At 45.3% G+C, this 144,179-nt stretch overlaps 2 protein-coding genes across 2 annotated transcripts; both read left to right on the forward strand.

Annotated features, from left to right (window-relative positions):
- Positions 1–12,209: 12,209 nt before the first annotated feature.
- LOC136620236 (uncharacterized) lies at positions 12,210–47,411 on the forward strand. The gene is made up of 2 exons (XM_066594942.1): positions 12,210–12,340; positions 46,628–47,411. Exons 1-2 carry the CDS (start codon positions 12,210–12,212, stop codon positions 47,409–47,411), a joined length of 915 nt encoding a protein of 304 aa, XP_066451039.1.
- A 152-nt stretch (positions 47,412–47,563) lies between these two features.
- Positions 47,564–109,303, forward strand: CAMKV (CaM kinase like vesicle associated). Its single transcript, XM_066594666.1, has 11 exons — positions 47,564–47,663; positions 82,102–82,203; positions 83,345–83,476; positions 83,970–84,044; positions 89,258–89,396; positions 89,502–89,622; positions 91,946–92,021; positions 92,102–92,238; positions 94,730–94,808; positions 95,961–96,048; positions 108,309–109,303. The coding sequence occupies exons 2-11, from the start codon at positions 82,109–82,111 to the stop codon at positions 108,495–108,497; spliced, it is 1,131 nt and encodes a 376-aa protein (XP_066450763.1). The 5' UTR covers positions 47,564–47,663; positions 82,102–82,108; the 3' UTR covers positions 108,498–109,303.
- The last annotated feature ends 34,876 nt before the right edge of the window (positions 109,304–144,179 follow it).

The following is a 144,179-nucleotide window of genomic DNA, read 5'->3' on the forward strand; positions in this document are numbered from 1 at the left end:
TTTGCAGCTTAAATAACGAAACAAAAACTGACCCTTTTTTTAAACATTGCAGTTTTCATCTGTTTTTGTATCAGGTTTTATTTCTGAGCGTGCGCAGAGGACAGGAGACTTGCAAAAATAATGGGAGGGAAATATAAACTAGCAAAGCAGTCCAAAAAACAGATATGATTAAGATGCTGAAAAACAGAGATGAGACAGAAATAAACAGCATACATTGTGTTTTTTTTGAAAGATCCATTTGATGGATCCGCCAAAATAATACTTTCCCTTTTTTTCCATTTCACTTTTGTTTTGTACATGTTTTTTGTAAAACATGATCTGCTGAAAAACTGCTTGTGTGAAATCAGCCTACGGGTGCATTCAGACGACCGTATATCGGCTGGGTTTTCACGCCCAGCCGATATACGTCATCTCTCTCTGCTCTGAGCTCCCGCCCCCTCTCTGCCTCCTCTCCGCCCCTCTGCACTATTTGCAATGGGAGGAGGCGGAACGGGGACGGGGCTAAGTTCTGGGAATTTGCTCCGCCCCCGTCCCGCCTCTCCTCATTGAAAATAGTGCAGTGGGGTGGAGAGGAGGCAGAGAGGAGGCAGGAGCTCAGAGAGAGACGCTGTATATCGGCCGGCGTGAAAACCCGGCCGATATACGGTCGTCTGAATGCACCCTACATTTGTAATTTATCACTGGTTTAATTGTTTTTATGGGAGGGCTATAATATAGCAATCATTTTTTTGGTTACAATATTATTTTAAATGTGTGGGTGTCAATATTAGTGTATCTTGATGCCATCGGAAGCTAGGTGTTTGACAGTGGAAACGCCCATCTCACACCCCTAGCTCCCAATAGGGTCAAGTCTAGAAGGTCCTAGTGTGCATTGCTTGTTGCCGACTGTGGTGGCATAGGGTGAGTGTAATCTTTCCATGTAGGCTTACATGTACAGCTGTAAAAACCTAAGGAACCCTAACCGTAAGACACCATGGACAGCAAAAAGCAATGCACAGGCTTCCCCTCGGACTTGCTTACCGCTCGTCGCCGCGATGCTTCTGTGGGATGGCTCCCGGATGGGCGGAGCATGAGGCCCCAGTGACGGCTGCTGGCCATGTGTTTCGTCCGTGTCGGCGACTGCCTGCTCCGAGCAGCCCGCTGCCTCAGTCATTCGCTACTCCACTTCTCCCGCGCATACTTAGTAGGCATGTCGCGCCAGTGGCGCAGATGGTCCTGCACCTGTTCCATGCTGCACAGGGAAGTCTGCTGTCATGCTGCCACCCAATCAGTTACAGGGGGCGTCACCCCCTGTCAATCTTGACTCCACCAGCACTTGCTGGTGGCGTCAAGATACACTAATACCTTGGGTGTGTGCCAAGGGGCAAAGTGGCCATTGAACCCACTGGGAAAATTCCTAGTGGGCCAGTTGGGTCCTGGGGCTGGAGAAGGGGCAGAATTTACTAAAAATTTATTTGGTTGAATGCACTAAGGTAAAATAAAAAATACGTATACTCACCTCTGCAGTTTGCACCTGAATTGTTCACTCGCTGAATTGCGGGTAGAGCGATCATGTTACTGGCTTGTCACAGTGTAGCCACGGACTGCAGAAGCCGGGAGCTGGAGGAGCGACAGAGGTTAGTATATGTGTTTTTTATTTTGATATATTAAAGGCACTGCTACTGAGGTGGGGGCTGGAGACTGTGAGGTATAGTGTTACTGAGTGAGGCCTACATAGGGTTTTATTACTGAGTGGGGGTTGATATGGGGCATTATTACTGAGTGCGGAGTCTGTGAGGTTCATTATTATTGAATGAGGGGATTATTACTGAATGGGGGCCTATAATGGGCATCATTACTGAGTGGTGGTCTGTGATAAGCATCATTACTGAGTAGGCGGTCATGAGGGTAATTATTACAAAGTGCAGACCCCTGAAGAACATTTTTACTGAGTGGTGGCCTATGAGAAGATTATTACTAAGTGGGGTTCTATGAAGGGTTTTATCGCTGAGTGAGGACACTTGTACAGTGTTTAAGGCACTAAGAGTGGCATTTTCTCTGTGGTAGTACAAAAATGGGAAATACTATTACTATGTGAGCCACCGCAGCTGTCATTATTTATGGATGGGGAAAATAATGGAAAAGATTCCACTTCCTGACCAGTGATGGATCACAGGGGAGTCCAGGCCGCTGGGTCAGGCACAGCAGTGTGGCCCCCGAAATTTAATTTGAAGCGTATAAGGTAAAAGACAAAAATAGCACATACGCATCTTCCCCGGCAGCTGTAATTGGCGCGCAGTCTTCTGCTCAATTCTGCATTATGCGGTCAGATGACAATCATATGATCACTCTAGTCAGTTCTTGGCTTCAGTAATCATGTGTTTGTCACATGATCATACAAAGCGGAAGTGAGCAAGAGACAGCTCGCCCATTTCATGGGGACGCTGGTGAGATTATTGCTGAAAGGGGGGCATTGCTTCTAAAAGGTAGCAAATGGAGACATCATTTCTGAAAATGGAAAACAAGGACTTTATTTCCACGGAGGGGTATTATTTGTGAATGGGGACAAAAGGGGTAGTATTACTGAGCATAGGCAAAAGAGGATATTATTACTGAAATGGGGATATAATGAAGGCATTATTGTTATGTGGAGGCACTTTTACTCTGTGAGTGTCACTATAAGCAGCACTTGGTGTGTGGGGCCTACAGGAAGCACAAAAATGGGGACAGTACTACTAGCGTGTTTCCCCAAATATAAGACCCTGTCTTATAGTAATTTTTGCCCTCAAAGAGGCACTAGGTTTTGTTTTGGGGGGATGTCTTATTATACTTAGCTAGCACGCTCGATCCAGGTCCCTCCCGCTGCTCTCCGGAGCTCTGACACGCAAAGCTGCAGCATTGATTGGCCAATTCATAAATCCCACCTCCACACACGATGGCTGTGATTGGTCCTTCAAACTCTGCTCAGCCAATCAATGCAGCGCTCGATGAACCAATCACAGCCATCCCATTGGTTCATCGAGCACTGCATTGCTTGGCTGAGCAGCGCTCGAGAACCAATCAGAGCCATTGCTTTTTGGAGGTTGCATTTATGAATCCTGTAACCAGGAAATGATCTTCTGTGGGTGACCAGGGGCTGCGTTAAAACTTCAGATAGCTGCGGGAGGGACTTGGATCGTACCTGCTAGGTAATGTATTCCTTTTTTTTTTTAATGTAATGCAGCAAGGGCTTCTTTTCTGGGAAGGGCTTACATTTCAAGCCTCCCCAAAAATGCTGAAAAGTCAGGGTAGGGCATATTTTAGGGTAGGTTTAATTTTCAGGGAAACAGGGTATGTGGGGTACCACAGGTGGCATTTTTACTATTTTGGGTACTATAGGAGGGGAGATTGTGTAAAGGTGTAGATAACGTAGGGAGAGTTATAGTAAAGCAAGGAGCCAAAGATGTCTGTGTGTTAAATTCCACACACAGTTGGGTCGTCATGGCGGTCTGGGACAGATACAGAAGAATGGGGGAACTGAACAGCTCCAGTCAGAGAGGAAGTCACCTGTGATCACTGGATATAACAGTACTGTAATCACTTTTATGGTTTGCAAAACACCTGTGTAGAGCTAGTATCTAATGTTATATGGCCACCATATTAGCTGTTACAGATTTTATGCTGCATGTGTGTTACATACTGCAAAAGGACCCACTGAGACTCTGTGGCCCAGTGGTGTCCCCAACCGATCAACTATTGATGACCTATACTGAAAACCTCTGTAATGTATACCTCCAGTACTAAGATGTTTTGTGCTTCGTAGAAAATTTGCTGCAGCAATCTATGCATGCCACATAGATTTCTCGACTTCGACCACCTTCATGGCTGAACTGGCAGTTTGCTAAGCCCTACCTACTTGAGTTTGCCCCGACTTGCTGCTGATTTGGACTCCTCTATACCATGGGCCACTTTGGAAACACAAAGTGGCCCTGGAAAAAAATTACAATCTTCCTCTACTGCCACATTAGCTATGATTAAGGACTTTTTTGCTGTACAAAATGCGTGAGCACGTGTGCCATCCTTCGGTTTCTGTACCATGAATTTTAATATATGATCTTCAATAAAGGATATTACGGGGACACATTTTTGTGCTGGACACGTTGCTTCCTTTTCCACTGTGTACACTCGGCTGTATTGGATCCGTTGCACCTGGGCGTCTGTTTCCTGCCGCGAGCCACTACACCTAGTTTTATTCAATTTATAAGTAAGGAAAGAAAGGATGAAGAGAGCTAAAGATCAATATCAGACATATTCCACCATGATGATATGGACCGCACAACAACACCCTCCCCACTAGCACCCCAGCAATGTCATGATATGAACGATGATACCCTCCACACTAACACCCCAGCACTACCATGATATAAACACTATGATGACACCCTCCCCACTAATACCCCAGCACCACCGTGACATTAACACTATGATGGCACCCTACATGCTAACTGCCCAGCAGCCCCATGATATGAACCCTACGATGACACTCTCCCCACTAACACCCCAGTGATATAAACACCATGATGACACCCTCCCTACTAACAACCCAGCAACCATCATGATGATGTGAACCACACAAAGGCCCCCTCCCCACTAACACCACAGCACCACCATCATTTAAATACCCATGATGGCACCCTCCCCATTAACTCCTCAGTACCACCATGATATAAACAAAGGCACCCTCTCCAATTACAACCTGGCATCCCTGTAATATAAACCCTACGATGACACCCTCCCCACTTACATCATAGCACCCCTCATGCTGACACCTTCCAAAATAACACCCTATCTCCCCAGTGATATGAACCCCACAAATGTCACCCCCCCCCACTACTACTCCAGCGATTTGAACCCCACAAGGGCCCCCTCCCCACTAATACCCCAGCACCCCTATGATGATATGAACCCCAGGATGGCCTCTACAGCACTAACACCCCCAATGATATATAACCCCACAATGACATACGACCCCATATCAGCCCTTTCTCCGCAGCGATATCCCCATGTAACATCAATTAGTGTGTTAATTGCGCTCGGTATGTGCCTGATCATCGTTCTTTCCAGCAGCGTGACAAGAGGCGAGTGACTCACTCCGCCGCCGCGCACAGACGGGAGATGGAAAGTTTGACACCTGCTCTGTAGCTCCTTACAGGAAATCATCGTTATTCTTAAAGAGCCGGTATCCATCAATGAGAGGGACCTGCTATTATCCATCTCTTTACATTGTGGATTCATCACATTCTTGCTATTCCCTGCTCCACAGTGCCCCCCACACTGGCTGGAGATACTGCACTGGCCACATGTGGGGGCCCAGTAGCCGCTCTGCCTCATAAGAAGCACCAGTATTACAAATGGCACATGATAGGTGAGGGCCCGGTACAGAATCTGTATTGGGTCCAGAAGCTATAGGTTACGCCTCCGGTATGGTTTGGGTGAAGACCGGGACCATATACTGAGGTTGAACCAGCGGGACGTGTGCAGTAGCATAGGGCAACCAGGGACATTGTGTTCAGCAGCGTGGGGCTCAGGCGATATTGTGTGCAGAAGCATAGGTCCTTTGGGGACAGTGTGTGGAACATGGGGCTCACAGGGACACTATGAGCAGCAGTACGGGGCCCCCGAGGACACTGTGCAGGAGCGATGGGGCTCCCAGGGGCATTGTGTGCAGCAGCATGCTTCTCCCAGGAACATTGTGTATAAGACTGGTGTGCTCCCAGGGACATTGTGTAGTACCGTGGGGCCCCTGTGGACCATGCGTGCAGTACGGCACCCACAGGGACATTGTGTTTAGGAGCGGTAGGGTTTCTGGGACAGTATGGAGTACTTGGGAACATTTTGTGTAGGAGCAGTAGGGTTTCTAGGAACGTGTGGGGCCCCTGGGGACATTGTGTACAGGAGCGGTAGGGCTTCCTGGGACAGTGTGGGGCCCCTGGGGACATTGTGTACAGGAGCGGTAGGGCTTCCTGGGACAGTGTGGGGCCCCTGGGGACATTGTGTGAACATTTCCTCTACATATGTTTACCTCATGTATTAGTCATGGGCTGTGTACTGAATGACGATGAATAATGGATACGGAGTGGCATCTGGCCCTGCGCTTTGAGAGGCAACACAGTTATACACATAGTAATTGGAGTGCAATTTGTGCTAATAGGACAATGACCGATCTGCTATTGTATAGTTGCCCCTCCTGTACCCCAATGTAGCCCCTGAAAGAGGGAAATAAAGCTACTTTACAAAAGGGCCACCAGTATGTATGATACAGGCAGATAACATTGTCAGCTCCGGGGACAGATGGGTTGCACTTGTATTGATTCTGAGTTATGTTAAATCCTACGCTCCAGTTACAGCTAGAGCTGCAGTTACTTTTTTGCTGGCTTCCAGTCAGCTCTCAGGTGGCGCCCCTCACAGATGGCCTGGTGGAGCCAGCTGAAGTCCATGGTGCTGTGATCTCCACCTGTCACACAGGTTGTGTGGCCCCTGCGGCGGGCGGCTGTGTACAGTCCTGGGATTAGCACACTATGTGAGTGAAGGAGGTGAGATTACTGCAGAGCAGACGGATTAACTGCCAGAGCAGAGATTAGGACCGGCTATTGTGGTGACAGGAGCTGCAGAAGATGGATGAGGAAAACAATGCCAGCAGAGAGTGTACTGCACCTTGTCCGTGGCTCTCTTGGGCCCCTACTATGCTAAAGGGGCCCTACTACATTAACATTGCTGCTTTGCTGATCAAATACAGATCTTATATTACACCAGTGACTACAGCCACGTCCAGAGCTGCAGGGCTCCCGATTCAAATCGCTGGCCACTACAGGCATGACTGCAGTATAAAACATTTGTAAAGAAGTGGCAGCATAAGCGGGGAATGAAATCCCAAGACTTTATTATTCCATGTTTAAAGCATTGTGACGGGCAAGGTTTCGACCTTCTCAGTCTTTCTCAGAAGGTGACAACTGGCTCATGGTTCCTGGTGTGGCTTTGCATCTTCCCACCTCACCCTGTCTGGGAGTCAACTAACCAGTGTGTGCTGCTGGATGACACAACTTACATATACAGCATAAAACAGGACATAACAGCAGAAATGTGACTGCAGCTCGGGATGTGGCTGAAGTATACCACATGGATTTTATCACCACAATTGCTATTTTATATATATATGAGAATGTCTACGTGTGACTGATATCAGCTGCTCCAATACTGATATAACCTCCAGAGACATTTATATCATATATGTGACTGATATCAGCCACTCCTCTTATAACACTCCAGTACTGATATAACCTCCAGAGACATTTATATCATATATGTGACTGATATCAGCCACTCCTCTTATAACGCTCCAGTACTGATAAAAGCTCGAGAGATATTGTATATGTGACTGATATTAGCTGCTCCTCTCCAGTGCTTTTATGAACTCTGCACTTCTCTCCCCTTAACTATTTTGCTTTACTTTGCACTAAACCTCTATATTAAAAAGTCTTCTGTAATCTCTTCTAATGGCGCTGAACCACCTTGTAGATTATAACTCTCAGGTTTCCTGTAGGATATTGCTGCCACCTGCAGTGCGGTCACCTGTACAGCCTCCCACAGGGGTTGTGAAGGATGAGGTTCTGCTGGATGGGAGTTTGCCAAATGACTTGCTTCCATACACCTTCGTACAACTGTCCCTGCATCAAAAACCAATTACTGACCAAATGGTGAAGGGATTGCTCTGTCTGGGAGAGCGGGGCAGTGTGCAAAGACACCAGAATAGAGGCTGCAAAGGAAGAACAGCGATTTCTACAGAAGAAAGCAAACTAACAATGTACATGTATAAAGGTGTGTAATTAGTAATAAGCTGTATATTCAGGCCTCCCTCACACGACTGTATGTGTTTTTACGTTCACCCGTACGCACCATATAATCGCATGAATGAAGATTGGACGCGATTGAGTCCTGATCTTCATTCGTGTATTTCCAGCCATTCACACGGGCAGCTACTGCATATAGGCAAGAAAATACGCAGAAGCGATGAAATCCAGTGCTCGCTGTAAAATGTATAATGCTTAATTAGACGCAAGCCTCTTACTGAGCGTTTACACAGACAAACCCACGATCCAGCAATGGTTTTTAACAAAGCCTGTGAACGAATAGTGAGAAATTTATTGTGCATTCACACGGCACAATTATCGCTCAAATTCGTTCCTTTGAATGAGTTTTGAGCGACAATGGTCCCATGTAAATAGCCTTTTACACCTCAGAGCTGCACTCATTATTCTGCTGGTGAGGTTACTGTATATATACATTACTTATCCTGTACAGATCCTGAGGGCTCTTTCACATGGGCGCCGTTTTCACGCAGAATAGGCACATAAAAGATTGCGGCTAACTGCTCGAAAAATATAATGAACGGGCGATTTCTAGATATCAAGTTCCAAGCTTAAATAGTGAAATTGCCATCCACATGATCGGGGGCTGCATGTTATCCAACTCCCAAACAATAAGCCAATGATAGTTTTTTGGGCTGACAGAAAGTAAGCGAACAACAACCACGAACAAGTAGTGAGCGAATTTTTTACATTTACACTGAAGGATTATCCCTCAAAGTTGTTAGATTGATTGAATTTTGAGTGATAATCGTTATGTGTAAATAGGCCACTACATCCTGTATTACTCCAGAGCTGCACTCACTCTGCGGCACATAAGAGGTTATGACAGGCGCTGCACACAGCAATCACTCCTGAGAGACTGATCCAGGTGTACACTGTGGAGAAGCCCATCATTCCTACTGAGCAGCTAAACATAATCCTCACCCACCACGATCCTGTTAAGAACTACGCCACCCATAGGCAGAACTGCATACCAAACAACACTTCAAATCCCTCCAGTGGCAGAGCAATCACCAATGCTTACCAGTTTCCCAACCTCTGAAGAACTAGAAAACCTGCCCTGACCTGATACTTCTCACAGCTGGGGTTTTATTACAATGTATCAGTGCAGACAATCCTTTGTGAACACAGCAGCACAAACCTCTTTCCTGTCCTGATGATTTTTTATAATGTATCACTGCAGGTAACATGTAGCAGTTTAGGGTCCAGTATGCTTATATGGCCAAATTCCCACGAGCGGATTTCCGCCATGTATCAACTGGCGGAAATCCGTGGCGTTGCCCCGCAGCTATTAGGTTCTATTGAACCTAATAGCACAATGCTCACTGTGCGGAATTCCACCGTGGAATCACCCGTAATCACCCGTGGCATGTTCCATTTGCCGCGGGCGTACGCGTGGACGGCTTCCATTGCAGCACAGTGGTAGATAGCATGAAAACCCTTCCCCGCCCACCGACGCCCGCATCATATGGCAAGGGATGCAGGACATTGGGCAGCGGATGCGGAGGTGAGTATGGGGTCTCTGGGGGGGCACCGTGACGGACTCCGCTGCGAAATTCCGCTTGCGGAGCCCGTCACGACCGTGGACACTAGGCCTATAACACAGGATTGTCAACACTAGATACAATGTACAAACCCTCAGCTGTGAAAAGTATTAGGCCAGGATGTGTTTATAGCTCCTGGATGTATACAGTGTTGTTTCAATTCACTGTAAGCAAACAGAAATCTTGAAAATGGTGAAGAATTGTAACACCAAGTCTCTTACAAAGTTGAAGTCTTCGTTGATGAAGCTTCATTTATATACCGTAGATCTGGAATGCGCAGTCATCCGTTGGCATTCGGTTCTTGGACGGCAGTGTTACGGCTTCAGTTGATGTCCGTGAGACAGAAGGGCGCTGTACTTCACATGCAAGGATTCTCTTGATTCTACACCAGAATAACGACAACATGGCTTTAACCCATTCTGTACCAGCGCTCCGGATCTTTCCGTCCTCCACTCCTACGCACTTCCCCTTCTCTCAAACTGGCACATCTGCTACATTGGGAGAAGAGTGGCACAAACATGTTTATGTGCAGCCCTGAGAGGAACATTTTGCTCAGTTCATTGGGACCTTCCTTTGAAGCTGGCGTCACCCACTCACAGTGCGAGGCCGCCTGGCACCGGCAGAACCACAAGCAATGCGTCTGTGCAGCACGGCCCTACATGTGCATGTATGTGGATATTATGGAGCTCCCTCCAACATTAGAGAGGCGGCCAGCACTGCACCTGGAGAGTGGCTGCAACCAGTGCGAAGACGCAAGACACATCTGTGCCAATGGGTCAAGTTAAAAGATTTCTTCATTACCTCTTCACAACTTTATTAAAGGGCCTGTAACAATGAATCACCCCCAGTATAGAAAGCCAAGGTCTCTCCCAGGTCTTTACTTCAGTATTAATTCAAGTGGTTTCAGTGTCCTAGGTGGTTGTCCAAGACTTTTATGATTGATGACCTATGCTCTGGATGGGTCATCAATAGGTGATCGGCAGTGGTCTGCCACTCAAAATCCCTGCCCGTCAGCTAATTCCTTGCCCTGCTGTTAGTACAGAATTAAATGGTAAATGTGTCTGCAGTACCAAATTGGGCCACTGTAATGTTGACAGTGCTATCTGCTTCCAGTACTGATGAAACCGACATCCTGATATCCTGAGCAGCAGACCCGACCATACAACTAATCTGTAACCTCGGGAGTAACTATAGTGGATGCAGAAGATGCGGCTACATCTGGGCCCTGGAGCCTTAGAGGGGACCAGTCTCCAGAGGGGACCAGTAGCTCCAGAAGCTCCAAGTTATACCTGTAGACCAAGACTTAGATGTGACCCCCCTCACCACTACCACCACTCTGGCGCAACTCTTCTTTTGTTCTCTGTTATCAGCTGGTTGCACGGTTCCCTGAGACAGCATCACACAACAGATGAGTATTGTGTTTTGGCATCCAGTGTGGCACGGCTGACGCTGCCTTCAGAAGATGCAGTATCAGCAGAGGAGGTGATGAAGACGGCACCAGAGAACAACAGGGCGGCAGCGCCACTGTCTATGTGCTGAAGCTAGCACACATGGAGATCACACCATGTGGTTGTAATGACCTCTCTAGTCCCTATCATGGGCTCTCACTGCTGGTGGGGTGTCAGGGTGAAGATCTGGGGAGGTAAGGGGTGCCCGCTCCTCCAGCTTTGACGCGGTACATTCCCATAACTACACATTGTGAAGGACCAGCGTAGAATACGCTCGGCACACACAATACTTGGATTCCAGCTGCCAAATCGACATTCAAATGTGAAGGCCACAGAGACAATACAGAGACGCTACCCCGCAGCACTGTGCCCATTAACCCACCACATGCCAACCACCCTTCCCTCTCAAAGCAAGAACCACTTACACAGCTACCAGGGACAGCAGGGGTTAACACAGCCATATTGACAAGGGGATAGGTGCTAGAGGTGGGAGAGATATAAGGGGGGGGGGGGGGGGGCACTGTATTTGCAGTAACAAAGTAATTTATGGACAGAGATAAAAAAAAAAACAGCAAAATAAAGAAATGAGAGCTGAGTATATAATGATGGGGGGGATGATGATGATGGAATGGAAGATGATTGAAGGAGACGATGAGGAGGAGAGAATGATAATGAAGGAGGGGAGAATGTTGGGGGAATGATGATGGAATGGAGCATGATATGAGGAGAGGATGATGGGGATTGGATGGAGGATGATTGAGGAGAGGATAATGGGGGATGATTAGGAGAGGATGAGGCTAGTAATGAGGAGAGAATGACAAGAAGAGGTTGATGAGGAAAGAATGATGATGGGGGCATGGGATAATAATGATGGGGAGAGGATGATGGGGAAGATGATGGAATGAAGGATGATACAAGGAGAGGATTTGGGGGATTGGATGATCGAGGATGATGGGGGATGTTTAGGTGATGATGATGATGTGGAGAGGATCATGGAGGGAGAGGATAATGATGGAAACAATGATGGGGGAGAAGGCGAGGATGGTAATGAGGAGAAGATGATGGGGAGGAGAGGAAGAGGGCAAAAATAATGATGAGAGGCTGGTAATGAGGAGAGGATGATAGGGGGAGATGATAGGGGAGAGGATGATGATGGGAGTAAGGTGATGAGGAGAAGAGGATGATGATGATAAAGGTGGAGACGATGGTAGAGGGATGATGGGGGAAAGGGATGATGATGGGGCAGAGGACCATGATGATGATTGGAAGGAGAGGATGCTGATGTGGAGAGGATAATGAAGAGAGGATGTTGATGAAGGGGGAGAGGGATGATGATGGGGCAGAGGACAATTATAACGACGGATGAAGAGGATGATTTGGAGGAGAGGATTATGATGATTGGGAAGATGATGGGGGAAATGACGATGCAGGGAGAGGATGATGGTGATGATGGAGATGATCAGTGGTAAATGCAGAGAGCATCTTATCCCTCTACCATCTCCTGATTCCACACCATCTCTCTCTGAGTCGGCATCTTCATCATTGTAAATAATTTAGTCAGAAGATGAAATAACGCATATTCTGATCGTGTCCCTGCGCTCCACGTGGTCCCTCTACTGCTTGCTGTTCCAACGTCTACACTCGGCCTCTGGAAACTGAGGGGTTAATGATGCTTCTGCATTTGTCTGCGGGCCGGTCCGCGGTGGATGGGTTGTTATGGCAACGGGCAAAAGCACTTTAAACAAACATAATTCATTAACGGAGGTACACAGAGATCCGTAAATTCTGCTGCTGAGCGCCGGTACACGGGAGCGCGGAAATGTTATACCAGCTCTAATGGCTGATTATCTGCCCCCTTCCCGAATTAAACGACGACAATGACACGACCATGCAGGGCACATGGCACAGTAATGTACAATTACTAGATGCACAATGGTTGAAGCAATCTCTGCCAGTCTGACTGTAAGGGCTCCTTTTCACTGGCGAGGTAATCGCACGTTTTCAGTGCGATGCGACAGTGTGAGCTCTCGCAGGAAAGTCCTGCACATGTTGTTCCATGACAACCTTTCCATTAGCGATGTTTAAGGACAAGCTGCGATGTGAGGATTAAAAATCGCAGCAGGGGGATTGTTTCAGCGTTTTGCGTTTTCTCTCGCACATACAGTGCAATGGCAAAACAGATTCTCGCATCGCATCGCAAAAACTTGCGATTTTGCAGCGATGCGATGCGATTTTAACATTGCGATTTTCTCGCAGCGATTATCGCTATCGCCAGTGGAAAGGAGCCCTAAGGGCTCCATCATACCAGCGTATTTGCGTGTGCAATATGCAGAGAATAGAACCCATTGATTTCATGGTCATTCACATATCCATATGCGGGTGCATTTTGGCCACGCAAAAAAACTAAACGCAGCTTGTTCCCCTTTTCTTTGCAGTTGCACATCAAAGGTTCCAGGAGAAGTAATAGGGGGCGCACAAATGTGTGTGCAACACGCAAGCAGATGCGTGCAACGCTGTGATACCTGGAACTAATTAGCCATCTTATTTGCTGCACCCAAATGAACATGCAAGTACAGTAAAATACGCTGAAGTGTACGCAAAAAAGTATTGCTCGTTCTGCTAAAGCACAGCGCTGAGGTGTGCAAAAAATGAGCCTCACGTGAAGGGGCCTTAAGGGCTTACTCAGATGGGCATAATTCTGCGCGCGTGCTGTCCGTGTCCGCAGTTGTATGACAGTTGCTCATTCGGGTCAATAGGTACGCAAAAAAATGGAGTAGACTTTTTTGAGCGCAAGAAAATCGGATGAAATGGAAGTAATAAAAGGACACACAGAGTGTACAGACGATACATGAACATACACCCGAATTACAATGAGGGCTCTTGCACATGGGCGATTTTGTACGCCTTTTCATGTGCGCAATATCGCTTGCGCAAACTGCAGACAATAGAACCCATTGATTTCATTGGGTTCCCTCACATTCAGAGTATTTGTGCGCATTTGTGCACCCAAGCCACCATAGAGCGGCTTTGAACACTGGGGGAACCCAGGGTGCCAAAGCCAGTGTGGTTCCCCTGTTGGGGGCAGGGCCACCCGCCAGATTCAAATATGGCATCATTAATAGGTTGTAAACACTAAACAGCCACCCCCTTCAATATAAGGAGGGCTTGTGAGTGGCTGTTTCATCAGCGTCCTCCACATGGGCTACTTGCTCCTCCATTAGCAGTATATCAGAGAGTATATGGCCACTTTCTGTGATTTTTCAAGCCCCAATAGGAGTGTATGGGGGAGTGGTTGTGTCCCGCGCCAATGTGAATGGGCCAGGCTGCTCATGAGAACGTGATAGCGCTGCATTCAGAGAGCAATCACGCCATCCTCTCGCAAGTGTATCTACGCATACGCTTGTGTGCAGGGGCCCTCAGGGCTTAAATAAATGGCCGTGATTTCATCACATTTTGCGGGCGTGAAAATCATACCTGCAAAACGTGACAAAGCAAAGTAATTGATATCAATAGTTTTGTTTTCACGGATGTGTTTCTTGTGCGATAGTACGAGTCGAGAAAAACTAAGACTTGCCCTATCTTTTTCCACATGTGTGTAAAGATGGGGCAGGACGTATCTTTCTGCTTTTTTTTTGCTCGTGCTCAATAGGGTAAAGTTTGAATTGTCAAAAAAAAGCCTTTTGGCAGGTTAATACTTTCGACAGGACATCGCGTGTTACATACAATGATCAATGGTTCTGCAACCCCCAGACGTGGTTCATGGTTACTGCTCATCAGTTACGACTGAAGGAACAATTTTCCATTGGTTGGAGGCAATTGTCTTAGTAAAGTGCGGATAATGTTGGCCGGCGCCTGCAGAGATCCTAATCACTTATATTCTGTACTGTCTCCCATCAGTGGACAATCAGGCTGTGTTCACACCACGGAATTTCCCACATCAAAAAACTTTCTGCCGCAGTTTTTCACAAGGATCTGGAAGTAGAATTTACCCTATAAATCCATAGGTGGAATTCCGATGCGGAGAATCGCGTTTCTGTGAGTTACTATGTCAAAAAGTGACATGTAAGGGTATGTTCAGACTGCGAATTCTCCACATGAATTCCACCTCTGAAAAATGCATCAAAATCCACGTCTTTCTGACATGGTTTTTGGCACAAATCTGCGCACGGATTTAGCTCTGTCACAACTTGTAGAAATGCAGTTTTCCTCGTCGGAATTCCATACATGGATTTTGTCTATTGCCGCGGCAAAATCCATGAGAAAAATGCAGCAGAGAGACGCAGAAATCCGCAGTGAACTCAGCCGTGTGAAAATACCTTTAAGGGCTCCTTCACAGGGGTATTTGCGTGTGAAATATGCAGATAATAGAACCTATTGATTTCAATGGGTTCGTTCACAATTTCTCTTTTTGGAAGCAAAAAAAAAAACACAGCATGCTCTACTTTTGTGCACACGAAAGATCCCCATGGGGTTGCACAAATGCACGCACAATAGACTGGGAGGTGCGCAAAAACATAGCGTTGAGGTGTGTGCAATTGCGCATGCACCCTTATGAAGGAGCCCTAAATACCGTTGTAGAACCCGGTTCTGCTAGCAGCGGCGTCCGCATGTACCTGGTCTGTCGCACATGCACAGTACAGATTTTTTCTTCCATTGTGGACAGGCCGCGGGTCAGATGGCTTTCATTGTCTTCAAACGGAAGTCTTCCACGAGGAATCTGCAGCAAAATGGAGCGCGCTGTCATTTTTCCTCCGTTTGCACAAGTGTGAAGGAAGAATCGATTTCCCATAGCATTTTATGGGTGCTATTTGTGGCAGATGTGCAGTGCGAATGCCCGCTGCGGATTCAACAGCAAATATCCGTCTGTGGGCAGGAGCCCTAAGGCTGTACTCAAACAAAGTCGAATTTGCTGTGGAGTGTCCGCAGCAGACATTTGGTAGGGATTTTGATGTGTTTTTTTATGTAGATTCCCCCCCCCCATTATTTCAAGAGGTGCAATTCCACTAAAATTGACACATTGCGGATGTAAATTCCGCGCAGCAGATCTATTTCTGCAGTGGATTTTCTCCACAGTGAGTCGACCAGGTATTGCAAATGTCATCCGCATTGCTGCTACTGTAAATGCTGCAGATTTTCATAGTGGAGAGTCCAGAGGGAAAATCTATAGCAAATCCGCCCCATATGAACATAACCAGATTCTGCATGGGATTTCCGTGCCAGATTCCACCGTATGAACATACCCTAAATGCTGCAGCAAAATCCGCTGTGAAAATTGCACAGTACGTATGCAGCATATGAGAATGCGGCCTAACAGTCTTCAAGTGACGGATCCTGAATCTTAGGCCCTGCAAGGAAGCATTATGTCTATGGGCTCCACAGTCACATGACCTTTCATAGCAGTGAATGTACATACACAGGACGAAGTCACCCAGGGCGCCGGCGACACTCGCCGCACTCATCGTCCCTTCCAGCTGAATCCTCCTCCTTCCCTCCCGCAGGTTAAATGAACTCACAAATCTCAATTAGTGAAAACATTTGCAAAACTCCTAAATTATTCAAATCACACAAAATGATTTCCATACAAGCTCGGAGGGAAGCGGCGATCCTAGGGGGAATGTTACACAAAGTGCCTGCGCCGTGTTTACATTGTGGAAATGCCTGGAGGAGCGCGGCGGAGCGATGCGCCCGATCTGGTTTGTACATTCATTCAGCCCACAGGCTCAAGACGGGGGAAGGGTGGAAAATGGGAAAGTTGTGTGATCCGCTGAGAGCTGCGCGAAGGCCGCAATCACGCCTGATTCACAGCGTGTCCATTTTGGTCCTTGAAAAACTAAGTGATTTTAATCTGTCTTGTTGTCCGTCCTGAATCTGCATGCATTTCACGGGTCCGATTTTTATTTCCATGTGTCATCCGATTTTTTGCATGTTAAAAAACGAAAGGCCTGATTTATTTTTTCTAGTGACGCTTAGTTAGCAATGATCTTTAATAAACGAATTACATACAAATGTCAACTGTACGCACTCCTTTTTTTTTTTGTGCGCCTATTGACTTGAATGGTTGATCGTCCTCTGAGAAATCAGACCAGAATGGAGCTTCTGCAATATTTCTACGGTCCGTGTAAAAGACCGCACGTCTGAGTAGTCCCATTTAAAGGCCCACGTACAAGGCCGTGTTTTCATCACATATCACTCGAGTGTTGCGAGCAGCTATGATACGCGATGAATAGCGGCAATGAAAGTCAATGAACTTTCATTGATCCATGCACACCGACGTGTGGACACTGCTTATCGATACGCAGGAAATAAATCGCAGCATACTCTATTTCTTTGTGTATTATACACAGTCCATACAAAAAAAAAATCACATTGCGCATGTCCGTAACGCGTGATTCGTAGGCATGCGCAGTCCCATACTGTCATGACAGCGCATATGGGCTGAAATGTGTAAAACACTGCGGGAGACCTGCCGCGCTTTAAGCATACTGTGGTAGGCATGAGCCGGAAGGATAATGCGTCCGTGTGCTGTTCTCGTGCGGTTAGTTGCACGCACGTCTGAGAATTACACCTGTTTGAATAAGCAAAGTGTGGCCTCGCACGAGCGTATGTGCAAGATGCTTGCAGAACATTCTTACACATATTAATGTTGTTTTTTGCGCTAGCAGAGCCAGTTCACATCGGTGCAGGACACCCCCCTTCATGATTTAAAAGGCTATTTAGCCTAATTAGTTCCAGATGTGTTCTTTTTCCCATGGAATTACGCAGCATATTGTGCAATTGCGCAGGTATCGAGTCATCTCAAAGACTTCGGGCTCCTTCAGACGAGCGTATTTTAGCACATTTTTGCGCATGGAAAAATCCAGCGCGCAAAAAGCGGAGAATAGAACTCATTGATTTCAATGGGTTCATTCTCATTTCTCTTTTCTGCGGGGCAGTTCTTGCTAGCACAAAAAAATATGACCTGCTTTTTTTCAGTCGTGTGCGCATTTGAGCACCAAAGAGTCTCATAAAGGTGTTTGTCAGTTGTGCAAATGCACACATATGTATGTGGAGGTATGCGCAAACCTGCGAACACGGGCACCCGTTTGGCTTAATAACTATTTAAATTAGGGCAGGGTGATTTCCCACGCTCATGTGAACTAGTGGTGCTTACGCAAATACGGGCAGTATTTGGGCAGGTACGTGCAGAAAGTACATTCATTCTCTGCACAAATACGTTGCGCAGGAGTGAGCATATTCTGAAATACTCTGCCTGCAATAGTGATAGTGACCCCCTTAGTGGTTTCAGTAGTAACAGTGACCTCGTTAGTGCCTCCAGTAGTAACAGTGACTCTGTTAGTAACTCTAGTAGTAATAGTGACCCTGCTAGTACCGTAGCTCCAGTAGTAATAGTGACCCCATTGGTGTCTCCAGTAGTAAAAGTGACCCCCATTAGTGACTTAAGTAGTAATAGTGACCCCATTAGTAATAGTGACACCCGTGGGTGTTGCAGTAGCTCCGGTAGTAATAGTGACCTCATATGGGACTGCAGTAGTAATAGTGACACCCTTGGGTGCCGCAGTAGTAATAGTAACCTCTTAATGTCTCCAGTAGTAATAGTGACCCCCCTTAGTGTCCCCAGTAGTAATAGTGACTCCCTTAGTGTCTCTAGTAGTAAAAGTGACCCCATTAGTGACCTCAGTAGTAATAGTGACGCCAGTAGTAATAGTGACACCCTTGGGTGCCGCAGTAGTAATAGTGACCTCTTAATGTCTCCAGTAGTAATAGTGACCCCCTTAGTGTCTCTAGTAGTAATAAAGACCCGCTTAGTGTTCCTAGTAGTAATAGTGTCCCCAGTAGTAATAATGACCCTCTTAGTGTCCCTTATAGTAATAGTGACCCTTCTAGATTCCCTAGTAGTAGTAGTGTCCTCTATAGTAATAGTGACCCCCTTAGTGTCCCTAGTAGTAATAAAGACCCCCTTAGTGTTCCTAGTAGTAATAAAGACCCCCTTAGTGTCCCTAGTAATAGTGACCCCTTTAGTGTCCCTAGTAGTAATAGTGACCCCTTTAGTATCCCCAGTAGTAATAGTGACCCCATTAGTGTCCCTAGTAGTGTGTCCCCAGTAGTAATAGTGACCCCCTTAGTGTCCCCAGTAGTAATAGTGACCCCTTTAGTGTCCCTAGTAGTAATAGTGACCCCCTAAGTGTCCCTAGTAATAATAGTGTCCCCAGTAGTAATAGTGACCCCTTTAGTGTCCCTAGTAGTAATAGTAGTGTCTCCAGTAGTAACAGTGACCCACTTAGTGTCCCTAGTAGTAATCATGACCCCAGTAGTAAAAGTGACCCCCTTAGTGACCCAGGAAGAAATAGTTTCCCCCTCTTAGACGCCCCAGGAGTAATAGTTATCCTATTTGGTGTCCCAGTAGTAATAGTGACACCATAGTGTCCCAAGTAGTAATAGTGACTCTATAGTGTCCCCAGTAGTAAAAGTGACCCCATAGTGTCGCCAGTGGAAATACTGACCCCCTTAGTGGCTCCAGTAGTAATAGTAACGTGGCTTAGTGGCCTCTGTATTAATAGAGTCCTCTGTAGTTTACCTCTAGCTGAGCTGCTACCATCTGGTGGCGGCTGACGTTACTGTGATCAGGGTGTGACCCCTTACCTCTCCGCCCAGCGTCCGTGTTTCTGCATGCAAGCTCCCATCAGAGAGGTCTCACTCTGATCACAGTAGTGGCAGCCACTGCATGACAAGAATAATGGGGTGAGTGAGTTGAATGCTTGTCGGGTTGCTGCCTGGCCGGCTCACAAGCATAGCTGACAATTATTCTTTTACTGGCCATTAAAATCCCCTGTCGTCCCTCTGAGGTCCTGCAGATTGCCACCTGAGGCAAGCAGGCTCAGGTTGCCTCAGGTAGGGGTACCCCTGGGTCTCCTATTCCACAGCATAGCCAAAATGATCAGGCATCAGGCAGATCTCTGCAGTTTCAAGTACCAGGTATAGCCACAAGTTGCAGAACTCTATCAACATCTTTGGAGCTGCATTACTAACTCCATAGCAGCGTTCTCTCAGTAGTATGTCCTCCTTCACTACTCATACTACTTCTGAATCAAAGCCACCAAACCTTTCTATATATCCATCACCTCACACAGAGCCGTAACTCTAATTTTCTGGGCCCCAATGAAAAATCTGTAACAGGGCCCCCAAGTGTAGTGCTTTATTCATAGTACTGGGCTCCCTATATGGATAAGAGAGGCCCTTTGGGCCCCCTAAGGCTCCTGGGCCCGGGTGCTACCGCATCCTCTGCATCCCCTATAGCGATAACTGTGGGGTCAACAGGGCGTCACCTATCCGATCTTTGCTGCACCCTAAAAGGAGCCGTAACCCCTTAACACATCGTAATATAATCAAACTGTAGAACAAAACAGGCGCTATGCAGCGCAACTACCCCAAACCCCCTTTACAAGGACATAACTACAACAGACCCGAGAGACGATGTTGTCAGAACTACAATCAGAGGTACCGCCACTGTAACCCCTGAGGTCATTGCCGTGGAAAGAGCAGTATATTGTTACCTGTTTGGGGGTGGTCCACAGCTGTGACTCATGGATCCTGTACATGGGACTAGTCATCATCCCTTCATGCAGCTCATTACAAGTTGCTATTGAACCCCAAATTTGTGAGGAATGAAACAGGGCAATGAAATGCTTCAATGACCCCCCAAACGGACCCCACAGATTCAGAAATAGGGTTTGTCTTATATCATGCCCTGTCATTTTTAGTCACTGTGTCACCCCCACAATTTTACCTGCTCTGCAGTGCTTCCCTGCTCATCCTGAGCTTCCTGGTTCACAAATATAATAACAGAACTACAGTGTAGACTGACACATAGCATACAAGAGGATGGCAATTAGTCACTGTCGCTCAGACTCTACACAGGATGACACCCATAGCTGAGATTTGCACATTATTTGGGGCGAGATGCTCTTCAGTCTCTTGCTTGATAACAAGCGAGTGCTGTGTGATACAGGCCAAAATCATACGGAGTCACATGATTATAGCAGGTGACACACATCATTTAGGCCAGCTTCACACATATGTATTTGTGCGTGCAAAATTTGTGTACGCAATATGCAGAGAATAGAACCCATCGATTTCAATGGGTTTGTTCACATTTCCGTATTTTGCGTGAGTATTTAGGTCGCGCAAAAAAAAAAAAAAAAATAGAACAAGCTCTATTATTCTGCGTATGTGCGCACCAAAGGTCCCCATAGAAGTCAATAGCAAGGTGATGCGTGAAACACTGCGTAATTCCACGAGAAAAAGAACACATCTGGAACTCATTAGCCATTTCAATTCTTGCGTCTTTGCTTGCTGTGCGCACATGAACTTGCCTTGCAGGCACAAAAAGTACAGTAAAATATGCCGAAGTGCGTGGAAAAAAGTGTAGTTCACTCCGCAAAAATGTAACGGTCAGGCGCCTGCAAATACGCATACGCTCGTGTGAAGCCAGCTCAGTGGAGGCCCTTAATCTCATTCATTGACGCCTTGTCTCACTTGACCCGCCGTTCGCCACCGCCGGCACAGCCATGGTTAATTTGTCCCGCTTCCTCTTCCCCAGGGACTTGTCCTGTTTCCGGCCGTTACAGAGACAGAATTAATTGCAATGCAACGCTCAGCTCCCTCATTAGAAGCGCCGGTAGAAATCTCAGCGCAGGGAAGACGGGGTCATTAGCTCTGTCATCGTTACTGGGTGTTGTGGCGGTGTATAACGATGGCGCCGAGCATCCATGAATCAGGCCGTAATGAACACACTGCATGGAATAATGAGCACTAGCGCCTTTCTATATTCCGGTAATGGAGACACCTGTGTTCACCTGTCTGCTGATAATAAGCGTGCGCAGATACGTAAGCGCTCTCTCTCTCCATTCAGTGGGGGGCGCTGTAAGGGTCCTGCTTGTTTGTGTAGGTATTAGAGGAGTGATACAGCGGAGATCGCACTCATTACTGCTGTATGTGGCTGCGCGGCGCCGGATTCTGACTGCAGCACATGGAGATTCTCTTGGGCTGGAAGTCTTTGAACTGCGCAGCTCTTGGGTTGTTTGAAGCCAGATAAAAAGAGAGAGGTGAGGAAATCGTACGCGGACCGCTGGGAGATGGCGAATAAGAGAGAGGGAGGGGAGGGATGGAGGCGAGCGCTATACAACTTATACCTTAGGGATCCTCTCCGCTCAACTCAAAGAAATTAACCCCCTTCTCCCGGAGACGCATCCCTCCTGCCGAAACAAGTCCAAACCCTGTGAACCTCATCCAGGAAATCAATCAGTTCTGTCTGCACAACGCTGCAGAGCCGCCGCGCCAAAGACGCAGCAAAAGTGATCTTTAAAGGGGAACTCCTACCTTTGCTGATGCGACCGCCGCAGGGATGACCCCTGAATTACATGGAGGACATATTATATAATAGAATATGATTTAAGGGCTCATTCATTTTTTAAACCTGGATCTTAATCTGTTAAAACAATAAAACCAGCGGTATTTACCCGTCTCCTCTTCTGGCGATCCAGCGGTACAGGCCAGCGATTCTCCTGGTCTTTATTTAGGAACAGCTACCATCTGAACGCTGCACCAATCAGACGCTGTAGTGGTCAGGTGCTGTTCTCCTGGTTCCATTGCTCAGAGGCTGGGAGTTATGATGCCAGGAGAATGGCACCAGTCTGCTGAGGCTTTTGATTGGCTGTAGCAGTCAGATGGTAGCTGTGCCACAACCAAGGCTGGGAGACCGCAGGGCTGCAGCATTGGATCGCCAGAGAAAGGATGTGAGTACCGCTGCTTTTATTCCTTTAACAGATTAGGGTCCAGTTTTTAAAAATCACATGGCACCTGGACTAATGGGAAGCATTTAAAGAGACCACGATGGATGAACACACATCCTAAAAAAGGAAATAAAGAAATATATATATCAGCGCCTCGTCATCTGGTAAATGCAGGTGAAAACAGTGAGTAATGGCAAGTACTCACCTGGTGCCCAGTGGAATTCTCAGGACTGACAATCCACCGGCACCCGATATCCATAATAGCTTTTCAACCACCCTGGGTTCTTGATCCAGATGTCTAGAGAGCCGTCCTCGGGATGCAGCCCAAACCGGCCCGTACAATGGAAGTATAGTGGTAAAAACAATGAAAAAATCTCCGTGCTCCGCAACCCGAAGGGATCTCTAATAGACTCCTAAGTCCGTAGTATCCTTTTATTTGTACAATGCGTTTCGGCAATATACAATTTTTGCCTTTCTCAAGCACATAACATACATGCATACATTTAGCACATCTACATATATATAGACAACTTTAAAATCCACTTACACTCGTCACGATGTATGCTAAGATGGTCCCTGCACTAGTGTGAAGGAACACTGGTGAGGGAACACTTAAGGCCCATTTATCGCTCAAAATTTGTTCAAAAAAGCAAAAGTGAGCAATCCTCATTACATTCAAGAAGGAAAATACTGTGGCAGCAGACAGCGATGCAGTAAAACTTCTTCCTTTATTCCTCCACACACATACGACGTTTCGATCAACACAGTGATCTTTGTCAAGTACAAATACACCCTTAGTTACAGACTATATATAGTGAACCAACAATTAAAATCACAAGAAACAGCTGAACAGTACCTAATCCGCATGTGCTCACGTCCTCCATAGCTCCCGATGCTTCCGGTTTGTCTTCTGTGCAGATGCGCCTGTGCATAATATGGCCGCTATCGCGTGACATTACATGTTTTTTAACACACCTCCTCACCCATCACAATGATGGGGTGCATTAAAAAAACGCTGTACCATGCGTTCAAAAACACAGCTCAAAATTGCAGCAAAAATGCCACGATTTCGAACTGGATTTTCTAAAAAAGCATGTGTATAGGACACTATTTTTTGTTGTACTTTTGAACCGCAGTTAGGAAAAACACACAAAAAAAATGCATGCAGTATTCAAAGACCACAAACTTTTTAAAGAAACTATTAAAAATGCATGTATTTTTGATGCGTTTTTAATTGCGTGTAAAGAGTAAAAGTATATACAAGGAGATGGAGAGAGAGAGATGGAGAGAGAGAGAGAGGGAGAGGGAGAGAGAGATGGAGAGAGAGAGATAGATGGCGAGAGAGGGATAGATAGAGAGAGATAGATGGAGAGAGAGAGAGAGAGATGGAGAGAGAGGTAGATGGAGAGAGAGGTAGATGGAGAGAGAGAGGTAGATGGAGAGATAGATAGACCACAAGCATTTTTAAGAAACCTCCTACACTATTAAAAACCGCATGTGTTTTTGATGCATTTTTAATTGTGTGTAAAGTGTGCAATTATATACAGTATATACAGGGAGATGTATAACTTATACCAGCGATAAACAGATAGATAGATAGAAGAGAGAGAGATAGATAAAAGAGAGAGACAGATAGATGAGAGAGATAGATAGAAGAGAGAGAAATAGATAAAAAAGATATAGAAAAGAGAGCTATAGATAGAACAGAGAGATAGATGGAGAGATAGGAAATAGATGGATAGATAGAAGAGAGATAGATGGGTAGAAGAGAAATAAATAGATAGATAGGAGATAGAGAGAGAAGAGACAGAGAAATAGAAGAGAGAGAGAGAAGCCTGCGGTGTTCAAAGACCACCAACGTTTTTAGGAAACTGCATACACTATTGAAAAACGCATGTCTTTTTGATGCATTTTTAATTGTGTGTAAAATGTGCAATTACATACAGTATATACAGGGAGATGTATAACACCAGCCGTAGATTGATAGATAATGGATGAATAAATAAATAGATAGAAGAGAGATAGATAGATATATAGATAGATAGAAGAGAGATGGAGAGATAGACAGAACAGAGAGAGAGAGAGATAGAAGAGACAGATATATAGAAAAGAGAGAAAAAGATAGAAGAGAGAGGTAGAAGAGAGAAATAGATAGAAAAGATATAGAAAAGACATAGAGATAAAAGAGAGATAGATGGATAGATGGAGATATAGATGTATAGAGAAGAAATAAATAGAGAAATAGATAGGAGATGGAGGGAGAAGATACAGAGAGATAGAAGAAAGAGAGAGAAGCCTGCGGTGTTCAAAGACCAGCAACGTTTTTAAGAAACTGCATGTGTTTTTGATGCATTTTTAATTTTGGATAAAGTGTGCAATTATATACAGGGAGATGTAGAACTTATACCAGCCGTAGATAGATAGATAGATAGATAGATAGATAGGAGAGAGTTAAAGAGATAGATGATGGATGAAAAAATAGATAGAAAATAGATAGATAGAAGAGAGAGATAGATGAGATAGAAGAGAGATAAATAGATGAGAGATAGATAGGAGAGAGAAATAGATAAGAGATAGAAAAGAGAGATATAGATAGTAGAGAGAGATAGAAATGAGAGAGATCAGATAGAAGAGAGAGAGATAGATAGGAGATAAATAGACAGAAGATAGAGAAAAGACAGCAATAGAAGAGAGAGATAGAAGAGAGCGAGAGATGCATGAGGTATTCAAAGACCACAAACGGTTTTAAGAAACTGCATGTGTTTTTGATGCATTTTTAATTGTGTGTAAAGTGTGCAATTATATACAGTATATACAGGGAGATGTATAACTTACACCAGCCATAGATATACAGATATGAGAGAGTTAGAGAGATAGATATATAGATGATGGATGAATAAATACACAGAAGAGAGATAGAGAAATAGATATATAGCTAGAGAGATAGGGGAGAGAGAGATAGATGAGATAGAAGAAAGATAGATGATAGATTAATAGAAAAGAGAGAGATAGGAGAGAGATAGATGAGAGAGAAATAGAAGACAGAGATAGATGGAGAGATAGATAAATCGAGAGAGAGATAGATGAGAGAAAGATAGGAGATCAATAGATAGAAGAAAGAGATAGATAGATGTGTTTTTGATGTATTTTAATTGTGTGTAAAGTGTGCAATTATATACAGTATATACAGGGAGATGTATAACTTATACCAGCCGTAGATAGGTAGATAAATAGATAGAGATGAGAGAGTTAGATAGATAGATGGAAAAATAGATAGGAGATAGATAGAGAGATATATAGGAGAGAGAGAGACACACGAGAGAGAGAGCTAGATGAAATAGAAGAGAGATAGATAGAAGAGAGAGAGAGATGGATATATAGATATACATAGATGGAGATATAGATATACATAGATGGAGAGATAGATAGAAGAGAGAGAAACAGATAGAAGAGAGATAGATACGAGAGATAGATAGATAGACGAGAAAGAGATAGAAAAGAGAGAGAAATAGATGGATATATAGATATACATAGATGGAGAGACAGATAGAAGAGATAGAGAGATCGAAGAAAGATATATAGAGAGATAGGAGATAGAGATAGAGATAGAAGAGAAAGAGAGATGCATGCGGTATTCAAAGATCTCAAGCATTTTTAAGAAACTGCATGTGTTTTTGATGCATTTTTAAATTGTGTGTAAAGTGTGAAATTATATACAGTATATACAGGGAGATGTATAACTTATACCAGCCGTAGATAGATGATGGATGGATAAATAGGTAGACAAGAGCTAGAGAGATAGATAGATTAGATAGAAGAAAATAGATAGGAGAAAGAGATTGATAGTAGAGAGAGAGAGAGAGAGATGGATATATAGATGGAGAGATAAATAGAAGAGATATAGAAGAAAGGGATAGATGGATAGATAGAAGAGAGTTAGAAGGATAGAATAGAAATAAATGGAGAGATAGATAGATGATAGAGATGAGAGAGAGAAGAGACAGAGATAGAAGAGAGAGAGAAGCATGCAGTGTTCAAAGACCACCAACCTTTTTAAGAAACTGCATGTGTTAGATGCTTTTTTAATTTTGTGTAAAGTGTGAAATTATATACAGTATATACAAGGAAATGTATAACTTATACCAGCCATAGATAGATATGAGAGAGTTAGAGAGATAGATAGATGATGGATGGATAAATAGATAGAAAGGAGATAGGAGAGAGAGAGAGAGAGAGATAGAAGAGAGAGAGATGGATAGATAGAAGTGAGAGATAGAAGAGAGAGAAATAGATAGAAAAGAGAGATATAGATAGTAGAGAGAGCGATAGAAGATGGTGATAGATAAAAGAGAGAGATGCATGCGGTATTCAAAGACCACAAACATTTTTTTAAGAAACTGCATGTGTTTTTGTTGCTTTTTAAATTTTGTGTACAGTGTGCAATTGTATACAGTATATACAGGGAGATGTATAACTTATACCAGCAATAGATATGAGAGAGTTAGAGATAAATAGATAGAAAAGAGATAGATGGATGAATAAATAGATAGAAGAGAAATAGATAGATACATAGGAGAGAGAGACAGAGATAGAAGAGAGAGAGATGGATGGATAGATCAAAAGATAGAAGAGAGAGGAGAGAGGGACAGAAGAGAGAGAAGAGAGAAAGAAGAGAGACAGAGATAGAAGAGAGAGAGAGATGGATAGATAGATTAAAAGATAGAAGAGAGAGGAGAGAGGGACAGAAGAGAGAGAAGAGAGAAAGAGAGAGAGAGAGAGGACAGAGAGAGAGAGAGAAGACAGAGAGAGAAGAGAGAGAGAGAGGAGAGAGAAGAGAGAGAGAGAAGAGAAAGAAGAGAAAGAGAATAAAGAGAAGAGAGAGAGAAGAGAGAGATAGAAGAGAGATAGAAGAGAGAGAAGTAGAAAGGCGACAGAAGAGAGAAAGATAGAAGAGAGAGCGATACAAGGGAGAGAGGTAGAAGAGAAATAAATAGATACATAGGAGAGAGAGAGACAGAGATAGAAGAGAGAGAGATGGATAGATAGATCAAAAGATAGAAGAGACAGAGGAGAGAGAGGGACAGAAGAGAGAGAAGAGAGAGAGAGGACAGAGAGAGAGAGAAGACAGAGAGAGAAGAGAGAGAGAGAGGAGAGAGAGAGAAGAGAAAGAGAAGAGAAAGAGAATAAAGAGAAGAGAGAGATAGAAGAGAGATAGAAGAGAGAGAAGTAGAAAGGCGACAGAAGAGAGAAAGATAGAAGAGAGAGCGATACAAGGGAGAGAGGTAGAAGAGAAATAGATAGAAGAGAGATAGTTGGGAGAGATAGAACAGAGTGATAGATAGGAGAGCTAGAGAAGAGAGAGAGACAAGGGAGAGAAATAGAAGACAGAAAGATAGAAAAGAAAGATATAGATAGAATGAGAGATGAGAGATAGTTGGATAGATAGAAGAGAGATAGATAAGAGATAGAGAGAGAAGAGAGATATAGAAGAAAGGGAGATAGAAAATAGATAGACAGGTGGATAGATGGAGAGATAGATGGATAGATGGAGAGATAGATATACAGATAGATGGAGAGATAGATATACAGATAGATGGATAGATAGATAGGAGAGAGAGAGAAGTAGAAGGAAACAGAAAGAAGAGAGAGCAATGCAAGGGAGAGAGGTAGAAGAGAGATAGTTAAATCAAGAGATAGTCGGGAGAGATAAAAGAGAGTGATAGATAGGAGAGAGAGAGAAGAGAGAGATACAAGGGGGAAAGGTAGAAGAGAGAGAGAGAAGATAGAAAGATAGAAGAGAGACAGAAGAGAGAAAGAGGTAGAAAAGAAATACATAGATGGGGAGAGGGATAGAAGGGAGATGGATGGATAGATAGATGGAAGGATAGATAGACGGATGGATAGAAGAGAGAGATAGATGAGAAATAGATATGAGATAGATAGAAGAGAGAAGAAGATAATAGACAGACAGATCCATACATACCCCGGGGCCCGGACCACTTGTCTGGGCGAGGAGAGCAGCAGGGCATGCAGACGCAGTCGCAATACAGCAGCAGGCAGAAGCAGCAGGATGATGAGTCATCATTGATGACATCATCATCTTGCTCCTCTCTGCTTCGGCTTCCTCTCTGGCTGGTCATACTGCCGACAGTGTGACCAGCCGTTAATGCACTAAATGTTCAGTTGTATATGGTGGTGGGCGGCCTCTGAGCCCCCTTGGCAGAGGGATCTGGTCGCCATTGCGACCCTGGCGACCCCTGACAGAACACCAGTGGGTATACTAATAGACCACAGACTGAACATGACTCAATAATGTGATGCAGCAGCAAAAGAGGCCAACACAAGAGAGAGAGAGAGAGAGAGAGAGAAAATGCCCACATACAAAAACGCTCGAGTCTCCAATTGTAGTTAATGGGGTTCGTTACTCGAGTAAAGCTCTCGAATTTTACGAAAAGCTCGACTCGAATAACGAGGACCCGAGCATTTAGGTGCTCACTCACCTCTATAGACCACAATTAAGTCTCCTCTCAGCCTTCTTTTTTGCAAGCTAAACATTCCCAAATCCTTTAACCATTCCTCATAAGACATGATTTACAGACCGCTCACCATCCTGGTAACTCTTCTCTGACCTTGCTCCAATTTGTCGATGTCATTTTTAAAGTGGGGTGCCCAGAACTGGACACAGTATTCCAGATGAGGTCTGACTAAGGGAGAGTAGAGGGTAACAATTACCTCACATGATCTAGACTCAGGCTAACGCCACTGTGAATGGCCCTTACTGCAGCGGGGTTGGTGTTAAGACCGACATATGAATTGTGTTTCAGTTTTTCATTATTTTCAAGATCTCTGCTTGCTGTCAGGGAATTATAACATTCAGGTCCTGATCTAGTCCTACTCACACAGCTAAGGGTTTCATACAATTTATCATGCAGGCAGTGCTCTGTGCAGTATATATAGCAGCAGCCCAACTCATTCTCTTGTCCTGGACTTCACTGAGAGCTCCTTCACATGGGTATATGAGAAATTGCGTGCACCTCAGTGCTACTTTTTTGCGAAACAAGAATGTTTTTTTGCTTGCATATCAGCGTATTTTACTGTGCTCTTTGAACGCGCAGGACATATTTTTTTCTGCATGGGACACCACAATGCTCTGATTTAAATTACTATTTAGCCTAATGAGCTCCAGATGTGTTTTTTTTCTCGCAGAATTGCGCAGCGTATTTCGTATCCCCTTGCACATTGCACACCCCCAATTGACTTCTATGTGGAACTTTGGTGAGCAAATGCTGAGCTTTACTTCTTGCATAAATACGCCTTTGCGAAGGAGCCCTGATACACTGTAACAAACTACAGAGAAGGACTAAGGCCTCATGTCCACGGGGAAAATCAGGCCCGCTACGGATTCTCCATGGAGAATCTGTAGCGGGTCCCTCCTGCCCCGCGGACATGAGCGCTGAAAAATAAGAATAAATTCACCTGCAGCGGTCCGTGCGTGTCTTCCTTCCGTCGCGGCCGGATCTTCTTTCTTCGGCCCGGCGGATGAGCTCGGCATGGGGAGGAGGCGGGCACATCCGCCGGGCCGAAGAAAGAAGTTTCCGTCTGCGAAGGAAGGAAGACCTGCATTGCCCGGAGCAGGTGAGTTTAATTCAGGTGCGGGTCTCCTGCGGATCCGGACGGCTTCCGGGAGACCTGCACCTGAATGGAGCATGTCCGGATTTTTTCCTGTACGCGGGACCCGTGCCTACAGGGAAAAATGACATCCGCAGGTATTTAACTACCTGCGCGTGTCTAATGCATCCCTATGGGGCGCGGATCCGCGTGCAGGAATAACGCTGCGGATTTAAAATCCGAATTTGCCTGTGGACATGAGGCCTAAGGCTTCTTTCACACGGGCTACAAATTCTCGCTACAAAATCATCACTACAAAACGCATGTAAGTGAAGCCCATGGTTTCCAATGGGTTCTTTCACATGAGATGTTTTGTAGCCTGAAAGAACCCATAGGAAACCACGGACTTCACATGCATGTGTTTTGAAGCGATGATTTTGTAGCCCATGTGAAAGAGGCCTGAGGCTGGTTTCACATCCGTGCTTGGGGGTCCCAATTCCCTGCTCCTTTTGGGGAGCAGTAAAGGGGAAACTCCTGGCCAAATTGGTCTTATGATTGAACCAAACAGCGCTGAATGGACTCCATTCACTATAATGGGGTCCATTCAGTTTTCCCTCCGCTGTCTGGTATTGTACCATGCATGCAGCACTATTTCTTCCAGTATTTTGTTTCGGATCTGCAACAGAATCTCTGAACAGAGGTTCCAGCGCAGATGTGAACACGGTACTAAGGTCAGTAAACCTTCAGAACTGAGACATACTGTATTAGGGCACACTCACATGTGAGAAACTCGGACTGATATCGCACTTATAAAATTATGATATTCGCTGCAGTTTGTAACAAAAACGCATTACTGAACATGCTATTTTCACGCATGTTTTTCACACAATTGAAAATCGCATGTATTTTCAATAGGAAAAATTAAATAGTCCATCACATTTGCATGAAACTCGCATATTTATCTGAGTGCAAGGCGAGGAAGATGCAATCTTTCTTTTTTCACTCATTGGAAACAATAGGCAAGATTTCTGGGGACTCGCAGAAAATTCGCAGTATGTTCTATTTATCTCGAAGCATCACTGTGAGATAAAAATTACACATGGCTTGTGTGAATGCATTCTTAAGGGATCAAATGAACGAGCGATAATCATTGCACCTAAATGCACTATTTGTCTACACTTCGCTGGTTGCTCCCTTTCAACCAACATGAAAATCATTGCTGGATCGCTGACTTCTCGCTGAGTGTAAACGCTCCCCACTCAGTACTTCACATCGAATGTGAAGCCAGCAGTGATCTCTAAACGCTCTGCACGAGTGCTAACAACCTAGCGGGATAGTCAGTGCTTGTGTAGTCGTTTAGACCACTGCCGTCCCGTCTATGATCAAGATGAGTTTTAAACCTCTGGAGGTAAACAATAATGTTCCTATTCACTGACAGCAGGCAGAGGGGAGGTTTATCTAATGACATAATTCATTTAACATGGGATGATTGATCCTAAAAATGGTTGAATTTGACAGACTTGTCTTTCTTTAACCTAATTATATAATTATGAGAGCAAGCAGAGGTCTTGAAAGTGATAAGAAGCTGCACGTTGTGATGGTAGGACTAACTGGAAATGGTTTAATTCGAAAACAGGGTTAACTAAGCAACCCACCCTGCTGCAAGCCTTCTGTACACGACTACTGGGCATGAGTTGGCAGAGTTGGGATGCGCTGCAGCCCTCTGCAAACACAAGATGCTAATTTCACCCTTTTGTTGGTTTTGCCTTCGGTCTGTTTTTGGAGAATGTGATTCTGTGACATTTGTTTTGTAGAGCAGGGCGGATGATCTCAATGAAGAGGAGCAGCTGCATCTCCAGCCCAGTCTGCTCCACCTGTGCCTGTGACAGGGGTGCTGTGCTTCCTTACCTGGGACTGCTCGGTGCTCAGGATCGTGTCTTCTCTAATAATATAGCCTTCCGCTGTACTGGAGCTGTGACAGTGATATAGCAGGTGCAGCGGCAGATACATTTATGAAAACGTAAAACGCTGAGTGAGCGTCGTCTCTGTGACACAACTCTGCAGAGCACAAAGTGCACAACTACATTACACTGTGAGAAGTGGAGTCACCACCACTGATGAGATTCCTCTGTGTACTTGATGGAACAAGACAAAAAGTCATCCGAGTCCATCTTCATTCCCATCATCTGTGTAATCTGCAGAACATGCAGTGGGAAATGTATCATACAAGTAGTAGTTATATATACCCCCATATACCGAGACCAGCTAAACATCAGCCCCCCATACACGAAGGCCACCAATACACCAACCTCCACAGACCTAGGAAACCCATGCAACAACTTCCATAGACCAATGAAACCCATAAACCAACCTCAATAGACCTTTAGCCTTTGGATAAGTGGCCTCACATTTAATTCTAGAACACTTTGGTATACAGAGGAGTTCATGGCCGACGCAATGACTGTACGATGCTCAGGTCCTATGGCTGCAAAGCAAGTCCACATCCTCACCCCTCCACCACCATCCCTGACAGTTGGTCTTGGTGCTTATATGCTATGTTTTGGTTTTACCAAGTGTAGTGCAATGGGCGACAAGAGGGAAGAGGCACGCACTCTCTAAACTGTTTCTAAAATGTGGCACGCTCTTTGTAATCTTATGCACCATTGAAGGTATACAACAGGATCTCGACGACTAATGGAATTAGGTGATCGTGACGCCAGTGCCTGGATTAAGAGCGCTTATAGCGAAATAAGACTAACACACGTATGTAGGTAAACGACAGGCACCCCATTTACTTTCAGGCTTCTGGTTGTCTGCATTATTCTGATGCACTAGAAATTGCATATACAACTTGCACATATACTGTTTAACACTTTATACACGAGCTTTGAGGGGGCAGCACCTGAGCTAATGAAGAGCTATATAGGAAGACCTGACAAGAAAATACCCTTTATAAACCCCACTAACAGTTTTGCCATTCCTGAAACACTGTGTTTTAGTGGTCTTTAGTACTCACAAACTTTTATGCTGCTAAACTCCCTCCCACCTCCGTTCTCCTGCCGCTGTTATTGGCTCCCGTAGGTGTCCTGGCCGGAAAGATAGCTCCAGGACTATCTTTTCGGCCCAGCATGAAAGCGACCGGCGCTATATTGGCCCGGCCGGGTGCTTTCATACCACAGGAATACGGCCATGTGATCTGAGGCATTGGAATGCAATGCATCAGATCGTAGTGTATATCGGCTGGTAGTGAAAACGGCAGCCAATAAACGCTCATGTGAAAGAGCTCTTGGGCTGGATTCACAAGATCGTAAGCGTTTTTACATTCGCCTGTATGTGCCCTAAAATCACATGAATGAAGAATCACCGCAATCAAGTTCCGATCTTTAGGGCTCTTTCAGACAGGCGTGAAAACCCGGCTGATATATGCTGTCCCTCTTTGCAAGGGGAGGTGGCGGGCCTGGCCCAGAGCTAGTGCACTGATCTCCCGCCCCTCACTACTGCTTGCAATTGGAGGGCGAGGTGGAGGCGGAGCTAAGTTCAGCCAGTCCCGCCCCCTCCCATTGCAAGCAGCGGCGAGGGGTGAGGAGAGGGCAGAGGGGGGGGGGGGGGTGGAGGGGAGGTCAATGCACTAGCTCCCGGCCAGGCCCGCCTCCTCCACTTGCAGAGAAGGACAGTGTATATCGGCCGGGCATGAAAACCTGGCCGATATATGCCTGTCTGAATAAGCACTTAGCCTCATATTTTCTGCCATTCACACGAGAGTCTGCTGCGTATCGGCAAACAAAATGCAGCAGCGCGGAAATTCATCGATCAGCAGAAATCCTTTGGAATGATTATTAGGCCTCGTTCACAAGGGAGACAAAGTCGCACGATTTTGTAGCGTTGCTACAATGCTACAAATCACATGTATGAGAAGCCCATGCTTTCCTATGTGTTAATTCACACACGTGATATTTTGTAGCATGCAACAACCTGGCACAAAAACCTTGTGGGTCCGGCGATATGCCTCTATTTCCCCATGGAGCCTTCCTCTGTGTTGCATTGCATCGCACGAAAACACGGTTGTCGTGCGGTGCGATGCAACTTTGACAGTAGGAAATCCTACTGTCAAGGCCTAAACTAAGCTCTAGCTGCAGGGAAAAAATAGACAATACACATATAACACCTTAGACACGCTGTCACCCCGGCCGCATCTTCTCCCCGGGTCCACTCATCTTCTTGTTTTGTTCTGACCGGGGATTGAAAAATCCCCGCCTTCTGGAAGCGCTGGCTGTGATTGGCTGACGCTTAGCAAATCACAGCCAGCACTCGATAAATGGCTGTGATGTGGCCGGGCTGACAGCGCGCCTAAGATGATGTATGTGTATTTTTATTTTCTCTTCTTCATCTACAGCTTATTTTAGGGGTAGGGCTTATATTTCAAGCCTCCCCCGAAAATCCTCGCATGTGATGCTACAAAGTTGTGCTCTCCCTATACTTTTTTTCCCCACTTCTAAAGAAGTCTATGGAAGCTTTCTGCATATAAAATTGGCAACGGTTGCTGATTTTTTTTAATGCGCCCAAAAATCATTAATCTGGATGAATGTATTGGATTCAAATGGTCGTAGTTTTTGGGTAATTTTTTTGACGTGGCTAAATAGCTGTCTATATACCGTCATGTGAATAAGGCCTAAGGGTGTACTTAATTTTGGCATGGTTTTTGTTAAATAAATAATGACGTGGTATAATTTCTCATGTGTTGTTGTTCCTCTGAGGCTTCTTTCCCACCAGCGCATATCGGACGTCCGTTTTCACGGCCAGCCAATATACGCTATGTTAGGTGTGAAAAACCTGGTAAACGGGCGCACAAATCAAACGTTTGTGCACCCATTCATATGGCATGGTGAGGCCGAAGCCGACCTCACCAGGCCATCTCCCATTTCCTCTCCCTCCTCATCACAGGCTTACCTGTCTTCCTCTTAGCTCGGTCCGTGCAATGGGAGGGGGCGGGATGGGGGCAGAGCTAAGCGCCGGTCAGCCCCGCTTCCTCCCATTGATGGCTGGCGCTTAGCTTCGCACACGTCCTGCCCCTTGTCCATAGCCATCAATGGGAGGAGGCGGGGCGGATCAGGGCTTAGCCCCGCCCCACCCACCCCTCCCATTGCAGAGACGGAGCGGGGAGGAGAGATAAGCCTGCACGGGGAAGGGGAGGAGAACAGAGGGAGGTAGTTTAGCAGCCACGCTGCTAAACTCCCTCCCACCTATGGCTGCTGTCATGGGCTCTCATAGGAGCCCATATAGCGGCCGATGTATTCCAGCCCAAAAGATAGTTCCCGGACTATCTTTTGGGCCCAACGTAAAAACGCCTATATTGGGCTGGCCGGAAGCTTTTACTTCTCAGGAATATGGCCATGTGATCTGATGCATTGGAATCCAATGCATCAGATCACAGCATATATCAGCCGGCTGATATACGCTCATGGGAAAGAAGCTTTACACTGAGAATCACTCACTTCTCGTTCACTTCTTCATCGACGCTTCACATTCCATGCAAAACACTAGGCGGGGAGTGTTTAGAAGTGAGTGAACCAGCAATGATTTTTATGCTGGTTGAAATGGAGCAACAACCGAGAAAGTAAACGAATAGTGGCCGAATGCTTTGCATTTAGATGTATCAATTATTGCGCATTTTCGTTCTTTTGAACGAATTTTGCGCAAGAACAGGCTGAACTATGGACGTTGCCGAACAGGCTGAACTAGATGGACAAGCTGAAAACAGGATAACAGGCTCAACTAGACGGACATTGTCTTTATTCGGCCTAACATACTATGTAAGAATCTGTACTTGTAAATAGCCCTTTAGGACTCTTTCACACGAGCGTATGCATTTTTATGGTAAACAGTACGCACTGTAAAATCGCATGAAGAATAGCCGTGATCAAGTCCTGATCTGTAGCAGCATATTTTCTGCTGTTCACACAGGCGGCTGTGGCGTATCGGCAAAAAAATACGCTGCAGCGCGGAAATCCCTCAATCGGCAGAAACCCTCAGAATGACTACTAATACTTAAATTGAGCCAGCTGTCTTTTTCTCCCCAGCGTTGGACGCAGCTAAACTCCCCCCCCCTCCTTTTTCCCCCAACTTCCATAGGAGTCTATGGGAGCTTCCAGTGTATCTTAGCCAAAGATAGAGCAAGACGTATCTTTGGACGCAGCATATAAAATCGTCGTCCGAAAACGGGCATCAATCTGCTATTATAGCCCAAACAGCGCTCGTGTGAATGAGGCCTAAGCCATCAATAGTAAGTACCTGGAATACTCCTTTAATATTACAGAGATCCTCAAGTAATCAGAAAATGCTATTCAACCTAACCGGACCAATGTGAAAAGTAATTAAACTGCTCTTCCACAAACACCGTTAACACTCATGTAATAGCACTAATTGCTGGGCTGCACTTGCACTGGCAGTCACTAGCATGCGTGTAATAACCGCCTAAATCAACCAATTAACCGGATTCAGATTCAATTGCCAATTAGGTTTGCGAGCCGCCCCCGGGCTAATTACTGCCGGACCTGCTGAATCTACACGACTCTTACATAGAACCTGTCTGGAGATGTGAAGCCAGCTTGAAGGTCTCAAAGAACAGCACATGATGCCACGTCCCAAAGAGACAAACTCACTGACATCTGCCAGCATGGAAAAGGTTACAAAACCATTATAAGGGCGAGCACCCACTGGCGTTTTTTTACCTGCGTTTTGCGTTTTTCCTGCACAGGCATAGAGATAACATGTTTTCCTGTCCACTGGCGTTTTTTTTGCGTTGCGTTTGCGTTTTTAACATAGGAACTGTCAGTTGCATATGTGTCCTTATTTTTCTCCATGGAAATTAATGGAAAAGCCGCGAAAACGCCGCGAAAAACGCCGCGAAAAACGCGCAGAAAAATCGCGGGAAACGCCAGTGGGTGCTCGCCCTAAGGCTTTGGGACTCCAGCAAGGAGAGCCATTATCCACAGATGGAGGAAACATGAAACAGAGGTGAACCCTTCTAAGGGCAGCTGGCCTACTGAAATGTTACCAATGGCACATCGACAACTCATCAAAAAGGTTACAAAAGGACCAACGTGAACACCTAAATAATTGCTGTCCGCACTTGTCGTAACACTAACATACATGATTGTAAAGTAAGAAAGACGCTGGGCAAAAATGGTGTAAACCACTGCTGACCAAAAAGAGCACAAAGGCTCATCTTGCCAAATGACATCTAGAAAGCCTCCGACTTTTACTATATTCTCTGGACTGATGATGGAACTTTCTTGAAGATATGGACTCCATTACATCTGTCACACTCCATAATAAGTACATGGTGGCAGTCGTGTGATGGGCAAGACATGGACAATTTGTCATCATTGATGGAACCATGAACTCTGCTCTCTGCCCTGTAGAAGAACACCCACCCATCCATTACATGCCTGAGGCTCAGATGCAGTTGGGTTTTGCAGCAGGAAACCGATACAAAGCAATAACCAGATCCACCTCTGAATGGTGCAAAAAAGACAAACTGAAGGTTTTAATTTGGGCAAGTCACATTTCTGACTTTCATTAAGATGCTGTAATAAAACCTTACAGGAGCCGATTATGCTGTAAAACATCCAATGTGGCTGAATTACAACAATTCTGCAAAGAAGAGTGTGCCAAAATTCCTCAACAACGATGTGAAAAACTAATCAAATTTAACACAAACATTTGATTGCAGTTGTGACTGTCAAAGGGGGAACAACCAACAACATTCTTTGTCAAAAACAATCACTTCCCTCCTATAGAAGGAGTTGTCATTTTGCTACAAAAGTGGGTATGCAGTTCCATCTCAGGGTGCGGGCAGACGAGCGCATAAACGGCGCGTTTTTGCGACCAAACGTATATACGTGACCATCTGAGGCAATGGTTTCGAATGTATTCATTCACATGGGCGATTTTACGGCGCGTAAAAACGGCAATTCGAAAAAAAACGGAACATATGCGACCGAAATACGCGCCAACGCATATTCGATCGCCGAAAAGACCGTTTGCAAAGTAGGAACAAACGAAAATACGCTTTCTAGCTCTGGTCGTGATCGGTGAAAAACGATCGCTCGGGCGATTATACGTTGCGCTCGTGCGAACGTAAATACGCCTACGCACATCTGCCCACACCCTCAGGCTGATATACAAATGATTAGAGTTCTGGTGATTAGATGATCGGTCTTGAACCTGAGGCCCTAAAAGTGGTTCCCCCCTTGGCCTATAAAAGGCTCTCGGAGGCCCCTTGTGTGTAGTGACCTCTTCTTCTGCTTGTGTAGAGCTTGTTGACCTCTAGAGGCCTCTACGATGCAGAGAAGAGATGTCACCCCGTTACCAGAGCCTGAGAGGGGTGCATTTTTGGGTGAGAAGCTGGATGATCATATCGATGAATTGCCTCCAGCTGGGCCGTTTTGACCAGACTGTTAGGAGGTGTTGGGACCAGTGGATGCGAAAGGACACACAAGGCGATCGCGTTAAGGATGCCCTCAACAGACCACCAGTAGAGAGGATCATCTGATCATCCGACAAGTATGAGCAGCTCCAACTGTTTTGTTGTCCGCCATCCAGAGACAGGTGGCACCATTGTTACACCCCATGTGTCTGTCAGAACCATTTCCAGGCGCTTGGCTGAAGGACATTTGGTCTCACAGCGCCCATTACATATACTGCCTTTGACCTTCACCATCATCTCTGTTTGCATTGCTGTCATGAACGATGAACCTGGATGCTACAGAGTGGAACTGAGTTGTCTTCCGTGATGAATCCAAGTTTAGTTTACGCACTGACATTGGTCGTGTCCGTGTCTGGAGACCTTGGGGTGAGCGCCGCAATCCTGCCTTTGCTGTGGAGCCGCATATTGCCCCCTGCTGGTGTGATAGTCTGGGGGACATCGCATACGACAGTCGGTCACCCCTAGTAGCGGTACGAGGGACAATGACAGCTCAGCGATCTGTTCAGGACATCCTGCAGCCACATGTGTTCCTCTCCTGTCGGCTTCCTAGAGGCATTTGCCAGCAGGATAATGCTCGGCCGCACACACAAGGGGGTCACAGGAATGTCTCCACAACATTGTCAAACTTCCGTGGCTGCCCGGTCACCATACTTATCACCAATAGAACATGTATGGGACCATTTGGGATGCCAACTCCGACAGCTTACGAGTTTGCACGATCTAGAGGCTCAGTTACAGCAAATGTGGAGTGATATACCACAGGATACCATACGGAACCTTTATGTCTCCATGCCCGCCTGTATCTTGTATCTTGATACTTCTTGTATCCAAGCTAGATACAAGAAGTATCAAGGGCACTAGAGCCTCCATGCCCATTCGTATCACATCTTGTATCCAAGCTAGAGACAGCCCAACAGGGTACTAGAACCTCTGTGCCTGTCCGTATCACATCTTGTAGGCTTATTCAGACAGGCGTACACTTTCATCCAAAGTTTTGGCTGAACAACTGTTAATAACCATTTGTTTGTTATCCAAATATTGTGAAAATACCACTGATTTCCCAGACACAAAAAAACGAAAAAAATTCATGTTGCCTCACCATAAGGGCTTATTCAGACAGGCATACATCGGTTGGGTTTTCACGCCCGGACGATATACGCTCTCTCTCTGCAAGGGGAGGAGGCGGGCCTATCTGGGAGCTAGTGCACTGAGCTCTGCCCCCTCTCCGCCCTCACCACTGTTTGCAATGGGAGGGGGCGGGGTGGGTGTAACTTAGCCCTGCCCCTGTCCCGGCCCTCCCATTACACGCAATCGACTCAGCATCTCACCTAGGGTCAGGACGTGGCTAACTGCACCATACAGGACTGGTAACATGTGGTGTGGTCTGATAAGTCACTGTACCAATTGTTTTGGGCTGATGGCAGAGTCCTTGAGTGGAGCAAACCCTATGAAGTCATGGACCCCAGCTGTCAACCAGGCGCTGTGCAGGCTGGTGGTGGCTCCATACTGGTGTGGGGTGTGTTCTAATGACATGGGTTGGGTCCACTAGTCTGCATAAATGCTTCACTGTCTGGTGCCCACTACGTTTCACTGCTTGGTGACCATAGCCTCATAGACTTCATATTCTCCTGCAATGATGGCATATTCTAGCAGGATAATGTATCATGTCATCCGGCTCAGGCTTCATTCACACGGGTGTGACGAATTTCGGCCGGCTGTGTCATGGCCACAGCATGGCCAAAAATCACATGAACAAGAGGCAGCCGTGACCAAGTAATGGCTGCAAATCCCCTTTGAACATCCGTTCAGAAGACCGAGGCTGATATACGCTGCTAAACTCCCTCCCATCTCCCTTCTCCGGCAGCTCTCATAGGCTCGCATAGTAGTCTATGGCAGCGTCTGCCGTATTCTGGCTGAAGATAATTCCAGAACTATCTTTTCGGGTCGGCGTAAAAATGTTCATCCGGAATGAACACCATATGTGCTATCGTAGTGTCCCAGAACAACATCCTGGTCCCCTCCATAAATGTCATACATGTTCTGTCTCATGTGGATGCACTGTGCAAAACTACTTCCTAGAAAACAGGTACCCGTTCACACTACAGCCATCTTTTTCCTGTGTGGCCGTCCGCCATTAGGATCACCACACAGAGGTACATAATTGTGACACCCACGCGGATGGTGTGCGGGGTGCATCTAGACTAAGCCTTTCTTCAACAATTGTCTGCCAGAGTGTATGTGGAGTGACCCCTACCTTTTACCTCCTCCGGAGTATACCCAATTTCCAGGATCGGTAACATATAGATAACATAGACTATAGGGCCGTATCATTCCTGTGTTTCCTCCCAACCTCTGAGCTTCTGCCTGTAATTTTATGCAAGTGAATGATACCTGTAACTGCCTGTTATTTCAACTTTATCCTTAAGTAAAGTTTTACTGGGGCTCAACCATTCCTGAGGACCCGAGATACGACACATACGTCTCTGTGTTTATTACTCTGCTGCATAGAATAACGGTGTGTGGGAACAGTGGCATCACAATGTGATACAGGATTTCCCCATTTAATCGATTACTAGCTGCCCGCCCCCCTCTCCCTGCCGGTTGCACTATCTTTGCAGGCAGGCCATTTTTACGCACTGGGAATACGTCCATCTGAACTGATGCATTGAAAACCAATGCAGCAGATGGGTAGCGTATATCGGCCAGCCGTGAAAACGCGGCTGATATACGCTCATGTGAAAGAGCCCTCAGGTTGTTCAAAATTGGTTTGAGGAGCATTCTGGAGAGTTCCTATGATTGGGGCAGCCGGCACGTTCACCCGACATGAGCTCAATCCAGCATTTATGGGATGTTGTGGAGAGATCCTGTACCTACAAATACCCCGGAGCTGTGGGGGCTATCCAGACGTCTCAACATCCCTACAGACATCATCTGTCCACTTGTGGAATCAATACCACGATGAGTTGCAGCACTTCGCCGTGCTAGAGGGGGTCCTGCATGATGTTAGTTCCTGGCCGTCGACTTTTAGCATGTCAGTTTTTGTTAGCTGAATGATCAGAGACATTGACATGTGGCAAATAAGAAAAATAGAAGAAATCCGAACAAATACTTTCTCCCAGCACTGTATGTGGAGGCCAACCAGCAGGTCAGAGGTATAACTTGAAGCTCCTGGGTCCCAATGCAAAACCTGTAACGGGGCCCCCAACTATAATGCTTTATTCATAGTACTAGGCTCCCTATATGGAGAAGAGAGGCCTCATGGGCCCCGTAAGGCTCCTGGGCCCGGGTCTGGTGTATGACAGCTCACGCTCCTATCGGACATCCTGGATGTGCCGGTGTGGTATTTTCTGTTACACCTCAACCCACGTCAGAAGAATGGATGATGGGAGTCACTATTCCATAAGCATCATCTAACTATATAGAGACGTTAGGCTCATAACTGGGGGTGTTACGTTTTGGGGATCAGCTCCCAGTTATTTTTGCATATTACAACCCATTATTCCCTCTACAGATGGAGGTACATATCCCCTCAGGTACAAGGACCTGTGGATATCTGCTGTCATTGTGCTTCATAGCAGATTGTCGTGATGCAGCCACAGCAGATAATTCCGTATTAATAGCTCTCGTCTATTCTTATTTAAGAGGGGACCTTGACAGAAACTCTGAGGTGGCCGCATTTGTTGTGCTTGGTTTCCACGGTAACAGGAGCATCCATTGTCACAGTACTTTGTGCGGGTGTCTCCATAGAGACAGCAGACAGTGCTAATAACCCACTATATATGATGCGGAGATGCTGGAGGCTTCATCTTAATGCTGTTAAATATGTACGGACAGGGAAGTGTAGCGCATCGCAAAAGCAGGAATGGCGTCACACCAGGGTGTGCGATTGGTGCCAGAAGACAGGGAGACATGGCGCCAGGCAATGACCTCTGTATTATCTGTGGCCATTTGTGGGCAACAAGTTCTGGGTGACAACCACTATTGGCTGCCATCACAATCCTAATGACATGTTAATCTACATTGCTGTGCAGATCTGTAGAAAGCTGGGTGGCAAATTCAGCCACTACGGAGACTGCAAGACACTGAACACTGAGCTTGCCAAAAATACAGTATGGATGGACACCAAGGTAGTGCAGTAGGGGTATCTGAAGGAGTACAGGCTAAGATAGGGCTATGTGCACACTTACATTAAAAAAATTCATCCATGTTATGTCCACAAAAACTGGACATTTTTCCATTAGTGTGCAGTTTCCGTATTCGGTTTCTGTGCCCAATTTTTGGCTTCCGTATGCCATCTGTTAATCATGCCTGCAAAAAAAAACCTGAAACAAGCCCAATTCTTTTTTTTCAGCATCTTTTTAAAAAACGGACAGGCGACGGATGGCATCTGCGTGCTATCTCTTTTTTTTTTTCTATCCCTATCGACTTGAATGGGCTATTCTCATCCATAAGGGCTTAAACATATGGACGTGTTTTTCTCCCCTTAGGGCGCCCACCCACTGGCGATTTTTTTTCCCTGCGAAATTCGCAGCATTTTTTTCTCTGCAGGGGTCTATGGGACTTGTAATGTTACCGCGAAATCGCGATTTTGCGCGATTTTAACATTACAAGTCCCATAGACCCCTGCAGAGAAAAAAATGCTGCGAATTTCGCAGGGAAAAAAAATCGCCAGTGGGTGGGCGCCCTTATACAGACGTATAATGGGACAAAATGAAACCACTGATTTCAATAGAAATCCAATGGTTTCATTTCCACTGTGGGGATTTCTCGGTCGTGAATATTACGGCTGAGAAAAGATAGGACCTGCCCTATCTTCCCCATATGTAGTGAATACATTGTGCGGGGAAAATCGGGCGGCACCTATCTTCCCGCTGTTATTTTCAAACTCCTGCACTCTGGCATAGAGTTTGAACTGTCGTTGAGGGTGAAAATTTTTTTCTCGTTTACGTGCAAGTACGCTCCGTACTACCGAGCGTAGTTGCGCTCACAGCAGTGTGTTTTCGCCCAACTCAGATCCGAATAGTGCATGTGTAGTCCGTGTGAGAGTGAAAAAACGCTGCGGTGTGTGTTGCAAAACTGAATAATATGTGTCCGTATGCTGCCCATGTGAAGTCCATGCTTTAATAGTTCCCCAAATGGACGAAAAATATGCCGGAGGCCTGAGCCGGTTATAGAATATTAAATTATTTCCCCCGAGGACAATGCAGGAGCTGGACAGTATTACACATGAAACTGCAGGCTGTCTGATAGTGATGATGGTCCTTATCCAGGCGGCACGTTGTAAGGAGCAGGGATCTAGCTCAGGATGACACTAAGGAGCTAGGTGTCCACATCAATGATCTTCTGATGAAGGGATACTGGGGGGCACCAGCTGTCTCTATTGCCTGACAATATGGGGGTGTTTTTTATGTTCATTTTCAGGGTGGTCATATTCAGTGTGACTTTACAGTGCAGCCGGTTCATTATCTGCTCCCTCAGGGACCTGTCATGTTGCAGTAATTCTTGGTGGCTGTCAGCTCACATGGGGAAAATGCACAGAATCCTGAGCTCATTGAGCAGCCGAGACAAGTCCTGCGTATGAGAAAGCCCTAACGATCAGCACCATAGCTGAGCCCTGAATCCCACTACCAGAGTTCAGGCTCAGATCAGGTTTTCGTTTTTCTGCTGTGTTATGAGAACAGAAAAAAGGAATCCCTGTCCGAATAGATCCTTCGTATGATGGAATCGAACAGTGTCAGACAGACCCCATTGACTAGAAGTGTGCTGAACTATTTCATTTGGGAATTTAGAACACATCTGCACTGGAGGATCCAAACTGTACCTCTGGGACAGATGTGAACAGAACCTTACAGAGATTAACATGTCCTGAATGAGTACCTTAACCCGAAGATGTAACCTTGAACACTATGACCAGCACCCCTATTTTCTGCCCACCTGCCAGTCTCTCTCCAGCAACCCGCTTCTCTTCCATACTATCTATTCAGCAATCCGCCTCTCTCCCCTACTATCTATCCAACAACCCGCCTCTCTCCAGCAACAATACACTCTGTTCACTCTCTCTCCAGCAACCCTACTCTCTATCCACCCTCCAGCCTCTCTACTCTCTGTCCACTCCCAGTCTGTCTCCAGCACCCCTACTCTCTGTCCACCCCCAGTCTGTTTCCAGCACCCCTACTCTCTGTCTACTCCCCACCTCTCTCCATCAAGCGTACTCTCTGTTCACCCCCAGTCTCTCTCCAGCAATCCTACTCTCTGTCCACCCCCAGTCTCTCTCCTGCAATCCTACTCTCTGTCCACCCCCAGTCTGTCTCCAGCACCACTACTCTCTGTCCACCCCAGCCTCTCTACAGCAACCCTACTCTCTGTCCACCCCCAGCCTCTCTCCAGTACCCCTACTCTCTGTCCACCCCTTGTCTCTCCAGCAATCCTACTCTCTGTCCACCCCCAGTCTCTCTCCAGCAATCTTACTCTCTGTCCACCCCCAGTCTCTCTCCAACAATCCTACTCTCTGTCCACCCCCAGTCTCTCTCCAGCACCCCTACTCTCTGTTCACCCTCAGTCTGTTTCCAGCACCCCTACTCTCTGTCCAACCCCCACCTCTCTCCAGCAAGCGTACTCTCTGTCCACTCCCAGTCTCTCTCCTGCAATCCTACTCTCTGTCCACCCCAAGTCTGTCTCCAGCACCACTACTCTCTGTCCACTCCAGCCTCTCTACAGCACCCCTACTCTCTGTCCACCCCCAGCCTCTCTCCAGTACCCCTACTCTCTGTCCACCCCTTGTCTCTCCAGCAATCCTGCTCTCTGTCCCCCAGTCTCTCTCCAGCAATCCTACTCTCTGTCCACCCCCAGTATGTCTCCAGCACCCTTACTCTCTGTCAGCCCCCAGCCTCTCTCCAGCAATCCTACTCTGTCCACTCCCAGTCTCTCTCCAGCAATCCTACTCTCTGTCCACCCCCCGCCTCTCTCCAGCAACCCTACTCTTTGTACACCCCCAGTCTGTCTCCAGCAAACCTATTCTCTGTCCACCCCCAGCCTCTCTCCAGTACCCCTACTCTCTGTCCACCCCCAGCCTCTCTCCAGCAATCCTACTATCCTTCTGTCTGTCCACCCCACAGCCTCTCTCCAGCACCCCTACTCTCTATCCACCCCCAGACTCTCTCCAACAATCCTACTCCCTGTCCACCCCTAGCCTCTCTCCAGCAATCCTACTCTCTGTCCACCCCTAGTCTCTCACCAGCAGCCCTTCTCTCTGTCCACCTCTTATCCTCTCTCCAGCAACCCTACTCTTTGTGCACCCTTCAGTCTCTCTCCAGCACCCCACTCTCTGTTCACCCTGCAGCCTCTCTCCAGCAATCCTACATTCTGTTTACTCCAGCCTCTCTACTCTGTTCACCCACAGTCTCTCTCTCCAGCACCTCTACTCTCTGCCCCCCATCCAGCATCTCTAATCTCTAGCTAGCCCCTAGCCTTTCTTCAGCAACCCTATTCTCTATCCACCCCTCAGTCTCTCTCCAGCAACCCTACTCTTGGTGCACACCCCAGTCTCCCTCCAGCACCTCTACTCTCTGACCACCCCACAGCCTTTCTCCAGCAATCCTACTCTTTTCCCCCCACCAGTCTTTCTCCAGCACCCCTACTCTATGTCCACCTCTCAGTCTCTCACTCGCACCCTTACTCTCTGTCCATCCAATTTTCTGTCCAAGAGCTCCACCCTCTGCATTGCACCTCTACACCCTGCCCTGTACTGCCTCCTTAGCACCCCTACTGTACGCATTGCATCTTCAATATCTGTCTGCACCGCAAAACTTTGTTCTTACGTTTTTTTTCAATATTACTGAACCTAAAATACTGACATAACCACCACCAGCCTCAAAACTATAACCCCCATCATCACTACAACCACCACCAGCCTCAAAACTATAACCCCCATCATCACTACAACCACCACCAACCTCATCATTATAACCCCCATCATCACTACAACCACCACCAGCCTCAAAACTATAACCCCCATCATCACTACAACCACCACCAGCCTCAAAACTATAACCCCCATCATCACTACAACCACCACCAACCTCATCACTATAACCCCCATCATCACTACAACCACCACCAACCTCAAAACTATAACCCCCATCATCACTACAACCACCACCAACCTCAAAACTATAACCCCCATCATCACTACAACCACCACCAACCTCAAAACTATAACCCCCATCATCACTACAACCACCACCAACCTAATCACTATAACCCCCATCATCACTACAACCACCACCAGCCTCAACACTATAACCCCCATCATCACTACAACCACTGCCAACCTCATCATTCTAACCCCCATCATCACTACCGGCCTCATCACTATTACCCCCATTATCACTAAAACCACCACCGACCTCATCATTCTAACCCCCACCATCACTATAAACCCCATTATCACTAAATCCACCACTAGCCTCATCACTATAACCCCTATCATCACTACAATCACCCCCAGCTTTCTAACTTTAAGCCCCATCATCAGTACAACCACCACCAGCCTCATCACTATAACCTCCATCGACCTCATTACTATAACCCCCATCTTCCTCACCCCCAGCAGGAGTTGCGGTTTTATATATAGAGCAGGATTTCTATATTGAGCCATAAGTCACCGTGCAGGAGAAGAAGCCGGGGAGGTGCGGAAAGTTTTCTCGTGATGTCATGAGTCCCCCCCCCCCCCCCATGTGTGGGAGGGGCCACATGTCAGTTTGAAGCTGTAAGTTTCACAAGGGGGCTGTAAGTGAAGAACACATGGAGACTCCTGCATCCTCCTGATCTGTGTGCGAGCTGCCTGCTGGGGAGACGCTGCGGGACCAGAGCTGCTATTCTCCTGCCAGTCCTACAGCACCAAGGTAAGAAGCTGGGCTGCAGAGCTGACAATCCAACCCTGGCCGAGGACGCTCCCAGCTCCGCAGCCTTACATAACCTGGCTGCATTAAGGGTCAGGAGCTGCATCTCCAGCTGTCCACGTGTACTGAGCGCAGGCTGCGAGGGAAGGGTTAATCTCCTCCCGCAGAGTATTTCTGTCCCCCGGTGGGAGATGCTATTTTGGCAAAGATTTTTGTCACCTTCCAGCGGAGTCTCAGACAGATCTGTGAAGGAATGAGGTCTACTCCCCGGGGGACCCTCGTCCTGCTCTCCAGCTTAGCAGCACTTACTGCCTCTGCTGTAATTGTACTACTGGCGACCCCCAGGTCCTCATCGCCCAAAGTGTATGGTATATGTGAGAGCCCCAGGTCCTGAGCACTTCAGTGAATGCTTTATGAGAGACCCCCGGATCCTGATCCCTTTCAGTGTATGATATATGGGAGACCCCCAGATCCTGATTCATTCAGTATATGGGAGACCTCCCAGGTCCTGATTCATTCAGTATATGGTATATAGGAGACCCTCAGTGTATGGTATATGGGAGACCCCCAGGTCCTGATCCAATCAGTGTATGGTATATAAGTGACCAGCAGGTCCTGATTACCTCATAGTATGGCATTTGGGAGTAAACCCCGGTCCTGATCCCCTCAGTGTATGGTATAGGGGAGACATCCAGGTCATGATCCCCTCATTGTATGGTATACAAAAGACCCTGATCCTCTCAGTTTATGGTGTATGTGAGATCCATAGGTCCTGGCAACCTCTCTCTGGCCCTGATTCTCTTATTGTATGGTATATTGAAGACCCCAAGGTTCTGCTCTTCTCCGTGTATGGCATATGGGAGACCCCCAGGACCTGATGTCCTCAGTGTTTGGGATATTGAAGACATCCAGGTCCTGCTCCTCTCATTGTATGGTATACTAAAGACACTGAAGACCTGATTCCCTCAGTGTATGGCATATGGGAGACTCTGAGGCCACAATGTCCTCAATATTTGGTATATGGGAGACCTCAAGGTCCTGCTTCTCTCATTGTATGGTATATGAGAGACCCTAAGATCCTGAAAACCTCAGGCGATACTAAAGACCCTGGGGTCTCTTCCTGTTCCTGATCCCTATATTGCTTGTTATATGGTAGACTCTGATGTCCTTAGTGTATGGTATATTGGAGACCCCAAAATCTTGCTCCTCAGTTTATGGTATATGGGATACCCCAAGGTCCTGCCAACCTCAGGCTATACGAAAAAGACCCTGGGTCTCTTCCTGATCCCTATATTGTGTGGTATATGGGAGACCCTGATGTCCTCAGTGTATGGTATATGGGAGACTCTAAAGTCTTGCTCCTCTCAGTTTATTGTATATGGGAGACCCCGGGGTGTCTTCCAAGATTAGAATAATGGCCACATCTGTAATAATCTGTTAGACGTGGCCCATCTACTGAAGTAAACCTAGATAACACCACAGCTCTGTTGCTCTGTGGTAGTTCAGTAAGGGATTCGGTGTGTTACATCTATACTGCGTACCCCAAAGACACTGTGCTCATATGGAAACAATAGTAATTTCGGAACTGTTGATGCCACAGCATGTAGACAAGCAGTGTCCGTTTCTTTACAACTGCCTAACAACTACTCATAATAAAATGGATTACATATTTGGCAGTGATGACCATAATGGTGATGGCCGGTAAAGGACACGTGGGATATTTGGGGCTGTAACTTGGAGGACATTGCTGAGTGAGAGACGACAGCTTATCCAGTGGAGCAGAGTCGATGGTGGAGGATGCGGTCAGGACTCTTAGGGCAGTACTAGCTATCTTCATTGGACATCGCCATCTAATATGCTGGGTTGTGAAGACCCTCCCTATCTATAAGCTGCTGGGCTGCGGTGTATGACAAGCTTAGAAGGGATGACCACTATTGCAGTCTTTTATGGACAGGTCCAATGTGGACTGCACCTGCGCAGGATGCACTCTGGCTAGTTAATCGTTTATTGGGGTGCCAGGGTGGAAAAAGCTTTACATTCCTCTGTCTCTATTGGGTGTGAGACCCCTGGAGGTACACATAGTGCACTACATACACCCCCAACACACACTAAGTGCTCAGTGACTCGCTGTTATCAGCCCCTGGCTGCAGAAGACGCCGGTGTTTGCCTTAAAATCCCTTTAGTGCCATAAATCCCTTTAGTGCCAGCAGGGACGGGCATCATGTTCTGCATCTCATGAGATTGCTATGTACGGTGGAGATGTGCTGTGCTGCGGGCAGGATGATTGCTCTGCGTGACGTCAGACGGATCATGAAATATTATTGTGTTATTAACATGCGCTGGAAATCCCATTGTGATACTGACCCTGCAACCGCGCGGCTAGTAGATTTGTTACATGAAAGTGGTTGGCGTGTTATAAGGTGTGGGCACCATGCATTATAATGGAGCCAGATACCTGCAGTCCTATGTAACACCGCAGAAACTCTGAGTACAGATAATGTAGTAGCTGTGACCTGCAGTCCTATGTAACACCACAGGTAAGACAGTGATAACAGAGTTCAGTTATAGCAGTTCTACCCATGGCATTCTCAGCTCCGCAGTTAATATTGGAGGTTAACCTGGATCTGTGTAAGATATTATATATGTGACCCTTGAGGTCGGACATTTTTGGAGATTACTGAGGGCAGCTTGAAAAATACCGACAGGTTTCATGTAAAATGTGATTATGTAACGGTGGATTTCACAGCTGGTAATCCCAACCGAGCAACTAAACAATGGGAGGGGTAATAATATACGTATCTATACACACACACAGGCCGTATGATATGTAGGCCCTGGGATATATGGTTAGTATATAGAGGGTATACAGTGCCTTGCAAAGTTATTTACCCCCGCGGTATCTTTGTTTGTTGCATTACAACCTGGGATTCTAATGATATTTAGGGGTTGTACTATCTGATTACACAACATGCCGAAGGTACACAATATTTTTTACAGCGGCACAAGAAATAATGAAGACAAAATAGAGAACTAGAATTTGCTTAAATATTCACCCCTTAGAGTCAATACTTTGTTGAGCCCTCTTTTCTTTTGGGGTCTCTCTTAGCTCATCACATCTAGACACTAGAATGTTTGCCCGCTCTTCTGGGTTGCGTTGGTGTCTGTCTTTACATATTGTCACAGATTCTCCATTGGACTGAGGCCGTTCCCAGACATTTCCATATTCCCCCTTACGCCCTCCATTGTAGCTCCACCAGTACGTTTAGGGTCCTTGCCCTGCTGGAAAGTGAACCTCCATTCCAGTCTCAGATCTCCAGATGACACCGGCTTCCTCCTCCCTGTACTTAATGCCGTCCATCTTTCCTTCCATCCTGACCAGCTCTTTATACCCCCCATGATGCCACCACCAGGTGTCACTGTGCGATGGTATTCTGCGGGTGATGGGAAGTGTTGGGGGCTCCACACAGCATTTCCCATGATGTCTCCTCCGAGCAGAGAACCTTCTTTGATGTGTTTGGGGAGTCGTCACATGGGGTTTTCTGGCTACATTTCCATAAAGCCTCCTCTATGGAGTGTACGACTAAGAGCTCATTCACACGGGCATATACGTTATGTGTGGTCACGCAGCGTTTTACCGCCCCTGGAGACGGCGGTGAGCCGGCTATCGCTTCGTATGGCAGGTATAAAGTACTGCGCATGATAGCGTATCTTACGCACGCTGCCGTGTGCAGTGTGACTGGTTTTTTTTTAAAATTCCCTGCTGTGTCTCGTAGCAGCCTTACATATGCAATGTCACCTATATACAGTTGCGTATGGACAGCATTACATACACAATCCATCGAAAACAATAGGGCTGTTCGCGCGTAATATGTGGTGAAGTAGAGCATGCTGCGATCTTTTTCACGCTAATGTGAATGGATCAATGAAAATCAATGTACTTTCATTGACGCCATTCACTGCGTATAATGCAGGCGTAATAAGCGGTGACATCATGGTCGTGTAAATGAGCCCTTCTAGTGTCCTATATACAGATCCTTCAATCTCTTCTGTATAGTGTACAGCTTATAGCGTCCTATATACAGCTCCTCTGTATAGTGTACGCCTTATAGTGTCCTATATACAGATCCTCCCACCTCCTCTGTATAGTGTACGGCTTATAGTGTCCTATATACAGATCCTTCCATCTCCTCTGTATAGTGTACGGCTTATAGCGTCCTATATACAGATCCTTCCATCTCCTCTGTATGGTGTACAGCTTATCGCGTCCTATATACAGCTCCTTCCATCTCCTCTGTATAGTGTCCTATATACAGCCCCTTCCATCTCCTCTGTATAGTGTACAGCTTATAGTGTCCTATATACAGATCCTTCCAGCTCCTCTGTATAGTGTACGGCTTATAGCATCCTATATACAGATCCTTCCAGCTCCTCTGTATAGTGTACACCTTATAGTGTCCTATATACAGCTCCTTCCATCTCCTCTGTATAGTGTACAGCTTATAGTGTCCTATATACAGCTCCTTCCATCTCCTCTGTATAGTGTACGGCTTATAGCGTCTTATATACAGCTCCTTCCATCTCCTCTGTATAGTGTACGGCTTATAGCATCCTATATACAGATCCTTCCAGCTCCTCTGTATAGTGTACGGCTTATAGCATCCTATATACAGATCCTTCCAGCTCCTCTGTATGGTGTACAGCTTATAGCGTCCTATATACAGCTCCTTCCACCTCCACTGTATAGTGTACACCTTATAGTGTCCTATATACAGCTCCTTCCATCTCCTCTGTATAGTGTCCTATATACAGCTCCTTCCACCTCCTCTGTATAGTGTACAGCTTATAGTGTCCTATATACAGTTCCTTCCACCTCCTCTGTATAGTGTACAGCTTATAGTGTCCTATATACAGTTCCTTCCATCTCCTCTATATAGTGTACGGCTTATAGCGTCCTATATACAGCTCCTTCCATCTCCGTCAGTCGTTGTTGGTGTCCTTGCTGTTTCTTGCCCAGTCGGTGAGTTTTGGCGGCCCCTTCTCTCTCCATGTCGGTATACTGGATGTAATGGTCCACAGGAGGGTCCTGGCCTCTCACCTGTTTGGTTTTCAGCTTACAGAACAGGCGTGTTATACTGACATCATGTGATGCGCTGATTGCACACACCTGGTTATGTGGCTATGAAGGTAATTGGTTGCGCTAGACTTTATTTAGGGGTTAATACATATATACTATTTTTCGGTTCTGGCATTTTTTCCTCCATCTGTATCCCTTTTGGATTATTCTCTCAGCTTCATTATAGAAAATCTACATTAAAACATATAACTTCAGGATGTAATGCAACACAGCAGGAAAAACACCAAGGGGGTGAATACTTTTTTGCAAGGCCCTGTACACATGCAGATATACTCACAAAACACATACTTGCATATAAATATACACGTTACACACATATATACACATTTGGCCCCATCAACATCAAGTTTTTGCCGTACCTTTAGTGACCTATTACACAGGATGGAATATTCAGCACCAAAATCCGCACTGCTAGAACGTGGATTTTGGTGCAGAATTCAGGGACTGATTATTCCGTACCGTGTGAAAGGCCCCTTAGTGTGCATACCATGAAAGCTCCCAATGTTCATGCGAAATGTGTCCCTAGGGGTCCATTAGGCAGTCGAGAGCCGAAAAGAGCATCATTTTGGTTCCCGTCTAGCTGGTATACATCAGTGTACCACAAATAAAAGAGGATTGGAGCTCATTGGGGGGGCAGGTCAACCTGAGGAATGCCTGGCGCCAAATGTTTTTATTGCTCAGGGACCGGCAGCTTAGGGGTTAGCAGCCCCTCGTCCACCCTGTGCAGTAGATGGGGCTATGTAGGGAGTGGGATTGGTTATATCACAGAGCCAGGTGAAGAGTCCCAGCCCCGAACATATAGACAAGATGACATATAGGGGCCGGCAATATGGGGGAAGGACCATGGACTTATTTTACTTGCAGCATTGCTTGTGTTTATGATGAGAACGCAGCTCTGGGTTGTTCTCTCTCTATGGGTACGTTCACAAGTAGCGGAAATGGTGCGGAGTTTGAGGTGGTTTCTCATGCAGTTTTTTCAGTTGCAGAAAATCTGCACCATTTTCACTATGTGTGAACATATCCTATATCAGGTTTTACCATTCTAGTCGGTTAATTCTATCGTTCCTGCGCGACCGCTCATCACCGGCACTGCTCAAGAAGTCCAGATGTCTATAAAATACACCACCAAGTCTGTGTGAAGGTACTTTTACATGAGACGACTGTAGGGTATCCAACAGCTGATACCTGTGCTTTTAAAAACATGGTACTTGTAAAAGTACTCTAACATGACCAGAATGGGACGAGGTAAAAGAGGCTGCAGACACGAGGGATCTGCGGGCCATCTGTTTATAGCCACGTTGAGGGGCGCATCCAGTGTAACGGAAATGAACACTGGATGGAATTGGGACGCGCGGACATTTCTGCGTAACAATGTTATCTCTATGGGAGCTGAATTCCGCATCTGCAGAAATCCGCATCTTCAAAACCGCTAAATTAAATTCTGCAGAGGAAAAGCTTTCTGCCTCAGAATTGAATACGTCTTGAGGAAGGGTTGTTGGGGATTTCTAACATACAGGCCAGGCCACGTAATTCCACAATTAAAGTCTGCACAATACAACACAAGGAATTTCATAAGGCGTCCTGCAGAATGCAATCTGTAATTAAATCCGCACTTTGGGCTCCTTCACGCTTGCGTATTTGCGTGCATAAAATTTACACCCACAATATGTAGAAGATAGAACCAATTGATTTCAATGGGTTTATTCACACTTCTGTATTTTGCGTGTGCATTTTGGTCGCACAAATAATAACGCAGCATGCTCTACTTTCCTACGCAAGGTCCCTATAAAAGTCAATGGGAGATGTTCAAATGAGCGCAATATGCAGATGCATAATATGCTGCGTAATTCTGCTGGAGAAAGAACACATCTGGAACTCATTAGACGAATTAGCCATTTCAAGTGGTGCATCTGTGTTTGCAGCGCAAGATAAATATGCCCTGCGGACGGAAAAAGTACAGTACAATACACCGACAAACACGCAAAAAAGCCTCGGTCCGTGCACAAAAACGTTGACTGAGACACGCAGAAATGTGTATATGCTTGTGTAAAGTCACCCTAATTCACAAAATTCACATCTACGCTGTGTCCTGCGAGCAATTCAATCCTGTGTGAAAGGCCCTTAAGACCTCATTCACACAAATGTTTTTGCGCAGCTAAGTTAGCGGCGTAATAAAATCGCGACCATCAGAACCAATGGTTTTCAATGTATTCATTCTGACAAACGAGTTTTAGCTGTGCAGAAACAATGGACTGAAAAAAATAACACATAAGTGACTGAATTAAGTGACCGAAATTTCCTGCTGTTGGAAAATGTCGGTCTTGCCCTATCTTTGGACCGAAAAACGTTGGAGCCTCCATAGACTCCTATGGGAGCTGCAAAAAGGGAGGAGGAAGGAGTTTAGCTGCGTGCAATGCCAGAAAAAGATGACAGGTGCCTCTATTTAAGTCATTAGTAGGATTTCTGCCGACCGAGGGAATTACGATCAGCAGCGCATTTTTTCAGCAATACTTCCCACCCGGCCGTGTGTATGGACGAGAAACCACTAACTAAGCTCAGGACTTGTTCACGGAAAATCGTCCATTCACGCGATTTTCGGCAGAGGTAGTTATGATTTTAGTGTTTAGCTGACTTAGGTGCGATATTACCGCTCGTGTGAAAGAGGCCTAATGGACCTCTTATATGGGACAGAATCAAACATTTCTGCGTCACAATATTATCCTATGGGGCATGAATGCTACACCTGTTAAAATCTGTGCGTCTTTACTTCAAAACCGCAGGATTAAAGACGTCTTGTGGAATTGTGATTCCAACATACAGAAGATATAATTCTGCAATTAAAGTCTGCGGAAAAAAGGTACAAGTAAGATATTCCACAGAACGCATTCTGCAGTTAAAAAAGCAACAAAATCCACATTGATTAAATCCGCATCTGCTCTCCGTCCTGCAGACAATTTCATCTGGTCTGAAAGGTCCCTAATAGATTTTGTTTCAAATCATTGTTTTCAAGATCTCTGCTTGCTATCAGTGTGTAGAAACCACATCGCTAACCTCCAGATGCTGAAAACTCCATCCTAACCTAATACTTCTCACAATGTAACCTGTCTGGACAATCCTCTGTGAAGTGACATCCTGGACTCCAGACTGAAGATTCATGCACATAAGCAATATTCCCGTATGAGTTTCGTAGAACTGCGATATGGACAGAACTCGCACGGGAAAACGGCCCATTCACTTGAGTAACTTTTCCCTCCGAGTTTGAAAAATCACCGCATGTCCTAATTTCGTGCAAGTCTCGTATGAGAAGACGACTTGTAACGTGTCCCACACAGACAGAGGGTCCATGTGCTGTGAGTTGCGCTCGAGAATATTAGGTGCAACTCAATTATCCATGCATACGGCCTAATGCATGTTACCTGCACTGATACATTGTAACAACTATCAAGACAGGAGAGAGATTTGTGCTGCTGTTTGTATCAATGTAGACAATCCTCCGGACTAATGCATTGTAACGACTACAGGGCAGGCAAGGTGCCAATCACTGTGGTATGTGGGATTACACTGTACTTTGATCTGGCCCAGTTGAGTTCACACTGACCCCCAATATGAGGGGCGTGCAGGCAGCGCCCACGTCCACGCTGCGCACTTTTTGCTGTGTGCTTGGCCCGTCATCCACGTGGAAGGCTCTTGGGTCTCATGTGTTTCATAACATCTCCCACAGGTATTGTGTTTAATGAGCCTGGCAGAGGCGAGCGGCAGAATGCAGCGGAGTTACACTGATTAACATGGACGGAGATTCCCCGCAGCGCTCCTCGTGAAACGGTGGGGTCCACATTGCAAAAGGACACTGGATTGATTTTGGTTGTTGGCTCCTCACCGGACCCCAAAACTGAACCTTACCGTATGCAGTATATCATCAATCAGCTATCCAGTAGAGACCCTGCTATAGACTTTACAGACCACTGCAACTCATCACAAGGTTAACCCTGTAGTCCCTTATTAGCAGGAGAATGCAATCCGCTGTTCACTGTTATCAGCCACATTAGGTTGGGAAGAGGATGATATCTGTCAAGTTAATACTGTATATTGCTCGGTGTATATACCACAGAGATTGGACACGGATGCTGGAAGCGATATGAGAGATGATATATCACCTTATACACAACAGGAAATCCTTAATTTATTAGAAAATGGCACCACAGGCTGCTCACATAGTTGGGGGGTTGTTACAATGCTTCAGTGTAGATGCTTCTTTATGAGATAAAGACAGGAGCAGCACAAATGTCTAACCTGTTTATAGGGTTTGTTACAATGTATCAATCTGGAGTCTGGCGATTTGCTAACAGATGATTTGATACAAAGGTAGCAAAACCCTCAGCTGTGCAAGCAAACCTATTCCTTCAATAAGAGCCAGCAGAGATCTAGAAATTGATCTGAGTACTTGTTATAAAAAAACTATTTTTGTAAAGTTACAGCTTTAGAAAGGTGTTCACACAGAGCAGAGTTTTTGATGTAGTCTTTGCTGCAGATCTGCGGCATATTTCACCCTTTCAATGGAAGGGGTGAAGTCTGCTCCAGACCTGTGGCAAAATGTTGAAATGGTTTTAGCTACGGGTTTTCTATGAAAGTACACTGAGGGCTTATTCAGACGAGCGTATGTGTTAATGTTTGACTAATTAATATATATAATTTTTTTTTTACATAAATGGAGGAGATGGCAGCCATTCGATCATTTCTTTTTGTGATCAATATGCCCGTTTACACACTTGCTTGTTACAATCTTCTTGTGGAATAGAATGGCAATTAAATGCTAAATTGTACACAGGGTAACTCCCTCCCCATATAGAAGCTTTCTGCGTAACACAGACAAAGATAGGACAAGACCTATCTTTTGGCGGATGGAGATTTTGCGCAGAAAAAAACATTCGTCTGAAAGAATCTTTTGAAATTAACGCTTTCGAATCTAATTTGTATCCTGGTCTTCCTAGGGGGCTTACTCTTTTTCTGTCATTATACAACAGCGCTATATGCTGGCTAAAGCCAGTACTGCATGAGGTGACACGTTGGATAGGCTCTGATAACAGAGAGGCTGGCAATATACAGTAAGAGAACCCCGACGGACGTCTTCCAACATCAGAGCTGTACAGACTTAAATCATAATGTCTTCAGACAGTGGATTGGAAAGGGTTAAAGGCATGGCTTGGTTGCGTTATACTGGCAAATTTTTTTTACATGCGAAAATACCTCTACAAGTACGTTCGTGTGAATCGGCTCTAAAGCTGCTCAAAGTGGAACCTTCTGATTTCAATGAGACCTGCCGACTAGCTTGTTTGTTGGGCGTTTGCCGAGATTCTGTTAGAAGAAAGAAGGATTGGGAATGTAGATTGTCACCCTGCTTGATCCTCTGTCCTTCCAGGAGATTAGGTGGCCACCAGAGCGGTCTGGCAATTGTCCTCTCCTTGCTGAAAATACATGCACACTTGCAAGAACTGACCGTACTAGTGGACTGGAAGATCAGGAAAAGACATAGCTGTTGGCCCAGCAAATGTTCATGTGTATGGGAGGAATTGGGGAAAATAACTATCAGTTGAACAAGTATATGGGGGGGGGGGGGGCATTACAAACATTCATGTCTATGGGGGGAGTTAGGTGGAGATAGCCGTCAGCAGAACAAGCATTCATGTATATGAGGGGGGGGGGGGGAGGAGAAATAGCTTTCCACAGAATGAGTGTTCATGTGTGTGTGGGGAGTTGGGGGGGGGGGGGGGGGAATAGCTGTTTAAAGAACGAGCGTTCATGTATATGGGGGGAGTTGGAGGGGAAATAGCTGTCTGAAGAATGAGCGTTCATGTATATGGGGGGAGTTGGAGGGGAAATAGCTGTCTGTAGAATGAGCGTTCATGTATATGGGAGGAGTTGGGGGGAAATAGCTGTCTGTAGAATGAGCGTTCATGTATATGGGAGGAGTTGGGGGGGAAATAGCTGTCTGTAGAATGAGCGTTCATGTATATGGGAGGAGTTGGGGGGAAATAGCTGTCTGTAGAATGAGCGTTCATGTATATGGGGGGAGTTGGGGGGAAATAGCTGTCTGTAGAATGAGCGTTTATGTATATGGGAGGAGTTGGGGGGAAATAGCTGTCTGTAGAATGAGCGTTCATGTATATGGGAGGAGTTGGAGGGGAAATAGCTGTCTGTAGAATGAGCGTTCATGTATATGGGGGGAGTTGGAGGGGAAATAGCTGTCTGTAGAATGAGCGTTCATGTATATGGGGGGAGTTGGAGGGGAAATAGCTGTCTGTAGAATGAGCGTTCATGTATATGGGGGGAGTTGGAGGGGAAATAGCTGTCTGTAGAATGAGCGTTCATGTATATGGGGGGAGTTGGAGGGGAAATAGCTGTCTGTAGAATGAGCGTTCATGTATATGGGGGGAGTTGGAGGGGAAATAGCTGTCTGTAGAATGAGCGTTCATGTATATGGGGGGAGTTGGAGGGGAAATAGCTGTCTGTAGAATGAGCGTTCATGTATATGGGGGGAAATAGCTGTCTGTAGAATGAGCGTTCATGTATATGGGGGGAGTTGGAGGGGAAATAGCTGTCTGTAGAATGAGCGTTCATGTATATGGGGGGAGTTGGAGGGGAAATAGCTGTCTGTAGAATGAGCGTTCATGTATATGGGGGGAGTTGGAGGGGAAATAGCTGTCTGTAGAATGAGCGTTCATGTATATGGGGGGAGTTGGAGGGGAAATAGCTGTCTGTAGAATGAGCGTTCATGTATATGGGGGGAGTTGGAGGGGAAATAGCTGTCTGTAGAATGAGCGTTCATGTATATGGGGGGGAGTTGGAGGGGAAATAGCTGTCTGTAGAATGAGCGTTCATGTATATGGGGGGGAGTTGGAGGGGAAATAGCTGTCTGTAGAATGAGCGTTCATGTATATGGAGGGAGTTGGGGGGAAATAGCTGTCTGTAGAATGAGCATTCATGTATATGGGGGGAGTCGGGATGGCTGCACTTAGGAGCAGTCAGGATGTGCTGTGAGCTCTGCGCTGTCCGTGGTGCTGATTCGGCTTCCCCTTCCTGGACTGGAGAAATAAAGGGTAAACCGTCAGCACTCTGAGACTTGTAGTTCCTTTGGACAGACAGCAGTAGATGTTAATGCGGTCTCGTTATCCTCGCCTGAATTTTTCTCTCTGATTTCCTCCGTTATTTTCTGTACGCAGGTCTTTTGGGACCTGTTAATAGGATTGCAGAGATCTCTACTCCCCATCGATTCCAGATAACATTCAGTGGTCATTATACATCTTCCCATAGAACAAAACTCATGCCGGGTAACAAATAACACAGTGCAAAACGTTTACAGGGAAGCAGCGGGGCCGCATTTCTAATACAGCAGAGACAAGAGAGTTTTCTATGATGGCAGGCACCCTGGAGGTGACATTGGCAAAAGGCACAGCTCCTGTCACCTCCCTGACCGCTCATCTCGTTCTCTCTTCTGATCAGATTGGACCCATGATGCCGACTTCTCTCTCTCGTCTTTTTGGGAGAACATTTCACCCCCGGAGTCGTCTCCATCCCTCATGCGCGTTACATAAAGAGAGACTCCAGCCCCCGGCGTACTGTGCCCTGCTGCCTCTCTGCTCCCAAAATATCCATTGCCAGGCCTGGATGCCATCTTAATATCATGATCCTAGGATGAACAATGAACTGTGTAGCTCTAAAGGGTTAAATCCGCTCCCCCAGCTCCATGAGCAGCTGTTGCAGCGATGCTAAAGATCCACTTTACATCAGCATATTCTCCTCGTCTCTGGTACAAATGTGAAATCTATAGGGACATTTGTGTAAGATCAGCTCCATATTGCCCGGATTACATCTGCCGCACCGCGTCACAATCTGGACATTGACAAATGGCCTCCATGTATCAGGATGATTGCTGGGAGCAGGGATGCCCTATAAGGGGGCAGGTCTCCAGCTGTGGGGATGGTCTGCTGTAAATTTAGGCTATGACATGTTGTGGGCTCTGCGTGGTCGGAGTTTTGGGTAATAACACGGCAAAGACGTTAAAGTTCTGGAAGGAAGAAGATAACTATAATGGTGGAATGAAGAGTACAACGGGGTCCTGACTAACTTCAGAAAGTCAGAGTCCTGCTCATTAGTGCTGATCCCTAGAATAAGATGGTCGCTAGCGAAAAAGCAGGGTGCAGCTCATGTATGCAAAGTCTAAAGGGGAGTGCAGGAATGTCTGGGAGATCCAAAAACCAAAGAAGGCCTCTGTGGCATCTTCTGCACGGGTGAGAAATGCTGAGTGACCTCTACTAATGGCCACCAAATGTCACCCAGCTGTCCACATGCCTTGAATGCAGGGTTTGTAAAGGGGGTCATCCAAGCAAGCTTAGGCTCCCATGGCGGAGACTGTAAAATACACCCCTAATACAGATGGTGGTTTGACATGCCATTACAGTCAGCCACTCCCTAGCCTGAAATGGCTGATAACATGGAGCAATAGACTGTATTCAACTGTCCTACAGTCACATCTTCTCAGCTTGAAATGGCTGATAAGAGGGAGTAATAGGTTGCACTGTCCTGCGGTCACATCTCCTCAGTCTAAAATGGCTGATAGCAGAGAGTAAATGACTATCAGGCTCTACCACACAAGTTGAGCGGACGGACTGTTAGGGCTCATTCGCACGGGTGTATGCGTATTTGGCCTGTGAAATACTTAGATTTTGTACTGCAAGTATATATGTGTACCTGTTGCGTATTTGGTGTGTATGCAATTTTATTTTTTTTTCACATAAAAGTATGCAAGAAGGTCCAATTGATTTCATAATTTTTTTTAAACCATCTCCTGCCAACGTGTAAAAACACAGTGAGTACGCATGCAACTATGTATCTGCTGTATCTTTACGCAGTCCCAAAATAGGACATGCTGCGATTAATTTTTTTATTTTTATTTATTTTAATTAATTTTTTTAATGCTCATAAAATAGATGCATAAAAACAGTTTGTTCTGCAATAACGCTACGCTCATGCGTGTGCAATTGCACATACACTCACGTGAAAGGGGCCTAAGTCCATCGGAGTAAATAGCTTCAACACTCCAAAAGCAAATCATAAATGCCATAAGCTGATCAAATGAAGGTATTGTAATGATGGGCAGATCTGCAAACTGTTTCTACACTCATAGGGTCACCAGGTCAGGTGACATAGGGGGGGGGGGGGCACAGCGCCTCTAGCCACCACATCATAAGGCACAGTCATGTCAGGAGCCCCCGACAAGCAGGCGGTACACCCCCCTTATTGTAAAGGCTTATTCACACAGACGAGCGTGATATCAGGCTGAGAAACACTTACCAGCGTGTGTTTTTAATGGTGATGTGAAGCGTTTTTGATTCACAATCGCATCGCTTCTGTGAAATTGTGAGCTTCACGTGCGTGTTAGGATTACAAGTGTTTCCCATTGACTTCAATGAGAAACATCACATCGCACGGCATGCAAGTGTCATGTCGTACAATTGGCGAAGCATTCTTACAGAACGCCCAAGAATGGAACATGCTGTGATTATTTTTTTTCCCCCTCGCTGCCATGCTGCAAGGAATAAATCCATTCATATTCAGGCAGGTTTTGTGCGCATCGCATCATACAACACTCATGCAAGAATATCACTTGTGTAAATAAGCCCTAATGGTACTCTTCTACAGGAGTGCAGCACAGGATGCAAAATGTAGGGGGCAGAGTGGGATGTAAGTGACATGTTGGGGTGCAGAGTATCATGTACATGTTAGGGACACGAGGCAGCGCTATCTTCACTTGTGTTCTTTAGGAGACCATTTGGTGCTCCACGCCTGACTGTACTTCTGGGGCGTCACTTCTCCTGCCGGGAGCCCCAGTTTGGTGAGAGCCCTGTACTGTGAGCCAGGGGCTTACCTATAGGGGATGCGGTGGCAACCGGGCCCAGGAGCCTTAGGGGGCCCATAAGGCCTCTCTTCTCCATATAGGGAGCTCAGTACTATGAATAAACCATTATAGTTGGGGGGCCCTGTTACAGGTTTTGCATTGGGGCCCTGGAGCTTCAAGTTACGCCTCTGCTGTGAGCCTCTTCCTATCTGGAGACTGAAGGTCATGTCTGGAAGCTCCGAGGAAAGCGCTTATTACAGAAGAAATCTTGGTTCCTTTCAGGGACATAACATTACTCTGGAGACGGCTTGTAATTACATTGGAGTGAGAAGTGCTGGGTGCACAGTGTAGGATGCGGGGTGCAGAGTGTGAGGTGTGGGGTCAGGAGTGCAGGGTGCAGTATATGGGATGCAGGATGTAAGATGTGAAGTGCAGACTGTGGTGTCAGGAGTGCAGGATGCAGCATGTAGAAAGTGGGGTGCATGGTGCGGGGTGCAAAGTGTGGGATCAGGGGTGCAGGGTATGGAATGCAGTGTCCCAGCTGTTAGGAGCAGAGTGCAAAGTCAGGGGTGCAGGATGCAGCATGTAGGTGGGGTGCAGAGTGCCAGATTTTGGCAGCTGAGTGCAAGGTCAGGGCTGCAGGATGCAGCTTGAAGGTGGGATGCAGGATACAGCATGTAAGTGGGGTGCATGGTGTGGGCCGCAGAGTGCAGATGTTGGCAGACGAGAGAAAGGTCAGGGCTCCAGGACGCAGCATGAAGGTGGGGTGCAGGACGCAGCATGTAGAGCATAAAGTGCAGTGTGTGGGATGTGGAATGCCAGATGCAGGGTGTGAACTCAGAGGTGCAGAATGCAGCTTGTAGGTGGGGTGCAGGATCAGGGTTGCAGGATGCAGCTTGTAGATCGTAGGTGCATGGTGTGGCAGCTATGGAGATGTGACCTACTGGCTGCACTTTCGGACCTTAACATTTTGATATATAAACTGATGACAGATAAGCCATGGGTCGCAGCCAGAGAGCAACTGCAGAATTATGAAGTCGGCAAATGTCTCTGGCGTCTGCTGACATCCTGGAAAAATGAAGGATTAGGCCGAAATCTCATTCAGTCAATTAAACAAGCAGAGAACAGGATTGTGAATTACCGGCTAATGAGATGCTGAGCGCCGCTAAATGGAGGCCGCCAGGGAGTCAACTGCACAATTAAATAACGCAGATAAAACCGGTCGCCACACCTTATAACAGTGCAGTGATAACATGATGTATGAGAGAATGAGGGGGTGTAACTACAGGCTGAACTAGATGGACATCAGCCTAACCTACTATGTATGTATATTAAATATGAGGATGAGGGGGTGTAATAATATTATGTATTAGGATGAGGGGGATGTAATAATATTATGTATTGGGATGAGCAGGGGTGTAACAATATTATATATGAGGATGTTGGGGGGTGTAACAATATTATATATGAAGATGAGAAGGCTGTAATACAATGTATATGGGGGTGTAATAATATATATGAGGATGAGGGGGTGTAATAATATTATACATGAGGATGTAATAACACAATGTATGAGGGAATGTAATAACATGATATATGAAGATGAGGAGTTTGTAATATGGTATGAGAGGTGCGGTGTAATATGATATATGAGAGGATGAGGGGTGTCATAACATATGAGAGAAGGGAGAGGGGGTATAATAACATGATATACAAGTTGAAAAAGAGTACAATAACATGATATACAAGCCAAGGAGGGGATGTAACAACATGATATGAGAGGATGGTGGAGTGTAATAAAGTTATGTATCAGTGAATGAGGGAGGGTATAGTAATATGACATAATACCATAATATATGAGGATGAATTGTGTGTAATAACATAATATTTGAAGGGATTGAGATGTAATAATATGATGTATGAGTTGATGAAGGGGGATAATATATTATACCTCCTCTCATCTGCTGATATAACACTGTGTATGAAAATACGAGAGAAATATAACATGATATATGACCCAACACTACGGTTGTCTCATCCTTCCTGCCCTGGCTCCTCGGCTGTCTATTCCCTTCTATCCCAAGCACCCCGGCTGTCTCTTCCCTCTTTGCCCCGGCTGTCTCTGTACCCCCAGCCTGAGCATTCACGTGTCATCCTGATGCGTTAATAGCAGGAGCTGAATACTCCAGCTGGGGATACGTTGCTATGGTAACGCCCAGATTTAACCCCATCATAAAGTTAAATACAATCCATCCTCCGCATGTACCTGAGCCGAGGACGCCATTTTTCTGTGTGTGACTCATTAGCTAATGTCAGCACCCCCGCACCGAAGACGTTCACATGTGATCTGTATGTACACACTATAGTGCACCCACAATCCCTATATACAAACGCCATACTGTAGACAGGATCCGAATATATGCACACCACGTTGTACATGGGATCTGTATACACACACCATACTGTAGACAGAATATATATACATATATGCACAAACTATACTGTAGACAGGATCCGTATATACATACTATACTGTACACAAGATCTAATATATATATATATATACACAGTATACTGGACACAGGATCCGTATATATATATATATATATATACACACACAATACTGTACATGAGACCTGTATACATCTATACTGTACACAGGATCCATAAATATATGTATGTACACACCATACTATACATGGGACCCATATAAACACACACTATACTGCGCACAGGATCTGTGTGTGTGTGTGTGTGTGTGTGTGTGTGTGTATATATATGTATGTATGTGTGTATATATATATATATATATATACCATATCGTACATGAAATTGTATACAGACATACCATACTGCACAAAATCCACTATATATATACGCACTATACAGTACATTGGACGTGTATTCAGGCATGTTATACTGTACACAAGATCTATATATATATGTATATAATCATACTGTACATGGGATCCGAATACACACATACTATAATGCACAAGATCCATATATACATACTATACTGTACACAAGTTTTACACCTTAGAAGTCATTTTAAAAGACCCCCCGGTCTCTATAAGGTCTCACTGCTCACAATGCATATTTAGATGGGACAAATGTCGGGCAAACGATGCCCAACACTCGTCCCCGCACATACACGATCCTGTTGCACAGGAGCTAGTATCACTGGCTCACAGCGGGGTGGCTGCAGAAGATTTCTCTCCTTGCACTCCCCGCCCCTCTCCATTGACTTAACATAGCGGCCGTTCAGTACTGATCGGCTACTATTTACACTGAGTGATCAGCGATTAGTTCATCGTCCATGGTTTAACCCCTTGAGTGGCGGTTTCTTACCACCCTGTCGGACCCCCCAGGGCAGGTTTTTTAAATGGTCTAATCATTTAATTTCAACTAATTTTGCAGTCGAGTTCAAAGAGCCATAACTTTTTCATTTTTCCATTGACACAGCCATATGAGGGCTTGTTTTTTGTGGGACAGGTTGTACTTTTTAATGGAATCATTTTTGGGTATATATAATGTATTACATAACTTTTGTAAAAAAAAATTGTAGGGAGATTAGGGAAAAAAAGAAATTCTGCCATTTGTTTTTTTGGATTTCATTTTTACGGCGTTCAGCGTACAGAATAATGAATGTGATAACCTTATTCTCTGTTACGGCGATACCAAGTTTATACAGTTTTTTTAATGTTTTGCTATTTTTGTACATTTAAAACATTTTTTTTTTCTTAAAGGTTTGCTTTTGTGTAGCCACATTCAAAGAGCCATATTGATTTTTTTTTTCCAGTGCCAGACCCCCAGAAGGCCTTGTTTTTGGCGGGGTGAACTCTAGTCTTCATTTATCTAAATTTTTGGAACATGTAAAATTTTGATCACTTTTTATTCCATTTTTTTCTAGTGGCAAGATTAACAAAATCTGTAATTCTGGCATGCTTTTTATTTTTTACTTTTCACTGCATTCTCTGAGCAATATAATATATTAAAGTAATTCTACAGGCCAGTACGATTATGCCAATACCAAATTGAAATAGTTTTTTCTTTTTCGCAACTTTTTCACAGTTTAAGGGCGCATTCAGATGACCATATATCGGTCGGGTATTCACGCCGGCCGATATACGGCGTCTCTCTCTGCAGGGGGAGGAGGCTGGAAGATCCGGGAGCAGTGCTCTGAGATCCCACCACCTCTCCGCCCCTCTGCACTATTTGCAATGAGAGGAGGTGGGGCAGGGGCGGGGCTAAGTTTTGAGAATTAGCTCTGCCCCGTCCCGCCTCTCCTTATTGAAAATAGTGTAGGGGGTGGAGAGGAGGCAGAGAGGGGGCAGGAGCTCAGAGCACTGCTCCAGGCTCTTCCAGCCTCCTTTCCCTGCAGAGAGGGACACCGTATATCGGCTGGGCGTGAAAACCCAGCCAATATACGGTCGTCTGAATGCACCCTGAAAAAGAAAAAAAGTATTAAAAGTTTAAATCACCCTCCTTTTGCCATATCTATAATAAAAAATCGAAATCACAAAGGAAAAATACATATTTGGTATCACCGTGTCCATAAAAGTCTGATCTATCAAAGTAGTGCATTATTTACTCCGCATGGTGAATGTAGTCCGGAAAAAAAATAAAATAAAAGAGCGCCACAAATGCACTTTTTCAGTCACCCTGTCTCCTAGAAAAAATGAAATAAAAAGCGATCAAAAAGCCATACGTATTCCGAATTTGTACTAACGCAAACTACAGGATATCCCGCAAAAAATGAGCCCTTGCACAACTACGTCGACAGAAAATTAAGTTATTGCGTGCAGAAAATGCAGCAGAAAATAATTTTAAAAAATTAAATGTCTTTGAAAAAAAAAAATACAAGTACTACAGCAAAAAAAACCTATACAAATTTGGTATCGTAGTAATCATACTGACCCATAGAATAAAGTTATCAGGTCAATTTTGTTGCAGTTTGTGTGCCGTAGAAACAAAACGCACTGAAAGATGGCGGAATGTCATTTTATTTTTTTCCATTTTACTCCACTTAGAATTTTGTAAGTTTTTTTTGTACATTATAGGGAAAATGCACCATTGAAAAATACAACTCGTCCCGCAAAAAACAAGCCCTCATACAGCGACATCAATGAATAAATAAAGGAGTTATGATTTTTTAAACGGGGGAAGGAAGAAAAGAAAAGGGGGGAAAAAAGGGTCCGTGTCATTAAGGGGTTAAATAATGTACTAACTTCCTCCTCTGGGTCATTATGATGCAGGGATACCACATTTTACATTTTTTACAAAGTAAAGGGAGACAAGTATTTTTATTTTTTTAATAATTTTTTAACATTTTTTTTTCCCTCAAAAAAAGCATTTAAAGGGTTAACACAGCAGAGATGGGAGATTTTCTCCATTCTCCGCTGTGTCAGAGCTGGTGCCCAGCTATCCTCTGACAGAGGGAACCCCTTCCCTCTGTCAGCCCTTTACATGCTGCAGTCTCATAGACTGCGGCATGTAAAGGGTTATTAACACAGCAGAGCGGAGGTTTTCTTCATTCTCTGCTGTGTAGAGCTGGTGCCTGGCTATCCTCTGACAGCCATGCACCAGCTCTCACTGCTACAGAGACCATCGGCTGGCTTCTGACAAGCCTATGGTCTCTATGGCAACCTGTAAACAAAGCAGAGCAGGACTTTGAAAATAAAAGCGGGAGATTGCCGGCAGATCGGCAATATCTTCCTGCTTCTGTTTTTCAAAGTTCTGCACTGCTTTGTGTGGGTTTGTGCAGGCAGAGCACAATGCCAAAGCTTATGGGCAGTGGAGCTCATCCCGGAAAATTTCCAGGAGTGCCACTCAAGGGGTTAAGCAAAATAAACGATGGATGAAGAGCTAAACGATGATTTTTCAGTGTAAATAGCAGCCGTTCAGTATTGAATGGCCGCTATGTTAAGTGAATGGAGAGGGTCCGGGGAGAGTGAGGAGTAAAATCTCTTGCACCCTCCCCGCCCCCTTGCTGGCCACTCTGTGAGTGAGCCAGCCCTACTAGCTCCTGTGCAACAGCCCGACATTCGTCCCGTCTAAATGGGCCTTATGGCCAGGAGTTGCCTCTCCTCCACTCACAGGGTCAGTATTCCCATTATTATATACTGTCCTATCCTATGGTGGTGACCATTCGGAAATTGTTGAAAGGAACATTTGACTTGAACTGAAAAAAATCTAATGTGTGGTGGATGAGGAGATAACGTGGAATCTCTGCGTGGTGCTCAGTGGTCCCTCTCGTAAACTGTCTTTCCTTCTGAATATTCCAGGATTATCATGATGATGCTAGTGTTCAGATGGTGAGAAGTTATTTCTGAGGAGTGTAGCTCAGTACTTGTTAGGATAGTAGGAACAGCTGGTACGATGTTGGTGCATACTCCTTGGGCTGCATTCAGATGAACGTATATCGGCTCGATTTTCACGCCGAGCCGATATACGTTGTCCTCGTGTGCAGGGGGGGGAAGGATGGAAGAGCCAGGAGCAGGAACTAAGCTCCCGCCCCCTCTGCCTCCTCTCCGCCCCTCTGCACTATTTGCAATGGGGAGGGGCGGGGCTAAGTTCCGAGAATTAGCCCCGCCCCGACTCTCCACACTGCAAATGGTGCAGAGGGGCAGAGAGGGGGCGGGAGCTCAGTTCCTGCTCCTGGCTCTTCCATCCTCCCCCCCCCCCCCCCCCCCGCAGATGAGGACAACGTATATCGGCTCGGCGTGAAAACTGAGCCATTAAACGTTCGTCTGAATGCAGCCTTAGGATGGTAGGAAACCATTGGTGAGTATTCATTAGGATGGTAGAAGGAGCTGGCCTGATGGGTGCATACTTATTAGGAAACCGTTGGTGAGTACTTGTTGGCAGGGCTGGATTAAGGCTACCAAGGTTCTGGGGTTGTATGAAAATTATGAGCCCCAAGCTTACTACATGAATATGATACAGGAACCAAAGCTTACTATAGAGATACGGTACAAGAACCAAGCTAACTGCATAGATACAATAATTGAACAGAGCTTACTACATGGATATAGTACCAGAACCAAGCTTACTATATAGATACTGTGCGAAAAACAAGCTTAGGGCTGCAGATTGACTTTTAACCAAGACAGGGGTTGTGCGACCAAAGACTGCTGTGTAGCTCTGTGACCTTGCACTCTAAGGTCAGTGGTATCACAATGTGACTTGCAAGTGGATCATTTGTGACCTGTGGGTCACAGCAACTTGAAAGTCGCATTGGAAGCCATTAATTTCAGTGATAGTATGAGGTCACAGAGCTATACAGCAATTTTTGGTCGTGCGACCCGTATCGTGGTTAAAATCCGCCACGTAGCCCTAGCCTTATATGTTTAAAACCATTATGAGGCTGAGTTCACAATTTAGGCAATCCTGTTTTACAACAACCGGACCTGAACACAGCAGAAGTGCAATGAATGGAAACGGATTGGTTTCTGTTCTTTTTTTTGTTTCCCATCGATAATGTGAAGAGGAAAAAAAAGGAAGTGATTTTTCTTTTTTTTTTTTAATTGAAAATAAAAGTGCGGCAGTCTGCGTTCTGTTCCAGTGTAAAAAACAGAATGGAGACAGAAGATTGAGAAACAGACCAACCAAAAGGTCTTCCGCTTCTGTGCATTTCTATGAGCAGGAAAACTGAACAGTTTTCTTTCTGCCTTGTTGCTCCCACGACAGAACAGCTAGACAGATAGCAAAAACGCTGGTGTGAAATGGCCCTTTAAAAAACAGCAGAAGAAAACCATCTATCAAAAACATCATACAGATGACATACAGTAGTGTTGCTTTTTTGTACTATATGGATATATTAAGTCATGGTGCAAACCTCACCAAACGTATAGATTTAGGCCGCCTGCAGACGAGCGGAAATCCCGCCGCGGGATTTCCCGCGGGATTTCCGCCGCTGAAAGTTTGCATAGGAGTGCATTAAAATACGCACTCCTATGCAGACGGCCGCGGTTTGGCCGCGCGAAATCTCACGCGGCAAACAAACCGCGGCATGTTCTAATTTTCTGCGGGGCATGCACTCACCCGGCCGCCGGCTCCGGTCTGCGCATGCACCGGCTGCGCGGCAGCCGGCACATGAAAGAGCCGGGGCCGCCAGGCGCGGGTGAGTACGCGCTCGTCCCTGCAGGCGCTCGGGTCGGATCGCGCGGCGAGAATTCTCGCTGCCGGATCCGACCCGCTCGTCTGCAGGCGGCCTTAAGGTACCTTTTACATAGGATGACTGTCAGTGCTAGACTGCTGTCCCGCCAACTATGTTTTACATAGCTGTTCTGTGAGTGCAGGCGGAGTGGACGGAGATCGTTCCTAGATTACTAAACCCATCCTCAATGTCTTCTTGCTGAAAGATCAGACTATAATAACTTGAGGTGGAGAAAAGTTACTTCAGATTACAGGGTGCAACTCGGTATCCATACAGGTAAGTAATGTTCCACCAGCAGAATAGTGAGTGCAGCACTGGAGTATGATACCAGATGTAACTCAGGATCAGTACAGGATAAGTAATGTATGCACACAGTGACTCCACCAGCAGCAGAATAGTGAGTGCAGCTCTGGAGTATAATACCAGATGTAACTCAGGATCAGTACAGGATAAGTAATGTATGTACACAGTGACTCCACCACCAGCAGAATAGTGAGTGCATCTCTGGAGAAGGTTGGGTGTTTGAGAGCTCTGCAAGATTCAGGGTGTGGTCATCAGTCAGAGGAAAAGTTACCCAGCCAAGGCTATAGGTGAGGGGCTTGCTCCAGCCATGGAGTCCCGGACCTCTTCCCTCTGGATTTGGTTGGGGGGGCGGGAGGACTGCACCCCAGGAGGGGAGAAGATCTGCTCGGGGTGGCAGCAATGTCACCCTGACTTCCCTGGAGGAGCCTAAGATGACTCGCAGCCAGAGGAAGAAAGGGGAGGACCATGCGGCAAAACAACATACGCAGGCAAGTTGGGCTGATCGCAGGGAGGGCGAGTCAGTGACGGATGTGGCATCGCGTATTGCCAGATATATGAAGGACTTTGGGCATGTCGGGAGGCAGCTTAATATATATAGGCAGGAGCTGCGCGCTGCCTGCTATGATGCAGAGCAGGCCAGATGCCGCACCAGGAAATTGGCCAAATCGTGGCAGATTAAAGCCTGTGAGGAGGCCATTGACTTCTATGAAGAAGAAAGAGAAAGGATTCTGCAAAGAAGTGGGCCTTTCAAAGAGAAACTCTTAAACGATGAGAGGTTTAGCAAAATGGCATCCGTGAGCAGCGGCGGCATTAAAGAGTGCTTTGCCAGGAACTCAAGCAGCAGCTCGGGAGAATCCGACGGTGCTCAGGATGGGCGAACTGGGTGTTCTGGTGAGCGGCAATCGTCGCTGCCAGGTGAGACTACTGGGCCCAGCATCCCAGCTGAACAGGTCAGCCTGCCCCCACGCCGGGCGAATCTGACCTGGAGGACACTGAGGACAGCTGCAGAGCAGTGGAGAGGGGGCGCTAATAATGCGGCAGATCCAGCTGCAAGAGTCCCCAGATAGGATGCGGTCCTTCTATTTTGGAAAAGATTTGCCCCTGGAAACATCAAGCAAGAAGAGGCGGAAAAAGGAAAAAACACACATGCAGGAGAAATTTATTTATGTCACAAAGCACTCTGGTTTGGCTGCAAAATTTAGACCAGGGGGTAACTCTGAGCTCCTAGTCCCGGGCTGTGTGGTGGGTCTTGTGCAGGGGACTGGGAAAGAGGGTTAATGCAGCCTAAAACTCCAAGCTCGCTTGTGCAAGTAGAGGGAATGGAGGAGTAAAGGAGGTAGAGAAGAGCATTGGGAAAGTTAAAGGTCACGGCCAGTCTAGAGGTGCTGGCGCTGTTGGTCACTTCCCGGTGGGAGGGAGGGGGGGGGGTGGTAATCCGGCACCAGGTCCCACCTGTGGTGGCTTGGCTGTCTCCCCTGTGCTGCTAAAGCGCCTTTCAGGTGCAGAGGGGGCGCAGTGGGTGGTGGCCGGGTCTGCCGATCCTCCCACCCATGGTAAACATCCGCCTGTTGCCGGAAGAAACGTTGGAGGAAATACAACTCCCAGAGTAGCTAAGGTGGGCAGAGTTACAGGCAACAAAGCTAAGAGAAATGTTGAAAGGCCAGACAAGGAAGCTGTTGGTGTGCATCTCCAGCCACCAACCGGAGGTGCCATGATCTTGCCCTCTGGGCATAAAGGGGAAAATAAGGGTAAAGATAATATGGGTCCTGGTCCAGCAGCTAATTGAGAAGTGAGTGAGATAATGGATGTGGCTGTCGGTACCCCTGCTACCCCTATTCCTGCAGGAACCCTGGGAACTCCAGGTGTCCCCGGTTCCCTGGCTAGTACGCCATCTTGTGTACAGGTGGGTGGTGCTTCGGAGGGTAGTCAGGGGGTGGGGCAGGATCCAGTTGCCCCTCCAGCGGCAACAACATCTGGTAAAAGTTATTCCAGTGTCACCGCTGGAGGGAGGGGAGAGGCGTTCTCCTTGTCTTTAGGCTCTGGGGACGATGCTTTACAACAGCGCCTCCTGAAGGCCTCGAGGGTGGGGAGAGCTTGATGAATGTAGGGGGTAGAGTAGTGGATTTGTCTCTATGGATAGAGAGACATGGACTCGGTGCCTTCCGAGAGCAAAGGGGAGAGACCGTATGGTCCCTGCCAACAACCGGGCAGGACATTGGCTGTAGGAATGTAGCCCGTCTTCAGTGGAGAGGCAATGATGCATGCCCTTCAAGGAGTAAGGTGATAGAGCTTCTGCTGAAGATTGGGTTCAGGGTGAATGACATGCCTTGAGTGCTTTTGGGTGAACTACGAGTTAATAATAATAAACTTTATTTGTATAGCGCCAACATATTCCGCAGCGCTTACATAGACAGGGGGAATACAGAAAGACAAAAGTACAAAAATTACAGAACCACGGTTGCATAGTAATCAGTTGATGGAAACAATAGGGGTGAGGGTCCTGCTCCAACAAGCTTACATACTACAAGTAATGGGGTGATACAGAAGATAAAGGGCTGGCGATGTGAACGGTATGGCGAGGTACAGAGTGAGGGATTCTATACACAGACAAGGTTCAGACATTTGGCCGTGTGACTGCAGAAATGGTATGACTACAGGAGCGGATTATGATGGCTAGCAGGGATTGCAGTCAATGGGTCAGGGAGCATGTTATCAGGCGGAGTACAGAGCGGTTTGTTTAGGGAATGCGGTATGCCTCCCTGAAGAGGTGCGTTTTTAGAGTACGCCTGAAGTTCTGCGAGTCCTGGATTGCTCGGGTAGCCTTTATGAGTTGATGAAGGACGAGCCCGGCTGGCGCGGTTTCGCTACACAAGTGGTAACCCGCCAGACTGGAGTCAAGAGAGTGACTGTTTTGACTCGTAACGAGTCCCTCTCTTGTTATGATATTATGACTTGGCTAAGTCGTTATGGTGAGGTGGTGGACATGCCCAATAAGAACCGGGACGAACACTGCATCTGGTCCGGAGCCAGGACGTTTATTGTGAAACTAAAGTGTTCAGGGAACTCTGTGGCCCACATACCATCTGCGGCCTTCCTCGGTCAGGATCGTATCTTGGCCTTCTACCAGGGGCAACCAAAGCTTTGTCAAAAGTGCGGCGACCCCACACATTTGAGTGCCGCCTGTAAAGTCATCAAGTGCGCTCTGTGTGGCAAGGTAGGTCATCTTGTGCAGAGATTAGGTGTCACCTGTGCGGTGACCTCGGTCACCCATTCAGTTGCTGAATCGCGCTCTTTTGCCAATGCGGTTGTCGCCCCAGTGGAGGAGAACCGTGAGGTTGCCTCCTGCGGGAGAGGGAACCAGCAGAGACGATGGAGCCCAGGAGGAACAAGCATGCTGGAGCTGCCAAGCTGAGGCGCCAAGAAAAGTGCAGAAAGAGCAGGCAGCTGGTGAAAACTCAGGTGGCAGGTGGGTCAATGCTGGCCCCTGCTCCGGATGCAAATCATGTAGCTGAGGCTCCAGGGGACCGGGAATTGGATGAGGAGGTCAGGAGGATCCAAAGGCAGGAGGCTGCCACTTCTTCAGATTCCTCCCACTATGCAAGTATGGGTGAGGATGACAAGGAGTGGCGAAAGAAAAAATGCAAACAGGCCACTGGGAAAGGAAAAATGAGGAAAAGGAAAACTTTTCCTACACGAGTCCAGAGACAGGAAGGTAATCCCAACTCTCCTCCTGTCGGCTTTCCAGGCTGAAGCTGCTCCTGAACCAGTGGAAGACATCTCTCTTAATGTTTTGATGGAGGACATCAACATAGAGAAAGTTAAACTGGCGATTGATGGGCTTGGGCTCAAAAAAAATCGTCAGGTCCTGGCTTGACATCTTGAGTCCCCTCTTGACGGAGGTATTCAATGGAGTGTCTTTCCTCGGACACTCTCTCAAAGTCAATGAGGAGGTCAGCCTTGATCATTCTGTCAAAGGGTAAAGATTCGAGCCATACTGAGAACTGGCATCCCATAGCACTTCTCAATACTCCAGGAAGGTTCTGTCAAAAGTGCTGTTCAATCGGCTGGTCAAGTTTTGCACCCCGGCTCCTCTCGGGGGCCCAGCATTGCTCTGTTCCAGGCCGTAGCACCTTTAGTGCTGTTCTTGGTGTCGGAGAGGCAGTGGAGCAGAGTAGGGCGGGTCACTAGGAGGGATACTTGCTGGCCTTGGATCAGGCCAAAGCGTTTGATAGGTTTAACCACGAGTACCTCTGGTCTGTTCTTCTGAGGTATGGCCTGCCGGTGGGGTTTGTCAATTGGCTTAGGACATTGTATACAGGGGCTGAGACTTTCCCGCTAGTGAACAGTTGAGTCGGCCACCCATTTGAGGTTGGGTCTGGTGTCCGTCAGGGTTGTCCTCTGAGCCCCTTGCTGTACGTTTGCCATTGATCCTTTCCTTAGGAGGATTGATGGTGGGCCTATGGTGGGGGTCGGGATGGATCGGGCAGTGTCGGAAGCCACCCTGAGAGTGGCAGTGTACGCTGATGACGTCACTGTCTTTGTGTCCTTGAGGGGGAGGCAGAGTACGTGATGGCGGAGGTGGATCGCTACTCTGAAGCATCCGGGTCTGGTATCAACTGGGATAAGTGTGAAAGTCTCTGGTTAGGAAGGGGAGATCCTACTTTTGGTCTCCCGGACACCCTTCCAGGACTCCACTAAAGTTCTTGGCATGAAATTTGGCCGGGGAGATTACCCCATGCAAAATTGAGTGGTCAGGCTTGATGGTGCCACTCAGAAGGTCGCCCAGTGGAAGGGTTGGTCTCTGACCTTTCGGGAAAGGGTTAATCTGATTAAAACATACCTGCTCCCTGTATTTATCTACCTGGGCAGTGTATGCATTTTGCCCGAGCCTCTCTGGAATCGGGTCTACAACCTGTTCTTCCTAATGTTGTGGGGGAATAGGTTGAACCTAATTAGGAGAGATGTTATGTACCGCACGAGGAGACTATGGGGGTTATCTATGGTCAACCTCGTGGTGTTTCTCGTAAACACTTTTGTTAACATCAACATAGGCAACCTCTGGCAGGAGAGGGCTCCTCCGTGGGTATTCTCCTGTAGAGGATTGCTTCAGCCTTTCTTTCAGGAATGGGAGACATGAGGGCGGGCGAAAGACTTTCGCACGCCGCCCGGGCATCTTCCGGCTTACGCTACCATGGCTCTGAAGGTGATACGCCAGTGGGGTCTGACGATGTGGAAGATCAGGACTCTGTCGAGGAAGCTCCTCGACAGGAAGGTTCTGGTGACCCATTTCCAGAAGCCCCTGGCACTCAAGGACTGCCCAAGTCGGGACCCGGTGGTAGGGTTGCGTTTATTAAATTCTGACAGGATCCCCTTGAAGTTTTGGGACTTGACTAGGCACTGTTTCCACGGGAGACTGTATGTAAGGGGTAACCTAAAGAGCAGGCCACTGGTGGATAAGGGTTGTCCCTGCCAGGAGTGCAGCAACATGCTGGAAAGCATGGAGCACTTCCTGCTTCAGTGCCCCTTCAATACAGAGGTGTACAATTGGGTGGGAGCTTCCATTGGTTGGCCTAGGCTGGCACGCATTTCCTATGCGGAATGGGTTTATGGGGCATTCAGGGACCTTGGTGGCAGGGACCGGTGCACTTTATTCTTAGTCAGCTTAGTGGTCAGGTTTCACATTTGGAAGGCATGGTGTTTAGTGTCGACGGAAGAGAAAATCCTCCCCATGAATGAGGTGAATAGAAACCTCTTGGGCGACCTGGTGAAGGTGCGCTCTCTGGATTATGAGAGGTTGGGCACAGATAAGGCCTCTCTGCTATGGAGAGGGTTTGTCTTTTGTTAGGGACAGTTTCTTTTTCTATTGTTAGGGTCATTTTAGGGGAAGAATAGGGAGAGGTAGGGACAGTTTTTCTGAGAGCAAGTTTAGGTGAAGGAGTAGGGAAATTTTAGGTATAGCGTAACCCTAGGGATAGATTTCTTTAGTTATCGGTGCCTGGTTTATCATATCCAGTCCTGGTGGAAGGCTGTGTGTGACACTAGTAGAGTTTTCTTTTTGGTCTACAATAAAGTAGTACAGCTGCAGGTAACTGAACCTTAGGCTTTCGGGTAGTATTGTGTGTTTGTGCTTAGTTCTTATTGTGAGTTACGGTATTATAAGTTTGGTATAAGAGGTTATAGATAGGTTGGGTGGGGTGTTATTGGGGGGGAGGGGGGATTTATGACTCAGCCGTAGCTTGACACGTCCCGGACAATGAACACTGGGCACTGACTGTTGGTGCGGACGTGGCCCTCAGGCTGCGGCGGGCAGGGTGTGTGTATGAGGTGCAGCTTGACATAGACATTGAGCGCGGACTTGGGATGCAAGCGTGGCTCCCAGGCTGCACCGTAGGGGTGGGGTGTGGTGGTTTGTATATAAAATTTAAAAAGAGGGTAATTGTTATTGGAGTTTCAGTTGTTTCTCAGTTGGTCCTTGTTTCATTTCTGACTGGATACTGTGGGTTGTGTTTATGGTTCTGTATATATTATTGCTGCCATGGAGTGTTATATTATGTGTATTGCTAAGTGTGAGTGAGTGCGGTCTATCTGTAGTATGGTGTGGGGATTAGTTTGGACCAGATGGACCTTTTTGTTTTCCCTAAATTAAGGCGGGTTTCAGTTTGGTTTTGTTATATGTTCATGTTTTTATGAGCGATATTTGTGCTCTTGTTATGTTTTTTAATTTTATTATTAAAAAAAAAAGATCTACAGGATGAAACTCTGGATCGGTACAGGATAAATAATGTATGAACACAGTGACTCCACCAGCAGAATAGGGAGTGCAGCTCTGGAGTATACTACAAGATGTAACTCAGGATCAGTACAGGATAAGTAATGTATGTACACAGTGACTCCACCAGCAGAATAGTGAGTGCAGCTCTGGAATAGAATACTGGATGTAACTGCTCTGGCTATCAGTATATGTGTCAGATTTCTTGCTTATCTTTTTGACTGTGATTTTACTGACAATTAAAAATGTTAGACAAATAATTCACGCTGCACACGTAATACATCCTCAATAGCACACACCACACGTTTGCTCTCCCCTCCCGAGCTCAAAGACGACCGAGAAGACAAGGAAGACAAAAGCTCGTCGTGCGGGTGAGCGGACGACCACTATGAATAAAATATGACCCCAGTGAAATTCACGTGACTGCGCATTTACATTTTACCAGAGGTAGAGAGAGAGCTTTGATGAAACGATCCTGGGACACGCTCATCTCTGCAGGCCGCTCGTCTCAAAGGAAACGCGGACAATTGAAAAACAAATGAACTAAAACTGGAACTACAGATACAAATGTAAAACCAGAACGATGGGAAGTAACAAAGACATGACAAAGCGAAGGAAAGTCAAAGCTGCAGCAAAGCAGTCATTATTACAGCATCATGGCGAGAGAACGGCATCATCCTGTCAGTGATCAGCGGTGTCGGGGTCATGACAATGTTTCGTTTGATACCGGTCTCAACAGTAGCTGTAAAATGTCTGATGTAATACAGGAACATGGGAAAATGGCAATAAGGGACGCTCAAAAAGAGTCACCGCAAGGTCCAATATAAGCCAATGCCAATTGCCATAGTCACCAACACATTGCGCCATTTTGGTAAAAGCTGTAAATATTTACCTTATAAAAAGGGTGAGGCTAGACACCAATATGGCAACATTTGTATCAATTAATTTTATATCAGCTACCTCCATCAGAATTGGTGCATACATACAGAAGACCACACCAGTCATACAAATCGGCCCTTGGGTAGGGCACATTTGTGAAGTCCTTGATTTCTTGACTTTAAAAGGGACCCTAGGGCCAATAAACAAGTCCTTGTTGCTGTTTGCGCTATAGATTGTTTGCTATGGTAGAGGTGTTGTGACACAGATTGTGTCCGTCCACTGTCACTGCCACCAACATATCAGCTGATGACGGAATGACACATTTTGGCTGTTGCTGATACATGTACGAGAAGGTATCTCTTTACCCAGGAACCATCATCACTAGTAAATGGATGTGGAAGGGGCTGATCTGTCGTTCAGTTTAATGCGTGCAGAAAGTAAACGATGAACGAGAAGCAGACAAATTCTCATTCATCGTTCAGTCAGGGAATTCACACTGAACGATAATCGTTCAGATTCCCACTGCATGCTGTACGCGTAAAACAGCCCTTACAAGAATCTGCCCACACAGTAGAAATCTGACAACTGCTGCCCCGAGTTAGGAATGTGTCCACAGCAGTTGTCGTTGTCACAAGGCAGTAGGAAGGGGACCTGTCTCTGATCACTGGGGTGAAAGCTCTGCCCAGATTAGAAGAACCTGAATCTAAACAACTGCTGTGAAGCAGCAAGGTCCCTAATAGCAGAATCTACTAGTAATTATTAGAAAATTCTAGTACCAGTGTTTCTGGTGGCCCATGTGCCACACACCTGTGCTACATGCTACATCCATCCTGACCCCACACAGCTCTACTAGATCCATCCGGTTTCCCAGACATCTCACACACAGCTCTACTACATCCATGTTGATGGGCAGAGATGACACACACAGCTGTACTACATCCATGCTGATCCCCACACATAACACACACAGCTCTACTACATCAATCTTGATTCCCACACATAACACAAACAGCTCTACTACATCCATGCTGATTTCCACACATCACACACAGCTCTACTACATGCACCCAGATTCCCACACATTACACACACAGCTCTATTACATCCATGCTAATGGCCAGACATTACACACACAGCTGTACTACATCCATGCTGATTTCCACACACATAGCTGTGGTACATCCTTGCTGATTCCCACACATTACAAACACAGCTCTACTTCATCGATCCTGATCCCCAGACATCACACACACAGCTCTACTACATCCACCCTGACCACACACATCACACAGCTCTACTAGATCCGTCCTGATTCACAGACCTCACACACACACAGCTCTACAACATCCATGTTGATGGACGGACATGACAAACACAGCTGTTCTACATCCATGTGGACCCCCACACATGACACACACAGCTCTATTACATCCATCTTGATTCCCACACATGACACAAATATCTCTACTACATCCATGCGGATTTGCAAACCTCTCACACAGCTCTAAAACATCAATTCTGATTCCCACACCTTACACAAACGGCTCTACTCCATCCATCCTGATTCCCACAAATAACAAACACAGCTCTACTCCATCCATACTGATTCCCGCACAACACACATAGCTCTACTACATCCATGCTCCTTCCCACAAATGACACACAGCTCTACTACATCCATGCTGATTCCCACATATCACACACACTGCTGAGGTACATCCACATCTATCCTGATTTCCAGTCCCACTGAAAATGAATGCAACGCTGATGGCTCATTGCAGGAGGGTGCAGGAACCCTGCAGTAAGCAGGACGGGGGACACGAGACCCTTATTCTTGAGATCATCAGTGGTCTTAGCAGTGAGACCTCCACCGATCAGCAAGTTATCCCTTTTCCTGTGGATATCATGTAGATTAGGGGATATTTTAAAATTCTGATGCAACCCCTTTAAGCATCCCAGTATAACCTGAAGTCACTTATACTTCAGTGATGACAATCTGTCCAGTAAGCATCCTTTTACACGAAGCAATTAATAGTTGAAACGAGCGAACAAGCAGTTTGCTTTCAAAAGATGTCTGCGATGTAGCCATGTTTACATTTTCACACGATTCAACAGTTATTTGACTGATAATTGTTCCATGTAAAAGGGCCCTTAGGAAGCAGAAGTGATTGTAAATCAATATCACCTGCTTTGGTGCGAATGAAAGTGAAAATGGGAGTACTGGAGAGATGGCATCAAGAGAACCCAAATCGGGACTGGATACAATTCCTCCCTCCTTCTTTTTCCTGATTCTTCTCTAGTTCTGTATTTTGATGGTGTTCTTGTCACTACTGGTACATGAAGGGTACCTACAGCCCAATTGGGTTGTACAGGTAGTCCTCCTCCAGGATGGCACATCCGTACGTGCCGGAGCAAGAAGGTTTGCTGTGCCTTCTCAGGAGCAGAACATGGGGCATTACATGAGGAGAGCTGGACAAAAGGGCATCAACCCGGCATCGGGGGAACTGGAGGAGCCCTACAGAATAACCTGCAGTAGACTACTGACCAAACGGTCAGAGACTCCATGAGGGTGGTCAGAGGGCCCGACATCTCATAGTGGGTTCTGTGCGCCCAGCCCAGCACCATGCAGCTCAGATGGTCTTCACCAGAATTGTCAGGTCCGACACTGGTGTCCCGTTCTCTTAACAAATGAGAGCAGGTTCACAATGAACACATACACAGATGTGAAAGAGTCTGGAGATGGTGTTGATCCTTGAGATCTAATGTGTGATTTAAATGTTCCCTTATTTTCTTTGAGCAATGCATATAGTAATCACATAGGATGGCCCCAGTGATGTCGCTGCTGCAATCGGCACCACATTAGTTAACTGTGCGCCAATCCTAGAGGTAGTGACTTGTGAGCATCTCTCCCCCTAAGTGCTCCCTTTCCAGGTCAGTGAGCGAACAGCCCCTGCGTCCTGTCACTACGCATCGCTCTGCGGGTGCACAACGCTCTGCTCCCGGGGGAATGCATGCAGAGCAAACAGCCCTCACGTCCTGTACAAACACAAATACACAGCTCATTTCCAGGCTCCACCCTGTGCGACCTGGAGATATCAATGGATGAGTTACATAGATGTGGGTTTGGGGGCTCGTTGTTGTTCCTGCACCCCCAGATGGCAGCCAGCAACTCTCCCAGAGATGTAAGCATATGGGAGGTCCCTGTCTGTTTCAGTCCCGGAGGTCCTCTTCTCCAGGAGGATACTGATATGATGTACGATTCAGATGATGTAATGATAGTATGTTCTCTGTGTCTTTGTGCAGGCGGGCAATGCCGTTTGGATGCGTCACTTTAGGCGACAAGAAGGATTATAATCACCCAACAGAAGTGAGCGACAGATATGATCTGGGTCAACTCATCAAGACGTAAGTGTGAGAGCATCAAACTGACATGTTCAATGGGGAGCTGTCTGTTATATACAATCACTGGTGTGAGCTGCCCATTATATACAATCACTGGTGTGAGCTGCCCATTATATACAATCACTGGTGTCAGCCGCCCATTATATACAATCACTGGTGTCAGCCGCCCATTATATACAATCACTGGTGTGAGCTGCCCATTATATACAATCACTGGTGTCAGCCGCCCATTATATACAATCACTGGTGTCAGCCGCCCATTATATACAATCACTGGTGTCAGAATCTTATTATATACAATCACTGGCGTCAGACGCCCGTCACATACAATCACTGGCGTCAGACGCCCGTCACGTACCATGGCTGGCGTCAGACGCCCGTCACGTACCATGGCTGGCGTCAGACGCCCGTCACGTACCATGGCTGGCGTCAGACGCCCGTCACGTACCATGGCTGGCGTCAGACGCCCGTCACGTACCATGGCTGGCGTCAGACGCCCGTCACGTACCATGGCTGGCGTCAGACGCCCGTCACGTACCATGGCTGGCGTCAGACGCCCGTCACGTACCATGGCTGGCGTCAGACGCCCGTCACGTACCATGGCTGGCGTCAGACGCCCGTCACGTACCATGGCTGGCGTCAGACGCCCGTCACGTACCATGGCTGGCGTCAGACGCCCGTCACGTACCATGGCTGGCGTCAGACGCCCGTCACGTACCATGGCTGGCGTCAGACGCCCGTCACGTACCATGGCTGGCGGCAGACGCCCGTCACGTACCATGGCTGGCGTCAGACGCCCGTCACGTACCATGGCTGGCGTCAGACGCCCGTCACGTACCATGGCTGGCGTCAGACGCCCGTCACGTACCATGACTGGCGGCAGACGCCCGTCACGTACCATGACTGGCGGCAGACGCCCGTCATGTAGTCACTAGCGTCGCCCTTTCCTTACAGAGCTAATATTCACATTTCATCCTGAGAACTACAATTCCGCCTTGTAGTCTCCTTCCCTCCTTCTTTGTCAAGTACTTACCATTCCTGTTTAACCTTTTCTAAGTCCTATCAGTGTGTGGGAAAGTTGTGTGACACCTAATATGGCTGCCACTCCGCTATTCTAGAGCCTCTGTTAATGTTTATTCCCCAGGGAGGAGTTCTGTGAAGTCTTTCGAGCCAAAGAGAAATCTTCTGGGAAACTTTATACCTGCAAAAGGTTCTTGAAGAGAGATGGCCGCAAAGTCAGGAAGGCAGCCAAGAACGAGATCAACATCCTGAAAATGTGAGTGTCCAGCGCCCACAATGGGGACATCACTATCGCTATACTATGGGTGTTGGGGTTCACCTGAGCTGCAAAATGAAACCCACACAAGGATGTGTAATGCAGGTTGTTGTATGTACTCTCCTCTGTGACTGCAGATGACACATTGTAACAAGGATGTGTCTGCAGTAGGCTGGGGCGAGAATAGGCTGCATGACGCACCGCAAGCCGCTGTAAACTCCGCACCAACATTTGCTGGCTACCTGTGGATTTTGACGCCAAATTGAAAATGGCTTAAAACCTGCTTACAATTCGGCATCAAAATCCGCAGTTAGACCTGTGGATTCTGGTGTAGCACTTGGCTGCGTCCTGCGGTGTAATTCTGCCGCGTGTGAAAGGTCCTTCCGAGGTGAAGGACAATGTGCTGCATTGTGATTGATGTATATTGCAGGACTCTTGTGATGTGATGACGATTAATGATTATTTCTTCCTTTATTTCTTTTATGTCTTGCAGGGTTAAACACCCCAATATCCTGCAATTGGTCGATGTCTTTGAGACAAAAAAGGAATATTTCATCTTCATGGAGCTGTGAGTAACAAACAGAATGTTTAACTCTTAACCTCCCTGCCCCCGATCAGAGACATTTACATGATATATGTGACTGATATCAGCCACTGCTTTTATAATGTTACAGTGCTGATCAGAGGCGTAACTTCTGGGCCCCAATGCAAAACCTCTAACAGGGCCCTGAACTATAATGCATTATTCATAGTACTGGGCTCCTTATATGGAGAAGAGAGGCCTTATGGGCCCCCTAAGGCTCCTGGGCCCGGGGTGTAACCACATCAGCCTTAGTGGTACTACTGATATAACCTCCAAAGACATTTACATCATATGTGACTGATATCCGCTGCTCCTCTTTTATAACACTCCCATACTTTTATAAACTCTGTACTTAAGGCCTATTTAGACACAACGATTATCGCTCCAAATTTGCTCCTCTTTCATCTTTTGAGCAATAATCATTGTGAACATTTACACGGCAAGATGATCGCTCAAAATTCACTCAAACGGCAGTTTAGAGCATTCACTTTGGATAAGCTGTTAAGTAGCTAGTTAGCTACTTAACAGCTTATTAGTGTGTAAATGAAGCTCACACTATATACAGAAGACAAGCAGGACCGCTATCTTCTGTATACAGCTGTTTTCATCTCGGAGCGCACAGCTGGTATACAGCTGAGCGCTCTGAGCTGCGGGGTATGCAGAAGACAAGCGGGACCGCTTGTGTTCTGTATACAACTGTTTTCTTCTCGGAGCGCACAGCTGGTATACAGCTGAGCGCTCCGAGCGAGGTGTGCAGAATAGAAGCTGGACCGCTTGCCTTCTGCATACTTATGATTTGTTCTCCGAGCGGGATACAAGCTGAAACAATAGTATCAGCTGTATCCCGCTGAGAATCAACCATCAGCGAAAAGTGCGCGACAGCCGCGTAATTAGACAGAACGATTATCGCTAAAAAGATGGAAGATGAGCAAATTTTGAGCGATAATCGTCGTCTCTAAAAGGACCTTTTAGGGCTGCTCAATAATTACTGCAATTTCATCAAACCCCACACCTCAGGACCCTGAAAATATAGCAAACATCACCCCAGTGCACCCTCACAATGATCACAGGGTATAAGAAGTGACGTGTTGCCCAAAGTGGCAACAAAAGTTTAAACTGCTAAAGAGGCGGAGCGTAGGAAAAGAGAGCAAAATCTACTGCTCTCTATTATCAGCCATTTCACGTTGACTGTAGTGTTTACCAATGGCATGCGTGATAGGAAAGGCAGGAACCTCCCAGCCCCCTCAATCTGTACTTTATGTACCATATCTACAGATCCTTCTATATGAAGACTGATATCAGGCGCTCCTCTTATAATTCCCCAATACTTATATAACCTCCAGCCATTTACATCATATATGTGACTGATATCAGCTGCTCCTCTTATAATGCTACAGTGCTGATATAACCTCCAGAACCATTTATGTCATATTTGTGATATCAGCTGCTCCTCTTATAACACTTTAGCACTGCTAGAAGCCTCAGGCTTTTGGGTTACTGGCCCTTTAAATGCCTCTATAGTTTATGTTCTAGAGTCAGCAGGTTGTATAACACTGATATAGCTGATGATGCACCAGTTATATAACTTTTCCTCGCGCTAATCTCATTTAGCTGAGTCCAATGACTTATCACAGTAATTACATCGCTATAAAAACTGCAAATCTTCCGTAGGAGAAGGTTGGATATTGTGAGGATTCAGCTGAATACATTAATTAAACAGAGCTGTAAGTGTTACTGTTTCATAGGAATGGACAATCCTGTCATTACTGCACTGGGGCCTGGAGACATCTCAGGTCTCATAGAGGTGATTAACCATAGCAGCAACTTGAGGGCATTTGGCACATAGGGCACTTAGCAGCGGGCACAGTTCTGGCTCCTCTGTACCAGGCGCATTGCAGTCTACATATAGGTCCAGACAGCAGGTTCTGTCTGTCACCAGTATGGGCCACATGGAACAGTGCTGACACCTGGTGGTGTGAGCGCAGAACTGCAAGCAGCTCTCCAGCAATCTTCTTACTTAATAGTTTTTGAGCAGAGACATTATCTGGGCACCAGACTCTCAAATCTGAACGATATTGATAACCTAGTAGCATCCGCATGCGTCTCAGCAGTTCACCCCATTTATGTGTCCTGTAAACTTTATACAGTGTAAAGAATAATTGTCAAGATTGCTGCATACATGTCTTTGGGTTAGGGTAGATGTTCTGCAGGGCTCTGGTTTAGGAATGATACTCTGCAGGGCTCTGGTACAGAATTGACACTACAGTGCACTAGTGTAGAATTGATGCTCTGCAGGGCTGTAGTTTAAGACTGATAATCTGAATGTCTCCAGTGCAGAATTAATGTCCTGCAGGGCTTTGGTGTAAGGTTCACGTTTTGCAGGGTAGCGGTACACAGTTTGTTCTGCAGCGTAGAGCAGATGCTCTCTAGGGCTTTGACTTAGGACTGATGCTCTGCAGAGCTTTTGCTTAGGGTTGATATTCTGTAGGGCTCCAGTAGAGAGTTAATGTTCTGCAGTGCTCCATTGTGAGGTCGATGCCCTGAAGGGAATGTGATGAAGTGTTCTGCAGGGATCCAGGATAGGGTCAATGCCCTATGGTGCTCTGGTTTCAGAATGGCACTCTGCAGGGCTTTGTCTTGAGGACCTTTCACACCGGACGAAATAGGTTATATAAGCCGCTATAAATTCTGCACCACAATTCACAGGCCAACTGTGGATTTTGATGCAGAAATGAAAATGGCTTAAACTCTGCCTGCAATTCTGCATCAAAATCCGCAGTCGGACCTGTGGATTTTAGTGTGTAATTCCACAGCTGCAGATTTAGCTGCGTCCTGTGGTGGAATTCCCGCCTGTGTGAAAGGTCCCTTTGGGTTGATACTTTGCAGGGTTCCAGGCCAGTGCTAATGTTCTGCAGTGCACCAAAGCAGGGTTGATGTTCTGCAGGACGCGTCTTGATCAATATTCAGATACTGCGGCCTGTGGTACATCTGCCTCCAGTGTGCAAACTGCAGCTGAATATCAAATCTGAAGATTTTTGATTCCAAGAGATGAGAAGAGAAAACGCTGGAAGCAGAAATCTTCTCGTGAACTGCTGCTCAGTCATTGTCCCCATACAATACAGAGTCACATAATGAGCACCGCAGTCACTGAAAGCCTTCATAGATACACTCATTGTCAAAAATAATACCTTCCCTAGAAGAAGTTGTCGTTTTGCAGCAAAACTCGTCCTGCAGTTCCATCTCGGGCAGATATACAAATGATGAGAGTTGTGGTGATTAGATGAACGGTCTTGTCACCGGAGGCCCTAAAAGTGGTTCCCCCTCCATGGCCTATAAAAGGCTCTCGGAGGCTCCTTGTGTGCAGTGACCTCTTCTTCCGCTCGTGTAGAGCTTGTTGGCCACTAGACGCCTCTATGACGCAGAGAAGAGATGTCACCCCGTTACCAGAGTCTGAGGGGCGCATTATTGGTATTCGAGAAGCTGGATGGTCGTATCGATGAATTGTCCCCCACCGGGGCCGTTCTGACCAGACTGTTAGGAGGTGTTGGGACCAGTGGACGCATTAGAGAATGGACACAGAAACAGACCACCAGTAGAGAGGATTATCTGATCGTCCGACAAGCACAAGCAGCTCCAACTGCTTCATTGTATGCCATCCAGAGACAGGGGGCGCCACTGTTACACCCCTGTGTCTGTTGGGACCATTTCCAGGGGCTTGGCTGAAGGTCATGTGGTCTCACTGCGCCCATTACATGCAATGGCTTTGACACCCACTGTCACCTCTGTTTGCAGTGGAGTTGTGAACAATTATACTGGATGCTACGGAGTGGAACCGCATGTTTAGTTTGGGCACTGATGACACCTGTGTTCATGTCTGGAGACCTCGGGGTGAGCGCCTCAATCCTGCCTTTGTGGTCGAGCGGCACACTGCCCCCTGCTGGTCTGATGGTCTGGGGGGCATCACATACGACAGTCGGTCACCCCTAGTAGTGGTATGAGGGACAATGACAGCTCTGCGATATCTTCAGGACATCCTGCAACCACATGTGTTCCTCTCATGGTGGCTTCCAAGAGGCATTTTCCAGCAGGATAATGGTCGGCCGCACACACAAGGGGGTCACAGGAGCCCCCATAACATTGTCACACTTCTGTGTCACCAGATTTATCACATACTGAACCTGTATGTATGCCGCCATGCCTCCCTGTATCACATCTTGTATCCAAGCTAGAGGTGGTACAACAGGGTACTAGAGCCTCCATGCCCACCCGTATCACATCTTGTATCCAAGCTAGAGGCGGTACAACAGGGTACTAAAGCCTGTAATAGTGGAGTACTCCTTTAACTCCTTCTTCAAGACCAAGCCTGTTTGTGCATTAAAGGGATTTTCTATGCCCCCTAACATTGGTGGCAGTGGAGCTGACACGCAAGGGGTTAAAAAAATCCCCACAGTAATCAACTCCCACTATGGATGAGCGCTGTGACCAATCAGAGGCTGCGCTTTCTGGAGGCAGGGATTTTTGAATCCCCGGCCTCCAGAAGACGACTGCCAAGGCCAGAGACAAGAGCCGGGCAAATTTTATTTTTTTACAGCTAGGGATGATTTTTAGGGAAGGGCTTATATTTCAAGCCCTTCCCCGAAAATCATGCAGGTGTTGCCTGCAACCCATTGCTTTCAATGGGGCGGCAGCAGCATCGGCCCAATTGAAAGCAATGGGATAGCATCGCAGAACTCTGTCACAGCTGTGACAGAGGATTCCTTCATCCCTGCAAATGTGTGCTGTTTTGCATACACTTTCCTTAGCTTTTGTCTGATCTCGCAGAGGGGGAGAGACTCCCAGGGGCTGACATGCTGAGTAAGTTTGTTGTATACAAACTTTCCTGGCCAGTGCTGTGATTGGCTGTCAGTGATGACATCATGAGGACCTGAATCAATCAAGTTGTGACAACACCACCTGAACAGTCTGTTAGTAACAGTTTGTTTCAAGTGGTTTACCCTCTCTGGGGGGCCCGTGATCCCTGGTGGTGCAGGTGACATAAATTTACATAGCTGCTGCACAGAGCCCAGGCAGCAGCAACGTAAATTTACCATCGGCGGTAACGAAGGGGTTAAGTTGCGCTAATTTCTAACTGATTAAACACAACGTAAGTATCCCACAGATAGTGTGCCTCTCTGATTGGCTGTTTCTTTCACATTCAGGGCATCGGGGCGTGAAGTTTTTGACTGGATCTTGGACCAGGGATATTACTCTGAGAAGGACACCAGTAACGTCATCCGGCAGGTGCTGGAGGCGGTAGCTTATCTACACTCCCTATGTATCGTGCACAGGAACCTGAAGGTGAAGGGGTGGGCAGGGGTGTGTGACTAGGGCGGGCGAAGTTATGTCATGGTTATCAGTCTGATGATCGCTGATCGCTCTCCTTATTTTGTTCTTTTCCTGCAGTTGGAGAATTTGTTGTATTTTAACCGGATGAAGAATTCGAAAATAGTCATTAGCGATTTTCATTTGGCCAAAGTGGAGACAAGTCTGATCAAGGAGCCATGTGGGACCCCGGAGTATCTGGGTGAGTGATGCAACACTGACACCTTAAAATTGATCACCGACTAAGGGTGCATTCAGGCCACCGTATATCGGCCGGGTATTCACGCCGGCCGATATATGGCGTCTCTGTCTGCAGGGGGAGGAGGCTGGAAGAGCTGGGAGCAGAGCTCTGAGCTCCCGCCCCTCTCTGCCTCCTCTCCACCTCCACAGTAGAGGTAAGCCTGTGAGGGGGATGGAGAGGAAAGGGGCGATGGCATGGTAGCCTTGGTGTATATGCACCCATGTGGTGCCCCCGTTCAGGAGCTTTAACAACACAGATGGTAGCATATATCGGCCGACCGTGAAAACGGCGGCCCATATACCCTCGTGGGAAAGAAGCCTAAGCATTTAGACGCAATGATTATCACTCAAAAGTGTTGAAAGTGAGCGATAATCGTTACGTGTAAATGTATGCCTATCGTGCACTTTTCGTTAGTAATTTGCTCATCCTTGTCTTTCAGTCCGCTTAAAATCCATTGTTTGGCACTTTGCTTTCCGTTTGGTTTAAATGGAAATCGTTCAGTCGTTTAACGATTTTTGCCTCATTTTTTTACCTTCACTGATGCACACGCTGTTCAAACAAACTATCGTTTATCGTCCATTTTCTAACGATAATCATTAAGTTTAAACGGTCGTCTTTAAAAGCAAAACCATCGCTCACTTTTGATCGCTTGAATGAATTTTAAGTGATAACGCTATGTAACAAATTTTAATTTCTACTCTGTCCTTGGGCATTAATTGTGTTTTCCTGTTTCCCTATGTCTCGAAGGTACAGAAAATGGCCATAATGCCTTCCAAAGTTTGCTTTTGTGCTCAGGAGAATGAGTTGTATATTTTGCATATCCCTATATATGTAAATGGGTAACTAATTTATTTTTATAAACAGACAACATCCAGATCAAAAGTAATGTTTATTTATACTTCAAAACAAAGACAACATTTAGAAATGTGTGGTTTTTCTAGATTTACGGTGGTACTGCACACCACTTTCCCGAATTAGTCCCCATATGTAGTCTCCCATCATGCTCTTGTTGTACTGTCCTTGGTATCGACCTTCAGAGGCCATAATATCTTGGTGAAAGCGTTGGCCGTGCTCCTCTAAGTATTCTCCCATGTTCCGCTTGAAGTGATACAAGTGAGCATCAAGGATATGGAGTTTTAGAGACATCCTGCAACCCGTCTTGTTATAGTTCTTTAACCAGAGTTTCAACCAGCTTCACAAAGTTGTGGGCCTTGTGATTCCCAAGGAAACCTTTAACTACTGCCGCAAAGCTGTTCCAAGCTGCATTTTCCTTTCTGGTCAGTTTCTGTGGGAGTTCGGTGCACTTGATGAGCTTCTTTACCCGTGGTCCAATGAAAACACCATGATGGGTTGCAGGATGTTTTTTAAAACTAAATATCCTCGATGCTCACTTGGATCACTTCAAGCAGAACTTGGGAGAATACTTAGAGGAGCACGGCAAACGCTTCCACCAAGATATTATGGCCTTTGAACATCGATACCAAGGACAGTACAATGAGAGCGTGATGGGAGACTACATATGGGGACTAATTCAGGAAAGTGGTGTGCAGTAGCACCGTAAATCTAGAAAAACCACACTTTTATAAAGAAAAAAATATTGTTACCCATTTACGTATATGGGGATATGCAAAATATAAAACTCATTCTTCTGAGAACAAAATCAAACTTTGGAAGGTATAATGGTCATTTTCTAAACTTTTTAGACCTAAGAAAGCAGGAAATAACACTCACTTGCCAAGGACAAAAAGTGTTATAGTGTAATCATTGCATCTTATGTCCACGTAGGAGGCTCAACTGACGTAATACGGTAGATAAAGGTCTTTTGATAAATGGAGACGAACGATTGTAGTAATTACTGATCATGCGCTGGTGTGAAGGGCAGAACCAGCCGAAATAAAAGGGCCCTTAATTGTCCATGATTCCATAAGGCCACCATAATCACCGCTCCGTTCACTTTTATGGGATGGAGAAAGTTTGATGCGCTTGGCTATGTCCCTCCATCCCATAGAAGTGAATGGAGGGTTGGTTACGCTTGTCTGTCGCTTTCATGGTCGCTCCATTCACATAGGACATTTGGGGTGCGAGGATCTCTGGTTTGCTGGGGGTTCCGACCACTGTGCATAGGAGATAAATGTCTTTAATGGGAAAACCCCTTTAAGTAACTTTACCCCCAAGATGAACCTAGACTTTAGATGTAAAGATCACATCTAGTCAATGGCTCAACAGCATGAAGCAGGGAACATTCGAGGGTTACGCCCTAACCGCCACGTCTCATGTTTTGCAGCCCCTGAGGTGGTTGCACGCCAGAGATATGGACGACCTGTTGACTGCTGGGCGATCGGAGTCATCATGTATATACTGTGAGTAGTAGGAGAGTTGCTAATCAGCATAGTGGGGAGCGTATAGGACATACAAGAGGTTCACATATCTTCTTCTGTAGTCTCTCTGGGAACCCCCCGTTTTATGACGAGATGGAAGACGAGGACTATGAAAGCCATGACAAAAACTTGTTCAGGAAGATCCTGCATGGAGACTACGAGTTTGATTCGCCATACTGGGATGATATCTCACCTGCAGGTAAGGCCTTATTCACACAACCATATACACCCCGCTATTTAGCCACATATTGGGCAAAAATCACGCCCATTTAAAGCAATGAATTCCAGTGTATTCATTCAGACGACCAATTTGTAGCTGCGTAAAAACATCGCTCCGGGAAAAATAGGACATCGGCGACTGATTTTATATGCTGCAGGAAAAGTCTTGCCCTATCTTTTGCCGAGATACGCTTTTGGCAGCTTTATTTTATTTTTTCTTTTCAACGTGATTTTCGGCATACGCTCGTGTGAGGATTAAGTGATCCACATACTCTGACTAATCAGTAGGGTTTGTCTAGTCTTATATAAATGAGCTTCATCAGTGTATAATGAAAACCTCTGTGAGGCGTTAATTACATGGCCGGTTTGCAAGTTGCACCTGGGACATTTGGGCGCAATTTGCATCAGACAGCACAAGGGCACCCCTGTGAGTGCTGTCCGATCTACACAGACAATACCCATTGCATATCCGATTTGTATCCGTGAAAACAGCCAAAAATCACAGCAGTCTGAATAGGCCCTTAGCCTGCTATTACACAGTTGGCGTTCCACTGATTGCGGCTGGCACCCATACTCCTCATGCAGTTTGAATTTACGAGTCTAGGTGCCAATTGTGGTTAGTGGTTCACCTGCGTTTTGCAAGAAAGATATGCCGCCTAAGGCTGCTACACGCAGTCATATACACAATTGTGCACGATTCAGCGCAATGTATTTGCCTATTGAGTCCCAGACGTGTTCTTTTCCCCACGGTAGTGTGCATCTGCTTGTGTATTGTGCATGCATTTGCGCACCCCTTATAGACTTCTGTGGGACCTTTTGGTGCACAAAAGTAGTGTGCGCAAATACGCCTGTGTTGATCCGCCCTAACTTTCTAGTTCTCCATACACAGCTGATACCTTGTTACAATGTATCAGCATAGATCAGTCTTCCCCCAAATACAGGCCTCAAGACACACCAACAGGTCGTGTTTTCAGGATATCCTATGGTAAGAACACCTGTGGTAATATCTGAGGCACCGACAATAATTACATCACCTGTGTAACACTGAGGAAATCTTGAAAATAGGACCTGCTGGGGTGTCTTGAGGGTTGGAGTTGGGAAACGCTGGCATAGAATCCGCCTGGCGTCTATGTTAGAGTTGTGCTGCTGCTGTGTTTAAAGGGGCTATTCCAGGAAGCGCCTGCTGTCAGTGCTGGAATAGACTGGGATCGGAACGGAAGCTGCTGCTCTGACCCCTGTGTAATGGCCGATGCTCGTAATTGCAGGATCGGGTCTTATTGAAATTAATCGGAGCCGCACCTGCAATTACGAGCACCGGCCACTACACAGGGGTCAGAGCAGCAGCTTCCGTTCCGATCCTGCTGTATTCCAGCATGGACAGCGGGCGCTGTGTGGAAAACCCCTTGAACTCGCAGAGGATTGCCTAGAATTGTATAATTTGTTATATTAGGTCAGGATGATTTTTCTGCCTCTGGATGTAATGATGAATGTTTCTATTTGAAGAAAGCAAGCAGATATTTTTTAACTGAAACACAAACCCTGAATTTGATGATATCCACTGAATGGTCCCTTTATTAGACCCCCATCTATTAGTGTGTTAGACTTCCTTTGGCCTTCAGTACTGCAGCAATTCGTTGTAGCGTACATTCAACCAGGTGATAAAATCATTCTGCAGGAATATCGGCCCCTGCGGACAGGAAGCTTCTTGTATTTGCTGCAGATTAGATGGAGGTGCTAAAATGTTCTGACATGAAAAGGTCATTATTCATGCTGCTTGCACCAAATTCTGCTTCTGCCATCAGCATGATGCAACAGAAATCTGGATCCATCTGACCAGGTGATGTTTCTCTGCTGCTCAGTGATACAATATTTTTGGCCTCTATTTTCCCTGGAGTCTCCTCGTTCTGTTTCTCTTGGTGTTGGAATTGGTCGTCTGCTGCTATATCCCATCCATGCTAAGAAACAACGAGTTGTGCGTTCGGACATGCTAGTTGGAGCTCTAGCGTTGTATTTGGCTACACCTGACTGTGCAGCACTTGTAAGAATGATTCCTGACATCCTCCTCTGACTCCTTTTGGTGATGGGTTGTTTTCATTCACAGGATCCCCTTTCGCTGCATATTTTTCCTTGACCACGCCATTCTCGGTACGGCAGTGACATCCTGTCCCCATCTAGTCTAGCACTGATGACCAGGCCTTGTTGGAAGTTGCACAGATCGCTCGATCCATATAATGTGGATTCACACAAAAAATTGATCCACGGAAAACTTGTCATGTGATTTTTTTTTTTTTTTTTTTTTTTTTTTTTTTAAATTTTTTTAATTTTTTGTGCTGCACTTCCGGGTCTCGGGGATAATTTCCATACAGGGAAGAAGGCTGGGGTCTCTAATAAAGTGACTATACAGTGTATAGCAGCATCAATAATAATGAACAGCTGTTCATCACTCAAAACTAACACTTCATTCTCTGCAGCCAAAGACCTGGTGGCCCGTCTGATGGAGGTGGACCAGGACCAGCGGGTGACAGCGGCCGACGCCATCAGCCATGAATGGTGATGTTTACCTCTCTCTCACCATAGGCCTTACTCATTCTCATCTTCACATCGGCCACCAGCATTCCCATCATGTCCCAGCCTGTATGTCGTGTGCAGAAGAGGTAAACCCTGTACACATTCATCAATTAGGAGATGATCGATCAGATGGATCTCATTCAGGTCTGTGTGGGCCTTCTCACGTGTCACTGGTGATGTCATAACCAGATGTGACCTGGATCCATAGACTAGTCGATCAGTGTTTGGGGTGGGTGAGGGTTCCATCACTGGGTCACCTGACAGTACAAATGTCTGTTAAATTTCCCTTTTTCAGAGTGAAACTAATGCTAGGTAGTGGACAAACAGCCACTTAAAAGCATGTTGACATGCTGCATACATAGTAACACAATTGCCATAAGACCTCCACCTGTCATGGTTGCACTGGAGTAATCTACTTTATATTTTTTATATATCTGGATTTTGTCATTTATAAGCAGTTGACAAATATAATAGTATATGAGGGACAGAGTAGTAATCAATCATAAGACATGAGGTATATCTCAGAAAACCTCAGACCGTTGTGCCTGAACTGTAGTCCCTGAACAGAGCTTTGCACTGAAAGAGCAAAACTGCAGGGTACAGCACAGAGGACAGAGCAGAAACATGAGCCTCTAGTCTGTGATCAGAATACAGCTTTATGGAACATGAATAAAGACTAGAGATGAGCGAACGTACTCGGATAGGCACTACTCGTCCGAGTAATGTGCCTTATCCGAGTACCGCTGTACTCGTGCAGAAAGATTCGGGGCGCTCCGCTGCTGACAGGTGAGTCGCAGCGGGGAGCGGGGCAGAGCGGCCGGGAGAGAAGGAGAGAAAGATCTCCCCTCCGTTCCTCCCCGCTCTCCCCTGCAGCTCCCCGCTCCGCAGCGCGTCCCGAATCTTTCTGCACGAGTACAGCGGTACTCGGATAAGGCACATTACTCGGACGAGTAGTGCTTATCCGAGTACGTTCGCTCATCTCTAATAAAGACCAAAGGAAGAAAGTATGTGACACCCAGAGGTAATACACAATCCTGTCTAGCTGTGGACATTTAAGTAAGAGACAATACATTGTCCAAAAACAACCATTAGAGTACAAAAATTATCATAAATAATGTCCCTCATCTGTTACAGGATTTCAGGGAATGCAGCATCAGACAAAAACATCAAAGATGGCGTCTGCGCTCAGATCGAGAAAAACTTTGCTAAAGCCAAATGGAAGGTGAGAAGTTAAATGTATCTGTCTACAGAGTTTTATCTGAAAACTGTAGCACTAAGCTTGTATGTATAACTACTATAATAGTGCTCCCATGTACAAGAATATAACTACTAAAATACTGCCCCCTATGTACAAGAATATAACTACTATAATACTGCTCCCTATGTACAAGAATATAACTACTATAATACTGCCCCCTATGTACAAGAATATAACTACTATAATACTACCCTCTATGTACAAGAATATAACTACTATAATACTACCCTCTATGTACAAGAATATAACTACTATAATACTACCCTCTATGTACAAGAATATAACTACTATAATACTGCCTCTATGTACAAGAATATAACTACTATAATACTGCCTCTATGTACAAGAATATAACTACTATAATACTGCTCCTATGTACAAGAATATAACTACTATAATACTGCTCCTATGTACAAGAATATAACTACTATAATACTCTCCCCTATGTACAAGAATATAACTACTATAATACTGTCCTCTATATACAATAAATTACCACCATAATACTACCCTCTATGTACAAGAATATAACAACTATAATACTACCTCCTATGTACAAGAATATAACTACTATAATACTGTTCCTATGTACAAGGATATAACTACTATAATACTGTCTCCTATGTACAAGAATATAATTACTATAATACTACCTCATATGTACAAGAACATAACTACTATAATAGTGCCCCCCTATGTACAAGAATATAACTACTATAATACTACCCCCTATGTACAAGAATATAACTACTATAATACTGCCTCCAATGTACAAGAATATAACTACTATAATACTGCCTCCAATGTACAAGAATATAACTACTATAATACTGCCCCCTATGTACAAGAATATAACTACTATAATACTGCCCCCTATGTACAAGAATATAACTACTATAATACTGTTCCTATGTACAAGAATATAACTACTGTAATACCTCTATGTACAAGACCATAACTACTATAATACTGCCTCCTATATACAAAAATATAACTACTATAATAGTGCCCCCCTGTACAAAAATATAACTACTATAATACTGCTCCTGTGTACAAGAATATAACTACTATATAACTACTATAATACTGCTATGTACAAGAATATAACTACTATAATACTGCCCACTATGTACAAGAATATAACTACTATAATACTGCTCCCTATGTACAAGAATATAACTACTATAATACTGCCTCCTATGTAGAAGAATATAACTACTATAATACTGCCCACTATGTACAAGAATATAACTACTATAATACTGCTCCCTATGTACAAGAATATAATTACTATAATACTACCTCATATGTACAAGAACATAACTACTATAATAGTGCCCCCCTATGTACAAGAATATAACTACTATAATACTACCCCCTATGTACAAGAATATAACTACTATAATACTGCCTCCAATGTACAAGAATATAACTACTATAATACTGCCTCCAATGTACAAGAATATAACTACTATAATACTGCCCCCTATGTACAAGAATATAACTACTATAATACTGTTCCTATGTACAAGAATATAACTACTGTAATACCTCTATGTACAAGACCATAACTACTATAATACTGCCTCCTATATACAAAAATATAACTACTATAATAGTGCCCCCCTGTACAAAAATATAACTACTATAATACTGCTCCTGTGTACAAGAATATAACTACTATATAACTACTATAATACTGCTATGTACAAGAATATAACTACTATAATACTGCCCACTATGTACAAGAATATAACTACTATAATACTGCTCCCTATGTACAAGAATATAACTACTATAATACTGCCTCCTATGTAGAAGAATATAACTACTATAATACTGCCCACTATGTACAAGAATATAACTACTATAATAGTGCCCCCCTATGTACAAGAATATAACTACTATAATACTACCCCCTATGTACAAGAATATAACTACTATAATACTGCCTCCAATGTACAAGAATATAACTACTATAATACTGCCTCCAATGTACAAGAATATAACTACTATAATACTGCCCCCTATGTACAAGAATATAACTACTATAATACTGCCCCCTATGTACAAGAATATAACTACTATAATACTGTTCCTATGTACAAGAATATAACTACTGTAATACCTCTATGTACAAGACCATAACTACTATAATACTGCCTCCTATATACAAAAATATAACTACTATAATAGTGCCCCCCTGTACAAAAATATAACTACTATAATACTGCTCCTGTGTACAAGAATATAACTACTATATAACTACTATAATACTGCTATGTACAAGAATATAACTACTATAATACTGCCCACTATGTACAAGAATATAACTACTATAATACTGCTCCCTATGTACAAGAATATAACTACTATAATACTGCCTCCTATGTAGAAGAATATAACTACTATAATACTGCCCACTATGTACAAGAATATAACTACTATAATACTGCTCCCTATGTACAAGAATATAACTACTATAATACTGCCTCCTATGTAGAAGAATATAACTACTATAATACTGCCCCCTATGTACAAGAATATAACTACTATAATACTGCTATGTACAAGAATATAACTACTATAATACTGCCCCCTATGTACAAGAATATAACTACTATAATACTGCCTCCTATGTAGAAGAATATAACTACTATAATACTGCCCCCTATGTACAAGAATATAACTACTATAATACTGCTATGTACAAGAATATAACTACTATAATACTGCCCCCTATGTACAAGAATATAACTACTATAATACTGCCTCCTATGTAGAAGAATATAACTACTATAATACTGCCCCCTATGTACAAGAATATAACTACTATAATACTGCTATGTACAAGAATATAACTACTATAATACTGCCCCCTATGTACAAGAATATAACTACTATAATACTGTCTCCTATGTACAAGAATATAACTACTATAATACTGCCCCCTATGTATAAGAATATAACTACTATAATACTGCTATGTACAAGAATATAACTACTATAATACTGCCCCCTATGTACAAGAATATAACTACTATAATACTGCCTCCTATGTAGAAGAATATAACTACTATAATACTGCCCCCTATGTACAAGAATATAACTACTATAATACTGCTATGTACAAGAATATAACTACTATAATACTGCTCCCTATGTACAAGAATATAACTACTATAATACTGCCTCCTATGTAGAAGAATATAACTACTATAATACTGCCCCCTATGTACAAGAATATAACTACTATAATACTGCTATGTACAAGAATATAACTACTATAATACTGCCCCCTATGTACAAGAATATAACTACTATAATACTGTCTCCTATGTACAAGAATATAACTACTATAATACTGCCCCCTATGTATAAGAATATAACTACTATAATACTGCCCCCCTATGTACTAGAATATAACTGCTATATTACTGCCTCCTATGTACAAGAATATAACTACTATAATACTGTCTCCTATGTACAAGAATATAACTACTATAATGCTGCCCCCTATGTATAAGAATATAACTACTATAATGCTGCCCCCTATGTACTAGAATATAACCGCTATATTACTGCCTCCTATGTACAAGAATATAACTACTATAATACTGCCTCCTATGCACAAGAATATAACTACTATAATACTGCTCCCTATGTACAAGAATATAACTACTATAATACTGCTATGTACAAGAATATAACTACTATAATACTGCTATGTACAAGAATATAACTACTATAATACTGCCTCCTATGTACAAGAATATAACTACTATAATACTGCCCCCTATGTACAAGAATATAACTACTATAATACTGCCTCCTATGTACAAGAATATAACTACTATAATACTGCCCCTATGTACAAGAATATAACTACTATAATACTGCCCCTATGTACAAGAATATAACTACTATAATACTGCCCCTATGTACAAGAATATAACTACTATAATACTGCCTCCTATGTACAAGAATATAACTACTATAATACTGCCCCTATGTACAAGAATATAACTACTATAATAGTGCCCCCCTGTACAAAAATATAACTACTATAATACTGCTCCTGTGTACAAGAATATAACTACTATATAACTACTATAATACTGCTATGTACAAGAATATAACTACTATAATACTGCCCACTATGTACAAGAATATAACTACTATAATACTGCTCCCTGTGTACAAGAATATAACTACTATAATACTGCCTCCTATGTAGAAGAATATAACTACTATAATACTGCCCCCTATGTACAAGAATATAACTACTATAATACTGCTATGTACAAGAATATAACTACTATAATACTGCTATGTACAAGAATATAACTACTATAATACTGCCCCCTATGTACAAGAATATAACTACTATAATACTGTCTCCTATGTACAAGAATATAACTACTATAATACTGCCCCCTATGTATAAGAATATAACTACTATAATACTGCCCCCCTATGTACTAGAATATAACTGCTATATTACTGCCTCCTATGTACAAGAATATAACTACTATAATACTGTCTCCTATGTACAAGAATATAACTACTATAATGCTGCCCCCTATGTATAAGAATATAACTACTATAATGCTGCCCCCTATGTACTAGAATATAACTGCTATATTACTGCCTCCTATGTACAAGAATATAACTACTATAATACTGCCTCCTATGTACAAGAATATAACTACTATAATGCTGCCCCCTATGTATAAGAATATAACTACTATAATACTGCCTCCTATGTACAAGAATATAACTACTATAATACTGCTCCCTATGTACTAGAATATAACTACTATAATACTGCCCCCTATGTACAAGAATATAACTACTATAATACTGCCCCTATGTACAAGAATATAACTACTATAATACTGCCTCCTATGTACAAGAATATAACTACTATAATACTGCCCCCTATGTACAAGAATATAACTACTATAATACTGCCCCTATGTACAAGAATATAACTACTATAATACTGCCTCCTATGTACAAGAATATAACTACTATAATACTGCCCCTATGTACAAGAATATAACTACTATAATACTGCCTCCTATGTACAAGAATATAACTACTATAATACTGCCCCTATGTACAAGAATATAACTACTATAATACTGCCCCTATGTACAAGAATATAACTACTATAATACTGCCTCCTATGTACAAGAATATAACTACTATAATACTGCCTCCTATGTACAAGAATATAACTACTATAATACTGCCCCTATGTACAATAATATAACTACTATAATACTGCCTCCTATGTACAATAATATAACTACTATAATACTGCCTCTTATGTACAAGAATATAACTACTATAATACTGCCCTCTATGTACAAGAATATAAGTACTATAATACTGCCCCCTATGTACAAGAATATAACTACTATAATACTGCCCTCTATGTACAAGAATATAACTACTATAATACTGCCCTCTATGTACAAGAATATAACTACTATAATACTGCCTCCTATGTACAAGAATATAACTACTATAATACTGCCCCCTATGTACAAGAATATAACTTCTGTATATAGCCTCTTCTGCAGATGGTTGCTCCTTGAGTACTTTGTATTCCTCTGCTGATGTTCTCAGCTCCTTACTTTGTGTCTTGCTCAGCAGTGAGTTCTCTATAATGAAGACCTCTCCTAAATCTTGTCTGACATTATTTAGGTCTTGAAGCTTTTTCTTTTTGTTGCTGCCTCTGAATTGAGAACAGTAATCGGCTGTGTATATGCAGTTGACTCCGGCACGCTGATTGCCGTCATGTTGTGCGGGTCTGAGGCTTATAATGTATTTAGCAGTAAATAAAGTGGCGCTCATTTACATCTGCAGCGTGTGATTAGCATGTAATGTGCTGGGAACAAGTCAGCGTCTCATATACACATGATGTGACCCCGCGGCTCTCGGCGTCTCAATGTAATCATCGCCCCAGTCTCGGCACAGTGTTATTGAATTACATTGTGTTTATGAGGAGCTGAGACTGGCGGCTACTGAGCAGAGCGTAACTCCCACCGTGGATCCTCCTGTACCGAGCAGGGCTCTTGTGATGTTCTCATCCATGTTTTGGTGCTGGGTTTTCTTCTTAATGGGTGAATATTGGTTCTGGTCCATATCAGTCTGAGGTAGCTTGGTCCTAGAGAGGAAATGATTGAGGGCTCTTACTCTACCTCTATGAACAGCTGCATGTCCGGCCTGCACACTCAGAGGGCGCCACAAGAAATAAATCATCCAATCCACCTACAGAGGCAGATAGGCGGGGGTTGTTCCCTGCTAGACCCATTTATGGGAGCACTCGAAGATGAAACTACTTGGATGGAAGAACAGATCACTTGAATATAAGATGAAATCACCTGGATCTAAGAAGAGAGCACCTGGATCTAAGATGAGAGCACTCTGATATGAGATCACTTGGATGTAAGAACAGACCAGTCTAATATAAAATGAGAGCACTTGGCCTTAAGAGGCAAGCACTTGGATGTAAGATGAGAGCACTTTGACAGAAGATGAGACCACTTGGATATAAGAATAGATCACTCTGATATGAGAGCTCTTAGCTGTAAGAGGAGACCACTCTGATGTAAAAGGAGACCACTTGGATGTAAGATGAGAGCACTCAGAACAGGCTACTCTGATATTAGGAGTACTTGGGTGTAAAATGAGATTACCTGTATGTAAGATGAGAGTACTGATATAAGACCACTTGGATGTAAGGATGGATGACTGATAAAATGAGATCACTTAGATGTAAGATCACAAATGGTATGAGACCACTGAGATGTAAGGAAGGATGACTCTGATATAAGATGAGATCACCTGAATGTAAGATAGAATCACTCTGAGATCAGATGAGACCACTTGGATATAAAAAAGATGACTGACATAAGATGAGAGCATTCAACCGTAAGGAGATCACTTTGATGTAAGATGAGAGCAGTTGGATTTAAAAGGATACCAATTGGATGTAAGAACAGATCACTCTGACCTAAGGTAAAAGCACTCTGATGAAGGGGAGATCATTTTGATGTAAGAACAGAGCACTCCGATGTCAGATGAGAGTACTTAGATATAAGATAATACCACTTGGATGTAAAAACAGACCATTCTGATTCAATATCACTCGGCTGTAAGATGATACCACTTGGATGTAGGAACAGACCACTCGGCTGTAAGAGGAGATCCCTTCAATATATGCATCTATAACCCTGAAATTGTAACACCACAAAGGTAAAGTCACGGAAGTATGGACATTGCATATCATTAACAAATCTATTAATCCTGTAAATGATGAAAAAAAGGAAACAAAATATTTAAAAGCTATCAATTTATTCCGTATCGAGTATGAGCGAAGAAATGCATGCACATACATGCCTTGGCATACTATCCAAGAGATTATTAATGGTTGTCTGAGGAATTTTCTGCCACACTGAATGCACTTGGGCATGCAAATTATCAAGATGGCAGCTCCCTTTGCAATTGCTGACCAATGACATCCCAGATATAAGAGATAAGTCCAGAGAGGCTGCAGGCCATGGCCGTTTAAGCCAGACAGGCTCCTCACAGTTGCACGAGAAACATGCGGCCTGGTCTTGTCATGCTGAAAAATGGGTCTTGGGTATACCTTGGAGAAATGGCCATACCATTGGTTCCACGACTAAATCGATCTAACGCTGAGTTGTTAATATACCTTGAATGAAGACTCAAGGCGTCTGGCTACTGTACATTATGCCACCCTACACTAAAAGCCTGGGAGTAGGACCAGTGTGACGTTCCCTTGTGAAGGTCTCTTCATGGCGTTGCTCAAGTGGTCTCCAAAGACAAAAGTGGGACTCCTCACTGAAGAGGGTAGACCTCCATTCCTGTCTTGCTCTGCACTATCCTAGCCTTTGAGAACGATGGCATGAAATTAAATGAACAACTTTGGGTGGATGTCTGACTTGTAGCCCAATATTGTGCGCCTTCTGATGCTTTGGGATGAGACCTCCAATTTCACTTGCAGTACAGATTGTATCGCTATGCGCTGTTCTTCTAATCTTTCCATGTACAGGTTCGCCTCTGTGCACCTCTTGCTGTCATTCGAGATCATTGTTGTTCTCCCAACTGCTGGTAAGGGAGATGGAATAAATCCTCCACAGTGCCACCTATTGAAAGGCAGCATTCCTTCAAGTCAGTGTCAATGACTTTTTATACAAGCCTTGTTACAATGACTGGGAATTAAAAGCAAAGCCAGACCCCATGTACATACAGCTGTTTCCGGGTTATTGCCCTTCATCAGTGTACAGTAGGAGTCTGGCTTTTGCTAGTGAGAGGCCTGGGACGGGGGTCAGAAACACTCTTTTCTCCTTAGGGAGAGCAACTATATACTATAAACTAAGTGAGGAGACTCAAATGGCCAAGCACGCTCCTCTGGGTAATATTATATGCCACCTTTATAGTATATAGTTGCTCTCCCTAAGGAGAAAAGAGTGTTTCTGACCCCCGTCCCAGGCCTCTCACTAGCAAAGGCCAGACTCCTACTGTACACTGATGAAGGGCAATAACCCGGAAACAGCTGTATGTACATGGGGTCTGGCTTTGCTTTTAATTCCCAGTCATTGTAACAAGGCTTGTATAAAAAGTCTGACACTGACTTGAAGGAATGCTGCCTTTCAATAGGTGGCACTGTGGAGGATTTATTCCATCTCCCTTATTTGCATATTACCCAGAGGAGAGGAGTGTGCTTGGCCATTTGAGTCTCCTCACTTAGTTTATAGTTGCTCTCCCTAAGGAGAAAAGAGCATTTCTGACCCCCAACTGCTGGGACATACAATGCTGAAAAGTGCTGACATCTCAGCCTGTGCAAGCAGCAATCTACTGAGGTGATAAACCAAGGTCTCTTAGATCAAGAATTCTGTCCCTCTCAGTTTGTCAACGTGCCAGTTATTGCCATTTGTTACAAACAGGAGGCATCGCACAATCATACCACAAGATTTTATCCCATTTTTGAAGCTTTAAAGGGGTTGTCCCGCGCCGAAACGGGTTTTTTTTTTTTCAACCCCCCCCCCGTTCGGCGCGAGACAACCCCGATGCAGGGACGTACAGACAGCTTACCGGAGCGCTTACCTTGATCCCCGCGCTCCGGTGACTTCTATACTTACCTGTGAAGATGGCCGCCGGGAACCTCTTGCTTCGTGGACCGCAGCTCTTCTGTGCGGTCCACTGCCGATTCCAGCCTCCTGATTGGCTGGAATCGGCACGTGACGGGGCGGAGCTACACGGAGCCGCTCTCTGTCACGAGCGGCTCCATAGAAGAACACAGAAGACCCGGACTGCGCAAGCGCGGCTAATTTGGCCATCGGAGGCCAAAAATTAGTCGGCTCCATGGAGACGAGGACGCTAACAACGGAGCAGGTAAGTAAAAAACTTTTTATAACTTCTGTATGGCTCATAATTAATGCACAATGTACATTACAAAGTGCATTATTATGGCCATACAGAAGTGTATAGACCCACTTGCTGCCGCGGGACAACCCCTTTAAGTCACTGGAAGAATTAGCTTTCGTCTAGCTTTAAAGGAGATGTCCCGAGGCAGCAAGTGGGTCTATACACTTCTGTATGGCCATATTAATGCACTTTGTAATATACATTGTGCATTAATTATGAGCCATACAGAAGTTATAAAAAGTTTTATACTTACCTGCTCCGTTGCTGGCGTCCTCGTCTCCATGGTGCCGACTAATTTTCGCCCTCCGATGGCCAAATTAGCCGCGCTTGCGCAGTCCGGGTCTTCTCCTCTTCTCTATGGGGCTCCGTGTAGCTCCGTGTAGCTCCGCCCCGTCACGTGCCGATTCCAGCCAATCAGGAGGCTGGAATCGGCAATGGACCGCACAGAAGCCCTGCGGTCCATGAAGCCAGAGGATCCCGGCGGCCATCTTCAGCAGGTGAGTATGAAGACGCCGGACCGCCGGGATTCAGGTAAGCGCTGTGCTGTTTGTTTTTTTAACCCCTGCATCGGGGTTGTCTCGCGCCGAACGGGGGGGGGGGTTTAAAAAAAAAAAAACCCGTTTCGGCGCGGGACATCTCCTTTAATATCATTGAAGCCCCTCCACATGCCACAGAATGGGGCTTGGTGCTTGAAAATGTGATCATTTGCATATCTTAGCAACATCTTCAACTTCCCAGATTTGCATAACCTTGCAACTTTTTTACTTCTTGGTGTAGCAATTTAAATGTTGAGGAGTGTAAAAGAGCACTTTACTGTAAGGCTACTTTTACGCACAACTTAAAATTTACTTCTTCAAGATTATGCTTGACAAGGTCGATCTAGGACTGCAACATTGCATATAATGGAGGAACGAAACAAGTTTATATCCTGCATGTTGTTACATTATTTTGACTGTGAAGATTGCTCTGGTGCATCCTTTAATGTGCTGTGAGCTACTATGCTACTGATTTGGAGAGCAATAAGTGAGCATATAGTTTTGCCAATCACTTATTGTTTGTCAACGAGAGGAGGAGGTTTCATCCAGATCAAATAAGTTGATAGAGCATAGGTTTTATTTATTGCTCACCAGTAGAGTTTTTATTTAGCTAGAAAACTGAAAAGTAATCTACACTATGTTGACATAAGTATTGGCCCACCACCTGTCCTGTGCTGTCCGGTGATGTGTGAGCATAAGGTATAAAGGAGAGGATCACACGTCATATCCCAGTACAGAAACCATCAGATGCCCCCAGGTGTAGAGCCGACAATGGAGTCTGGTGGCGGGATGTCACCAACCAATCAGTACGGGACATCGTAGTGCTTTTTAGACCTTCCAAAGTCCACTGTTGGCCATGTTATTGGGAGATGGAAGCCATCTGGTGTGTGCAGTGCAGCCACGTTCAGGGAGACCTGGTAGACTGACAGAACGTGGACAACGAAGCCTTGTACCAGCTGTGAGGGCATCACACACATCGTCTTCCCTCGTCAGGAGGTCTTACAGGCCGCTGGAACATCCATTAGCACCAGAACCATCCGTAGGGAACTGCATGTGAAGGGTTATCATGGACGAGCGGCTGTACACCGCATCACAGCAGGGAATGCACAGCGGCGCCTGCGATGGTGCTCTCAGCGTCGGACTGTAAATGAGTGGAGGCAAGTGTTGTGGACAGATGAATCACAGTACACCATCTTCTGATCGGATGGCGGCACTTGGGTGAGGCGGTTGTCTGGAAAGCGGTTTCTACGTGACTGTATCGTCCAAGCAGTGAAGTTTGGAGGAGGTTCTGTTATGGTGTGGGGTGTTTCTGCTGTGAAGAACTAGGGCCATTGGTTAAAATGATGTCCACCTTCACACCAACGAGTACAGCAACATTCTGGACAATGTGGCATCACCTACCCAGTGACAATACTTTGGTACAGCTCCGGGTCTCTAACAACATGATGAGTGCCATGTCCTACAGCATGCAGTGTTAAGGCTCTGTTTGGGTTGGCCGATGAAGTTTGCAGATGTTCTCCTCAAAGTCCGGATCTCAATCCCATCGAGCATCTTTGGGACAAACTAGAACACCGTATCCGTGCACGCCCAACATAGCCCGCATCATTGCCTGAAGCTCTCCGCAAGGAATGGAGACGAATCCCTTCAAACATCTATTGGAATTTGGTGGAAAGCAGCCTCGAAAGATTACTGCAGCCATTAAGGCCAAAGGCAGCCCAACACTGGACTGAAAAATGTGAATAAAATCAAATGTCATCGCCTCCTATGTGCATCCCAATACTTTTGTTAACATAGTGTATTCTAATTAGATAATGTAGTGGACAGAATAGATTATGGCCCCCTGTCCACGGGCGTTGCTGCCGCACTGCTATGGAAAGCTTCAGCCTTCGTGATTCGCTGGCGAATTCACGGTTGTGGACAGGGGGCCTATATCATACTTGGGGAAATCATTATTGTACAAAGATTTTATGGGATTTGTTATTTTGAACTGATTTGGAATAATTGGAAATTATGTAGAAAATTGTGATGTTTGTGGGGAGGAACTATTTTTCTTGCTTTTGTTTTATGTATACATTATCAGATTGCTTTTGGGTATTAAGTCTTTTTCTTTTGACTTGTAGTGTTTATCATTTATTAAAAATGCTTAAAAATTTTGAAATTACAAAAAAAAGTTTACACTTTCCACAAGCTCACATCTTGCGTGTCCCCCTGTGCTTATTTCAGAAAGCCGTACGAGTAACCACCATGATGAAAAGGCTGCGAGCTCCAGAACAGACAGAGTCCAAAACTCCTTCTCCATCCAAGGAAGACGAGAGGACGCCAGGCCTGGCAACCCCAGCCCCATCACCAGCCAGCACACCAGCCGAGGACACTCCAACTCTGCTGACCCCATCTCCAGACGGAACCGGCTGAGAACCTTCCAGAAAGAGCAGACAACCCAACACCCTCTTCACCGCAGAGCATACTCTCATTAACCCTTCCTTCCCCTCTACTCAGGAGGGGTTCTCTGCAGTCATGTCATTAACATTGTCGCTGTCAGAGAGATCTGCACGATTGCAGCACAGAGCGATGCCAGTCCCGTCAATTGCTAGGCAGAACTGCAGCACTAACTCCCATTACATTATCCCATTTACCCTCTCACTGCTAGAGCAGAGCCTTTATTTTTATTCCGCATCCCCTTAGTTGCTAGAGGTTTATGCACTGTTGGAGGAAAGTTATTTTCTCTAATCCCTCTCATTATGACGCTAAATAAATAACTGCGCCGTGCACCCTCATTTTCACCTCTCCTCAATGGCCATCATTAAAGTGGACCTCTCGCCATAGATAAAGGTAAATCTACCTACAAAAGTTTAGTACTGAAACTTTTTAATGAAGTGTAACTTTTTAGCAGTTTCCTCTGTGCCTCTTTGTGGCATTTCCTTACTTACCCCTCATTCGTATTTATAATGAACACAATAATATGGCTCCCGACCCTGTACCTGGGAGGGGGGAGTGTTATAAGATAAGAGCCATATCCCCTCTTCAGTACAGGACGCTGCAGGTTTGACAGGTCCACTTTAAGCCTGGGGTGTATTATAGGTGGAGAGCTTATATATGCAGATCGCCCCCTTGTTTCCTTGTTCTTTTCTGAAACCTTCGGAGCCCCACTTGGGGGACACGTAATGTACAGACCTTTCCCTGTGTTTTGTAAGCTTTCTTTGAATAAATGTGCTGCTTATCCCAGTTGTCGAAGTCTCCATGATGGGGGAAGTGGGCCAACACTTTATTAATAAACATTGCAACCAATGTAAACATTGTGCTTGATGTATACAGTGTAGTGTGTAGAACTCCTCAGGGGTGGAGACTAAGGAGAGCTAAATCCCTCCCCTGAGCACCACCTTCCAAAAACATTGCTGGAAGGACACCTTAAGTACTCACTTCTGAGACTAATGATATATCAGAGCGGTAATCATTGAGTGTAACTGGAATCTGTCCGCTTTAAAGAAGTTTTCAAAACCGTGACTCTTATTAGTTTCCCTTTATGATTATGTGCTTTTTGTAACTGATTGTGGTTCCTGTAATCTATAACAATAGGTGGTATGCAGCACTATCTGTCCCTTGCATTACATATCTATAAAAGGGATTTCTCAGATTCAGACCAGATGGGGCTAAAAGGTCTCACTGAGGATTATGAACAGTAAGTCATGTGCAAGCGAAAGTGCAGCCGGCCGGTGAGTGCGGTGATGGGGGCAGCTTAAAATGTTTTACTGAGGATAAGTTACTGCTGTGTATGATCACAAGGATATTATATTTATGTTGTGTTTCATGTATAATCTATTGGAATGTGGCCATAAATGCTCAGTAATCCCTCAGGACACAGCAATAAAGTATAACCTGGTATAATCTGAGCGTCTAATTATAGAAAGTGACATGGAGCATGCTGGTAAAACCTGGGTATCCTCTGTATATAATTATATATGTACAGCTGGTATACATTGTACCTCTCCTGTATATAGTGACATGTACTATGCTGGTATAATCTCGTTATCACCTATATAGAATTGTAGAACTTATATTAGCTGTACATATATATCTCCCTGTCTATAATAAGGACCATGCTGGTATAACCTGGGTATCTCCTGATTATAATAATATATGAACACCTGGTATAACTTGTACATCTCCCTGTATATAGTGATACGGACCATGCTGGTATAACCTGGGCATATTCTGTATATAATTATATAGTAAATATATACCGGTATACATATATAATCACACATACATACAGCTGTTATACATCCTGTATATAATGATATAGTGCATGCTGGTATAACCTGGGTATCTTCTGTATATACTTATATATGTAGAGCTGGTATAGGTTATACATCTCCCTATATATATAGTGATACGGAAGATGCTGTTATAACGTGTGTATCTCCTATATATAATTACATAGGTACAGCTGGCATAAATTGTACAACAAATCCACATATTGTACAAAGTGAGCTGGGTCGAAGTATTTTCTGGGCTTTGAGAGGGCATGGATGACGCTGCAGATAACAGCGCAATTAACCCCTGCAAATTATGTCAGTTACAGTATGAGAACACAAAGTATCTCTATGATTTCACCCCTTCATAACAAACCCTGTACTGTGAACACTGTTAAAAAAAAAACGTGAAAAATGACCAATACATGAAACTACTAATATATAGTCAACAGGGTAGAATTATAATTGTGTCACAAGGTAAGTACTGGCTAATAAAATAAAATAAATAAATCTTGGTATTTGTATAGCGCCAACTTATTACGCAGCGCTTTCAGGTAATTATTACTTAATTACCCCCCACCAAGCTGGGTTCTCATTTTACCGACCTCGGAAGGATGGAAGGCTGAGTCAACCTTGAGCCGGCTACCTGACGCATGTGGGGATCGAACTTGCAACCTTGCAACGGCTAATCACCGTTATGTACTATATTAATGTCTGAAGATATGGTATAGTCTGGGAAACTGGAGCCCAGGTGGCAGAGATGAGGCTGATGTGGAGGGTTTGGAGCTTGTGTTATCGCAGCCTATAGTGGTAAAGATGTTTACTGAGATCTGTGAGCTATTGTAAAGAATATGTCACAGTGGACATAGTATAGTAGTATTAGTTTAGCTCGGCTTCACAAACACAGATTTAAGTAAGCGACTGTCCACGTCTACTACAGGCTCGCTGGTGGCTGATGAGCCCAATTTGGGATAGGCAGATCTGGGCAAAGTTTGTTGTGAATTTGGTGCTGCAATGTCTTGGTTCTTAATCAGTTTCCTCTTGTCCTTAAGATCAACCCAGCGAGCGTTCTCAAGAGGAGGCCGCTGGGTACGTAATGTGCCTCCAAGTTCTGCGATCTGAGGCTAGAGTAGACCACTTGTGGACAATATCACAGGCTTCAAGGGTCTTTTCCAGAAAATCCTTACACCTCTCCTTTTGTGCCCCTCTGTTTCGGTGACCAGTTCTGAGCTTGCCATACAACACAATCTTAGGTAGATGATGATTCTCCATTCTGGAAATACAGTATGTCCTGCCCAAGGTAATTGCATCTTCAACAGCATGACTTCAATACTGGTGGTCTCCGCCTGTTTGAGGATTTCAATTTTGGTTGTGAAGTTGTACCAATGAATGTTAAGAATGGTGCAGAGACCATGCTGATAGAAGCACACGAGGAGTCGTAGATGGTGATGATAGATGACCCATGACTTGGAGCCATATAAAAGGGTTGTGAATACGACCGCTCTGTACACACTGAACTTTGTGCTTTTCTTGGGGTGTTTGTTGCAACATACTTTTTCATATAGTCTGCCACATGCGATGCTTGCCTTTGCCAGTCTATTGTCAATCACTTTATCATTCTTGACATCTGAGCAGATAATACACCGCAGGTAGCTGAACTGCTGGAAGGCCTTCAGTTCTGACTCACCCATGGTGATACGGGAGGTGAGGGGGGGAAGATAGTCTTCCTGAGCTGCGGGCTAATAGAGAACTTTTGTTTTCTTCAAACTAATCTCCGGTCCAGATAGGTTGGCAGCTTCGGCATAGCAAACGATTGTATGATGCAGTGCTGCTTCCGAGTGAGCATCATCAGGAAACGTAGCTCTCAGACGAGTTCTTCCGTTGTCTTAGTATGGGCCTTTAGTGTCCTCAGGTTACCATCCTGGTTATCCAGATCTGCTGTGGCTCTCTGAAACATTATACTGAAGAAGATCATGAAGATTTGTGCAAGGACACAGCCTTGCTTTACACCGCTGTCTATTGGAAAGAAGCTGTGAGCAGGCTCAGACTGGCTCCCCAGTGGACCCTTAAGCCAGGAGTGGTCCCACCTACACACCAATGCAATAACACACGGTGCTTCCCGCCTGCAGAACGCTGTACTTCCGCTGGAGATTCCCCTCCATGCTGCTGCTAGTAGTGGAGGTCAGGAGGTCGCCAGCCCTGTGCAGAGCCGACTGATTGCTTTCGACAGCAGTCTCCACTCTCTACTGAGCCTGCTGTGCAGTCGGGCCAAAGCGAAGGAGGAGGGACTGGAGGATGCAGACCCTGTAGGAAGACCGTGACCTGGGCAAAGAGACATGGTGAGTATATGTATAATGTGTCTGTGTATATGTTCATAATGTGTGTGTATAAATAATCCTTGTCAAAAACCGCCCCTAGAAAGCGTTGTCGTTTTGCAGAAATACCCGGCCTGCAGTTCCATCTTAGGCAGATATGTAAAAGATTAGAGTTGTGGTGATTGGATGAATGGTTTTGCTACCTGAGACCCTAAAAGTGGTTCCCCCCTTGGCCTATAAAAGGCTCTCGGAGGCTCCTTGTGTGTAGTGACCTCTTCTTCCGCTTGTGTAGAGCTTGTTGACCACTAGACGCCTCTACGACGCAGAGAAGAGATGTCACCCCGTTACCAGAGTCTGAGAAGGGCGCATTATTGGGATGTGAGAAGCTGGATGGTTGTATCGATGAATTGTCCCCTCTGGGCTGTTCTGTCCAGACTGTTAGGGGGTGTTGGGCCCAGTGGATGTGTGAGGGCACACAAGGCGACTGGGCTCAGGACCCCCGACAGAACACCAGTAGAGAGGATCATCCGATCATCCAACAAGCATCTGCAGCTCCAACTGTTTCACTTTCCACCATCCAGAGACAGGGTGTGCCATCATTACACCCCTGTGTCTGTAGGAACCATTTCTAGGCGCCCAACAGCCGTTCCACCAGCCATCACTCCTGTGCCATTACACAGGAGCAATAGTCGTTTTGTGAAGAAAGACAGACTAGGTTGGAGATCTTTCAGCTGCTCACCTCCATTTCCTGCAAACAGACAGTTCATAGATGAGTGACTGCCTGTTTACACAGGCCGATAGTTGCTCGATTTAAAAAAAAAATTTTTTAAGTGCGCTAAAAACGAAATGACTCTGACAAGTGAGTGACTTGTCGCTCCATGGCCATGTGTACACAGGATGAATGTCTCCCGAATTCAATATTTCCAGCGATGAAGCCCTAAGGTACTTTTGGCAACACACACACTTGCGTTTTGTTAACACGAATGTCAATGGGACTTTCTTATGTTAAAAACGCATTGTGAGTTGGTGCTTTGCGATTTTTGTGCAATGCGTTTTTAACATTAGAAATTCCCATTGACAGTTGTGTTAAAAAAACGCAGCGTTAACAAAACGCAAGTGGATAGGAGCCTTACCAGTGCAAGTATGCCTGTATTAGGCGGAGATATGCTGCTGTACACATACAGTGTATTGCAATGTGCATGGGGGTAGCTCCACAGGGCGTGTAAATGTTGCCGAATTTAAATGCAAATGTTTAGTACAGAAAATTTGGAGCTTTTATAGTAGCAGCAAAGTGAATGAGTTTTAATCAAATCTCATCCACACACTGCAAAAAAAATCCACACAAAATCCCCGTGATGTCGATTTGCTATACAAGGGCTGAAATCTGTGGCAAATCCACAGCACTTCCACACCCAAATCTGCAACATGTTTTACTGCTGCAGATTTTCTCAAAATGCTCAGTGTATCAATCTCGTTTGGCCATATTCTATGTGTATGTAAAAATGTGCTCAGATGTTTGGGTCATATTCTCTAAACCTGTAATTTAGGGCTCACTCACGTGTGTTAGGGCTCCATTATGGCTTTCAGTCTCTGTTACATTTTTTGCGCAGAGTAACGGAAATAAACAGATCTTTTTTTTCCCCTCATTGATTTAAATAAACAGAAAGCTTTCAGTTTTCTTTCATTCTGTTATTTAATCATTAAAATAAAAATGGAAAAGAAACGGAAACAAACAACGAGCCCGAAGGCCCTAATAGTGCACTAATGCAGGAGTTACATTGCACCATGTTTTTAAATGTATCAAGGTGTACTACAAAATAAGGGATGCCGCCGCATGTCAGCTATATGCCGTTTTTGATGGATGCATTTTTTTTCTCCCATCACCCTCTGCTATTATTTAGTTTTTCTGTCAGCTATACTGATGATTTAAATATCTGGGTAACAAAGAAAAAACGGTTTACTTTAGGATATTGATAACTGCTCCATTTAATTCAATAGGAAGGGTGATCTTTAGAGATGAGTGAGCATACTTGCTAAGGGCAATTACTTGATCGAGCATTGCCCTTAGCGAGTACCTGCCCGCTCAGAAGAAAAGGTTCAGCTGCCGGCGGCAGGTGGGAAGCTGCGGGGGGGGGGGGGGTTTGAACGAAGGGGAGATCTCTCTCCCCCTCTCTCTCCCCTCTCACCGCCACAACTCACCACTCACCCGCGCCGGCAGCCAAACCTTTTCTTCCGAGCGGGCAGGTACTCTCTAAGGGCAATGCTCGCTCGAGCAATTGTCCTTAGCGAGTATGCTCGCTCATCTCTAGTGATGTTACATGGGATGACCTGTTGTGCCTAGAAGCCTGGCAGGTAGTCCCAGTGATGAACGTTCCTTTTACACAGGAATAAACATCATTAAAGAACGGAGGCGGAGCGTTCCAGCCCGCCTGTATTCACAATAAACAGGCAGCCATTCATAGATGGAAATCTGTCTGTGTATACGGGTTGACCCATCGTTTAGTTTTTATGTATGCAGAAACTAAGCAAAGAACGAATTTGTCGTTCAGTCGTGCATTCGTTTAGATTGCATGCATTATTATTGTATAGATGGGAGGTCGGCCCTCAGCATCATTTCCACTGATGAGCCCTAAGTACCCCAGTCCGGCAGCGGGTCTGAGAGTTCATTGCTGCATCTTACTCAATCTCGCAGGTCTTCATGCAGTTGGATAATCATACTGAGGAATTTTGAAGAGCATCCTAGAGGAGTCAAAATTTGCCACAGGCCTTTGCTGCTAATCGTATCACTTTAGTGCGGTCAGCACAAATCACGCACAGTCCCTGGTTCTGTTCCCTACTTGGAGCTGTCACAGAACAAATACTATATCCGTGGTACTCCTGTTAGCTCTGAAGCCACACTGGCATTTTGGGAGGTTTTTTAAATCAATGATGGGGACCAATCTATTCAGGAGAACCCCTGCAAGAATTTTGCTTGTGATGGAAAGCAGAGTTATTCCCTAACAGGTGGAGCAGTCAGACTTCTTCCTTTTAGTCTTCTATTAAAATAATGATGCCTGCATCTTGGAGGTCCAATCTAAACATAAGCATAAAGAAAAAGGCTGGGTCAGGAAGGATATCATTTCTCCGTAGGGAGAGCACTAGTGGGTGTGAGGACTTATAAGGCCATGCATGCTTCTTTGTGAACTTTATACACATAGCAGATGCAACAATGCATCCACAGCGCCACCTATTGGAAGGCAGCATTCTTGCAAGTTGATATCAGACCTTTAAACAAGCCTTGTAACAATGACTGGGAATATGAGCCAAAGCCATAGTCTTCTCCAGAAGGGAAAGATCATCATGTACACACAGAAGCCTGAAACAGTCTGCCTGTGCATTGTGATCTTTTCCTTCTGGAGAAGACTTTGGCGTATATTCACAATTATTGTTACCAGGCTTGTTAAAGTTTTTTAATATTGACTTGCAGAAATGCTGTACGCCACTAGGTGGTGCTATAGAGGAGCTGTTCCTTACCATTTGCAAGGAAAGCACTGAAATAGCAGTGACTGAATGGCGCTGTCAGTACCTAATGTTTGTCTATAGGTGGCGATGTGACGAGTTTAAAGGAAACCGCAAATGAAGCAGTAAATTGCAGCAAATATGAAGGCACCTATTTGTGTAGACCATGTATATGTATATTTATGGGCTGTCACTGGAACCTTCCACTGATTTTTCTGTGCTTGGTGGTCGAATTAAAGGGACTCCTGCAGTCCTATGTAAATAAAGCTTCATCATTGCATAATTAAACGTTTTACAGGTTCTTAATAGACTTTGTTTCAACTGTTTGTAGTTTTCAATACCTCTGCTTACTGTAAGGCCGGGTTCACATCTGAACTAGAACCTGTCACAGATCTGGCACAAAATACTGGTAGAAATAGTGCTGAAGGCAGTGTGTTTTGTTCTGGCAAAAAGCCGGGCCGCTCAGCGGAAAGTTAATTAGTCAATGGGGTCCATTTGGCGCTGTTCGGTCCCGTCATAAGATGGACCCGTTGGGCCAGGGGATTCCCCTTTCCTGCTACCCGAATGAGCAGGAAAACTGAATCCCTGCCGCAGATGTAAAAGCAGCCTTAGAATAGAAACCTTCTATAAACACAATAATGCGGCTTTACAGGCGCGTGGGTCAATTTGCGCCGCAGGTTCTTTCCACGGTGTGTGGGTGAAGTTTCATGAAATAATCCGGTATTGAAAAATACCACTGATTTTCCCCTATCAGTTTTGCTCTGTGTAAACGAAGCCCTAATGTTTCTGCACGGCGCTGTGAATGATGCGGTTTTAGGCATCACTTTTCTTTTTATAATGTACTTTTCTTTTTTTGTTTCGAAAAGCTAAATAAAAATAATGGAGTTCTAGGATTCTCGATCAGCAGTCGGTTCCAAATGTCAGATATGCCAGATCAGTGCGCTGAAATATATCATGTATCAAGCAGCAGAGGTCTCAACAAAATACAAAAATGAGGACAGGGGTGACTTGGCTGGAGCCCTGCAATGTGGAGAGAGGCCCTGCTCCCCAATTGTGCGTAACACACAGCAAAGCCTCGCTGTGGCCACAAGATGGCAGCATAATGGCATCACTCAGCAATTATAGAGGACTGTGGACATCATCCTGACCTATTGGGGTCCTGCACACCGTATGCCTTAATGCTGCCAGTATACTGTCCCAATTCTGCCTTTGTACTGCCACATTAGTCTTGGAGGTAGATGTATTATGAATCTTACATTTTCAGCTAAAAATCAGGACAGCCATTTTTGCAACATTTACAAGCCACCTGAGCTCCCCAATGAACAGGAATGATCGCTGTGCAGAACGATCTGTAAATTCTCTTGGTCCAAAAGCTAGCGATCTATGGTGCAGTGTGTCTTCATTCAGACCTCCCATCTTCAGACTCCATTCATTTGAATAGTATATAGGCTTAATGAATGGACTTCTACCTTATTTGTCTGTCATCACCACTTTGAGACTCCTCCCCCACTAATTCAAATTAATATCCTCCAAAGCATCTCCATGTATCCCAACATCTCTGCATTTGTCCCTCTGTCACATCAATCCTGTGATCTGTCAGTCCTCCGCCACCTCGCCGCTCATCAATCAATCAATGCCAGCGTCTGTCGGTCCAGCCTCTGTCCATCCGCTTCCTCGACCTGGAGCGTGCTCTCTTATCTTCAGCCTCTTGTCTTGTTCCATTGTTATGCTGTATTGTCCTCTACTTTTGGGTTTCCTATTCTCTCATTGCTGGGGGTCGCTGGCTAGATCAGCAGTTCCCAACATTTTTAGCACTGGAATATAAAATGTTTATCTTAGGGAACAGCTGCCAATTTCATCCAGGTCCAGACATGGTGGATCCATGGTAAATCTGCATGTGTTGCGGTCGTGGCTGGTGGTGATTCAACGCAGAATCAAGATATGTTGCAGCAGGAGGAGCTACAAAAATATGCAATATTTACTTTTGAACAAAAAAGTGCAAGTAGAAAAAAAGTATACGAACATGTAAGCGATTAACCTTTACCACAGATTCCCCTAGCCATAGCTAACTAAATCCTAGGATCAATAATACTATATGCGCAACATGTTATAACGGTAACACTTTGTGGGCAATGTCACTTACGATAATTAATGAGGCCCTATGGCCAAATACAATGCGCAACTTCACTTTTGTAACAACCACCCCAATGCAGTCCTTTGGAAAGCTGGTATCCAATTACAATGTCTCTTTAAATAACACAGTCCATAACCTGCATTCAAGCACTTGAAACTTGCATAAAGGCCAGTGTACGTAACGCTAACCCTACGTTCTATAACAGACCTGCTAGTTAACGGACTGAGTCCCTTTCTGGTGTGCACACTTATTTGCTGGAGGCCGGCTCCACTTACAGTTGCGTTGCATGGGAATCGCCACTTCTACTGACCCAGGCTGCCTCAGCTCAGGAGGGCAACGCTACTGTGTGATTCCTGTTACTCCTGGTCAGTCTAGATCTCTCTAGCAGTTTGTGGATGTAACATGGCTACTTAAATAAATAAATCTTGGTATTTGTATAGCGCCAACTTATTCCGCAGCGCTTTCCGGTAATTATTACTTATTACCCTCCACCAAGCTGGGTTCTCATTTTACCGAACTTGGAAGGATGGAAGGCCAAGTTAACCCTGAGCCAGCTACCTAAATCAAGCGGGGATCGAACTTGCAACCTTCAGGTCGTAGGCGAGAGCTTACACTCTGCGCCACATGAGGCTACTTGCGCTCTTTTGAGAGCGCGCAGTCTCTGGGTCCTTTTGAGCAACACTCTGTACTCTCACAACAGCCCCTCTCACACTCAGGGGTCCAGGCTCCTGCTTCCCTCTCCAGTCTTTTTTCAGCAACAGCTCCTCTGCAGATCGTTGCACCTCTCCAGCAGCAGCTCCTCTGCAGTTTCTTGCACCTCTCCAGAAACAGCTTCCCTGCAGACTGTTGCACCTGCTGTTCTGCTGCTGCGTAGCTCAACTTACCCCCTTATGCATCAGGGCATCACGCCACTAGAAAGTTCCCAGTGAGCATGCACAGTCCTTACTCTCCCTCGTTCATTGTTTTAGGACCTTCCAAACACATGACCTCCCACCAGGCAATCCAAGCACAACACATATATCTGGGTGCAGATTTTTAAACTGGCCCCTATTGGTCATTACACCCCCAGGTTTCCGATTTGTATAGCAACTTAGGGAATCCCTTTACCTTTTTGTATTGTTAAAGGGAACCTGTCACCTATCTAATGTCCCAGAAACTAACTTCTGGTGCTGTTCTGGCAGGTGACAGGTAGCCCGATGCTGTATTCTTCATACTCTCCTGCATACTGAAGCCTGCCATCCTTTGAGGCAGCTGCTGTCAATGCTGAGTGTGAGCCCTGGTCCTCTGTTATTGTTGCCTCTGCAGAGGCCTTCAGCATCTAAGAATCCCAGAGACCAAAACACAAAAACTAAGAAGTTGTGGCCAAGATGGAATGGAAGCAGGAAAAGAGTGTGGATGGGATGCATGAAGAAGGCACAGGAGCAGCTGTAATGAATGTCTGCATAGCCAGTGTCAGCACTTTGTATGCTACGTGTGTGACATGTCTCTAGATGCAGGCATCATTCTTGAGGGTAGAATTTTTTTTGTCACCATCGAAAATGTTGAGGCACCATTGTCAGGTTTTTGCGGCATCGCAGCTGGGACTCACTGGTGTATATGGAGAATGACCAGTCAGTGATCACACTAATGTATCACTTTCGCCATTATTCCAACACTTTCTTCTCTCAGGTACAGTAGGGCCACTCGCCATTTTTATAAAGTTGTTCAAAGTAATTCAAAATATATTACAAAAACCGCAGATACAGATTTACTTGTATCCAGTGCTCAATTACCATCATACAATGTCCCAATAACACCGCCACACAATAGGCTAATACTACTGCCATACAATGCCTAAATAATGAAGAAATTAACTGTAAAAAGTCTGCAGGGAAGTCAAGGTTTCATGCTCCTCTACTATTTGGATGCCGCCAGGAAACCGTAGACCTAAGAAATTGTCCAGTTTGTCCAAGGAGAGTCCAAGGAGAAGTTGAGCAAATCCAGATGAGCGTGACATCCAATTGGTTTGATAGAGCATGAAGGCAGATATGGGAAAAGATACAAATGTATGGTGCTACCAGCCAAAAACCACTAGTTATATAACAGGGTGTGATGAAAGAAAAAACTACTCAGACTCGGGGATTAAACCTGACTTCTCTTCATTAAACAGAAAACCAGCACATTTATGTGTTTCGGGGACAGAGCCCCTTCCTCAGAATGACACTATCAAACACTCATTACAATAGACGAAAATAAGGAAGGAAAAGTATTTTTCTTTTTTCTTTCATTATTCTTGTCTATTACATTGTAATCCGTGCCTATTCGGTCATTCTGAGGAAGGGGCTGTGAGGAGCAGTGAATGAAGAAAAGTAAGGTGTAATCCCCTGGTCTCAGGAATGATTTATGTCAAGAGTGGCATTTTTCTTTCAATTGTCCCGTCTGTCACCCTCTAGATCTAACCTTGGCATTATCGGCCTTGTCCTCTGCTCATTCAGAGCCTCCTGGTTCCTGCATAGATGTCTGATACTTACGCAGGCGAAGCAGTAAGAAGGTCAGCTTGCGCGTGCAGTGTTATTGCAGCCATTAGTAGTGGTCACTCAGCATCTGTTACTCGTGTAAAACATCAAAAGAAGTCAGAAGTGACTACAGGAGGACTCGGGGTGGAGCCTCAGGGGGTCTTATTTTAGGGGTCATTGTGCTACTTGGAGAAATTCTGTTTCTTGCTGTTCTGTAGCTTCTGCCCAGATCCTGCGGATGTCATTGTCCAGTGGATGTGTCTGCCAGCACCTCCTGTCCTGCTGCGGTAACTCATCCGGGCAATTTGTCTTCCATCTGTTCACCTCTTCACATCCCCTGCTTGTCCGGATCATCTTCCAGCTCACTGTCCAGGACTCTTTCCTTAGCTGCCTCCTTATTCTCCCATGAATTGTGGCTGGGGAAGGGGGGCACCAGGACATCATCTGATGATGATGGAGCCCCCCAGATTCCTGTATAGTCTGTTGCAGGATCCAGCACAGTAGTGACATAACAGTCAGCGACGCCGATTCTTATCCAGTGTTCAAAATCTGCATCATTCCCCCCACCGCACACATTCCTAACGTATGCCCCGATATTCCCCTTCATCCCACCTTACTGTCCAGGTAAAGTCATTAGGAAACTCGGAGAAGGAAGTGTCACTTTTCAATGAACATGACCCTAGCGGAGCCTCATCTTACATGACTCCCACCAGCTGAATGTCACTGTGGCCCCCCAAGTGCTGGAGAGCTCTCTGCTCCTCTCCCATTTCTTCCTAGCCACACTTTTTGCTTCTACCATGCTTTGTTCAGTGTGGATGGATATCATCCCATTGTATCCACTTCCTTTGCATATCTGCCCCCTCTACATACAGTCAGCCACCTCCATGTCTGCTGCGTCCATGTATCCCTCTATATCATTTCTGCCCCCTCTGTGTCTTCCCCTCAATATCACGTCACCCCATTCCATATGTCATCTTCTATAACATGTTAGCCCCCCTCCATGATATCTGCCCTATCACACGTCGCCCTCTACATCATATCAATCCCCTCCATACAATGGTAGCCTCTTCCACGTGTCCCTCAATATATTTGCCTTCCCCGCTTGTCCCCGTCTACATCATGTCAGCTCTCTCCACACATCCCCCTATGTACCATATTTGCCATCCCCAAGTGTCCCACTATACCATATCAGCCCCCCTCCACGTGTCCCCCTCCGTATCATCTCTGCCCTCCCCATATGCCCCCCTTTATAGCACATTAGTTCTCCTCCATGTTATTTTTTCTAGCTTTCCTCTCAATTCCTCTTGCAGTTTATCGTTTGCAGACATCCAGACCTGGAAGCTTTGTGGTTTCTTCTAAAAGAAGATAAAAGTCAGAGGCAAACACTCCCCGTGGGCCCTGGAGGCGCAGCGCCAAGTAGTAAGCTGGTTCCTCTTGTTTCTTTACTTCTGATTATATATACATGAGTTTATACAGAGAAACCCTGATACTCTGGAAGATGGCGGCTTGAAACGTCTGCTTCTTTACGAGAAAACCACCTGATGATCCGGAATCTCTGGGGTTAGAATGCTGCAATATAGTAACATCTTCCACATGTATCGCACCATACAGTGATGTAGGAATAGGCCTGCAAAAGTCGTATATGGGCCCCTATGGCCTGGGACCCCATCATAAATAAAGAACCACAGCAGCTCTGAAGAGATATGCTTGGCTATATAACGTATACAGAGGCCGAATACATTTAATTTCAAATTCCGCTTCTCCTGCAGCCCAATAACCAGGATGAGCAGTAAGTAGTGGAGCGATACAGTCAGAGGTGGTATTGATTCAATAAATGCTGGAATACTGTCCTGGAGTGGTACAGATACAGGATTCACCATACAGTACATACAGAGGCAGTACACATCAGTATACAGGGGTGCAGCAGCAGCTCCGGGTCCTGCAGATACAGGATTCATTACACAATATATACAGAGGCAGTACAGATCAGTATACAGGGGTGCAACAGCTCCGGGTCCTGCAGATACATAATTCCCTATATAGTATATATGGAGGCAGTACACATCAGTATACAGGGGTGCAGCAGCTCCGGGTCCTGCAGATACAGGATTCACTATACAATATATACAGAGGCAGTACACATCAGTATACAGGAGAGCAGCAGCAGCTCAGGGTCCTGCAGATACAGAATTCCCTACTAGAGATGAGCGAACGTACTCGTTTCGAGTACTTACGCACCCGAGTACCGCCATTTTCGAGTACTTCAGTACTCGGGTGAAAAGATTCGGGGGGCGCCGGGGGGCGGGGAGAGGCGTGGCGGTGCGGGGTGTAGCAGCGGGGAACAGGGGGGAGCCCTCTCTCTCTCCCTCTCCCCCCCACTCCCCACTGCTACCCCCCGTGCCGCCACGGCGCCCCCCGAATTTTTTCGCCCGAGTACGGAAGTACTCGGAAATCGCGGTATTCGGGCGAAAAAGGGGCGTGGCCGAGCACGTTCGCTCATCTCCATTCCCTACACAATATATACAGAGGCAGTACACATCAGTATACAGGGGTGCAGCAGCAGCTCCGTGTCCTGCAGATACATGATTCCCTATACAATATATACGGAGGCACTGCATATCAGTATACAGGGGTGCAGCAGCTCCAGGTCCTGCAGATACATAATTCCCTATACAGTATATATGGAGGCAGTATATATCAGTATACAGGGGTGCAGCAGCTCCGGGTCCTGCAGATACATAATTCCCTATACAGTATATATGGAGGCAGTACACATCAGTATACAGGGGTGCAGCAGCTCCAGGTCCTGCAGATACATAATTCCCTATACAGTATATACGGAGGCAGTACACATCAGTATACAGGGGTGCAGCAGCTTCAGGTCCTGCAGATACATGATTCCCTATACAGTATATATGGAGGCAGTACACATCAGGCAGATACATGATTCCCTATACAGTATATATGGAGGCAGTACACATCAGTATACAGGGGTGCAGCAGCTCCGGGTCCTGCAGATACATAATTCCCTATACAATATATATGGAGGCAGTACATATCAGTATACAGGGGTGCAGCAGCTCCAGGTCCCTCCGCTTTCTGTGCTGCCCGCGTTGCCTCTTTCGTGTGTCGCTGAGGTTTATTTGGGTGTTTGCTGATCCGTTGTTATTCTGCAGATAAAGGATCTGGACTGGATTATGGAAATAAACTAAAAGCGCCTCATAAAATGTGCCGCATGTGGGCTTCATATGAAAATCTCTGCAGTCGAAGACAACACAGAACTTTGTAGCACTCCATGGGAAACCTCGCGGGTTGTGAATGGGGCTGAATAACTGGTGACCGATTACTGTTGTGTCAGTCACAGGAAGGCTGCAAACGTTTAATTATGATGTCAAGGAAAACAGAGGGGGAAATAAAGGCATCAAAGTGCAAAGAAAAGGGGTAAACTGCATCAGGGGCGCTCATTATGGTCTATGGGAGGCGGTGGCTGACGAGACGCATACAATGAGCTGCAGAATGACGATAGCCGCTGGGGAGCACAAACTTTTCATACACTAAGTATTAACTATCAGGAAACTGATGCTGCATTACTGATAAACTAGTACTAACCATAATAAGCAAAAAAGGGCGAAGGTAAACTCAGCTCTGCTACATCCGTATATCACGTGTATGGACAGGATGCTGTAGATCCAGGTGTATTGGGCTCTGGGTCACTCAGTTTATTCTTTGGCAAACCTAGAGTTAACTGCGCCAGGCTTATGTAGCCAGGAATGCGCTGCCAGTGCAGGAGAGAGGGAGTAGTGCAGATGAGTGAGGGAGAAGACGGGAGCCGTTATCAAACACAAATGGCTTTTCTTCTGACATATAAAAAATGCTGCATTGAGTTCAGAGATGAAATCACCCAGATACACCCAGACACTCTCCAGATATCGGTTATATTATACAAGAGGTGACATCACCGCTCTCCAGATATCAGTTATATTACACAGGAGGTGACATCACCGCTCTCCAGATATCATTTATATTACACAGGAGGTGACATCACCGCTCTCCAGATATCAGTTATATTACACAGGAGGTGACATCACCGCTCTCCAGATATCAGTTATATTACACAGGAGGTGACATCACCGCTCTCCAGATATCAGTTATATTACACAGGAGGTGACATCACCGCTCTCCAGATATCAGTTATATTACACAGGAGGTGACATCACCGCTCTCTAAATATCAGTTATATTGTACAAGAGGTGATGTCACCTCTCTCCAGATATCAGCTATATTGTACAGGAGGTGACGTCACATCTCTCCAGATATCAGCTATATTGTACAGGAGGTGACATCATCGCTCCCCAGATATCAGTTATATTGTACAGGAGGTAACATCATCGCTCCCCAGATATCAGTTATATTACACAGGTGGTGACATCACCGCTCTCCAGATATCAGTTATACAGGAGGTTACATCACTGCTCTCCAAATATCAGTTATATTGTACAGGAGGTAACATCATCGCTCCCCAGATATCAATTATATAGTACAGGAGGTAACATCATCGCTCCCCAGATATCAGTTATATTACACAGGTGGTGACATCACCGCTCTCCAGATATCAGTTGTACAGGAGGTTACATCACTGCTCTCCAAATATCAGTTATATTGTACAGGAGGTAACATCATCGCTCCCCAAATATCAGTTATATTACACAGGAGGTGACATCACCGCTCTCCAGATATCAGTTATATTACACAGGAGGTGACCTCATCGCTCTCCAGATATCAGTTATATTACACAGGTGGTGACATCACCGCTCTCTAGATAAGTCATATTATACAGCAGTGACATCACCGCTTTCCAGATATAAGTAATATTATACATATAACAAAAGTGCTCTTCTCTGCTCGCCCCACCACCTGCGCTAGCGACCCCCTCCCCTCACACCTCCTCCGATCCCTCTTCCCAGTGGTCATCTCCCATCTCCCCACTATATTCAACCTTTCTCTGACCTCTGGCATCTTTCCCTCTTCTTTCAAACAGGCCATCATATCCCCATTGCTAAATAAGCCGACTCTGGATGCGACTGATGCTGCCAACTACCGACCCATCTCAAACCCCCCCCTTCATCTCCAAACTACAAGAACACCTGGTTTACTCCCGCCTTGTAAGGCATCTATCAGAGCACTCCCTCCTAGAGCCCCTACAGTCTGGCTTCCGACCTCAACACTCGACAGAAACTGCCCTTACAAGGGTATCCAATGACCTACTGACAGCCAAATCGAGGGGCGATTACTCCCTACTGATCCTCCTCGACCTTTCTGCAGCATTTGACACTGTTGACCACAAACTCCTCCTCAGTATGCTACACTCCATTGGCCTAAAGGACACTGCCCTCTCCTGGTTCTCCTCATACCTATCAGACCGCTCTTTCAGTGTCTCCTTTGCTGGCTCTACCTCCCCTCCTCTTCCCCTTGCTGTTGGGGTCCCCCAGAGCTCGGTCCTCGGCCCCCTTCTTTTCTCTATCTACACAGCCCCTATTGGACAAACCATCAGGAGATTTGGCCTCCAATACCACCTGTATGCTGACGACACCCAGCTATACACCTCTTCCCGTGACATCTCTGCACCTTTAATCCAAAACATCACCGACTGTCTGTCCGCTCTCTCTAACACCATGTCCTCTCTCTACCTAAAACTAAACCTCTGTAAAACTGACTTAGTGGCATTTCCACCCTCCACTAACCGACCTCATCCTGACATCTCCATCTCAGTGTGTGGCGCCACCATAACTCCTAGACAACATGCCCACTGCCTTGGGGTCATATTTGACTCTGATCTCTCTTTTACCCCCTACAACCAATCTCTGTCCCGAACATGTCAGCTGCACCTCAAGAATATCGCAAGAATCTGCTCTTTTCTCACTGTGGACACGTTAAAAATGCTTACTGTTGCCCTCATCCACTCCCGGCTCGATTATTGCAACTCGTTGCTGATCGGCCTCCCCTGCACCAGACTCTACCCTCTCCAGTCCATCCTGAATGCGGCAGCCAGGCTCATCTTCCTGTCCAGTCCCTACTCGGACGCCTCTGCCCTGTGCCAGTCACTGCACTGGCTGCCCACCACCCTATATTGCTTCCCTCATCTCAATCCATCACCCAGCCCGGGCTCTCCGCTCTGCTAACGAAACCAGACTGAGCGCCCCTTTAATTCGAACTTCTCATTCCCGCCTCCAAGACTTCTCCAGAGCAGCACCAGTCCTCTGGAACGCACTACCAAAGGCTACCCGAGCAATCCAGGACTTGAAAAACTTCAGGCGTGCTCTAAAAACGCACCTCTTCAGGGAGGCATACCGCATTCCCTAAACAAACCCCTCTGTACTCCGCCTGATAACATGCTCTCTGCCCTAGTGACTGCAATCCCTGCTAGCCATCATAAACCGCTCCTGCAGTCATACCGTTTCTGCCGTCACACGGCTTACTGTCTGACCATTGTCTATGTGCATAACATCGCTCACTCTCCACCTCGCCATACCATGCACATCTCCAGCCCCTTTACCCTCTGTATCACCCCATTACTTGTAGTATGTAAGCTCGTTGGAGCAGGACCCTCACCCCTATTGTATCAATCAACTGATTACTATGTAACCGTGGTTCTGTAATTTTTGTATTTTGTCTTTCTGTATTCCCCGTCTATGTAAGCGCTGCAGAATATGTTGGCGCTATACAAATAAAGATTATTATTATACAGCAGTGACATCACCGCTGTCCAGATATAAGTAATATTATAAAGCAGTGACATCACCGCTCTTACAGATATCAGTTATACTATACAGGGTAAGCCTACAGTTATGGCCAGTAGATGACTATATGGGGGAAAGTGAGAAAAAAAGATGTGCACAGGCTGCCCGCAACATAAGCAGTACAAGAGGCGCAATGACTTAACCTGCAACTTGCACAATGATGTAATCAGCCTTGCTGCTGTATAAACAAATACTCCATCACAGATTTCACAGACTGTGATGTCATCAGATACAGAGTCACATGACTTCAGTACTCCCACCACCTCAGTATTTGTGCCCCAAAACATAAAGCCCACTCTCTGGACAGAGGATTGGGTTAGTGATTTCTGCCAGCTGTGTGAAACCGCTCTCCTGATGTACAAAAAGCATATCTGCTGCAAACATCAACTGGAGTCCAGTTATAGAAAAAAAGGGTTAAATCGCAACTTGCCTCCAAAGTCCCAATCATGAACTCATATAGTTTTCCTCATAAATCGGAAGCCGGCACCACCTGCACTCCAGATCCAATTAGCTCCACAAAGCTCTGGGACCCTCCTCTGAGCTCATTACCGGGGGAACTTGGACCATCTCCCCTCAATTCCTGGAGATACCCCATGTTCTTACTAACCACAAGGGGTTAAAAGCAGCTGCAGCCTCCAGAGCTTAGAAAAGCTTCAGGAAATAAATTCATAGGCACCGTGGAACCTGAGAACAATTATACAATGGCGCAGAGTCCTCATTAAAGAGCCAGGAGAGCGCCTGGAGTAACCGTGTCAGGACGAGATGGACGGGTGCGATTAACACCCTCAAGTCTGAGTTATGTAATGACCCTCAGTGCAGTCAATGCCAAGGTTTATGGCTGAGAGTGCAATATTAGACCCTAAGACGTCTCAGCCCAGCCGAAGGCAGTGGCTAAACAACTAAGTGCATTGCTGGGTCTTTAATGGGAGCATCTGTGGCTGGAACACTGATAGGTCATCATGCAAGGACTCTGGGGCCAATCAAAGCTAATCTGAAGAAGCTGACCCCAACTAAGAACTTGTTCACTTCCACATCCTTTGTAGAAGAGAGGGGCTCATTGGTGTACAGAAGCACAACCCATAGTGAAGGTGAGCAGGACGTAATCCGTCTCCCAGGAGCCCATACCTGCTTACCACCTGGAGTCTTATACCCATAATGCTCTACTGTTTTATTACATGCTAGACTAGATCGTAAGCTCTGATGGTTCAGCAGGACACAATAGCACCTTTCTGTAGAATAAATTATGTGCATATCGACACATTGACAGATAACCACTGAACAAACTTGAATAAGAATAGGTTATCCATTAAATGGCCCCATTGAGCTCCCCATCTAGCACGTTGCGCCTCCTTTGACCTTCAGAACCACAGCAATTTGTCGTGGTATAGATTCCACTAGGTGAAATATTGGCCCCTGCGGACAGGAACCTTTATGAAGTTGAAGGTACCAATGTGATGTTAACAGATGACAGGAAAGGGTCATTGATTCATGCCGCTTGCGCCAAATTCTGACCTCCCATCAGCATGGGGCAACAGAAATCTGGATCCATCTGACCAGACAATGTTTTCCGTTGCTCAGTGATACAATTTTTGCACTCGTTTGAACATTGGATTTTGCCTTCCCGTTTCTCTTCACAGTCGTCTGCTGTTATAGCCCATCCTTATTAAGGAAGGGCGAGTTGTGTGCTCGGACACAATAGTTGGAGCACCAACGTTGTATTCAGCTGCTTCTGACTGTGCAGCGCCTGTTGGTCAGAACAATCCCTGACATCCTCCTTTGACGCCTTTTGATGACGAGTTGCTTCTGTCTACAGGATCTCCTTTTGCCGCATGTTTTTTCTCGATCATGCCATTATCTGTATACTCTCTACACCAATACATGAAAAAGCCCCATGCAGTTGGCATTGAAATTCTGGCCTGGGCTACCTGAGCACCGATAACCAGGCATCATTAGAAGTCACTCAGATCGCTATATTTTTCCATCTCATATGGAATTACACTGGAACGGATCCACAGAAAACTTGCCACGTGATTTTATGCTGCACTCCGGGGTCACGGCTCTAATTTCCATACAGGAAAGTTCCAATCGTGAGAGGGCCGGGGGCTCTAATAAAGGGCCGTTCAGTGTATGTATATACAGTACATGCAGCCCAGATTAGTGTGTCCTCGTGACAACTTAGTGCAGGTGCAGACTTCTTTGTTGTCTCGCACTTTAAGCCCCGCTGTGCTTTCTATCAATGGTAATGACTTATGGTCTAAAAGTGAATATTTCACAATCTGTAACGCTGCATGGTATCATCTGTACAGTACAAAAGCAAGCTAGTGCTGGCTTCAGAAGGGTTAATCTGGCGCGTATTCCTACCCAGTTGAGTCCCCATGGGCTCCCAGGCACCTGGATGCAGTCTACAGCAAGCACAGGTGTGAGTGTCCCTCGTGCGCTGCGCTCCCCGGCATCACCGGCGTCCAGTGACATATAAAAAGAAATTAATTTCCCACTAATATGAAACCAAACGGTTATTAAATAGGATGGAAGGCGAGGAATCGCGCATAACTCTACATCGCGAGGACGCAGGTGTTTCCGCTGCGGTCCCTGCGCTCCACACGTGCCCAACCAATCCCTAAATCACTGACTCAAGAGAACACGCCTCCACACATTGGCCGTCCAAAACCAGTGACCGGACACGGGGGCAGATCAGATCCTCACTGCCGGCAATGACGGGAAGCACGGCTACCATGTTGTATTCGTTAGCCTCAAATGCAGCCAATGAGGAATATCTATAAAAATCCACAAACAGCAATAAAACTGTGAATGTGAAATAAAATTACAGACGTGCGGCTGCATTTTCAGTTGTCGTGCACTGATGAGTGGAGCTCCCGAAGGATCATAATCCCCATTAATGACCCTTCACACGGGACGGAATTAGTCAGCGCTGACATTTCTGCATCACAAGGTTATCCCTATGGGGCTTGAATTCTGCACATGTTAAAATCCGCACGTCTTTACTTCAAAAGCGCAAGAATAAATTCCGCAGCCAAAAAAGCTTTCTGCTATAGAATTAAGGACGTTTTGTGGAGTTGTTATAGCGGATTTTTAACAAACAGGAGACGTAATTCCGCAATTTAAAAAACGCAGGAAATTGCCCAAGACATTCCGCAGTTAAAAACACAACAAAATCCGCACTTATTGACAACATGTGCGCAGCGTCCTACGGACAATGCAATCCTGTGTGAGAGGTCAGTTATTATACATTACACTCTGCGGCTGCTGCGTGGGTATCCGGTATGAGGATACAAGTGCGGCAGGTGACTCCGACCGCACTATGATGCAGGAAGCGCACAGCCCTGACTGATGTATCACTTCATTCTGTACGGTGTCTCTGGTTATACCGTCCACATGGTGAAGGGTCAGGATTTTATTGGGATTTCAATGACATCTATGCAGTCACTCCTCACCATGCTCTCAGAACACTGGTGGGACTTTCACAGATTTAAGAAAAAAACTGCTTAATTCACTGACAGCAAACTGAGGTATTGAAAATGGTGAGGAAATAAATAAAGTCTTGGAAATTTGCAGAACTGTGCCTGAGGCTGGCTTCACACAGGTGTATTTGCTCGCAGTATTTGCACTCTCACAAGTTATTCTGAGGAAGTCCCCGTGACACTGACTGCACTCTCACAATGTATTGAGGAAGCCCCCATGTCAGTGACTGTACTCTCACAAGGTATTCTGATGAAGCCCCCATGTCTGTGACTACACACTCACAAGGTATTTTGAGGAAACTCTCCTGTCTGTGACTGCATTCTCACAATGTATTCTGATGAAGCCCCCAAGTCAGTGACTGGCTTGGCTTTCAATTCCAAGTCATTGTTACAAGGCTTGTATAAAGAGTCTAACATCCAATAGGTGGCGCTGCAGAGGTATTGTTCCATTTCCCTTAATTGCATATTACCCAGAGGAGCATGAATGGCCTTATGAGGCTCCTCACTCTAAGGAGAAAAGATAGTGTTTCTGAGTAACTGCACTCTTACAAGGTATTATGATGAAGTCCTCATGTCTGTGACTGCACTCACACGCAATTCTGATGAAGCCCTTGTGTCTATGACTGCACTCCCACAAGTTATTCTGAGGAAGTCCCCATGACACTGGCTGCACTCTCACAATGTATTGAGGAAGCCCCCGTGTCAGTGACTGTACTCTCACAAGGTATTCTGATGAAGAAAATCCCACAAAAACCAAACAGATAACACAAAAACAAAACAAAACAAAAAAATTTAAGAAGCGAACGGACAGAGGCACGTGAGAGGTTGCGAACGGGCAGAGGCACGTGAGAGGTTGCGAACGGACAGAGGCACGTGAGAGGTTGCGAACGGGCAGAGGCACGTGAGAGGTTGCGAACGGGCAGAGGCACGTGAGAGGTTGCGAACGGGCAGAGGCACGTGAGAGGTTGCGAACGGGCAGAGGCACGTGACAGGTTGCGAACGGGCAGAGGCACGTGAGTGGTTGCGAACGGGCAGAGGCACGTGAGTGGTTGCGAACGGGCAGAGGCACGTGAGGAGTGTGATCTAGTTGATTTTCGTTATTTCTGTAAGTAAATTTGTAGATCCCCAAAAGAATGTGCTCCATGCTTGACAATGTTATCCAGTGTGCTACTTGTGCAATGTATGCGGTCCTTGATCAGCCAATCTAGGGTGCATACTGTTGCGCAAGATAAATGCATGTCTCAAATTTGGAAGCCCAAATCCTGACTCTAAATAAGCGACTAGCAACACTGAGATACATTGACAATATGGAACTGAGTTTGCTGCTCACTGAGCAGGCACTCGCTGGGGTAAATGTGGGGGAGGATGGTAGTTTGGAAGAGCAGGGGGAGCAGGCAGCTAGCTGAGTGACAGTTAGAAGGGGTAAAGAGGAGAGAACCAGGGAGGCTAGTCCTGAACTGGCACAACCCAATAAGCTTGCAAAGTTGGCAGATGAGGGGGATGCCATTACAGAGCCAGCACCGCTGCAGCACAACATGCCCTCTGAACGCCAGGGAGATGACTGCTCCAGTAAGAAGGGGAGCGCAGGGCAGGCTAGACAGGTCCTAGTGGTGGGGGACTCAATTATAAGGGGGACAGACAGAGCAATCTGCCACAAAGACCGAGATCGGTGAATGGTGTGTTGTCTTCCTGGCTCCCAAGTTCGACACATCATGGATCGGGTTGACAGATTACTGGGAAGGGCTGGTGAGGATCCAGCAGTCATGGTGCACATTGGCACCAGCGACAAAGTTAGTGATCCATGGAGGACCCGTGAAAAAACGATTTGAGGGATCTAGGATCTAAGCTTAGGGCTTCCAAGGTAGTTTTCTCGGAAATACTACCTGTACAACGAGCCACACCAGAAAGGCAGTGGGATCTCAGGGAGGTAAACATGTGACTCCAGAGTTGGTGTAAGAAGGAGGGCTTCAGGTTCCTGGAGAACTGGGCTGACTGTTGGCTACAAGCTCTACAGTAGTGTCGGGCTCCATCTCAATGGAGGAAAAGATAGCTAGAAGGTTGGAGGAGTGTTTAAACTAGGGACTGAGGGAGGGCAAAAAGAGTAACAGGTGGGAAGACAGTGTAGACAGTGACATGGGACCAAGTATTGGGAATGGGGGTTGAGCAGGGGGAGGGGTTGGTACAGTTAGAACTGATAGAACATCTAATAGGACCATAAGTAGCATAATGAATATAAAGAATAATAACAACTATATAAATTATATGGCAACGAATGCAAGAAGTCTGATCAGGAAAGTGGGTGAGCTCGAAGCGAGAATGTCTGGAGAAAATTACAACATAGTAGGAATAACTGAAACATAGCTCAATGATAAGTGCGATTGGGCTGTGAATTTACAGGGTTGCAATCTCTTCAGAAGAGACCGTGGGAAACAAATAGGGGGAGGGGTATGTCTGTACGTTAAATTCTATTTAATGCCAAAGCTACGGGACGATATAGGTGTAGGAGATGAACACGTGGAATCTCTGTGGGTAGAAATATGGGGAGGGAAAAATAGCAAAATCCTGATAGGATCTATAGGCCACCAAAAATAAAAGAAGAAACTGAAAACTTATTAATAAGGGCGCCCACCCACTGGCGTTTGCGATTTTCGTGCGTGAAAAACGCAGCGTTTTCCGTGCGTTTTTGGCGCGTTTTCCGCGGCATTTTTGCAGATTTTTCGCGCCTTTTCCGTTAATTTCCATTGACATTCATGGGTGCATGAAGAGAAAAATAAGGACACATATGCAACTGACAGTTCCTATGTTAAAAATTGCAACGGACCGAAAAAAAACCCGCCAGTGGACAGGAACACATTTAATACTAATTGCTCTTGAGAAAAAACGCAAAGGAAAAAAAATCGCCAGTGGGTGGGCGCCCTAAGGCAGATATAAGAAGTAATTATTATGGGAGACTTTAATTATCCAGATATAATATGGGAAGACGAAACCTGCAAATCTCACAAGGGTGATAAGCTCTTGAGAGCAATTAAAGATAACTACCTTACCCAACTTGTATGGGAGCCAACTAGAGGGAGGGCCATCCTGGACTTATTATTAACTAACAAACTGGACTGAATCATGGGGGTGCAGGTTGAGGGACACTTGGGAAATAGAGAACACAATATAGTTCATTTCCAGCTGTCATTCAATAAGAAACCTTATCAGGGAACAACGAAAAAACAAAATTTGATCAGCTCAGAACTACTATCAGCAACATTAATTGGGACAGCGTCCTGAAAAATAACAGTACAGAGGACAAATGGGAGAAGTTTAAAAACATCCTAATCACCTCATGTGAGCAGTTTATTCCCTTTAAAAATAAAAGAACTTCAAGTAGAAGGAAACCAATGTGGCTCCACAAGACTTTAAGGGGGGCAATAAGTGAAAAAAAAGAAAATGTTTACCGTAATTTATTAAAACGAGAAGGCAGCGAAGAAGCGCTAAAAACACACAGGGAGAAAAAAACAAATTATGTAAAGAAAAGATAAAAACTGCAAAATAGGGGGCAGAAAGACTGATTGACAAAGACAGAAAAAATAACCCTAAACTATTTTTCAATTATATTCATGGTGAAAGGATTTGCAATGAGAGCACTGACCCTTTTTATAAATAATGCAGGAAAAATCATGGATGATGCAGAAAAGGCAAATCTATTAAATAGTTTTTTCTTAAGTGTATTAATGAAGAAAAAAGAAATGTCACACGAGATGCAGGGGGATAAAATGAGCCCCCCACAAAATATCAACTACCTAACGCAGGATGAAGTGCAGAGCCGGTTAAAAAAGATTAAAATCAACAAATCGCCGGGTCCAGATGGAATACAGCCAAGGGTTCTAAGGGAACTAAGTGAAGTGATAGATAGACCGCTATTTCTTATGCTAAAGGCTGATTTTCACGCAACGCTTATCGCAAAAAATTTGTCAAATGATGGCTTTTGAGCGATAGCTGTTGCGTGTAAATGTGTGCCCATCATGCAGTTACCGTGTACATCACTGAGTTCAGCTCAGCATAAAAGCCGTCGTCCCTGATAAGAGGGACGGCATGCTGTGCTCTTCATGGGCAGCGCTGATAGAACTGTATGCAGCCAGCAGCACGCGACAGAACAAAGCAAATGTTTTTCGAGAACAGACCATCCGCTGTTCTCTAAATACATATAAATGAAGCTAGTTAGCTACTAGTGGACTGATAAGCACATTAGTACCTAATGCAAAATGATCACTCAGAACTGTCAGTTTCTGAAGAATTTTAAGCAATCAACTTTGCGTGTAAATGGTCCTATAGGCACACTATTGAGACCAGGGTTGTACCACTGGATTGGCGTATTGCTGGTGTGGTTCCAATATACAAAAAGGGGTCAAGAAGGGAGCCTGGTAACTACAGGCCGGTAAGTCTCACTTCAATAATTGGAAAAATATTCGAGGGGTTTCTGAGACATGCCATCCTGGAATAACTAAAGGAAAACAATGGCATAACTACTCATCAGCATAGGTTCATGAGGGGTCGATCATGTCAGATAAATTTTATCAACTTCTACAGTGAAGTAACTTATAGGCTGGACCTAGGAGCAGCTATTGATCTCGTATATCTGGATTAAATTATTCTAAAACATTTGACACTGTGACGCATAATAGGCTGATACATAAAATGGGACAGCTCGGACTGGGTGAAAACATGTGTATCTGGGTAAAGAACTGGCTCGGAGATAGAAAGCAGAGGGTGGTAATAAATGGTTCATACTCTGATTGGGCCACCGTCGCTAGTGGGGTGCCACAGGGTTCAGTATTAGGCCCCATTCTGTTCAATATATTTATCAATGCCCTGATAAAGGGACTGCACAATAAAATATCAATATTTGCAGACAATATATACACAGGACTGTGACAGTAACAAGAGGTCATGCTCTACATCTAGAAGAAAGCAGGTTTCATCACCACAGAAGGGGGTTCTTTATTGTAAGAGCAGTGAGACTGTGGAACTCTCTGCCTGAGGACATGGTGATGGCAAAATCCATAGAGGAGTTTAAGAGGGGACTAGATGCCTTTCTAGAGTGCTATGATATTACAGGATATAGACATTAAATAACCAGTGGGGTTGTTGATACGGGTCTTGGAGTCAGCTAGGAATTTTCAAACGTTGATCCAGGGATTATTCTGACTGCCATTATGGAGTCAGGAAGGAGTTTTTCCTCGTAAAGGGCTAATTGGCTTCTGCCTCTTTTTTTTTTGCCTTCCTCTAGATCAACAAGGGAAGAGAGTGTGGGGTGGAAACAGGCTGAACTAGATGGACATTGTCTCCCTTCAGCCTAACATACTATGTTACTATGATGAAGCCCCCGTGTCAGTGACTGCACTCTCATAAGTTATTCTGATGAAGCCCCCCATTATTATCACGACCCTCCCTCCTCTTCATGTTTCTGTCACATTTGTCCCTGAACTCCATGTTTAGGTCAAGAAGGGACAATCAATCATGGCAGTCCCTTCCCTTCAGAGGGTGCTACAGTGTGGCCCTGAAGAGTGACAACAGGCAGTTATGGCGGCAGTTCTGCTTATTGGAGGTGACATGCTGACAGATTTTGCTTACATTTTCAGGGCCAACAAAAAACCCTGAGTGATACGTGATGGCCATAAGGGTACATGCACACAGACGTCTAAACAGCTGCGTCTGATATTCTTGGGTGCAACTTATACTCCAGTCACATCCAGAGCTGCAGTCACTATTCTGCTTATTACATCACGTCTTATACTCCAGTCACATCCAGAGCTACAGTCCCTATTCTGCTTATTACATCACGTCTTATACTCCAGTCACATCCACAGCTGCTGTTACATTGTCTTATATTCTAGCCACATCCATGGGCTGCAGTCACTATTCGCTGTTACATCACATCTATCCTCTAGTCACATCATGTCAAATATTCCATTCCCATCCAGAGCTGCAATTACTATTCTGTAGTTGCTTCATGTCATATTTTTCAATCACATCCAGAGCTGTAATCACTGTTCATTGTTACATGATGTTTTATACTTCAGTCTACTGTGACATCATGCCTTATACTCCAGCCACATCCAGAGCAGCAGTCACTATTTTGTAGTTATATCATGTATTATTTTCCAATCACATCTAGATCTGCACTCACTATTTTGTTACATCATGTCCTACACTCCAGTCACATACAGAGCCGCAGTTACTTCATGTCTTGTCCTCTAGTTGCATACACAGCAGCATTAACAATTTTGCAGCTTTACTGTTACCACTCACGCAGATGAGTTGCATGTGACTGACGTATAAAACATGACTCTTCTGTGTAGATGTAACATGTAAGCTGATGATTAGCGGTGCCGCTCTACTTGAACAGTGCTGATATGGTTGAGCACATGATACAATGTGAGGCATAAACCTATGAATGAGACCTTTTGAGGTCTGTAACCAGGTATTTGGGTCTTGCATTGTCCAATGCAGCAGCTCTTGCACTGAAGGGTTAAGTCTTAGGTAGTCCTGCGGTGGGCGGCAGGTTGTACCAGGGAAGGTGTGCCAGGGTGTCTGCCCCGGTCTCTACAAATGAATGTGGAGGATTAGACACATCGCATTCATGTAAAGCGTGAAGCAACAAGTCTTCCTGACACAGCAATAACATGCTGAACAAAAGCCCGAGGGCACAGAGAGGGCAGAGCTAAACCACAGCGGGCAGTGCCAGCACCGGCATAGAAGTGTAAGGAGAGATCCTTGGACTGCACGCTGCCAGAAGAGTGGGATAAATTGTCCATTAATTAGTATCCTGTGATCTGCCTCCCGGTCCTAAATTATGGCAGTGAATGTCATGTCCTCCCAGTTATTGTCATTTATTGCACAAAGCAGAAAAATGTCCCCAAGACAGAAATCGGAGGTGACAATTCTCACAAATTCCAGACTCCCTCGGCAACACTGGGGTGAATCCACCGGTCAATGACGCCCATAGCCTGCGGTCACTTAACAGGGTGCTGGACTGGAAATGAGTGGAACACTTACCTGGAACCTTCTGTGGGGTCGGACATACGGCGTCTGGTACTACTGGGCTTGTGTATCAGCGGCAGCGTGGCACCGCCAGCCTGTGCCGTCCTGTGCTGGAGGAGCAGGACAAAGGTGTAGACGTCTATAAACCAGCCTTCTGCTGCTAAGAATAATGAGGGGTGGAAATTTGTCACAATTTTGCACCAAAATCTGCACTATGTTGTATTGATTTTTACTGCTATGGAAAATCCGCAGCGAATCGGCAATGTGTGAACTTACCTTCTACCGCGAGAAAACTCCACACAGAAAGTCTGCAGCTAAAAGTAGCAGCAAAGTGAATGAGATTTTGGAATTTGGAGATTAATAGAGATGAACGAGCACGCTCGTTTAAGGCTGATGCTCGAGCGAGCATCAGGGGGGGGGGGGGGGGAGAGATGGAGATCTCTATCTCCTGAACGACGCCACCCCCTCCCCCCCACATGGTGCTCGGACAAGTAATCAGTTACTCGAAAAGACCGATGTTCGCTCGAGCATCAGCCTTAAACGAGCGTGCTCGCTTATCTCTAGAAATAAACCCACCGAGCGGATTTTGGATCTGCAGTATGACAATTACAGCAACAGATTTTCGGTGGATTAATTGCGTATTTCTGCATTAGACTTCAATAGATAGGCCAACATTTGCAGTAAATCCGCACCAAATCTATTACAGTAGCTGCAGGTTATGATGTGGATTTTAGGCAACTTTTTGCATGGAAAATACGCAGATAATCTTTAGCAAAATGTGCCACCAATCCACAATGGAGGCCGCGGATTTGTTAAAGCACATTTTGTCCTTAGAAAACACTGCAGACTTTCCATGCAGAAGTCCGTAGTAAATCTGCCCAGTACAAACATTGCCTTAAAGAGTTTGTGCCAAGAGTACAACCCATGCTCATACCCAGGCTCTGCTTATCTGCCCTATTAGGGCACATGAAAGCCATAGAACAGGGTCCTCCACTTGGGATCCCCCTCTATGATTCAGATGGAAGAGCCGCCGGGAAGGAAAGATAGTCCTTAATAGAGATGAGCGAGCACGCTCGGATACAGCAGTTACTCGAGCGAGCATCGCTCTTCTCAAGTAACTGCTTACTGGTTTGAGCGTGCTCGGGGGGCGGCAGGGTGTAGCGGGAGGGGGAGAGAGATCTCTCTCACTCTCCCCCCCGAGCACGCTCGGGCCAGTAAGCAGTTACTCAAGAAGAGCGATGATCACTCAAGTAACTGCTTTATTCGATCGTGCTCGCTCATCTCTAGTCCTTAACGATTATCCTGGCCGGAATACAGCGGCGGCTGCATAGACCCCTATGGGAGCCTATGACAGCTGCCAGAGGTGGGAGGTAGTTTAGCAGAATGACTGCTAAACTCCCTCCCCTTTTTCTCCTCCCCGCCCCTTACTGTCTTTTTTTTGTAATGGGAGCGGGCAGGTGGCAGAGCCACTTGTTAAGCTCCCACCCCCTCCCATTGCTGGCTGCTGACAAGGGATAGAGGGGGGGCGGGAGCTTAGCACACTAGCTGCTGCCCCGTCCCGCCTCCTCCCCTTGCTGAAAGCCAGCGAGGGGTAGATAGTTTAGCAGAGCTAAACTGTCTTCCCCTGCCCAACAGCATTGCAGACTTGGGCCATCTGAAAGGGTGCTCAAACGTTAGATTTGTGCGCCCATTCACGTGTTTTTACGTCGCCGGCGGGGGAACGTAAAAACGCTGACACCTGTGTGAATAAGCAGAACCTTTGATTGCTATAATTAGCGATAATGCACTGCAGTACAGAAGTACTGCAATATATTATCATTGGACTGCAGGTACATAAAAAATGTAAAAATAAATAAATAAATAAAAATATTTTTTTTAAATGCTAAAGAAAAACTTTTTTTCACACCTTTACCTCCTGTTTGAAAAAAAAAGAAAAAAAAACCTGTTTCGTACTCATTTCGTCTTCCAAAGGCCTTTTTCAGACGATCATATCGGCTGGGTTTTCACGCCCGGCCAATATACGGTGTCCCTCTCTGCAGGGGAAGGAGGCCGATATACGGTCGCCTGAATAAGCCCAAAAACTGCAATAAAAGTGATCAAAAGAGTCATATGTACACCAAAATGATACCAATAAAAACTACAGCTCATCCCCCAAAAAACAAGCCCTCATAGACCACTATTAATGGAAAATGTAAAAAGTTATGAGGCTTTAAATGCAGAGATGCAGAAATAAAAAAAAAAATTCCAAGAAAAAGGTTCTTTTATTCTGCAAAAGTAGAAAAGCCAAAAATAAAATATAATTTTAGTATTGTCGTAATCGTACCACTCCAGAAAAAGGTTTGTCATATCATTTATGCTGCATGATTAACGCTGTAAAAAAAAGACAATCACAGAATTGAGGTGTTTTGTCTCTCCATGCCCTCCAAAAAATATAAATATAAATAAAAGTTATACAATATATTATGTATACCTAAAACATGTTACCAATGACGTCAGACAATGTGCCAATGGAAAAATTTAAAAGTTATGGCTTTTGAAAAGTGGAGATGGAAATCCTCAAAATATTGTTGCATCCTTAGGTCCAAAATAGGCCGCGTTAAGGAGCTGTCTTATGTAAATTAAAGAGATTTGTAATTAAAACAAAACCCCGTTCACCAATGGGACCCTGCCTAAAATCATAAACAAGGAAATACTCACCTCTCCTAGAAACCTGAGACGTGGCTGACAGCTGGTGCTGGCATTGGTGGTGACTTCCAAAAAGACAGGCTAGTGGAAGCATGTGACCATTGCGACCAATCAGAGGACGCATTGTCATAGTCTGCCATGATGCTCTGAATTTGGGGATGTGACCCTGTGGCCTTTGACTGTAGCTGTCAGCTGCGTCCTGTAGCCCCAGGAAAGGTAAGTATACCCTAGTTTGATATTTTAGGCAGGGCTGGGAGATGGGGTTATGTTTTAATGACAAAATCCCTTCAAAGCTAATCACTGACTAAAAAAAAATATTGTTGTTTTCTAAAAAAAAAACCTTAGTTTTAATTCCTCAACATTATCAAGATCTTTGCTTGCTGCAAGTGAATGTGACTATGCACTATTTCCATCTAGAGGCTAGAAATCTGTTATGCCAAACTCATCTAATTTCCTTCTATGACAGAATCACTGACTAGGTTGGCCAGGTAAATGCAGTAGATATAGTATATCTTGATTAGTAAAGTATTTGATAAAGTATCCTTAGTGTCATGCAATGATGGCTGGGCGCCACCTCTGACTGGTCACAGCGCTTAGACAATCAGAGGCAGCGCTTTCAAGAAGCGGGGAATTAATATTTCAATTATATTTCAAGCCTCCCTCACCCCCCCCCCCCCGAAAGTCCCCCCCACTGGATGAAGATCGCGAGCATCTCCCATTGATTTCAATGGGGCTGGCGCTGCTGCGAGTGATCAATGAGTGGAACAGGTTGCCACAAGAGGTGGCGAGTTCTCCTTCAATGGAAGTGTTCAAACAGAGGTTGGACAAACATCTGTCTGGGATGATTTACTGAAACCGGCACTGAGGAGGGGGTTGGACTCGATGACCCTGCAGGTCCCCTCCAACTCTTCGATTCTATGACTTCTCACAGCTGAGGGGATATTATGTTTTGTATGCTAGATTCCAAGTATATAACGGTTTTTGGTGCAAATGCTAACATTGTGACTTTTTAAATTTTTCTACAAGTGTGCATGGCCTAGTTTTAGGAGTAGAGGCTGCGCACCATAAACTACTGTAAATTATAACTGAAAGCTGACATAACAAATGTATTAAGAAGCTAATGCCTTTTAATACATTTGTGACACTTACACCAGCGCATACTTTAGTCCGGCATAAGTAAATATACACCTATGTATCTAGTGCAGAGAATGGTCTGTGAGGTAAACATATTGCACTCTAGACTGATACATGTCACCTGCACTGATACATTGTAACTATTGTGAATGGAGAGATCTGTGCTGCTGACCTGTTCATCTGATAGAGGATTGTCTGGATTTATACACCCCATCAGCTGAAAAAGGTCAAGCAGATGATGGTTTCCCAGCCTCTAGATGTGGCGCTACACTACCAAAAATGGTGACCAACATGGTAAATACTGGACTGCCCCAACTGGGACTGTCATTCCTCATTAATTGCTGCAATTTCATCAAACTCCACACCTCAGGATCCCCAAATCACAGCAAACATCACCCCAGTGCACCCTCACAATGATCAAAGGGAATAAGAAGTGATGTGTTGCCCCAAAAGTGGCAACAAAAGTTTAAACTGCTCCCTGTTTCCAGTCATTTCATTCAAGCTGACTGTAGTGTTTACCAATGGGAAAAGTGAAAGGAAAAGTAGGAACCTCCCTACCCATCAATCTGTACTTTATGCACCATATCTGCAGTGCCGAGACTCTTCTATACATCAATAATATCAGCTGCGCCTCTTATAACACTCCCGTACTGATAGTACCTACAGAGAAACGTATATCATATGTGACTCATACCCTGTTTCCCCCAAATAAGACCTACCCTGACAATAAGCCCTAGAACGAGTTTTCAGGATTTTCGGGGAGGCTGTAAATATAAGATCTGCCCCGAAAATAAACCCTAGTTACAGTTCATAAAAAAAGTCAATAGGAATGCTTTAGATGCGTGAAAAAGGATGTAAAAATGCAACTGCTGCATTTTTACAGCGCTTTGCATGCAGGTCACTCGAGTCACTTACCCAGCAGACTCGGTCCAGGTCCTTTGTGCTGTTCTCCAGAGCCCCGGCGATCCCTGCAGATCGTGGCTTAGCCAATCAATGCAGCTCTCAAAGAACCAATCACAACCATCGCTTTGTGGAAGCGGAATTAATGACTCCTGTAACCAGAAAGTGATCCTGTGTGGGCGGCCGAGGGCTTTGTCAGCGTTTCTACTGCTCAGAATACACAGTACAAACGCTGATAACAACAAAGGTGCGAGTGACCAAAAGGGTTGGAAGTGCCGAGCTCTAGCGCACAGATTGGGTAGTCCTGCTGTAGTCAAAATAAGACATCCACTGAAAATAGGCCCTAGCGCATCTTTTAGAGCAAAAATTAATATAAGAGCCCGTCTTATTTTCAGTATCAGCAGCTCCTCTTATAACGCTTTGGTACTGATATAACCTCCAGAGTCATTTACATCATATGTGATATCAGCAGCTCCTCTTATAATGCTCCAGTACTGATAGAACTTAGTCATTTACATCATATACATAATATCAGCAGCTCCTCTTATAATGCTCCACACTGATATAACCTCCAAAGTAAATTATATCATATGTGATATCAGCAGCTCCTCTTATAACGCTCCAGTACTGATATAACCTGCAGAGACGTTTACACCATATATGTGATATCAGTAGCTCCTGTTATAATCCTTCAGTACTGATATAACCTCCAGAGACATTTACATCATGTATGTGACTGATATCAGCGGCTCCACTTATAGCCCTCCAGTACTCATGTAACCTCCAGAGTCATCTACATCATATGTGTGACTGATATCAGCTGGTCCTCTTATAACGCTCCAGTGCTGATATACCCTCCAGAGACATTTGCATCATATATGACTGATGCTAGCATCCCCTGTTATAACACTCCAGTACTGATATAATCTCTGGACTGGAAGGTTACCGACCCTTAACATATTTATTTAATGAACATGAGCAGCATAGATCGCCAAGTTTTTCAGCTACAACCTAGGAAAGGCCAGTTTTATTAAAGCTGCAGAGCTGTAATTCAATCTGCCAGGGACTACATTATGTCAACTTCACCATCTGTAACCATTTATATATGAGCACCCCCACCCCAACCAGCCAACTCTGCGCCAATCTAAGACACGAGGCTCTTAGATCTGGACTATGCTGTGTATAGAAAGTCTCTGGCAGTGTATCAGGAAGTGGGGTACATGAGTGAGATGTCACTACGGCGATCCGCCATCATGTAACGAGATGTGACCGGGGCCATTAAGCTTTCATGAGCTCTTGTATTTGACAGTATTACCAGTTACTGGCGCCATAAAGCATGTCCGGGACTCCTGAAATCATAAGACAATGACATGCGGCC

The sequence above is a fragment of the Eleutherodactylus coqui genome, chromosome 3 (assembly GCF_035609145.1).
Source record: "Eleutherodactylus coqui strain aEleCoq1 chromosome 3, aEleCoq1.hap1, whole genome shotgun sequence".
Classification (NCBI taxonomy): domain Eukaryota; kingdom Metazoa; phylum Chordata; class Amphibia; order Anura; family Eleutherodactylidae; genus Eleutherodactylus; species Eleutherodactylus coqui.

Bases quoted from the DNA above. Each gene is read 5' to 3' on its own strand.
- LOC136620236 (XM_066594942.1), top strand. From the start codon at position 12,210: ATGGGGCAGAGGACAATTATAACGACGGATGAAGAGGATGATTTGGAG. The intron at 12,341-46,627 runs GTAAATGCAGAG...AACCACCACCAG, and splicing joins GATGATGGAGATGATCAGTG to CCTCAAAACTATAACCCCCA.
- CAMKV (XM_066594666.1), top strand. From the start codon at position 82,109: ATGCCGTTTGGATGCGTCACTTTAGGCGACAAGAAGGATTATAATCAC. The intron at 83,477-83,969 runs GTGAGTGTCCAG...TATGTCTTGCAG, and splicing joins GAGATCAACATCCTGAAAAT to GGTTAAACACCCCAATATCC. The intron at 84,045-89,257 runs GTGAGTAACAAA...TTTCACATTCAG, and splicing joins TATTTCATCTTCATGGAGCT to GGCATCGGGGCGTGAAGTTT.